General features: G+C 36.3%; 3 protein-coding genes across 3 annotated transcripts; 1 reads left to right on the top strand and 2 right to left on the bottom strand.

Annotated features, from left to right (window-relative positions):
- The first annotated feature begins 9,841 nt into the window (after positions 1-9,841).
- Positions 9,842-30,133, top strand: LOC129256019 (glutamic acid-rich protein-like). Its single transcript, XM_064097898.1, has 20 exons — positions 9,842-9,863; positions 9,999-10,225; positions 10,984-11,092; positions 11,786-11,834; positions 12,584-12,743; positions 13,457-13,794; positions 15,297-15,512; positions 15,996-16,211; positions 17,706-17,888; positions 18,663-18,751; positions 19,630-19,935; positions 20,397-20,555; positions 21,584-21,699; positions 23,051-23,125; positions 23,445-23,530; positions 24,360-24,429; positions 24,796-24,942; positions 25,190-25,325; positions 26,703-26,808; positions 27,452-30,133. The coding sequence occupies exons 1-20, from the start codon at positions 9,842-9,844 to the stop codon at positions 27,534-27,536; spliced, it is 2,895 nt and encodes a 964-aa protein (XP_063953968.1). The 3' UTR covers positions 27,537-30,133.
- A 764-nt stretch (positions 30,134-30,897) lies between these two features.
- Positions 30,898-80,998, bottom strand: LOC129256020 (adhesion G-protein coupled receptor G2-like). Its single transcript, XM_054894329.2, has 9 exons — positions 80,991-80,998; positions 63,734-63,908; positions 61,199-61,438; positions 55,621-55,660; positions 52,125-52,222; positions 40,654-40,778; positions 35,873-36,144; positions 34,573-34,648; positions 30,898-33,562 (listed from the first exon to the last, which is right to left on the bottom strand). Exons 1-9 carry the CDS (start codon positions 80,996-80,998, stop codon positions 32,869-32,871), a joined length of 1,728 nt encoding a protein of 575 aa, XP_054750304.2. The 3' UTR covers positions 30,898-32,868.
- Positions 80,999-86,926: 5,928 nt separating this feature from the next.
- On the bottom strand, positions 86,927-107,862 carry LOC129256021 (notch homolog 2 N-terminal-like protein A). Its single transcript, XM_064097895.1, has 5 exons — positions 107,838-107,862; positions 93,670-94,374; positions 92,254-92,438; positions 91,898-92,047; positions 86,927-88,456 (listed from the first exon to the last, which is right to left on the bottom strand). Exons 1-5 carry the CDS (start codon positions 107,860-107,862, stop codon positions 88,358-88,360), a joined length of 1,164 nt encoding a protein of 387 aa, XP_063953965.1. The 3' UTR covers positions 86,927-88,357.
- Between the last annotated feature and the right edge of the window lie 3,101 nt (positions 107,863-110,963).

The raw sequence follows: 110,963 nt of genomic DNA, 5'->3' as shown, positions 1-110,963 counted from the left end.
AGTAAAAGTGCCTTTACTGCAAAGCAGAAACGTCTTTTCCCTTCAATGGGGCTCCAAAAATGTAGAATTTTCCAAGAAATGGGCAAAATACGAAAAAAGGATGGGGGACTCCGGCGGTCCCATAAGGGGGGGGGGGGGGGGGGTAGGCTTTGCTGCGCCCTCATTTCTTTATAATGTAGCTGATAGACAAAGTTTTATACTGTCACAGAGGTTGCTTTTTGGTGTCATTTTATCGCAATATCGAGTAATATATGGTATTTGCCCTTTAACTAAGCAAATTTAGACATACATACTGTCATGAAGCGTTTCAGTATTATCGGTATATTATGTCCTCTTTCGTGTCGAATGCTGATATTGTGCAATAGTTGTTGATGTTAATGATTGAACAGATAGATATCAATGCACATGCAAATTTTTGACCAAAATCATGGCAATTTCGGGATGAATTTTATTTCAAAATATATTAGCTGTCCAGAAAACGAATTTAATCGATTTCTACTATCCGAATCATAATGAAATGCGTATTCATTTAAGATTGTCCCATTGTCACACTCTGTGCAAAAAATATGAAAATAATTACTTTTCATTAAAAAAAAACCAAGAGGGCCGCCAAAGATATCAATATTGAACCCCGTTGGACACGATTTTGCAAAGGGAAGATCAAGATTCATTAACTAAATACAAAATCGTTGAGTGAAAAATATATTATGATGGTGCAAAGGAACTCCCATTTCCTACTCGACTACAATAATGCAGTCATACATGGTATAGGTTCATTGTTGAAAACTGGGCTGAAAACGAAGCCTATAGACTGCCCAGTGGGCAATCAATCTTTGCTGAAATCATTTATTTATCAGCAGAGATATAGTGGAGATGAAAATATGTTGTTTGGAAGATTAAATATTATGCAAAATGCAGAAAACATCAATAAAGTATGCATATCGTTCGCACACCTCAGCTATATGGTGAAAATAGGCCAAAAACGCACGATTTCTATGTGCGCATCATATTAAAAAGGGGGCTGAAATCACAGTTTATAATGTTATTTCCAATTACTGGCTTATATTTTCTAAAAGTAGAGATATAGATAAAGAGAATGATATTATGCTTGAGAGGAAATATATTAAATAAAGTACATTAAAAGAGAAAATAAATTTCTGATTCGATTTTCGACAATTTTTTATGCAAGAAATCTCCCAAACTAATAATATGCAAATTTCATTACGTAATTTGCATATGTAAACAATAATTTCTGTTCGTGAAATTTTGCATATCTCTTGTGCACTATCTGAACAATATATTTTGAAAGTTTCATACAAAACAAGCATGATTTGGCTGAGATATTTCCCTTGACTTCATGCTATGTGTAGAATGTCAAAAAAATGGTGAAAATTTTGTAGTGACGTCATATATTACGTCATTTCGGAAGGAAGACCACGGATAGAACCCGGCAGCAATGCATTTTTGTAAACTTCAGGGTCCATGCCATCCAGCTATGGGGTCATTTGCTTGTCCGGCTTTCGGTTGAATAAACCTCCTGGGCTGCCGGACTATAGTGATAGTGTAGGAAAATGGACTATTTTGTTGCTCTTTGAATTGTTTGTACCTGTATTTGCTAAGTGCGCATGTTTTTTACTAAACGAGCATGCTAATTATCGTCTTTGACATTTTGGGTTACCGCACATGCAAATTAGTTAGTCTGAAAGAGATTTTGGTTTGTACGCATGCAAATTAAGTTGTGTATGTAAATTAAGATACTGCCCTCGTGGAATGCGTGTGATGTGCTGTGGCATTGGGCGTTGACACAGACACACGAGTTCGAGCCAAGGTCGTTAACAGACGTAGCACGGTGCAATGTCCAAGATTGCGACTCGCTTGCGAAGTTTGAGTGTCTTAATTCAAAGCAGTATTAGTGAGACAGTGACTCTGCTCTGCAGTGAGATTGGTACCTCTTAGACGGTTGCTCAGTGGGTGTGTTGTCTTCGAGCCCTTGGGTTTTTTTTGTATTGTCACTTTGTATATACTACGAGCTACGTACAACTACAGCCGAGACTAACGGCAATGAAATAAATAACAGAACTTCACTCATCACGTATTTCTGGTCTTCATTGTTGTACTCTGGCCCTGTACTGCGACAAATGGCGACGAGGATGGGATGGCAGACAGATGGGATGACAGCTGGAATGACAGATGGGATGGCAGCGACGAGAGTGACTACGACGAAAACCCCTCGTGCTGTGAATGACGCCACACCATGATAGGACTGGACTGGTAACTGAAAACACCCATGATGAGAATTCGCTCTATAGACTGTTTTGGTGATTGGACTTTGAGGAGCTACAGCATTTTGTGAACTGAGTTGAAATGGTGCCAACCATTTTGGTAACGGTAATGGTAACATGGTAAAGTTTATTGTTTATTGTTACATATGTTGTACTGCTGTAGAATACACTAAGTTGTAACTGACCTTTTTCCTCCTAGTAATACTTTTTTAACAGCCTTTGTAACGATGGCAGAACCAATGACTGAAATGTTGCAAACACTTACTTCTGTGTTACAAGGATTGAATATACAGAAAGCACCACCACCTGTGAAACTTAGCAAGTACAAGGGCACTCCCCAAGTCACTGGTGATCTTTCGTTGCAGGAGTGGCTTGACAATTTCGAAAGTTATGCACGACATTACAGTTTGGAAGGAAGTGCAAAGGCACAGTCCCTGATTGATCATTTGGCGGGAGCCGCTAAGGAAGAAATCTTATGCAGAGATGAAAGTGTAAGGGAAGATAGTGATAAACTTATTGAAATTCTGAAATCTTTGTTTGGAGCAGTAGAGACTGTCCAATCACTCACAGGAGAATTTCACAACAGAAAGCAGTTGGGCACTGAAAGTTTACTTGATTATAGTAGGGTGTTAATGCGCATATATAATAAGATGGAGAAAGCTGCAACGTCAACAGAGAGAAGAGCCCTTGAACAGTTGCGGGACTCATCTCTTAAAGAAAGGTTTGTAACCGGGACCAATCAAGTATGGATGCAGAGAGAGCTGCGGAGAATAGAAATTGCTGCAAAGAACAAATCTTTCATAGAAATGAGGGAAGATGTTTTGGAGTTCTTCCGTGGCCAAGAGACAAGAAAGGTTGCTGTACATGAAGCAATTGCTGATACAACAGAGATCCATGTTGCAACTACCAAGAAGGTGAATGTTGATTTACAAGGAGAAATAAAGTCTTTGAAAGATAATGTGGCTCTACTTCAGAGAAGTGTTGAAGCTCTGGTGAAAGAAAGAAGAAATGGTTCTACATCCTATTCTCAGAAAGGTACTACATCCTCTTCTCAGAAGGTAACCAGGTGTTTCAACTGTGGGAAAACTGATCACAAGAGAAATCAGTGCCAAGAAGAAACACTATGTTTTGCTTGTAAAGGACGTGGACATATCAGCAAAAATTGTCCTCAACGATCTAACTCAGAGACGCCGCAGTCTGCAATCCCTGGCTCGAACTCGTGTCCTCCTACTTCGTCTATACCCCGCCCTGCGGCAAATAGAGGCATTATGGACTCGCAACACATATCCCCAGAGTTTCTTGAAAAATTCGATGCTCCATGTCCTAAAGGTACAGTGACCATTGCAGGTGTAGATGTGGGATGCATATTTGACACTGGTGCTGAGTCTTCGATTATCCCCTCTTCAGTGTACCATGAACGTCTAAAAGAGAATCTGAGCCAACTTCAGCAAGAACCAGGTGTATTCCTTAATGTTGTTGGTATTGGAGGCATAGAAGTGCCTATTGAAGGATTTATTGAAGTTCCGGTTCAGATAAATGGACGAACATGGCCAGGAGGATTCTTAGTGGTAGAAGATAGAGCTTGCAGTGATACCCAGTCTGATTACCCAATACTAGTTGGAAGCAATATTCTTTACAAGATGTATAGATCTTTATTCGGAGAAGAAGTAGATCTCCACTTTCAGGTACTGAGAGATGCTATTAATTCTGGGAAGAATGGAAACTTCTCCAATCCTGTGAAGACCGGGAAAATGGAAATTCTTCCTCCCTACACCATTCGTCGAGTAGTGTGTCAGGTAGAAAGTAAAGCATTAAGTCCTGGTACTGAAGTCTTGGTGAGAGAAGTCGATCTGCCTATGTCTGTCGCGACCACAGAAGGATGTCAAGAGGTGAAAGGAGATACAGTAGAATTGTTGATGACGAATCATTCAGCAAAAGAGATCCAACTACCACCAGATTTACATGTTGCTGAGGCTTTGATCATGGAAAGAAAGCCAGAGATCCGCCTTGATCTTCAGGATCATAAATTGAGAGTAGCTGTATGTGATGTGGTGACTGAGAAAAGTCAAGTACAGAAAGATGGGAAAGAAGGATCAACTTCTGAGACAACTATTCCAATACAACCCCCTGGAGTAAAGTTAGATGGATTGAGCAGAGAACAGGAGGAGAAAATTCGGGAACTCCTTCATAAACATGAGGATGTTTTCTCAGCTGGAGCATTCGATCTTGGTGAATGTAGTGTAGTGCCACACCATATCCAACTAAATGGTGACTCAGCTGTTAGGCTTCCATACAGGAGGATACCACCAGCCTTGATATCGGAAGTGAGGAATGCCTTGCAAGAGATGTTAGAGAGAGGTATCATAAGGCCATCCAAAAGTCCTTATGCAAGTCCAGTAGTGTTAGTTCGCAAGAAGGACGGATCACTAAGACTATGCATCGATTATAGGAAGGTCAATGCTCAGACGATCAAGGACTCCTTCCCACTCCCAAGAATCGAAGAAGCACTTGATGCATTAAGAGGCGCGAAGTACTTTACTTCGATGGATCTAGCACATGGCTATTTCCAGGTCGTCATGGATCCAACTTCCATAGATGTGACTGCTTTCAGAGTTCCTTGGGGATTATACGAATTCACAAGAATGCCTCAAGGATTGGTGAACAGTCCGAGTACTTTCCAACGAACAATGGAATATATTTTGGGAGACCTGAACTTGAATCAGATCATATTGTACTTAGACGACATACTGGTGTTTTCTTCAACCTTTGAACAACACTTAGAGAGATTGGATCTAGTACTAACCAGATTGGCAGAGAATGGACTAAAAGTGAAAGGCAAGAAATGTCACTTTGTCCAACAGGAAGTAGAATATCTCGGACATGTCGTGACCAGTGAAGGAGTAAGAGTGGACCCTGGAAAGGTAGAGAAGATTCGAACATGGCCACGACCCCAGAATGGGAAAGAAGTGAGTTCGTTTTTGGGTCTAGCATCGTATTATAGACGCTTCATTGATGGGTTTTCCAAGATAGCTGCTCCCTTACATCAAGTTGCTGAGAAAGGAAAAGGAAGCAAGACTAAGTTTGTTTGGAATCAAGCACAAGAAGAGGCCTTTGAGATATTGAAGTCACAACTAACTTGTACTCCAGTCTTAGCATACCCCAAATTCGATGAAGAATTCATCGTTGAGATAGATGCATCCAAGAGAGGTTTAGGTGCCTGTTTATCACAGAAGGGAGAAGATGGCAAAGTACATCCTATAGCTTTTGCCAGCAGAAGTTTACGAGGATCAGAGAGAAATTACCCAGACTTCAGCAGTTTCAAGATAGAGCTATTGGCACTGAAGTGGGCAGTTGCAGAAAAGTTTGCTCCTTACCTCATGAGTTCACACTGTATCATTTTGACTGATCATAACCCATTAGCCCATTTGTCTACTGCTAAACTTGGTGCTACAGAGTCGAGATGGGTTGCACAGTTGGCCCCTTTTAGCTTTGAAGTGAGATACAGGACTGGAAGAAGTAATAAATGTGCGGATGCACTAAGTAGGAGACCCAATGACATGCCACAGGAAGAAGTTACTGCAACTATCAACAATGTATTGGACTCTGTAGAGATACCGGAATCAAGTAATAGGACGTTACCTGATGATCAGAAGATAGCAGTTAGAGTACTTTCTGATGCAACTGCATCATTTACCATGCCTTCCTATAGTTATGAGGAATTGGCTAAACTACAGAAGGAAGACGAAGATTTGAAAGAAGTCTGGCACTGTTGGGAAAATGAATGTCAGTCTGGAAAAGAGAATAACACTCAATCAACAAGTCTACAGGGATGGTTACGGGAGTACAATAAATTTCGAGAGTTTCATGGTGTACTTTACCGAGAGATCGATGATCCAGCCCTAGGCAAAATTCAACAAGTACTCGTCCCTCGAGTTTTAAGAGAGACCATGCTTGAACTGACACATGATAGATGGGGACATCAAGGAATTGATAGGACTCTAAATCTTTTGAGAGAAAGATGTTTCTGGCCCGGAATGACACGTGAGGCACGAAGTTATATCAAGAAGTGTTTTAGATGCATCACTTCGAAGGTGCCTATGCCTACGATCTATCCCCCACAACGACATTTGCTTGCTTTTAGACCTCAAGAAATAATTGCAGTAGATTTCTTGAAACTTGATAGAGGTAGGGGAGGATTCGAGGATGTATTAGTCATAACAGATGTCTTTAGCAAGTACTGTCAAGCTGTACCATGCAGGGATCAAAGTGCTTTAACAGTAGCGAAAGTACTTCGAGATGCCTGGTTTACCCGATATGGAGTACCTTCAAGAATTCATTCCGACCAGGGACGGTCGTTTGAGAATGCTATCGTGACAGAAATGTGCAAGCTATACAAGATACAGAAATCAAGGACGACGGCTTATCATCCCTCAGGAAATGGTCAATGCGAAAGGTTTAATAAGACCCTATGTAACCTCTTGAGATCATTAGACCTAAAAGACAGGAAGAGATGGCCAGAGTTGATTCACCATATGGTGTATGTATACAATACCACCCCTCATCGAATTACGAGAGTGACACCTCATTTCTTGATGTTTGGTCGTCGACCCACATTGCCAATAGATCATTTATTGAATAATCTACATTCAGACTGGAATGAAGACTACACGCAAACACAACAGAAGCTAGTGGAGAAGGCGTACAAGATAGTATGTGATCGACAGAGAGATATAGCAAGAAAAGAAGAAGAAAGACAGCAAAATAGAGTAAGCGAGATACCTACCTTGGATGTCGGAGAGAGAGTCCTGTTGAAAAGAGAAGCATTCACAGGAAGACACAAACTTAAAGACAAATTTGATGATTTACCCTATGTTATAATTGCCAAGAATAAGGAAGGAGACTTGTTCCAGATTCGGCCAGCATTTGGTGGTCGTACTCAGTGGGTAAATCGACGCCGCTTGATAGCTGACCCCCGCTCACAGGACGATGGTTTAGGAGATGTCCTGCCTTGTATAGACGAAGAAGGATGTAGGGACAATGACATGGATGCCGTCGGGAATCCCTATGATGACGACGATGATGTCGATAGCGATGATGATGATGACGATGGGGAAGAGGTCGGTTATCTATTGTCATGGAAAGACTTGAATAGGCAACAAAAAGAACGGTCAGATGATGTAGAGCAAGTAAGACCTCTGCCTAGACGATCAGCTAGAACAACCAAAGGGATTAATCGAAATCCAGGTCGTCGACCGGCTTCTGCGGTCACAGGACTACCTATCTGAATTGTGATTGTTTAATTTTACTTGAACTCAGAGCTTGAATTCATAGTTTTACTATTCTTTTCCCTTTTTTCTTTATCTCTTTTCTAACTATAGACATTGAATTTAATAGCATTATACAATTCTGAGTGCACTGTACATTTTTATCTTGGTGTGATCATAAACTAGTAAAGAATATCACATTTCAATCTTGATTGTATAACTTTGAAACAAGCGGGGAAGGTATCCCACAAAACGTTTAAAAAAAAAAAAAAAAAAAAAAAAGATTTTTCTTTGAAAAAAAATGACAAGTTTGGTCATTGGAAGTGTTTTTAAAGAGTTGGATCAAAACAATTTATCCATTAATTGAGAAACATACATTTCCATGAATGTTTATTTTGGATGTTTTATGTTTTGGATTATAGAAAAGTAATTGAGTACAGTTTACTGCACAGATGTACTTTTTTCCACATTTTATATATAAAATAATTGTAGGTAGATGAAGTGAATTATGTACTTTCGAGACGAAAGTTTCCAAGCGGGGAAATTGTAGGAAAATGGACTATTTTGTTGCTCTTTGAATTGTTTGTACCTGTATTTGCTAAGTGCGCATGTTTTTTACTAAACGAGCATGCTAATTATCGTCTTTGACATTTTGGGTTACCGCACATGCAAATTAGTTAGTCTGAAAGAGATTTTGGTTTGTACGCATGCAAATTAAGTTGTGTATGTAAATTAAGATACTGCCCTCGTGGAATGCGTGTGATGTGCTGTGGCATTGGGCGTTGACACAGACACACGAGTTCGAGCCAAGGTCGTTAACAGACGTAGCACGGTGCAATGTCCAAGATTGCGACTCGCTTGCGAAGTTTGAGTGTCTTAATTCAAAGCAGTATTAGTGAGACAGTGACTCTGCTCTGCAGTGAGATTGGTACCTCTTAGACGGTTGCTCAGTGGGTGTGTTGTCTTCGAGCCCTTGGGGTTTTTTTGTATTGTCACTTTGTATATACTACGAGCTACGTACAACTACAGCCGAGACTAACGGCAATGAAATAAATAACAGAACTTCACTCATCACGTATTTCTGGTCTTCATTGTTGTACTCTGGCCCTGTACTGCGACAATAGCGACAAATTGTGACCCTTCTCGTAAAACATAATAATTGATTTTGAGATGAGTTCTTAATATTAAACTATTTTTTTATAATTTAAGGGGAATGAAATCTTTGGAACAAGTAGGCGTGTGTCGAAACATAAAAATCAAAGAATATGAACAAAGAAAGATTGAGAAAAATCGGATAAATAATGAGAAAGTTATGATCATTTGAATATTGCAAACACTAATGCTATAGAGATCTTCACATTGGCAAAGCGACAAGGATGTGATGCACTGAACTATAATACGTATTTCTAGTTCAGTGGTGTGATGTCACATGTGAACAACTTTCCCTTTGATGGACTATAAAATACCCTCAAAATGTCTCTTTTTGTTTTTTCTTATGGTGATACAAACTCTTTATCCATGATGTATTCTTTCAAAATCTGTATTACATGCCCTCCTATAGATAGAACACATGATCTACGGATAGATGTAGTAAAAGAGGCAATTTAAGTGAAATATATACTAAATTAATGGGGAGAGTTGTTCACAAGTGACATCACACATCTTTGTCGCATTGCCAATTTGAGGACCAACATAGCATTAGTGATCGCAATATTCAAATGCTCATAACTTTATCAATATTCAAATGCTCATAAATTTGTCCGTTTTTTTTCAAACTTTCGTTGATCTGTTTCTTTCTGTTTTCACACAAGCTATCTTGTTCCAAAGGTTTCATTTTCCTTTAAGTTGATTGAGGATTTGATCTTCTTATTACATTTCATTTCTTGAAAGATGAAATACATTTAACGTTTTCTTACATACCATGATTCAGGGGTTGGATCCAGGATTTTCCAAAGGGGGAGCACATTTTCCGAGGAAAATTTGACAAGCATAAAAAAAGAGGTTTTCAAAAGTCATTTCGTTCACGGAAAATTTGAAAAGCAAAAAAAAAAGGTCCTCGCTTTCAAAAAAAGGGGGGGGCGCACTTCACTGTAAAAAAATGAAGTGCTAATTTAGCACTTACCGTGTTTGTATAGTGACTGCACTACGAGTGCTGATTTTCCAGTTTAAATTTGAACTAGCGGAAAATCAGCACTCGTAGTGCAGTCACTATACAAGCACTGTAAGTGCTAAATTAGCACTTCATTTTTTACAGTGTTGTGTTACAACGGCAAATTTACATTACAAATTTTGATTATGCCCCCTCCACCCCCTGATGGTATGTCATTGGAAATAGTTTTGATCTGTCTTTAACCTGCATGTTTCGTCGAAATTATTGCGGCATTATATTTATGAGACTTTCTCGAACAAAATACGATAAAGTACCGAAATCTAATTACTGTTATCTTCACAGATGAACATCCTCATCGCTCCAGTAGGCGCCGACGTCGAAGGCGGCACAGCAGCGGTGATGACGACGACGATGATGACGAGAATTATTATGATGCATACAGCAGACGATCGGCAGGTCGAAGTAAGAAGCGTGATGGAAGGAGGAGAACGAATGAAAGAAGTAGACGAGGAAGAAGGAGAAGGAGATCGAGTGGTGAGTCATCGAGCGAGTCGGGTTCTTCTGATGAGGTAAGCTATATTCTCCCTTAGCCTCACACGATGTAAAAAATAAGATAGTATACTATACAACCGTACCGGATTCAATGGAACATTTTCTTATTTACTATACTGTTGTAAAGTCACTTACGTCCGACTTTTAAAAAAATCTCTTTTTTCAAAACCTAATGAAAAATACAATTTTTCAGATTTTGATACAATGTTTGGTTGTTCCAAGGACTATCGAAATCTTATATTATAAATTTCCTCCTATCGTGTATAATGTTTTATACACACCGTTATGAAAAAATAGGAAAAACGTGTCAAAATTTAACTGTCTTTTATCTTTGATTAATCATAATTGTAATAGCAGCTAAGAGCAGTAGTCTAAAAAATTCATTGCAAGCAATTTATATTTGAGTTGTAAGTCACTCTTAACCTTGTTAAACACGATTACATGAATTGTATATAAGTAGGCAGTTGGCTTATGTAACTTTATACCCTGTTTAACAAACATAATTATAACAAATTATTGAACAAATTCAGAAACTGAATATACAAATTGGTGTTTAGAGAAACATAATAAATTACGGACTTTAACAATATCTAAATACAATAGAATTTGTCTAAAACTTACAGGAGATTACACAGTTCAGGAAACTAGAATTAAAATCTATGTAAAACTCAGCAACATTTTGTATTTTACAGGGAATTGTGTTCTTTTTTCCATTTGTCAAGTAGGATCGAATATACCAGCACTGTTCATGTTGTTCCGCTAATTCTTGTTTTAGTATTCCAGTGATTCGTCGGATGATAGTTCCAGTGGTCGAGATAAGAGGAGAAGAAAAGGGAAACAATCAAAAAAGAAAGACAAACATAAGAAAGAAGGCAGTGACAGCGGTGAGATTTCATCATAATGAATTTATCAATTGAATAAATGCATTCTAATTTTCTGATGAAAATGTCTATACCGATTTTATATTTTTTCTTCACTTTCGAGAAAAATGTGAAAATTAAAGATTAATAGAAGCGAATGCTATGTGGTGGTTATTTCTATAGTAATGCCAGGGGATATCACGATTTCTTACTGCTCTGAAAGTGCAACTTTCACATGATTCAAGCACTTTTTAAAAGTTTGTTCTGGAGAATATCGCGCTCGAATTAAAGCGTGATTTTCATTTAATCCTCGAGGGTATTTCATTTACATCCTGTTGCAAAAATTGGGAAAATATCGCATCCCTGTGTGTCTGACAAGAATCACTTAAGATGAAGACAGTCTTTCACTGGACCAATTGGTGTCGCATTACTATCAAAAGGATAGTATTGTTCTTGATACAATCATTTTTTGCCAAATTCGTCTAGGAAAGACAAAGTAAAACAACCGTTACTGCGATAACAAAAGATACCCATGAGGAATGGCGATGTGATGGGGTTGAGCTGTAAATGATCACCCCTTGCAGTTTATTACCTTATCTTTAGCGCAGCAGTTGGATTTTTTTAAACTATCAATGAAATATTCAGAATTAAACTCGAAAAATAATTAATAATATATTGATATCGATTACAGACATGTGTCTCTATTCATTTCTTTAGGTTCGTCAAGCTACGACAGTTCGGACGACAGCTCTTACGATTCATCGAGGTACGTAATACAATGCATGTATAAACATGTATCAGGTTAATGATAGACATACCTACAATAAATTCAAATTGTAAAAAATATGTCGTAATATCATATGAGTAATTAATGATAATGATGTTAACATTTTATTTACCCAGGGTAGCCACTTCAGTATCAAACTGCTCCACCAACGGTCCCTGCAAAACTTTGCAGATTATTATACCCTTTCTCTAAATGCTTAGTGCCAACCCATATTAAAAGGCATAATTTACTGACTGAGGATGGAACCCACAGTTTCCCGTAAATGTAGTGGGCGCTCTACCACTGATCCACCCAGCCCCAATGCTTTGATAGGCAAGCCCAATTTAAAAGATATTGCGCCATGTTGGAAACCAATACTGGGTTGGCCGAACTAGTTGGCTCTAGTTTCGGTGCTGCTAAACTTTATTAGGTTATATTTTGTGCGCCAAAGAAATTATGGCAAAATTAGTTGTCGTGTCATAATTTCGTCCTTTGGTCGTTGGGATTTTTTTTCCATATCGAAGTATGTATATATACTACGAATGTATTTTGTCAGAAAGCAATTTTCGATTGAGCAATAGACGATGGATCGCAATTATCAACCTATACTGATTAAATTTCATTATTTCATTTCTCTCTACCTTATATTTTGCTTTACATTGTAAATTTTGTTGAAGTTGAAATTAAAAAAAAGAATAAATATATACAATCACTCAATTGATCACTCTTTTATGTATTTTTATTTGCAGTTATGGGAGTAGTTATGACTCCGATGATTCGAGTTCAGAGAGCTCGAGTAGTAGCAGCAGCACCTTCTCTATCACCAGTGAGTCGTCGGAAGTCAGTGAAGCCAGCGAAGTCAGCAGCGTCGCGACTGACGACATTTCCGATGTCGACAGTCAACTTCAGGTTGGAATACAACCTGTCTGGGCAATTCCGTTCTTCATATATGTTGTATACCCCCCCCCTCTCACTCATTAACTCACCTTTATTTGTCTAATTACTTTTCTACCCCTTATGCTAGGCTCTAAACAGGATTGGTCAAAATGACGGACCAATCTCTTGGTTGATATGTGTCCGACCGAGAAAAATGACCAAAATCAACCAAAATAATTATCAATCAAAATCTACCAGGATTTTATTGATACTGACCAGTTTTTTGGGCGGACAATTATCATTAACCAAGATAATGGTAATTTTTATCAATCTTTTTTCTTTAAAGAGTGTGCAGTCATTTAAATGAAGCCGATTCTAGCCAGATCAAAGCTTTCACGTTATTTTTAATCACACATCATTGGTCGGTTTGGATTCGGTTTCGTTGGTGTGACTATAATAGCGGTCGCATGTAATATTTGTCTTCTACCATCGCTGAAATGACAGTAATGACAATTCATTTGTTACAGATCTTATACAACTGTACAATGCGATGAATAATCCTGATATTCTTAGTGTATTATGCTCATACTAATTTGGTATTTCTGTTTTCTGCCTGTTATTTTTTGGGGTGATTCTTAATAGGTGCAGTGTGACTGCATATATCAGCAGAGGTACATGTATATCATTTGCGATTTAAGAAAAATTTCATTCAAATTACAATTTTTGTTTTCTTAAATACGTTTTAGGGAGAGGAGAGGTTAAAAGCTATCCAAAAGAAAAAGCAAGAACGAAAAGAGGACAAGGCAGCGGAGAAACAACTAAAAAAATACCAGGAACGAAAGAAGGGAAGAGAGGAGAAGAGAGAGAAAAACAGGAAGAAGAGGGAGGAGAAAGTAGAAAAGAAGAAGGAGGGAAAGGAGAAGAGGCGTCAGGAAAAGGAAGAACGACGGGACGGAAAGCGTGATAGAGGGAAGAGGAAACACGGCAAAAAGGAGGAAGGTAGCTCAAGTGAAGAGGAGACTGATGATTTGGATGATGGGAAGAGCAGAAAGAAAGATCGTAAAAGCCGCCGAGATAAGACAAGGTACTTGTATAAGCAGTGGCATTTACCGGTTTCATCAACTTCTGTCATGCTTATAGGTCACATATAGCATACGTTGACCTTACAATGCTCGTAAGCTAATCGTAAATCCCATATCTTGACCCTAGAAGCTCTCGTGAAATCGTAGAGGCCGTTCTCATTACGCTTTCTAAAACTAGTTTACTGGAAACCGATTCAGGAAACCACTTTGGAAGATCACTTTGCTAGCGTTCCCACTTGATCACATGAAAGTGGTTTTCAAAATCACTTCACGTAAGACGCTCTTGTTGCTATGGAAACGCTCTCAGTGGGGTGACACGTTTCGCGCGAAATTCGAAACCGCAGCATGGGCATTCTACACCTGTCGTGTGGAGTAGCGCGCTCAAAATGTGCGAAGATCGCTTCCCGAAGAACGGTTGTGTCCTCACTTACGCTAAAACCAGTTTAACGAGGCAAAGCGATCTTGAAAACTACATCGCGAGGTGGTTTTCCAAACTGGTTTGGAAGATCGCTTCCAAGACCGCTTCGACCGTTCTCACTACGCGTTAAACTAGTTTCCACTAAACTAGTTTTAGGAACGCAGTGAGAACAGCCTCGTATTTTATCCCATTCGGCCGGTTCCACCATCGCCATTGACTTAATTCCTATACAGAAATGATAGCCTCCACGATTTCTGTTTGCTTAGTGTGAAATTTGACAGATAAATTTATAACATCACAAGCCCATATTTAGCCCGGATGCCTACCATAGTGGTGTCGTACCATCATCGCAATATCACTGTAGGTAGGCTTCGCTGATCGTACAGAGTTTGTACGATTCTAAAAAGACACGCCGGGTTAATAAAATTGCTAGGAGATCGCGGAGTCACTCCGCGATCTCTGTGCGGTCTCAAAAAAAGTATGATATCTGTAGTCAGAAAATTTCATTATTCAATTTTTACACACACTATCGCTTTTTAAATCGAGTTGCCGAATGTCCTCGAATTCTCTGAAAGATCTCATTTTGGTTACCAGCGAAGTTATGTAATCCTCATACACTTTTAATGGAGGATATGTTTCTATGTCTTTCTTACACCACTGTTTTTTCACTCTTCTGTTACTACCAGTTTCCTTGAAATGGAGTGTGAGGGGGGAATCACTACTTCAGATAAACTTTTAATACCCGGAAAAACAATAAGCGGGATTTATACTAATTTAATCTGAGCGAAACTGCCTCCCACCATTTAAATATTACACTCGTTAGTAAATAAATTGATTATTCATTTTGTTAGTGCTATTATCAATCTATCAATTTTTTCTTGGAGTGCTTTGTTTCCTTTGTCTATTTGGTTGTTTATTTAATGGGTAATTCATTAATAATTCCCATTGATTTTTTTTTATCTATTCATATTTAAGAATATTTCCTTGTTTGTTTGAAAATTCATTTCAATCTTTCCAATAAAAAATATATTTATTTTTGAATAAATAGTATGATTTATCAAATTCTCATTTCAATTTTCTCATCAGAGAGCGACCTGTCAGTGCCGTGAGCACTGTTGGTACTGTTCAGAGCGACGAAATATCTATGATAGACAGCGCCATCAGCGACAGGGAGAGGAAGAGATTGAAAGCACTGAAGAAAGAAAGACTGAAGCAGAAGAAAACTGAAAAGAAACAACAAGCAAAGAATGAGGAAAGGGAAAAGGAGAGGAAACAAAAGAAGAAAGAGAAAGAGAAAAAGAGGTATGAGTGTTTGATTGTGATCGAGGGGTGGGTGTGGTTTTAGATCCAGGGCTGACCTTAGGACTAATAGGTACTATACCATGGAGGTAGTTCTATACCTCCATGGTACTACTGATATGATATTCGACTCCTAAAAGATCAAACAGTGGAACAATAGTAGTGCATAAAAAAGTAATGCGTACAAATTCGAAGGTGAAAGAAGAGTAAAATGTTTTGTATAAAGTAAACCATTGTTACTCGGTAATCTTGAGTAATACTTCCTAGCGGAGGACTTCGGGGTAAACGACTACGAGGTACAAGATGTCATCCACCCGTTTCCTGTCGCGACATATGTTTTAAATACTCGCTTAATGTAATAGGCTTTTTATTTAATAACACACGCAAGTTAATATATTGGCCAAATAAATACCAAACGAAGTCTGAAAACTAGCATGTTGATCTTGCTCTATATGTAAAGCTTCATTTTCTTTGTATTTCCTGAAGAATAAAGCGAGAGATTGAGCGAGAGCTGGATCGAATGAGCTCGGCAAGCACGGTCAGCAGTGTTCATAGCAGTGAGCTCTCTCTTAACGAGGAGGATAAATATCTGGATGAAGAAACGAGAAAGAAGAAGAAAGCAAGCTTGAAAAAGAAGCTTTCGAAGGCCAAGCAGAAGTCTAAGAATATGATGAAAGCAGTGGCAAAGGTCATGGAAAAGAGGTGAGAACATCGAGCAACAAATTATATACTGTGCTACATTGATAATGTTCATCAGTTAATGCATATCTAATGTTATGAGAGACAGCTTAAAGGACAAGTCCACCCCAACAAAAACTTGATTTGAATAAAAAGAGGAAAATTCAACAAGCATAACACTGAAAATTTCATCAAAATCGGATGTAAAATAAGAAAGTTATGACATTTTAAAGTTTCGCTTCATTTCACAAAACAGTTATATGCACATCTCGGTCGGTATGCAAATGAGGGAACTGATGACATCACTCACTCACTATTTCTTTTGTATTTTATTATATGAAATATGAAATATTTTGATTTTCTCGTCATTTTCATGTGAAATGAAGTTTCATTCCTCCCTGAACACGTGGAATTCCATTATTTTAACATTTTGTGCTTCAGGCAAGGAGGTCCTAATCATCAAATTCGTAAAAATTGAAATATTGTATAATTCAAACAATAAAAAACAAAAGAAATAGTGAGTGAATGACATCATCGACTCTCTCATTTGGATGTAACTGGCTCGTTCATATAACTATTTTGTTAAAAATAAGCGAAACTTTGAAATGTCATAACTTTCTTATTTTACATCCGATTTTGATGAAATTTTCAGCATTGTGCTTGTCTGATTTTTCTCTATTGATTCAAATCAACATTTTTCAGAGGTGGACTTGACCTTTAATGAGTTCACATCTAAAGGAGATTTTATAGCTCTCTTTTTTTAACTCCTTAAGATTATTGTACAGTATTTTTATTTTGAAGAATATATATAAATATTATTTCATGTATTATGTTACCCGGGATATGTTTTAACCAGGGGCGGATCCAGGATTTTCTAAACGGGGGTGGGGGCACATTTTCCAGAGCAAAATTTAACAAGCAAAACAAAAAAAAAATTCACCAAAAATTGAATTGAAGATAATTTCGTCCACGTAAAATTTGACAAGCAAAAAAAGTTCTCACTTGTGTATATATGAATGATATATATTCGCATAAAAAATATATGTTGTGACTTTCAAAAGGGGAGAGGCACACTTGTCTAAGAACGTAATATTTATATTAAAATTTTGATTATGGCTCTCAAGGGGGGGGCACAGGCTGGATGTGCCCCCCCCCCTCCTCCCGCTCTAGATCCACTACTGGTTTCAACAATAAAAACTGTGTAGGTCTTTGTTTATTGTTATGATGGAAAATGTTTGCTTACTATTATTTTATGTTGAAAAATTATTATACTTGCATACCATTTGGTGACGCCTCCGTAAGAATACAAATTGGGTTATATCAAGTAAGTTCGCTGTATATTTTATTTGAGAGTTTTCTTCGGTTGCAGATCACTGTCATTGTTGCATGTAAGACCTTGAGAGGCCATAATACTTGGCAAATAATAATTATGACATCCCTTTTCAATGGTTTTTCAGTTTACTTTTATCTTTAACCATTGAGTCTTAAGATCTGAATGATAATTTCTGTGTATTGTAGACAAAGAGAAGGGCGTGACGACCCGCTATCGTCGGATGATCGTAGATCTACTAAGGGTGTATCCTTCGCTGATCTTGCCGGTGGGAAAGAGTTCAAAAGCACGGTGGATTATGCCAAAGGTAGCAAGCGAGGCCTCACTGATAAAATCGAAAAGACGGATGGCCGTGGCATGGACTGGATGACGTAAGTATGACGTAAATTTTCACCTGTTAATGATACCAGTGGATCCACCAGCGTACCTGAGGGGTTGAGCCCCCCCCCCCCCGAACAAAATTGTTTTTAGAGGTTCTTCCGGCCCGGTAGGGGGTCTGGACTGTCTTTACAAGGTGATATCATTTTTTTGCACATCGACTTTCAAAATAGACCTTTTAAGAAACCATCCATCAATCTCAAAGTACCCTAAAACAAGCGTTTTTATCGTGAATTACCCATTACATCCTAAATAATGCCTAACATATTTTATTTTTTCATTTAGAGCTGAAATTATGGCATTTCAATACCATTTTCATTGTTTGGGCGTACATCACCCAGCCATGAAACACCCAATCCTTTGCATGCCAGCATGTTGTCCATTGCCCCCCCCCCCCCATTGGAAATAGACCTTGACCTCTTTTCAAGTAGATATGTTTTTCTTTGATAGAGGAGGGCCAGGAGGGCTTAACAAGATAAAAATTACAAAATTTTGAAATGAGTGAAATTTCGATTTTTACTAATATGCCCATATTAACATTAAGCATACTTTGTAAATACACTGTAAAACGCTGTTTAAAATTTCAAGCACGTTGTTTAAGCCCATCACTCTCACAACTATTGTTTAACTTTTTAAACAACTGTCTAAACTTTTTAAACAAGTTGTCAAAAAAGTTTAAACAATTTTTAACTGTGTACTACTCATTATCATAAAAGACATAACCTTATAGACTATATATATCAATGATGTTATTATATCTACTTTAGGGAATGGCAGTTATTAAAAGAGAAACAGAAAAGGAAGGAAGAGATGAAATTAAAGAAAGCAGCAGAAAAGGCTGATGAAGATCCGTTGGGTAAGTTTATGACACAGCCCACAAGCAAAATCGACCGATGGTAGATCATTGGAAATAACGTAATAGGTTCGATAGGTCAGGGCCCCGTCTTACAAAGAGTTGCGATTGAATCCGATCAACCACACCTCTAGAAAGCCAGCAACGCCGACATCTGAAATACATCTTTGCTCAAAATGCTTGTATAGATTTGATCTCATATTACATTCATCGTTGTATTGATAATTTTGTTTGTTCCACTTTTGTTATATAGGACATTGTGCAAATTTCCCTTGTGAAAAATTATGACAATGATGGAGTTCCATATGATTGAGGTTAATTGGATCGATCAGAACTCTTTGTAAGACGGGGCCCTGGAGTAGTTTTTTTTTGTTAATATGATTGCAGCATTACATATGATCGTTATCCTTCTCTATTTCAATAACATAAGTTAGGTTGAGGAAAGAATGTTAAATTGATTACTTTTGGAGTGTGTTTCTGCAACCAAACGAACTGCCTTTTTATATAAATAAGATTGATACTGAACCCTCACTAATTCACGACGATGGAATAGTAATAGGTACAAAAGGTTCATAGAAATAGAGATGAGAGGGAGGGAGAGAGAGAGGGGGGGGGGGGGGGTAGGTGACAACAATGTTTCTGTCGTTTTCTATCAAACCGGGGACCCCCGTGTTCCTTAGCCATGCTTTTGGACTAATCGCAATATAAAGGAATAATAATTCCAAACTTATTTTGAAAACTTCTTCAACTAATCATATATTTCATAGGATTTATTCTAGGCTCCGCATGGCTATAAATGTCAAGCATCGATTTGCACCTATCATCTTCAATCACAATCACCTGATATTTCATGTTCTTTAAATCTTAATTGCCATTTCCAGATGCATACCGTGAAATCATCAAGGCTGAACGCGATGCCCGAATGAGCAAGGTCTCCAAGCTCAAACTCTTCATCAACCGCAACCTCGACATCCTCAAAGGGGGCACGGTCCGGGTCAAGAACGACGGCACTATCGCTGACGATGACGACTCCGATGCGGAGACCATCGAGATCGACGATGAGGGTAATATGTTGACGGTACCGACATCGTTACGCTGCGATGATGCTGATCTTAAGGAGTGGATCACCGATATGGATATGTCGAGGGGTACCACACCGGTCGTACCGAGTGATGATGAAAATGACCGTGAGTTACAATATCTTTTATTTTATTATTTTTAGCAAATATCAATTGAGTTGAAATTGTAATCATGTGAAATTATCTCCCCAGTTTGTATAATTATTATAAAATCTTGATTAATTATCAATATTATGTGTCAAAGTTACAGGAATGGAAAATAAGCCAGATGAAGAGAGTGAAGAAGAAAAGACGAATAAAAAAGTAGAAGAAGAAGAAGAAGAAGAGAAGGAGAACAACAACAACAACAACAAGATGTAGAAGATAAAACAAAAATGAAGAGGAATAAGAAGAGGTCATGAAAAAGGGGTGACAAAAAATGTCATATTCAGACACTATTGATAAATTACTACTCTCTCCCCCAGTAACCTTTGATATTGGATTTTCGACATTACTATTATTAATAAAGATGTATGTCCTTTACGTCATTGTTTATCACAATAACCTGTTTTTTTTTTTTGCACTTTTAGCTGCTGGAGTTCGTAGAGTACTGAAGGCATTCCGTAAAAAACCCCATGAGATGACTGCTCATCTTCAACGTGTATTAGAAACAGCTTCCGAACTGAAGGCCGATGATTTGAACAGATCAACTCTACGAAGTCAAAGCGCACGGGCAGTCGATGAAAGAGGTAATGTATATCAGTACAGTGGCCAATAAGGGGGAGGGGGTGTGTGTCTTACCCCCCTCCCCAGGGAATAAAATTGAAAAAAAATTGGGGAAAATCCAATAGAAATGTGTGTGAAAAAAAAAAATTGGGACCCCATGGCGTCCAGGGGAGGGGGGGGGTGATTGATCAGGGTTTTTGTTGTAATGATACTATACACGATGACAAATTGTTCCACTTGGAAACCCTCTCGCCAGGGAATACAAAAGACAATGTTGGAAAAAATACAGAAACAGAAAAGTGTGCAAACGAACTATGGGAGCCTGTGGCGTCAGTCAAGGGGGGGGGGGGGGTTCAAGATATTTTTGTTGTAAGAAAAGTTTTGACAAATATTTAGGGAGAAGTGTTATACCATAATATAGTATGAATAATGGCTCAACTTGGCACATTTAAGAATTGATTTTGCAATACATTGCCATACTGGGAGCACATTCAATAGGTGCACATTTGCACCCTCTTGGTCTTTGAGCAACTTTATAGGCACCACCTCTGAGAACAGAGAGATGCTTCCAACAAAAAGGGTATCCCTAAAGGTGCTAAGTTTTTCCCCTTTTTATCTTAGCATGTCTATTATAAGATTATTATCCTTTAAATTTCTTGCCATAAAAAAGTGTGTGGAAGGCAACATGATATAAATATGTTTTACTTCAATATGACAAACATGGAATTTAGTGCGCCATATATGACAAATGTGGCAATATTCAGACTACAAGTTGTAATTTAAGTTGAAAATAAACAATATGTGAATACTGAAGAGATTTGAAAATTGAAAACGTTTAATATTATAAGCCACAGAAACATAAAGCATTGCCTGTACTAATTTAAGAACCCACAATATTTTTCTGATATAAAAGCATAATAAGATCACTCCTAGCATTGAGCTAGGAGGAGACAGAAACTTGGCTCAGATTTAGGGTTGATGGTAATTTTACACTTCATTCTTATGAATGCTCCCACATCAATCTTTTCAAAATATTAATCTCTAATTTCAGAAACAACGATCGACTACATGAATCACTTTCGTCTGGTAGAGAAGTCTAAACTTGACCCAATGGCCAGGTCTTTCACCGTAGAAGACAAAGAGAGAACATGTGTTTTGACACTGGATGTAAGAACATAAAATATAGGCAATCATAATATGTTAATCATAAAGTTTTTCACGGTAACCCTATAGTCACAGCAACGAAACCGTCTCCAACCCGAATGATGGACGGAAAGAAAGGCTAGGATAAATTGTTTCTGTGACGGTATTGAAATATTGGCGCTGGTGAACTATTTTCCTAATGATATACATGTACAGCGAGCACAATTATATATAGTTTTAAATTCTCGTTCGGATAAGTAACGTTTGCCTCATGAAATTCCAAACAAAGGATAATCAAAGTTAAATCATGACAGAATATAGAGGTGTTGTGGCTCAGTGGATGATTATCTGACGTTCAGGTTGACCACAAGGTCCGAGGTTCGAATTTGACGGTGGCACTCAGTGTGTTCTTTGGCAATGCATTTATCTACATTAGCCACTCTCCACTCAGGTGCATTAAATGGGTACCAGGTAAAAAGGGATTCCTCGAGTGTTTTAGCACGTGATCATGGTAGTCGTGCTAAAGCCGGGGTTATAGAAAACAGCTTTTAGAAACAAATTAACACCATAATGGATCAGACGATTTAAGTAGGCGTGCATTCTCAGATTTATTTGTCTGTGTCTTAAGACAATAACAATTTCATCGGAGAGTGCCGTCAACCTTCAATCCATTATTCAATGAATTGATAATTTATCGAAAAGTAATGCCTTGCAACAAAAGTGTTGAATTGCGCATTGTTGTATACATCGGGAATGCAATGTACCCCGCATTTATTTTTCTGGATTATGAGCCATCTACAGCTACTTTCGATCATATGTCATTTAGCTTTCTATTCAATATCTCGCCAAGTATTTGGGTTTGTTTGGTTTATGAATACTAATACATTACAGCTATTCTTGCAAGTGAACAAATATAGAATTGGTGATTTTAGGTCTTGTCCGAGGGGCTTGGTAATTGTAGAAATGCTAGCGTACCGTGCCACCCAATGTCTTAACCATTGATGAACAGACAAGAGTCATAATGTAGTCTGTAATATTCACTAAAATCATTTATCAATAATTATTCTTGTGCCATTTAAGAAAGAACTGAGTGCGACTTTAATACAACCCAACTAAACATTTTTCAGTTGAATGTGGCATATACATCACAATTGATCAGCTCATGTTCGGAGAAATGTCATTGTCCGACTACGAGGGCCGCGGAATATTTTTTAAGGGGGAGCCTACCAAGCCCCACACCGGTTCCGTTATCCCTGTACTAGTATTTATCAATGTGATCACTCATGAAAATACCACTCATTGCCGCTCAAGGATAACTATATGATAAGAGTTTTTTTTTTATTGTTAATGATTCCCATGTTTTATCTCCTTTTAGGCTATGAGAGAAGCTTTGAATGGTGTCCCGAGCCTTAGCGCTTTGAAAACCAAGCAGCTAGAATATGTTCTCAAGGTTTGTCTTGGATTGCTTTTATTTCTTTAATTTAATTTTATTAAATCAGAATCGATTGGAAATCATGATAGATATTACGGGGATATTAACATATTTCTTTGAAATCATTTTATATAAATACGTCCCGTTTACAAGAAAGACAACATATGTATGTCGAGGCTTCCTGTTATTCTTTTTAATGTTTTATTGCTATTATAATTCTAGTTTTTGTGTTACCTTATTTTCAAGAATTGTCGTCACTTTCTTACCCTCCCATGCACCAACATGCATCACAAAAGAAATTTAGATCTTACGTGTCCAATTTTCTTTTGATTTAAAGGTTCTAGATCTTGATGATCATTCCCGTATTACCTTTAAAATGTTCGCGGTGATTGGAGCTATATGTGAGCGGATGACTGCCATGGAGTAAGTTTGTCTGTTTTTTTCGAGATAACACAGGATAAAATTTGGCGGGATGTAAGATTTGTATATTATTTTTAAAAAAAATGGCTAGCATGGGTTGCAAAATTTTCCGCTTGAATTCAACAAAGTAGTAATGGTCATGATAGGGTAAGAAATTATTATCCTTTCAAAAATGAAGTTTCAAGTTTCAAGTCTATTTCAGTGATTCCATGTCCAAACATAAATTATTATGAAACGAATGATATTCTGAATTTATTTACACTAAAGCAGACTTTACTTTGAGAAAACTAAGGATTCTTTTTTTTAAGTCTGACCATCATTGCATCTCTTTGTTGTCAAATCAGGTTCTGAGGACGCAGGCAAGGACTGCATATACCAAATTGCCAATGTGTTCGTTTGTGTTTAAGCATGACCTTTTTATAGTTAACTTTTTGAATAATAATAATCATAATAATTATATAGAATTTGTATAGCGCACGTATACCTTGCTAGGTGCTCAAGGCGCTCCAATATTACCCCGGCTAATCTAGTCTACCTATTCCGGTACTCACAGCTTTTTGAGGAATTACTTCCTGTCGGTACTCATTTACCCTCACCTGGGTTGAGTGCAGCACAACAGGAAGAACAGACCAGGTCTGCTTTTTTTAATTCAAGGTGTATCAATAAAAGTTACACTTTCATAAAGTCCTAGAAATAAAACTAGCAAAACAAAATATTACAGATTTGTCACCGGATTTCTATCATTTTTGGGGGTGTATTTCTGCGCCTTCTCTGCAGCGCATCGTTATCTAGCTATTGCATTCTTTTCTTTCCTTATTCACTGAATATATAGCGCTGTTGGTCAGGCCCTTATAGACCAGAGTGATTTGCTCGACATCCAGCGAAAAATGGACCTTTATAGTGTAAGTATATCACATGAAACGATTCTAATATGTTTGTGCTTTTGATACGATCGTTCCCAGTAGTGCAAAAAGTTCCCTATTGAATTAAATTTCAAAGGTATTTGTTTTAAAAGTACATCCTAAACAAACGATCACTGTCATTGTTTTAGAAAAATTAAAAAAGAGAAGAATGTTTTTATATTGTTATGCTTCATGATCATTCCCAATACTAAAAAAAAAAAGAATAGCCAATTCAATTAAATTTAAAAGGTTTTGTTTTAAAACGATATCTGAAACAAATGAACAAATGATCACTGATGTTGTCCTAGAGAGTGGGAAATGTGAAATTAAGTGTATTTGTGTTGTCACTTTTATTTTTTTTCGCAGTCTATGTTTTACTGCAACGTGAGTTCTGAGCGGGACGATAACTACGTCACAGTCGAGACTCTACGGATCGAGTTGAAAGCAGGGGGTCTTAATCGCTTCCAAGAAGACTACATCATCAGCAAGATGAACCCTAGTGAATATAACACGGTATGAAAAAAAATCTTTACCTTTGACATAATGAATTCTAAGTATAAATTTGAGTGTCAATGAGGCTGTGTGTGTGAGGGTGCGTGTGTGTGGTGTCATAAGGTGAGGGTTAAAAAGATGTTTATTTCAAAAGATCACTGCAGGCCCTACATTTTCCCAAGCAGGCAAGAAAAAAATTAGACTTAATTTTCATATAAAAAAGTTTCAATATGAATCATCTAATCGCTCGTCTTTATGGCTAAAACAGGTATCGTTCTTGGACTACATGGCCTACATCCCACTCTTCCTCTCAATGCATGATAATATAATTGATAATCCGTTTGACTTCGCTGAGAAATACAACAAACCATCAACTGAAGCCCAGAGAGATATGAATCCTTTAGGTAAGTCATCCCCGCTGGCCAGTTGCGTGCAGATGGGGGTGGGGGCTTGGGGCGGCTGCCCCCAAATTTTTAAAGTCATAGAAAACAGGAGAAAGGGAAAGAGAAAAGGGTGAATATGATGTAATTATTTTCCGAATATTATTTCAAAATTTATCAAAAAATTTGATAATTGTAATAAAAATGTCAAAATTTTTGCTCGCATCGTGCGCAACTTTTGATAGATTTTGCCCGATGGGCCATATCTGACCCCCTCAAAATGTTTGGCTCATAACGCTACTGCCGCTGGCATTTAAATTGGCCTAACTGGGACAAAGGCGACTGGAATTTGTTACGTGGCAGATTTTATTCAAGTAAAAAACTTTAAAGCAAACAAAAACAGATTGCTCAAAGACCGATAGATGTCTTAGTAGACAAAAATAATCATACAAATCATGTTTTATAAAATATTCACATAAACACTTCTAGATACAATTTCAGTAATCAACATAAATCGAAGTATTAGAAAAAACACAAGACAGTATAAGCATAGGTATCAGAAAGTATAAGTAATGTACATGTATAATAATAAGTATATACTTCTGCGTTCCCATAGACCATATTAGGGAACTGAGTTTTCCTGGTTTTTACAAACAACACAACATAAAAATACAATGTGTTTAATAATTATGATTAGGCATATGCATGACGAGGCTACAAGGTGACCAAACAAAATAATGAATCATGAACTTAAAAAAACATGCTTACATGACCATCGAGACTTTATCACGTTTGCTTTACAGATCAATATAATTCCTAAATCATGCTATACCTGTATAAATGTAATATAAATTAATAATTCTTTTTTAATTTTGTGGAGCGGGTAGATATTTTGAATATCATGCGCTATGTAAGTTTCATTTTATAGTTATTATTGAATCGGATAAAGTTTGAAAATATGCAATTGCTGTTTGATCAAACCACCTATCCAAGAAACCATTCAACACTTCTTAGTATTTCCCAGTCAACATACATGTATATCATGAATTGTGTTCTAAAAACCATAATCACATTATTACATTATTGTTATCATTGAATTGGCAAAGATGGAGGTGCCGTAGCCGACTGGTATAAGGCGCCTGGCTATACATGGATAGTCCGGGGTTCGATCCCCGGACGCGGCACCTATGCCCATGAGCAAGGCATTTAATATACAATGCACTTTTATCCTGCTTTCAAATGAATGGAAATGCCATATGCATTATTGGTAACTAGGTGTGCACTTGTTTAAAAAAAAAAAAGAATAATAATATTTATGCCTTTGGCAATTGACCAAAGCACTTACTCAGGTAAGATCATAATAACTTATGGATATATGTTTTTTTTTACTATCCTTGGCAGGTTTTCCACTGAAGCGTTCATACCATGCTCTCCATCACAGCCTGGTATCACGCTGTATGACGTCACCAGCTAGGAGGACTCCCCAGCCCAGTAGGACCAGTACCAAGTAGGTCTAAAACAAAGGATAACAGATTATTCGATTGTGACGTCATACGGACCAAGATGTCAATTTCGTAGTTGACAGATTCCAAGGGAATTAATTCGTAATTGCGCAGTGATTTCACACTGGTGCCACAGAATATTCCCGAAACTGTAAAACGTTGAAATTGTTAAAATACCACTCTGTGTTTTGAGATGAATAAGCACAGAGATGTTAAAATACACCAAGATTAATGAGCATAATGCCAAATAGTGTTTAAGTAGTAAATATAATGAGTTATGATAATAATAATACCAATTAATAGGTGTTTAATTAACACCATAAATTCAAGACTGGTTTAAAAACGTTTGATGTGTCCCTCTGTTTGTGCACTGTTCTCCCATGCGTTATATGAATGATTTTGAGATAAACTGCATACATTTTCAGGAGCAAATGTTGGCTAACCCATATTTGATTTCTGATCTCTAGTACCTATTTTATGGTGCGAACATTAGGTGAAATTTGAACAAACAATGAAGCCCAATTATGCATATATTGCATGATCTTTCATTAAACAAGTAGACCACATAATCCCCAATCTGTTTAAAATAAATTTTCACAATTTCTTTTCTTAAATTCCACTTTTTCTTTTTCGTATCTCCCATTTCAGGTTACCGAATATCATTAGCAAGATGTCAGGTTTCAAGATCCGTCCTCAACCGCCGAAATCTGCTTCAAAAATCCAGAAACCGTGATTGGGATATCCCTAACACTTGAAGATTCTCTGCATCGAAATAATTTCACAGCTTTGATGAAATTAAGGACTATGCAAAAAATATGCAAAATATATAAATTCAAGAAAGGAGATTACATCATTTTTTGTTATAATCATAATTGTTCTTTTACATGCGGCAACGCGTTACATTGACTTCGTAGGCTTGCGTCAGTCTATTGCATAAAGTTCGGACATCAGAGTATCCTATTGGCTAACAGGAATCACGTGACGTTGAATCTATTATAGTTTCAGTTTGAGTTTTATTTTATTCTCGTTTCCAACAGAACAGTACAAAATCCATAAAAATGCACCTATAATAAACAATCGAAATAGCAAACGAAGTAACAGCAATTATGTGTACATGTCTCAAGTACTAGTATACATTGAAACTTAGATGGATCATGAAATACTGTAGCTGAAAATAACATATCAATGTTTGAAATGGAGAGGTCCGCTGTGAAACTGTGCTTTCATAATGCTGAACTATAACGAAAATATATATATTTATATTTACTTTCCCATGTGCAGCTGGAATGTATATTAACAATCATTGGCTTTGCATTTTTGAAATAAGAAATAATGGGTTCAGTTTGATATAGAATGATTCAATTTAATCTGTAGATGGACAGCTGATTTTTACAGTATCTATGAGCTTAATATTTAGATTTTTTCGTAGAACTCGTTTACCTGTAAATAATAATATCACATTTCTTTTTTAAAGTTTAGAAACAGCTCGACACTTTTCCCTTTTCAACGCTGAGTTCTTGATCAAAGAAGTAAGAAGACTGCGTTCTTTCTGCTGATTTCATACTGAATTGAAAGTTCTGAAATCTACTTGTCATTATTTTTAGTACATTAATGATTGATTTTGAGATTATTTTTTGCGTGAAATTCATTGATGCCATTAGCTTTCTCGTTAAAACATATCTCGAATGATTGAATTGTGAGTTGTGACATTTTCAAATTATGTGCGCTTTGTCTTTCAAGAAGTGTGTTCTATCTATCATTCTCATCATTTCAAATGTGGTTTTGTGCAAGCAGTATTAAATACTGTAGAAATTTTCTACAGTGATTGTTTCGTGCAACTTCAAAAACTATTGATGTCTCTAAAAAGGAACATTTGATTGAAGTGACGACATGAGAAAACTTTCTTTCCCCCCTCATAATCATCAACGTACGATCCCATTCTAACGCTTCTTAGTGTTCCTTCAGCAAATACCCCATCTACGACGAAGGTCTGGTGAGGCTTGCCGCCTTGCAAGTGAAAGGTCACCCTGCCCCCCCCCCCAAAAAAAAGTAAAATTTCATGATTGTGGAAAAAAATGTCTTTGCATTTCTTTCTAATGTATATTTGAGCGTTTTATTATTGTCCCCTTATGATAGCCAGCACTTTGAAATGTTTATTTACATGTATTTCTGTGACAAGTACTTATGCAATGTTTTGAAATTCATTGATGTTTATTTGAGTCCAGTAGTTGAGAAAAACTTAACGATTTGCTTAGAGTAGTCAAACTTACAATTTGCTTTCCTTTTCCTCGCAGACTTGTGAAATATTCCATTAGACACTTTAAACGATGGAACTTTATATGATTAAATCTGTAAAGGCCCATGTGCGTACGTAAGCGAGAGAGTAAAGCGACCCAGTTGGTCCGGGGGCATTCATTACATTATAAAAATAAATGCACATTTTGAATGGATTTTGAGAAATTTGTGGATATTAAAAAGTGGATTCAAGAAACACATGGGCAAGCCCGCCCGCCCGCCCCCCCTCCCTCCTCTCCACAAGGTGTACACATATAGGCCAGTAATTTGTTTCCGATGATCTCTGTTTGTTACGAACAATCTTTGATTTCCAATAGTATAAATATACGCATTTTGTCTTAATGTCCTTATGTCATATTAGCTGGTCTATTTGATAACGCCACTTTGTAAAACGTGATCACATAATTCTTTGAAATATGCATGTCATGGGTGAAGTTTTGATATATGTGTGATTTGTCATGTTATCGAAAGGACAATGTCTTTAAAAAAATGATGTTAGTGTCGTGTGCAATGCCATTTCAAGTACATCAATTTGGACCACCAACATGTGCTATCGTATTGCTATGCTTATTGTGTTATACTTAATTTTTATTTTAAAATCATTTTCTGAAAAGAAAAACGATATTCTTTCTATTGCATTTTCATAATACCTACGTTATGATAAAAGGGTAAATTTTTGAAATAACATTAAGATATACATCCAATTAACCGTTATATTTACATGTATGATAGCTTTGCAGGGTACGTATAGATTCATATTTAGGAGATTCATCTCTAGATTGATTTTAAATCAGCATACTGCGTTGCTTTCATTTTACAAAATGTGGTTGTATTAGGCTGAAATGTTCACCGCGATTTTAGTGTGTTTTTTAAATAATTTTTATGGAACCAGGGTGTTACTAATAAAAAGCGATATCTTGCCTTGATATTCTGTCTGCCTGTAACCATGGTAACGGTACAAACCAAATGGCACCAACGTAACTATCTAAACATTCCGTAATAAATTCGCAATTAAATTGCTCCGGAAGTAATGAACATTTTGTTGTTTTTGTATTTGTCTTTATAATGTTATAGCAGTGTAGCAATAAAAAAAAATGCGAATCAGTATTTATCGGTCAATAAATTAAAGAAGCAACACAGTACTATAATAATCTATACCACAATGATCAGCTATTCAATCAACAAATTTATTAATCATCCAGGTTAATATTAATATATTCAATATCAACTAGCAGATCAACACACTGATCATTTGGCTGATTAGCCAATCAGTATAGTCTCTAGATAAATTAATCAACCGACATACCAAATATAAATTAGCTCGATGTCCTGATATATTTAACGTTCATTACTTATTAATGCAACTAACCAGTCAAACCATCACAAATCAAAGAATTGCTAAGTACAGAGATCAAGTATACAGAAAACAATTAATCAGTCACCAATAAAACGATCAACCATGCACCCGTGCAATCAATCACACTAGTAGCTAATCAATTGATCATTCAGCCATCTAAATATAAATGTATTAGTGAATTTTTTTTTAAAAACAAGTGCACACTAGTTCATAAAAAAATGAATGAACGAATCGATCCATCATAATAATATGGATATAATAGCACTTTTGACAAGAGTAAATATTAATCGATTAGCCAGTCAGAAATGAACAATCAATCAATCAATCAATCAATCAATCAGTCAATTATAAATCAAGACATTTACCTCATCAACTTATTAACCAATTACATTCAACCCCAAAATGTTAACAAAACAAAAGGAAACAAAACGGCGGACTAGTTTAAAATTTGCTTTAATATAATTTGAGTCATTAATATAGAATAGAAATATTTCCCTTTTTCCACAATATACAATATACGACGATGGTCACTTTTATTTAAAGTCATTACAAAGTATACATATACAATAATCATACCAGTCTAAAGCATACACCATTTTCACTAATTGCATTTTGACAGAGCTCGATGTTTTGAAATCATGAATTTATACGAATATCTGGACGAACTGCTACATATCATATAAAAGCTTTGATAAAGAACAAACCAAACCACAATTTCGTAAAGTAAGGAGCAAAGTGTCATATATTCTTTTCATTAATACCTGTGTTTACATATAGTGCAAGTGCTTTTTAAAGGAAACAACAAAAACGACAACCAACACATTTCGTCATCGCCTACAACATTTATAGCCAAAATAAAAATATATAGTTTAGGAATTGCATCAAGATTATATAAAAAGCTGTACAGTGTGGCAAGGCATGTGAATCTTAGGTGGCTTCGAGACAATTTACAGTGATCAGAAGGCTTATCATAAAAAGTCCGATCACGTTCTGGTGACATTTTGGGAAATTTGTTCGACTAAGATACTCTTCTACTCGAGAACAAAGCAAGTGTATTGAACATACCCGTCAAAATCAACAGTTGTGAGGTACGTCTTTGTAGAAAACTTGTGAACCAGGGCAGCAGTTTCGTTCTAAAACGGAGCTGACTACAAATTTCAAGTTATGTCGTTTGTCCAGAGTCAAGGACTATAAAACTGCTGTTTTGATTCACCAATTTTCGTCAATAACTTCTGTTTTTTCTCTATCTTGAAGGGCATTTGACAATACATTTTCTCTGCTCTTGATTCCTCTTGATACGTCGTTGTGCGAAAACTACCTAATATTTCAATTCCACACGGACGGAGGCGGAGCTAGGAAGAAAAGAGGGGGGGGGGGCTTAGGGTGCAAGCCCCATTCCCTATTTTGTTTTGTTAATTCGTTCAGTTGAAATTTTAATTCAACACAGACAAAGATTGATCCATGCACAAGGGGCCTTCGGACGCAGTTCACTACCAAAATCCATTTTCCCTTCCTGCGCCAAAAGGCTACACTCTAGATTCCCAGGATTTAAAATAAATCCAGATCGGCTGTGAGTAGTGACCAGCCGAATATTAGATTTAGATTCAAACCTTTTTTTATTCAAATGTAAATCTACAAGATTTGAATTTAAATCTTTTGAGATTTAAAAGTTAATCCTCAAGATTAAAATAAATTCAAAATTCGATTTCACAACCGATCTGGATTTATTTTAAATCATTGGAATTTAGAGTGTACCATATTTCCCTTTACCTATACCCGTGTCGGATTGAAATTTCAACTAATGAAAAGGTAAATTAAAAGATACCATGGAATTTATTAGTCGATAATTTCTTCGACGTGACCACGATGGTCAGAACACAACCAGACTGTGACCGAAGAGTTTATAATAAGCCGTTAGTACGGTGATATTTACACAGTAGTAACATTATATTATTTACATGTCATCACCAAACAGTAATATATATAAATCTATATTTACAATAGCAAGGAATAAGTGACTCGATCTTAGTTTGATCTTCTTCGAATGTCTGTGTAAAAGGATCAAATTCTCTATTATAAACAAACTAAAGTAATAAAATTCAGTATAGTTTAATGGTTGTAGATTCCTAAGTAAAGGTAGATACAAATACCCCGAGTTTTAACTTGAGTTTTGACATTTGAAATGATTTTCTTAAAAAGGCGAGTAGTAGAAATGAACGAACTGGGATACGTTTATAGAGATTGATTTCTTTTTCAGAACACATAATTCAAAGATACCAAAACATATGCCTTCTTTTGAACAACTCTCTTAAGGACAGAAATACAGTTAAAACACAGAAGAAAGGCGATTTCAAATCAAAGCAAGTCCGTTTTAATGATAGGTTGGCGGAACATCAAGACAGCAAACTCTGCTCTAGCTAGTACTATCCTTAACCTTGATATTGATGAATCGTATGTCTGTGATCTTCCTTCGGTTGCTGTTGTTTGAGTTGACATTGTCAAAATTCTCATGCTTCAACCCGCCAAAGAAATGAACCGACGTCATGTCCGTACCCTTCGTCACGACACTCTCCGACTGTGAATTCTTCTTCGAACTAGACGTAGATCTACCCTTGTCGTTAATAAGCTTCTCGGAGTCATTGCCGTACTTCTTGCCGTTCCCCACCTTGTCCCCCGAGCTGATGGTGTTCCTGCGGCCAACTGCCTGCGAGGAACTGCGCTGTTGCTTCTCCACATTGGTCGTGTGCTTTGTGCAGAAGATGGTCCAAGACCGTAAGGCTTCGGGGTAGAGGGCGCACCGGAACAGGAATATAAAAAAACCCTGAAGCGGATTGATGATACACACCAGGTAGGTGAAGACAAGGGTTGTATTCTGGATGGCGAAGAATCCCAGAACCCAGGTGATACCCAGGAGGAATGTAACGCTCAAGGCACAGCCGATCTGGGTTCGACGAACGCGCTTGCTGCGTTGATGAAGATCCTTCTTTGACGCGCATACTGTTCGGAGGATCATGGAAAACACGATGAAGTTTGCCAAGAGAAGCACGCAGCACGGACCGAGGTATCCTCCGTAGTACAGGTAGGAATTAGATGTGGAAATCATGCATCTATGAAAAGATTGAAACAAAGCAAATATAATAAACAAATACAACGCGGAGAAATGATCTACGCCCCGTTACGTTTCTACGCCCCGTTACGTTTCTACGCCCCATTTTCAGAGGCTAATGACGTGAAATGATTGAACAACGTATAATGTAGTATACCTAGTCACGTGACAAAGAACTAAAGCACCCCTTTCATTTTGTTATCTACTTGTATCTCTGTTGAGACTTTGAAAAATGTTCTTAAAACCTCTCTTTTACTTCTAATTTACATATATTATTATTATTATTATTACTACTACTACTACTGGAACAAAAAATCAATGAGGGGTGGTCACAGGGGTGGTCATTATTCTGAATGCTTCCATAAATAACAGGAAAGAAATGAAAAATACATTTATACCATATAAATTGAATGATAAATGTATTTGAAATACATGCAATAAAATGTATTTTCCCTTTCGTAACAATCCTACAATATTGTGACTTAATTTGTAGTGATTTTTGTTAAGAGGTTTCTGTATTTAATGTTTCTATAATGTTTCAATAACATGTCTCTGATTCTTACTGCGAACTCAAAGGCAATAGTCAAATTAGATAGTATACACTCTGAAACAGTATACAGTTTGACTACGCGGAAAGAAGGACACTTAACATAAATTTCGTTTAAATTGACAAGATTCTTTTTAGAATGAATAGTTTCTACTTTATCTAAATTTAAATATTTTCGCAAATTTAACAAAAACATACGCAAAAAACAATCATCATTTTCTGATAGATTGCACTAAATTATCTTATCTAATCAAATTTTAATCGATTTTTTTTTGGGGGGGACTGCGACTAGACTCTTACTGCGTACACAAAGGCTATACACCTTACGTTGGCATACTACATGATTTAATCAATTTTTTTCAGTTCTGACTGGAATCTAAACATGTTCGAGAGGAAAGTGAGGAGAACTGATGGCTCTTTATGAAAAAAAATTGAGCTCAATCGAAAAATAGAGGGCTACTCACATTTCGTTGAGAGGGAGCTTCCGATAAAGATCGATATCCAATGTGGCGGTGATGATTATAGGAACAATGGGTAATCCTGTAATTGGAAGAAAAAAAAACATGGCGTCGATCATCAGGTTTCGTCTACTCAATACTACACGAGGTATCGGAATCCTCGAGCATAATCATAACAGCCCGAAAAAGAGAAAAAGATGGAGGAGAAGAACAACAATAAGAATAAGAAGAGGAACAAGAGGAAGAAGAAGGATAAGAAAAAGAGGAGAAGAAGAAGGTACATAAAGAAGAAAAGCTAACTAAAGAAGACAAACATTGTTTTTTTTCAGTTTTAATTTACAAATGTCACATGGCGAAAAAGTCGATGAAGGACAATACATCGTATACCGAAAACGAAGGATTGTAACACAATCCCACATGAAGACAGTTTTACTTGACGAGTCAAGAAGTGTTCTTTTGGGCCAATGAACCATAAATGCTCATCTGTATAAGCATTCTTACACATATTAATAAAATTTCATACGACATATTTGAACAGAAGTAATTTTTTGCAACAAAAAAGTGTTCTCCTTATTTTGAAGTGGTGCACAGAAATCAGTAATTGCTACATATCTTCGGAAAACCATTGAAAATATCAAGATCTTTTTACTGTATATTTCTGTTTACATAATTTTTGTTTTCGCTGTGATTCGATGAATTGTGACATAAAGAATAATGAACGAGTACCGGCAAGTATGTATGTATTTTGTGCTTTTTCCTCAACGCGGACGCAGAATCTGGGGTTCATGCAGATAATATGAGAAACTCCGATGTAGTAAGAGCGGGATTTCGGACTCTCGTGTTTTATCTGTCTGCAACGGGTTCTGACCAGAATTATGTGCGTGAAGTTCTAGGACGCGAGCATGATCCGTGGAAGATGCGGCCACGTTGAAGGTTAAAAAAGGTTTTAATAATTAAGATTAATTGAGACGCGTTGCAGGGCTAAAACTTACAATTGAACCACCAAACAACTTTCCAGAGTTTGTAATCTACACTCTAAAAAAAGTTCGAATTCGAACCCTCAAGAAAGAAGGTTCTCAAAAAGGTTATTTACGTGCTCAAGAACCTTAGTTTTTATAAAAAAATCTTAAATGTTTCAAGAGGCTGTTTTAGGTAATTTGGAACCATTTCGGGAACCAGTTCATCGTTCCAAATATGGGACAATGAGAGAACCCTCTAAGAAACCAATTTTCTCAAGAGTGTAAGTTTAAATGTAAAAAGTGAGATGAGATGAACATAGATAATGCACAATGTGCTTGTTCCTCACCCCAGGCTATCACCGCTCCCTTCAAGACAAAATGCGTGGCGCTTTTCTTCTGGAAAACCTGCACCAACGTCCGGTACATGTTGACTGCCTCCATGGCCATCCAGAGGAAGGTCGTTAGCACGAAATACTGGAGCAACATGGCCAGGACCTTGCATCCCACCCTGGAGTCTGTCACCATGGAGACGGTATCAATAACGAAAGTGATGTTAAGAGCGAGGAGGGAGGTACTGAGATGTATGAGTATCTTTCCAGACGAGGTGCGTCGTAAGATTCTGGTGAAAAAAATATGAAAACATGGTATTAATATGTTATCGAAATTCGAATCATACAGACATCGGGGGAAAGTTCAGACATTAATCAAGATGTAAAGGAGATGGCTGACTTTTAGGTGTGTGGTAATTGTCAAGAAATAATGATGAAAGCAAAACAGAATGACATCCATAAAAGGAAAAGCGGAATCATGCAGGAAGATGCATTATATTTCGGCTTTCCAGGTTTATCAACTTTGTAATTCGGTTTACAATTTCATTTAATATACGGCATATAGGCCATATAATTAATTTTGATTTTTCATTTGTGAAATAGTTGTGGATTAATCAGTGAATAACCTGTTTTATTAAATAGACAGAGGATATTGAAACTGAATGGAAAGAATGAAATAGATTTATAAGAAAGGACTTTCTTTTGCGTATTTCAGGAATGATTCTAGATCAGGGAGGGTGGGCTCTGTCATTCCTACATCCTCCGCTCCAGATAGACAGGACAAGCAACCCAAAAACGAGGTTAAGAGTACACGTATGTATGCCATAATGTCACGTGTCATTAATATGATTGTGTATCGAATGACAGGCAGTATTCACTGTGATGACAAGTCGAAAATAGTCCTATTTTGTTTCGTCAAAAAATCCTTGCACTTCCGCGGTGCGCGCCGTTGGCATAACTAGAACATCGGCAACTGACAATTAATATACATATGAAGAGAGTGAGATTGGGGAACGTAATGATAGGAGTAGAATCGCCGGGAGGGATGTCACGAGAAGAGCACGGAGGGAAATACAAAAAGGGGCGACTTCTTGTAGAAAATGAGGTAGCCACGAAAAACTAGAGAGATCAAGCGCTTGAAATGATGACGTTAAATACCATATGAAGAAATGCAATTGTTTTATTCTACTAAGAAAACAAAACAGTAAACTTCACAAAGTCATTTTAATCAAAATGATGGAAATTGAGACATTATTGAGCCATAATAGGACCAATGGGATAAACATTTGATTAATTTACATCACTATGGTTACCAGGACGAGCTAAGGGTTGAATTAGGCATAAATTTTTATCTTAATGTTTATTCAGGCATCACTCTTTTTAATTTAGGAATTATTACACATTTTTAAGAATACAAATATCAGATTCAAAATTGATATACATTTCATTTCATATCATAATGAATTCGAGCTTTAAAAGTTAAGAATCCCTTAAAACTTAACCCAGTCTTTAAATTAGATGAAATGGCGTTCAAGATACTACATACCCCTCGAAATTTAAGTTCTTTACTTTAAAATATTGCGTAGACTAAATTCGAATAAACTGATTTTTTTAGTTAGCATGTCTTGAATCGGGCGTGTTAGGATGATAATTAGTTTACAAAAATAAGATTGTACTTTAGAAAATTGATTAACAAATGAAAGTATTTTTTTCAGAATGATAATTTATTTTGATTATTTTTGCCTGTACCAACGGGGATAATTGGCAAATGGAAAATGATCCTTACGTGAGCTTTCTACTTTGTTCGTGAAAATTGCGTTCTTTATTACAATGAGCACCACCTAGTAACGAAATGAATTATTTAAGGAGGTGAATTAATTAATATTGATACTACAACTTCATAAGATCTTAGACAATGCCATCATGGCCATGCTGGTCATTATTGAATTTATGAAAATACCCACTGTATACATATATATATTTACTCTTATGATTTCCAGTTCTATAGGAAAAATCAAGGCTCTGCCACGAAAGATATGGGCCATTTATTTTATTGTTCAAAAGTGCCCATTATTAATGCATATGAATTCACGCACAATTGATACCATTTGTCGAGATGTGCGGATGATGAATAAAATCGCCTTTTCATTTCATTTCCTGAGAGAGAAGAGGACTTCCCTGTGATTTAAAGGTCAAGATCATTGATACAGTTTGATTAAAAAAAATATTGCGCATATGACGTTCAATTGCAATCCAATAATTGCTCGAGATCAGCCCTTTTATTATATTTAAATAATGAATCTCAAAAATATTAATCCCCTCGCTCTCTTTTTGTCCCCAGACGTCAATACGGCAGTCACATCAACGGAATTGACCCAATATTGACAAAAGCTATTATCCTTTGATATTTCCAATGGCCCGTATTCTGAATAACTCTGAGCTAAAATTATGGGGAGCCAAACAAATTTTAAAAAATGTTTATATTGTATATTTCTTATGCTCACCATCTTGTTTTCTTTTGCTTTCATAATGAAGAAAAATAATTCAATTATCATTCCCAGACATTATGAATAATTTGAGTGTCATATGAGTTAATAAATTGGATGGGTACTGTTAGGGATTTGTGCCCCAATTGGCTCTCCATAGTTAAACAACAACTTTAAACCAGGGTTTACTTCAAACCCGAGTTCAGAATACGGGCCTTTGACTACAGCATACGAGTTCATAGATAATTTGAAACAACTAATTGGGAAGGACTTTCCGATCTGAATATCGACATTATCGTAATTAGATGTCAGTGTACATCAAACAAATCACAAAATTTTATGAAATGAAATAATTTTGAGAAATGAGTAGACGAAATAATAATTTGACCATACTACAATAATCCATTCTCCAATGCTTCTTCCAACACTCTATTTCTGTCTCTCCCTCTATCTCTACATGTAACTGCCTCTTTTTCTCTTTACCCCTCTCTCTTTCTTTCTCTTTATCTCTGGTCACTCCTTCCTCTTTTCCAAGGTCTTTAATTCAAAAGAAAAATAATGCGTGTAGATTTTTCGAATTTGATCATAACAAATATATATATTTATTTATTATGTTTGGTTAATAAGCCTCGCACAATAATATGCATTGAGATATTAGTTTCGTGCATTGTTTTTCAAATACCAACATCAAGTTGGTCACTCATCCTCCTTGACACGCATTCATTCTCGCGGAATGGCAAATATTTTGCTTTTGAGTTATTAAGGTCTAGACATATTCAGCAAAGAAAAAAAGAAGAAGAAAAAATGAATATGGCACACGAGACGAGGTCATTATGATAAGTGTCCCTGCATTTCGAAGGTATCCGCTATGCCAATTTGCTAATGAAAGACGTAAAAATGACTTTTAACTCGAGTCACTTTTAACACACACCCACCAATCCACCCTCACATATAAAATAAGAATTCTTAGACGGACACACTAGTACAAGCTTTTACTACGTATATCATGTATATGGTTGACAAAAGATTTCGTTTCCGATGTAGATATCTAGTAGAATTTGACTAGTTTAGATAATCAAAATGAACTTGGATTTGGATTTAGATGTGGATGTTAAATTTAATTTAAATAAAGTTTTGTCAATAGTGTTTAATATTTCTCTTAAAATAAAATATTTCGTAAATCATTTTATAGCTCTGCTGCATGATACAAACTTATGATAAGTTTAATATATGGAAATCCGGGGCGGGGGGGGGGGGGGGATCCTAGGAGCGCAAACATCTGCTTTACATTCGATTCTATTTACCATTTACAAGTACGTTACATGCAGATTAGCGAAGTTCCTCCGATGCATGGGTATACGCGTTAGGAATGAAATTAAATCAATCAATATATTTTATGATACTAATGTGACCACTTGGTCTAAATAGATAAAATGTACTTCTTGCCAATTCGTACTTTATGATTTCAAAGATGCTCAAAACTCTAAGGAGTGATTATGAAGATGAATCATATATCTCTGTCGCCTTTTACGCAGCTCAAGCGGTAAACCCCAAAATAACAGGGCGATTTGGGAATATCATTTCGAAAGCACTGCATCGAAAATCATGTGTTACCCCTCACTAATGACCACAGAAACCTCGTATTTTTGTGTGGTTTTGTGCGAGGTGAGGTTTTTATACGAGTGTGTGTTTGTGTAACGATTTTATGTGTGAGTGTGTGTTTGCATGTATGTGTGTGTGGGAGAGAAAATATAGGAAACACACCATTACACACCCCCACACCCCCTTACGGTCACACCCCCCCCCTTACACCCAAAACGATTCTCACAACCTTCTCTCCCTCTCTTCCCCTTCTCTCTTCCTCTCACTCTTTCTATCTTTCACACTTTTTTTTTAAATCTCTTTCTAAAATTATCTCTCCGTTACTGCATACACACACACCGACCCACATAATGACGCACACGTCATTACACGTAATATATACCTGTACTGACAACTTTTTTCTCTTTCTATTTTGATGTTTAACTAATTATGGTGACGGACCCATTTGTACTTTATTTGCTGTATTTGGTTAGAGCTTGTGAACAAGCAATTTAATTCTTTATGACCTTCTTTCTATAATGTTTGTACGTGTGTTTTCATTCGGCTCAATTAAGACAATTAAATCGTATACAAATACACTAATAAATACCATGTATGCCCACGTCACTTGCAATATCAATGTATAGAATGGTATTATAATCACCTTGCAATATGGATTGACATCAATAAGATCAATTTCGTGTAAATCCTGTAAATCAAATATGCACTTACTTGAAGATAGAGTATGTGATGATAGTAGCGACTAGACCAAAGACAGAACAAGCAGTTCCAAGATGGGAGATGATCTGAAGAGGGAGATGATGTTCCTCAGGGATCGGTTCAGAATAACCAGTGTCCTGGTAAAGATTAAAAAAAGAGATCAGGATCAGGATGAAACATTCACTCCTTTGGAGTGGTGCTCGATTTTATGAGGGCTGAATATTGCTACTTCATTTCATTTCGGCCATGATTTCATTTTCCAATTACACACAAAACTTCGAATAAATTTACGATATAATAATTTCTGGTATCTTCCAAATAAACCTGGACCACTTTAAAGATCTATGAACATTGTTATCATGGTATTTACCAATAAAACTAGCAATTAATGACAAAGTTTTCAATACGACTTTAATTATTTATTTATTTATTTCAAATAATTAAAGAAGGGTAGGTAGCCCAATCAGCAACTAGCTGGTTTTTGTTGGGGCCCTTCGTAACAAACACAAATATCAAACATGGTGACATATTCAAATATAAAAAAAAGAATAGAGCATAAATACTAATATTAAAAATCTAATAATAAAATAATAATTAACTATGGGCAATAAAATATGATACTGTTACCCAAGAGTAAACGAAAATTGTATATACACATGAAAAGAGATAAGATATGTACAAAATGAGGAGAAAGAATAAAATAGATCCACCAATAGTTCCTATTACATATCAAATGTGTTTTTCCCATTTTGCTATTTCCCGTTTAAATTGTTTAATGTTAAATTTTACTTTCTTTCAATGAAGCTAGGAAACAGACTCCAAACCGACCGGGGATATGCCATTCGAAATAGGCCTGAAATAAAAACTTTGATCGGTCTGGGGACGGTGTCGTTTCGTGTTTGATCGGTCTGGGGACGGTGTTGTTTCGTGTTTGATCGGTCTGGGGACGGTGTCGTTTCGTGTTTGGTCGGTCTGTGGACGGTGTTGTTTCGTGTTTGATCGGTCTGGGGACGGTGTCGTTTCGTGTTTGATCGGTCTGGGGACGGTGTCGTTTCGTGTTTGATCGGTCTGGGGACGGTGTCGTTTCGTGTTTGATCGGTCTGGGGACGGTGTCGTTTCGTGTTTGATCGGTCTGTGGACGGTGTTGTTTCGTGTTTGATCGGTCTGGGGACGGTGTCGTTTCGTGTTTGATCGGTCTGGGGACGGTGTCGTTTCGTGTTTGATCGGTCTGTGGACGGTGTTGTTTCGTGTTTGATCGGTTTGGGGACGGTGTCGTTTCGTGTTTGGTCGGTCTGTGGACGGTGTTGTTTCGTGTTTGATCGGTCTGGGGACGGTGTCGTTTCGTGTTTGATCGGTCTGGGGACGGTGTCGTTTCGTGTTTGATCGGTCTGGGGACGGTGTCGTTTCGTGTTTGATCGGTCTGGGGACGGTGTCGTTTCGTGTTTGATCGGTCTGGGGACGGTGTTGTTTCGTGTTTGATCGGTCTGGGGACGGTGTCGTTTCGTGTTTGATCGGTCTGGGGACGGTGTCGTTTCGTGTTTGATCGGTCTGGGGACGGTGTTGTTTCGTGTTTGATCGGTCTGGGGACGGTGTTGTTTCGTGTGACTGTAGCATTGGTGTCTTTTAGCATCCACTTCGCAGACACTTTCTGCAACGTTCACAATCTATTGAAATTCCTGTCAAATCACAATGGACAGATCAGGCCCCGTCTTACAAAGAGTTATAATTGATCCAATCAATCGTAACTCTATGGAAATCCATCACTGTCATAATTTTTTCTACAGAAAATTTGCAAAATGTCCTTTGTAAACAAAGGAGAACACACCAAATTGTTAAGAAATCAATGAATTTATTGATATACATTCATATCTAGAAATTCTTTTGAACAAACATGCATTTTATAGGTTGACTTTGCTGGCTTTCCATAGTTGCGATTGATAGGATCAATCGCAAATCTTTGTAAGACGGGCCCCTGATGTTTATTGTCGAAATTTGGTGGACTGGGACAGCACATCGGACCGGACAACAAATTGCAATTGTGTCGCTTGTCCAGTGTCCAGGACGACACCGCTGTTGTCATTCACCGATTTTCGACGAAGGCTGCTTTGTTATGAAGCGCTGTTGACAAAAGATTCTCTGCGTTATAGAAAGCGTCTGCGAAGTGATTGCTAAATTGCTCTACTGTAACATATTTACAGAGATAAACGAATGTTCTTTAGATGACAATCTTTCTCCAAGAATACAGTATATAAGTGAGATCGAGATAGAGAGGGAAGAGGGGGATTGGGGTGGGGGCTTGTATTTGATGGTCAAGGAGGAGGAAGAGGGGCGGGTAAGTACCCTCAGTCAAACTTGACTTTAGCTCAAAATAGAACATACAGTGAGTACTTCATTTTCACCACACTTGTATAACATAAATGCACCAGTGTGTCAGGATAAATATACAGATGACCTTGACGTCAATTAGTTTTTATATATTGCAATTTGTATATTTCCTGATGATTATATTAACATCACACCATGTTCGCATTTGCCAATATGCTCTCGCAGCGAATACAAAATTATCGAGGACAAATGTCATTGGAAATAGCGATGACAATGGAATTCATCCTGCGTCAACGAGAAAGATGGAGGGAAAAATGCCTGCTAAACATGCTAATTGAGGTTGGGGGTAGTTTAATAACAGTTGGACTTTCCTGTTATCGTTGGCGAAGTATGAAAAATGTTTTGAGAATTAATACGCATATTCCTATAAATTTCACCAACTCATACGTCAAACAAAAGATGATGAACACGCCCACTAATGGAAGAAAAGATTGTTCATTGTCATGTGCACATTCCTCGTGACCATGATTGGCGAAATATGAAAACTACTTCAAAGATTTCATATGCATGCTCCTTCAGATTTAATCAACTTTTAAACTAGATTCTCTCTATTTTTGAAATTCTTTCTTTCATTGGGCAATAACTGAATTGCTACTCATCAAATCTGAATTTTGATTTTACATAATTGACAATCGTGCGGACAACGATGAAGTTACTGATTAGCTCTATTTATCCATATTGACCATGTCCACTCTCGCGGCACAAAATTTCTACAGATGAACTCGCTCCATAACACATTTTAGTTGCTGATAAGAAATTTTGATAATTCATTAATAAGAATAGTTTTGAAACGAATTCGCTTGAAAGAAAGAGGACTGTTCCATACTACCCGTTGGCGTGTTAGAAAGTACGCAGCAAGGAAATTCAAAAAAAACACGGTGATTTTAGTTAAGCTCTTTACTATGATCTTTATATTGATTTCAGAGTTACAATTCATGATGTGTAAACATTATACAATCATCCCAAATCGATACCAATCTATAACTGCATCATTTAATTCTTATCGGATAATTAAAAACCAACAACAACTTGAAATATCTCGTTCATCACAAGAACATGTTCCAGTCGTTAGTAAACGGTAAAGTACCAAGAAAGGCCATCCTGGAAGACCTTACCTCAACGAATGCTGACCTACTACAGAGAGCGAAGAACAATGAACGAATCAAAGCTGCCTGGTCCCTGGATGGTCGGATCTTTGCTATAAGCAAATCAAGTGGAAGTACCAAGAAACTCATCAGATCAAAAGGAGATATTGATCGTATTTAACTCTCTCAAGTTTGTACTCCTGGACGATTTTTAATGACTTTTGTTGTTTCACTTTTTTTCTTTTTAATAATTGGACTCCTGAATTTTTTTCTCTTTTTTGTAATTAAACTTTTCTTTTTCTTTTAATGTTTTAAGACTTTGTATTTAATGTTATGTATAGATTGTAACCTTGTAGTAAAGACAAACATTATTACATGTCCATTTTGCAGAGACTTTAACAATGGCATTCACATTCACTCATGTGACATTCATAATACATGCCAATGTCCTTTTCCTAGATGTATCCATTCTGTTTTCCCTTATTTTGAGATAGATGATGATGAATTTATTAATATGCATCATTATGATAACAATCATCTTTATAGTAATCAAGATTTGAATGAATTATATAATACTTTTAATGCAAATGAAGACAATGAATTTGAGTTGGATATTGATTTTAACTGTAAATATTTCTCAGATGATCAATTTGTAGATAGTTTTAAATATATAAATAGTAGTTTTAGTATTTTACATTTCAACTCTCGTAGTTTAAGTAAAAACTTTGATGCAATATCAGAATACTTATCCACTTTATCTTTTAACTTTTCTGTATATGGTTTTTCAGAAACCTGGATTAATAGCAATACCCCTCTCTTATTCAACATAGATGGTTATACATTTGTTAATTCTGATCGTTGTCAAGGGAAAGGAGGAGGAGTAGCTTTATTGATTTCTGATTCCTTAAATTATGTTGTTCGGACAGATTTACTAAGTTGTTCACAATGTTACGAATCACTTTTTATTGAAATATCATTTCAACATACTAAAAATATTATTGTAGGTATTGTTTATAGAAAACCCTCCTCAAACATACTTGAGTTTACTGAATATTTTGAAGATTGTTTAAAAAAAATAAATTCTGAATGTAAGCATGCATACTTAATGGGGGACTTTAACATTGATCTTATGAAATATTCTAATTATGGTCCTGTTAATCAATTTTTAAGTGTTATTTATGCCAACAGTTTCTTGCCTCTTATTAATAAACCATCTAGAATTACTCAATCTTCCTTTTCCCTAATTGACAATATTCTTACTAATAATTTCAACTCCAATATTTCATCTGGTCTATTAGTAAATGATATTTCTGATCACTTCCCGGTTTTCCAAATTTCTAAAAAATACAATTTGATTAAACAAGATTTTATATATTCATGCCAAAACATAAATGAAAACACAATCAATCTTTTCAAAGAAAAACTTGCCATTGCTAATTGGGATGATATATTATTCTGTGAAAACACTGAAATTGTTTATAATAAATTTTTAATGAAATTCAGTAACTTATATAACAATATCTTTCAAAAAGCTTCAAGATCCAAAGAAAAAAGAAAAGCAAAGAAACCATGGATTGATTTGACACTGTTAAAACAGATGAGGAAAAGGAATAGACTATTTAAAAAATATCGTGAAAATCCTAATGAGATTTCTAAGAAAAAATATGTGAAAATACGTAATTTTGTAAATACAGCACTAAAGAATGCTCGTAAAAGATTTTACGAACAAAAGTTTAAAGAGTCTAGTGGTAATTTGAAAAAGACATGGATCATTATTAAAGAAGTACTTGGAAACAAAAAGAAAAAGCTGCCTAACTATATAAATGTTAATGGTAATAATGTTCACGGGGATAAGAATATAGGAAACAGTTTTAATGATTTTTTTGTGAAGATTGGATTGAAGATAAATGAATCTGGAAATTGCTTAGATAATAATGATTATGCCAAATTCTTGCCACAGGAAGGTATGAAATCTTTATTTTTTAAACCTATCACTGAGAATGAAATACTTGATATTGTTAAAAAAATGAAAAATAGTAGAAGCTGTGGAATCGATAGTATAAGTCCCATAGTCATTAAAAAAACAATTATACTCATTTCTAAACCATTATGTCACATATTTAACTTGTCATTATCATCTGGTATAGTTCCTTCCAAATTGAAAATTTCCAAAGTGATTCCTGTATATAAAAAAAATGATTTACATGATATTTCTAACTATCGTCCAATTTCTTTGCTCCCATTTTTCTCAAAAATTCTTGAGAGAACTGTATATAATCGATTATATGATTTTCTATGTATCAATTCTCTCTTAAATGATAATCAGTTTGGTTTTTTAAAAAATGTATCAACTGAAATGGCAGTTATCAATTTACATGATTATATAATTAACTCATTGAATAAGAAGCACCATACAATTGGAATATTTTTAGATCTCAGTAAAGCTTTTGATTGCATTGATTTTACTATTTTATTACGTAAGTTACAGTACTATGGAATAAGGGGTCTTCCGCTGCTCTGGTTCAAAAGTTACTTATCAAACCGATTACAATATGTTTTTTATAACAATGTTTTATCTGAACCTTTGAATGTTTTGTGTGGCGTGCCCCAGGGATCAATCCTTGGGCCGCTATTATTTTTAATATTCATAAATGACCTACCGAACTGTACAAATAAATTAAAGTTTCTACTTTTTGCGGATGATACCAACATATTAATTTCTGATGATTCAATACTATCTTTAAATAATGTTATAAACACTGAGCTAAAAAACGTAACTGACTGGTTTCATTCTAATAAACTATCTTTAAATATGGATAAATCAAATTATATATATTTCTCTCTCAATAATACTTCTCAAAATACTTCAGATTTTTTACATATCAAAATGAACAATCATAATATTAAACGTGTAGCTCATTTAAAATTTCTAGGTGTCATAATTGATGAAAAACTTTCATGGAAAAATCACATTTTAGATATCACAAACAAAATTTCAAAAAACGTTGGTATCATCCGCAAACTCAGCATATTTTTACCCCAAAATATTCTTTTTACTCTGTATAATACTCTTATATTACCCTATATATCTTATTGCAATGTAGTATGGGCTAACACATATCCAACTAAATTGAACCCAATATATATGTTACAAAAAAAGATAATTCGCATATGTACATTCTCATCTAGATTAGCCCATTCAAAAGAATTATTTATCAAATTCAATATTCTTACTGTATTTCAACTGAATTCATATCACTGTGCAATATTACTTTTCAAACATAAACACAATATACTTCATGAATCATTATCTTCGATGCTTATTGTAAATTCATCTGTGCATGATTATAACACAAGAAATAAAAATAAATATCATTTGTGGACTGTTAATAAAAATTATGTATCATTTTCATTTAGACATCATGCACCAGTCGTGTGGAATAATCTCCCCATTGCAATAAAGTCTCTCAACTCAATGTATGCTTTCAAAAGAAAATTGAAATTATATTTAATCACTAGTACTTAAATTCTGTCTTTACTGCACTGCCTGTTATTGTTTTGGGTTTGTGCGGTCTTTGTATCTTGTTGTGTTCTGCTTTGTTTTCATTATAAAATTATATGCCCATTACCTATTCATAAATTTTCTTTATTAAATATGATTTATAAATTGATTTAATCTAATTCTATACTATGTTATCAAGGGTGGTTATCCAGACAATTCCTTTTGGTTTTTTATGACCGCCCTATTCCAATAATGATGTGTTCTTTTTATATTATATATCGTATTTTAATATTATATTTAAAAATTTTCACTGCTCAAGTTTTCTTTTTACGCAATTGTATGATATGTGTAAGTTTTATTGGAATTGAATAAATGAATTGAATTGAATTGAATTGAATACTGTTTTTTTTTTACTTCTCTATGTTTTATCCCTATATCAGAGGGCTGTGAAATTGTATCAAAAGTGAATGGGCTATAGGTACCTATAACTCTTGTTTTATTTTCAATAACACTTTATTTCCAATCAATTGTTGTATCAAGTAGGGATGGTGACAAAATGATGACTGTAATGGAAATTCATGTCAGTTTTACGTTTTGTTTCGCTATATACATTCTCGGAGAGGCATGGTGTCAGTCAACATCACATCCATGTGACTGTTTACATATGTCGTTCACACAATATTAATTGATTTTCATGACGAAATTGCGCATTCTTTGCATCATTTGACGATCTAAAACAGACAATTATTTGATTAATGTCGAACCAACCTGACTTTTCATCCCTCTCATCAATGACTCAACTTTTTATCGCCAGAATCGACCTTTACACAACCCCCTTTGTAAAACCGAGCTGTTTGTTCTCTCAAGCTCGGGTTAACATTTGCAAGTCCGTTTTTGCATGGTGGGGAGGTGGTCTTACATGAAACGGATACAGCAAAGTAAGCCGTACCCGCGGTATTAGGTGATTCCTCTGGGGTCAGTCACATCACACCACCAATATCCAAACATGCCTATATATCAGTCTTCAATTTGTATCGTACAAGAATTTAGGTACATTGGACTGGAAAAGAGGTATTGAAGTAGAAAATATAGACACGACGCAAGGCGAAATGACAAATTTTTTAGTGTAATGAAATTTAAAAGCCTTTTTTTTTTTCGATTCGGGCCATAATTCGGCTTTGATTTTGATTCTGATATTGGCTTTAATTTTTATAGTTTATAATCGAGATAGTGGTATGTGTGGCCGGGCTTCCAGGTTGAATTGGAAATCTGATCTGAAGTTAAACCGTTCTAAGTAGCCCTTCCTTTATTTTCTCTTTTCGTTTACTCCCCCTCGTTCTCTCTCTGTCTCTCTTTCTCTTTACTCGCGCCTCCGTCCATATTTGTTCCGTTCTCTTCTTCATCAAAGCTAAATGGGCGGAATAATTCATGATTCTTCAGATGTGGATGGAGCGCCTAATATACGTTTCATATCGACGGTTCTTGAGATTACAATCAAGATAGCGGATTTACTTTAGGAAATCATTAAGGATATTGCAGCCTTCTCATACGATGTGATGTCTTGATAATATCAGTCCAATTAGATGGAATTCTAAATCATAATCTCACAAAATTATTATCCATCAAACCTCTAGATCTGTAATTTTCTCATCAAATAAGTAATCTGTATATTCTCGAAGTCAGCATTTAAATGGTATCCATGTCAAAGTTGGCTATATTTGGTCTCTAGGACAATTAATTTTCATGCAGACATCAAGAAGGATTATACTTTTCGGTATGATGTCAAAAACTGAGTTTGGACTTATTTTGCGTTTGTTGATGATGATTGACATTTAACAAACCCAATATGAATCGTTCTAATTACGAGTAAAGAAATCAATAAAGTTAAATGCATATAAGTATTTGTTTGTTTACTTTTTGTTTTATCTGTGTATCGTTTGGTATACTTTCTATTCGAGACTGACAATGATATACCAATTGTGTGTGACTCAAATTTGTATAGTGAGATATCATTTAAAAATTAAATTTGAAGGAAACTAATTTGTGTTGTTCTAATTACGACTTCAATCAACTAACAATAAGCAAAAAGTGTAATAAATGAATTCAACAAACTCACAAAAAAAACGAAAATGTGTACTAAACTTCAGTACTACACTTCACTCGAGGTGGTCATCACAATAATAATAATAATAATAGCAATAATAATAATAATAATTATAATAATAATAACAATGATAATAATAATAATAAAAGTAATAATAGTGATAACAATAATGATCATCATCATCATCATAATAGTAATAGGTATTTCTAATGCGCACTTTCTAATGAATCGTTATTTAAGGCGCTACATGTAGAATAAACAAAAACATTGGAAATATTCAAAATCATGATCATCTGACACAACATCCATATACACACAATAAATACATAAGGAAAAAATACGGTCTTCTCTAATATGTTCATATTCCTGATAGTGCTTGGGAGTCTGTTCCACATAACAATCGTTCTGACCTCAATCAGTGATAATTGTATGCCTAATTTTTATCTAATTCATCGTGATTGATTAATAGTGAGGTATGGGATCTATGATAATCGTGGGACGATTTTCACTGGAAGACGTCGAGCTGGTGAGCCGGTACCTTGAATTACTGTAATCATTAAGGACTGTGGCAAGGTATTTTGATTGGGGGAGAGAGGCAAGGGTACTCAAATATTACGTCGTTTTCTACAAAAAACAATTAACTTAATATAGAGCCACAAGACTATGACCTAAAATGTTTTACTCTTATTGCTTCCCCCCTTTCTTCTTATTTCTTAAAATTCTTTTCTCCATTGTTTTTTTCTATTTCTTGAAAAAAGAAACATAGGGGCGCCCCCATCCCATATGGCGCCGACCCTGGTAATTTCCTTCAGCAAGAAACTGATCCACAATGTGCTGCACTCAACCCAGGTGAGGTAAATGGGTACCGGTAGGAAGTAATTCCTTAAAAAGCTGTGTGCACTATGAACGCCTAGCTTAGCCGGGTAATATAGGAGCGCCTTGAGCACCTAACAAGGTGGATATGTGCGCAATATAAATACCCTATATTATTATATATTATCATTACTGGCACGAGAAGTCTAAAATCTGCTACAATTATATTTCTACCATACAGCACTTAACCTCTATACTAACGAGAAACTAATTAGAGAAACGCGGCGGAATTAAAATGTTTCCAGTGATATGTCAACCTCAACATTGAATCTAATCATTGCCCATGATTCGCCACAATTTGCACTTAACAAATGTAATGATTGTCTGGTTGAAATTGGACCTATGGTTGTATTAAAGACACGTTGTGATTGCATGGTAGGTCACAGTCAATAATAGACACGAGCGTGGTTGTCATCCTGAAAATTCATAATGATTCGGAATATCTGCACTTTCATAATCAATGAATTTTACGATTTTTTTGTATAAGTACAGTATCTAAAGTCCGTCGAATGAACCCAAAAGACACAACGAATTAAATTAGACATTGACGATAAATGACCATCCTCTGATATTTCGAGTGGTAAATGGGGAAAATAAAGGATAACAAAGAATAAAGGAATGAAAGAAAAGCATAAAAAAGAGTACTGGGTTACGTATTTATACATTACATTACCCCTGTTGTTCAAACGATAAAAGATGACGTCATCTTTAGATAGCCTTACCCCTGCTCTAAAATTCCCCTACCGCCACCCCGTAACCATATACATCGCAAACAGCGCGGTGACAAAATTAATTACAGAAAAATATTGATTTAACATTAATATACTGCATGCACGTCGCTGTTAAACACATGTATGACAAGAAGTAGACACAATATTACTGCTAATCTACCAGTCGATCTTAATATCGTGATAAGAATTAAGGTTTAAAAAAAATCTGCCCACTTGCAAAACAATGCATGTTTTTCTTCACAAACATGTCACTCAGCTGACGAATGAAAAAAAAAAACAAAGAAGACAACATTGCATTCTCCAAAAATAAGAAAGTAATTTTCTAAAACACTTCCGGTGTAGCAGTAGATCTGGTTCCGCCGGCGGATACGGTATCCGCTGGCATGCAGATATCTTTCTTTACTCGGAACCATAACTAAAAATTGTAGGTCATATATAATTTTGAAGGAAATGGGTACCGTGTGCATGCAGATCGAGAAACGATAGCAAGAACGACAACTGCCGAAGAGAAATGGGTTCTGAATCCACCTGAGTTGGGACATGACCCCCCGGCAGATATAGTGTTCCTAGAACCGTATCTGCCTAGTACCGGATCCGCCGCTACACCGGAAGCCTCTTAATGCTTATGTTGTCACCAAATAAAAAAAGGGCCCAATAACGGAAATAGCAAAGTTAGACACTTTTGTCAACAGGTGTACACTGCTAGGATATGTCACATCAACGTTCACACAATACTATTAGAAAGAGTCAGCTTTCGACAGATGATAATGAAGAAAAAGACAAAACATAAAATTATCACTCACCAGAATGACCGCGAAGTAGGTAAGATGATTAGATGAGCAATAAGAGATATTAACATCAGATGAAACATCCTTTAGTCCATGACGCGACCAGCGTTTCTCTGTAGATAAAGATTAAATGGGAATCGAACTGACCAATACTTTCTGTGGTCTCTCACTGTCTGTATGGTATGGATATCTAGTCTTAAAATACATATTTTGAGATAACCATCAATAGGCCTAATACAGAGATTGACTTAGCCTATACAAGAGAAACTAACATGTTTTTGAGAGGAATGTGCTTTTTTTTGGTTCTTTGATAGCGTAATTAGTGTGGTATGAGTGGTGAAGTAGTATATGTTATCACTCAATTGGACTTATATTTTAAGACTACACAACTCAGAATGTTGTATTATGCTGGCCAGACGTGAGTAAGTTGAGGACTTAAGCTGGCGCTATTAAGACTGCTAGTTCGTTGCTGCTTTAAAACTTTATTTGGCAGCGCAGTATAACCCCTCGCGTTTGACATCTTGCTTCTGTTATATAATATTGGTTGAGGTGTGTTTATATTTTATTGTGGAAAAAAGGGGAACTGACACAATTTCTTCTTGCCGAGAAATAGTGGCAAAAGAATGTGGTTTTATTGTCTAACCATGGACAAAACGACAGTAAGTATTTCATTAAACAAATAGTCATTGATTTTCACTGGAAACTGTTGTGATCTACGTGTATACTGAAATCCTTGAATCTGATTGACCTGGAGCGAATGTGTTAGTGAAAACCAGTGGCAAGGTGCTTCGTGAAACACTGCACCTAAATTTAGAGCAACTATATGTAATGTTCGCAAAAATGACCTTTACACATTATTCATGATCATACCAAACTTTAAAGAAGAAAAAAAAACATTAGTGATTATTGTAACATTGCAACTCAATATTGTATACAAATTTAATGCTACAGTGAAGGACGATAAAAGGGCATTTTAGATATCACTTCGCAGACGCTTTCTATAACGCAGAAAGTCTTTTGTCAAAAGTCTTTCATTACAAAGGACCCTTTGTCTAAAATTGGTGAATCAAAACAGCTGTGTCGTCTTAGGGGGTGTTGCAAGAAAACATGTGCAATCAATCGCAAATATTCTGTGAATAAGCCAATTTTAGCTGTAGTAAATCAGATTAAACTTCTTCATACAAGAAGCAGTTCAGAAATCAATCACAAATTTACAATTAATTACAAGAGATGTGATTGATTTAGGCACCGGAAATAGACTTGCAATTGATCGCAAGTTTCTTGCAATGCCCCCTTAGAGTCTGGACTTTGCAATTTTTCGTCCGGTCCAATTCTTAAGTAGTGCAGCTGTCCTGGTCCACCAACTTTCGACCATGACCTCTAATCAGTTCATTGTGATTAACGGGCATTTTCAGTAGACGCTCAACGTTTCAGAAAGCATCTGCCAAGTGACTGCTAAAATACCCGAATGGTAGGCGACACCTCTTACTACAAACACATTCATTAAAACCACATTGTAAACCATCATCCTCGTACTGAACCTCATCATATTTGACATTCAATTATGATCTTCCCCGTGAGGAGATAATTTCGACCTACAGATGATTAGATTAAAGGTAGGCCTATTGTTTAACTTTGTGAGCAGCCGATTAAAAAAATTCTCAAACCAAGATGAAACATGTGTACAAGTGCATGTATTAGAACTAATAAACCCTGAAAACAACCATTATTGAGAATGAAAATCTAAAACTACAAGGCAAACCCCGATTTTGTAAATATAGTAGTACACATAAGTGTGTAGGATGAAATTAAGATGGTGTTTTCGGTCACTTTATATTTCAATTTTTGAAGCACTAAATAATTATTTTCGAACGCAATTTTTTCTGGGCTTCATTTTTGTAACATATCACATACACAGGTTACAAGTGTGACCTTCTATCTCAGATTTTTTAAAAGTCAAACCAATGTTAACCAATCACTTTAAACGCGTTAAAGGGGGTGTAGGCCTACTAGTCGCCATGATATAGAAACGTCCCTCTAAAATGATTGGCTGATGGCGATTCGATTAGAACCAGGATATCTATACGAATCAATTGCGATATTTTTTCACTGTGTACGAAATTCAAGTCCAGATAAACGAGTATAATTATATTTACTTATTCAGACACCAGACGCGCGTGGCGCGTTTAGGTCGTAAAAACACACCCCAAAGAGCTCCTCTCCCCCACATCCCCCAAAAGTAAAAGCAAAGATTTCGCTCAGGATTCTTTTTTCCCCATATTCGTCTCGATTGCTTGCTATGCAGTTTAGAATTCCTTGACTAAAGGCATGTTTTAAATAGTTTACTATTGCTAGATGGGATAGATGTATCGCAAGGGGGGGGGGGGCATTAGTCAATAATTAAATAGGGAATTATTTTGACAAGTGGAAAATACATGCACGCGCTTATGGTGGCAAATGTTAACAATGATACAGAATAACGCCAACTGGAAGTACGTTCACATGGGAGCTAATAATATTTAATTCTAAAGTCTGATTTGTTGATTAGAAATAAGAAATTTAAGAAAGTTTAGTTTTCTTCATATTTTGGCAAAATTGACCACATCGTGTACTGATTAAACTTTGTGTTTATACTGTGATGGATAGGCCTATACGTACACGAGAGACCACAGTGGAAATCAAACAATACACGTTGCTTTTCAAATGATGATTAAGAATATGTTTTAATTAATTTGCACAGTGCATCATCCAATCTCACCGTTCAAATGTAAAAAAAACATTCCACAACCAATTATTTTTTCATGTTTCACGGATAAATAAACGCATGGTAATAGGGTATTTCTTTATTTCTATTCTGAATGACTGTGATGCGCTCACATTATATGATAGTGAAAGTCAATCATCGTAATTACGATATGACAATACAATACGCAGCCTCATCGTCCACGATGGAAATATCTTTTCTCTAAAATTTCATTAAGCCATACTAGGTCTATTGTAGAAATAAATCAAGATCGCAGACATTGAAAATAACAAGCATTATCTCGTTTTTGATGTACTATCCTATCATACGAGCACTAACATTCTATTTGTATAAGTAATTTTGAGTTAAGCAAGTAGAGCTCTCGTAAAAATGCTGGGTCATTTTTTTATTTGGGGGGGGGGGGGTGAAGCTGCGCAAGATTGTTCTATGGTAAGTCAAATTGTTAATCAGTAATTTTAATCACATGAAATAATCTTTATGAAAATATTTATATAATAGTGCGGTTTATACACCATTGGCCAATTCATTTTCATATATTTATTAATAATATTATCGGCTAAATGAAATATATGCGTGCTTGGTTAACTTGATTTGAATCTACCCTTTACACGGCCCCATCTTATTGAAATTCACGTGAAAGCTAGTTATTAAATCAATATTAAAAAAAACTAACTGATTTCTTACAGGGAGAAAACAACAAGTGGACAAATTTAAAGACAGTCATGTAGAAGTAATAAGTTAACTCACCAGCAGTATTCCAGTAAACACAGGTGTAATTCCTCCCATCCTGAGTAGTAGATAGAAAATATTCGTAAAAATTAGATCAATTAAATCAAACAAGATGATTAGCACGATGATTATTAGGAATATAAGGACTATAAGGGCCATGAATATGATATGATAGATGCTATAACAAGCATCTACTTCTACTACTACTACTACTTCTACTACTACTACTACTACTACTACTACCACCACTACTACCACTACTACCACTACTACTACTACTACTACTACTACTATTACTACTACCACTACCACTACTACTACTACTACTACTACTACTACTACTACTTCTACTACTACTACTACTGCTACTACTACCACTACCACTACTACTACTACTACTACTACTACTATTACTACTGTTGATGCCGCTTCCACGATACTACTATTAGTAATACTGCTTATCTTTATCATATTGTGAAAAAATGAAAAAATAATTAAGTACCAAAGAAATGATAGTAAACATTCTGGAAATTAAAAAAAAAATGCATATATTTAAAAAAATGAAATGAAAGATCAGCGAAAGATGAAGAAAAGAGCAAGATATCAGTAAAAACAGCAAAATTTATATGTGTAATGAGGGAAACCTTTTCAATAAAAATTGATCTTGTAACATTTGAAGTTCTAGTTATTAATCTCCGACAGCTACTATTATACATTGGTGTTAAGTTATTTGTTTTAATTTGTTCAAGGTCTTGCTATATACCAAACAGGATGTCTATGTTTCGACGCTTGTCAAACATTTGCTCACAATAACACACCATTATGATACATTAATGTCTTGGACGACACCGTTGGCCCCAGAAATAACAGTTTTATTTGATTATTTTTCCACTACAACCAACAAACGTGAAAGCCGAGTCAATATATTTATGTGCTTCAATTAAAATTTAGAAGCAATCATAGTGATTAAACGTGCTTTCTTTCGCAGAAAATCACAATGTATCAGTAAATGCCAATGATATGTATCCACCACTCTCATGTGCGTCATAAGCGATCAAACAAAGCTATACTGAAAACTTGATTCATTGAGGTGGAGCTGATAAAAATTTCATAACGTGTAACTGTCAATTGACATAAGATTGGGAGAAGTAGGTCAAAATGACGTCATCAGTAAATGATAAAAGCTCTTGTATTTACACGATTTTTCTTAAGGTGATCCCTAAGGAATATCCACGCGATGACCAGAAAAAATAGGAGTACGAACGCATGATAGACATGATAGAGGTACACGAATATAATATAAATATAGAGAGAGAGATAGAGGGGAGGGGGTGGGGAGAGAAGGAGGGAGGGGGCGGGCGAAGTGAGAATGTGGCCGAACGATTTGAGAGAAAGAAAGATAGAAATAGAACAATTGGCAAGCGTGGACAGACATAGAACGATCGATGTTCCTCAAGACTCTTAAATAATATCTAACATTCTTCCACACGGCAATTGCAACCTTCCCTATCATAATGGAGCGTGAATGCAATAAGGGTGGATTGGGGTCCAAAGTATGAGAGAGAGAGAGAGAGACGCCAGGGCAATGGCTCTTAAAATTGATGAGATGCATTTCTCTTAGACAATCCCCATTATCTTACCGATTTGAGGGTGACATCAAAGCGCTCATTGGCAAAATAAGAATAATCTCAATGGCATTCTTAAAGTCATTACCGGTGCAGACTGTCAGTTTCCCGAGCTCGTTTGGATATCATTTTAAAGCGACGACTCACAAAATAATAGATATACATGTATATAAACGCAAATCACCATACACGGTACTGACTAAGGTCCTACAAGCATTGTAAATCCGTCAGAATAGCCTCTCATGACCTGGTCCAATCATTTGAGCCGAATCTTGCAATTTTGACGGAATGGCGTTTGATTTATATAAGACAAGCCTAATGGAACATAATTACTATATGATTATGTACTTATCCAACAGAAGTATTCACACTGATGGCATGCTGTGCTTTCCCTACAACGAAATGGTAAACTAACTTTATGTGTCGTGTTTAAATGATTGATTTCGATAAACAAAAGTGCGGATATCCCTATACCATAAAATCTATACAACAAAATCACGGGCATTAAAAATAAAGGCGATTGCATTTACAGCAATTATAAGAAAAGAAGTCTACAGTACAGGGGGGCCAGAAGCTGGAACGCACTACCTAATAACTTAAAAGTAACTAGTTTCAACATATTTAGATTGGACGCCAGAGTGATGTAAACTTGTTTGTTCTGTTTGTTTGTTTTTCTTTGTAATATTGATGATATTTTAATTGTATATTTATTTCGTATTATGTATCTTAATTGTATATACATGTAATGTGATTTTAATATGTACGCACGGACGTTCAGAAGAACAGCCATTGGCTGAAGTTCGTTTACCGTGTTGAAATAAAATAAATGAAATTTGTCTTTCGGAATTTGAAGTAAATTAACATTTAATCCCAAGTTAATTAATAACAATAATTAAAAAAAAGCTGGAACAAATTTCGTTTTCAACCTCGGCAATGGCATGCAACAAAATCGCTGAATAGATCAGATGTTTTGCCGCTAACTACTATATGTTTTGTCTCATTGTGCTGCCGTTGAATAAATTTGCCCTGAGTATATCATGAATAAACTCATGAATTGATTACATAAAATCGATACCAGCTGCCGCTATGAACATTGAACTTGGGTCTACACTTCCTTTCGTGTGCATGGAGGAATGTGAATACAGATGATAATTGATATTATTTGCACTAAGGCAACAAGCCAAAATAAATGAAATATCAAATTTGGATCTCGTTATATTATTATTTTTTAACCATAAATAAATTGGTTCATGTTATCCGACATTATAGTCGACATGACTTGTTTGTCTGATTGGAAGATATTAGTATTAACATGATTAGCATAAATATTTAGAAAATAGAAGGATCCCACTTGATAAAAAATTGATTTGAAATGAATACGAAATAAAGGACGCTTTTCTTATGATGGAAGTAATTATAAAGACAAAATCCTTATAAAAATGTACAGACATGACAAGAGTACCAAGTGATTAAAATGACTTCCAAAGGACAATCTATTCATGATTATTACTTAAAGATCCAAAGATTAGTTTTGTAAAAATTATGCAAAGCCTTTCATACGAATTGATAAAGAGCGAAATGATATTCCATTGATTTACAATGCTATGTATGTTTAAATTGTCACTTCCCACTCTATATTTTGGTGTTAATTGTTTCTGATGTTAGATATTTTGTATTTTGTATTTTTGATGTTGTTTGTTGTTGTTGTTCATAGTTATCTTGACATGTATTTTAAACTGCAGGGCGCCTTTGTAAAGCAGTTTTAAGAACTGAACAGGCCTACCCTACAGTATAAAATAAATAAAACAAAATAAATAAATAAATAAATAAATAATAAAACCACAACACCAGCCTATGCTGTCGATTGAGGATTGCGCTGTTCTACCAAATAAGCAAATGTCCTATTTTTTTTTTCATTTCACAAATTATATATATATATGAATACCCTTGGCCACTTGGAAATATGACAGGCTTCTCAAGGGGAGGGAATCCATATTTAGGACGACCCATTGTGTGGTAAGGCTAAACTAAACAAACACAATCAGCACACACAACGACAGGTTTTATCGCCTGAATATTCAAACGATGCCAACGCGGAGACAAACACCACGATTACGAAATTCCTGTCCCATCTTTCTCTCATTTTCTTTCTTGGTTTCTCACCTCTCTCTTTCTATCTCTCTCTCCATCTCTCGTTATCCTTCCCTTTTATTCGTCTTCTGCTTAACTATTTCCTTCTCTTCTTCTTGTCTCTGCACGATCGGTCGTTGAAAAAGCGGTGCGAGAGCTTTGTAAGCACTTCAGTTCAAGAAGGAATTTTCAAAATCAAAGATCAACGTCGAAATATTCCAGCCTTCTTTGACCCTCTGGTGCTGAAAGTGCAATACACTTTGCTTCCAACACCAGCGTTGGTGTCGTCTAAACATTGAGTGGAATTAAAATCGATACAAGTGCATGGAGTAATAAATATTTCATTGTAGGTTATTGTTTTCATTATTAGTTTTTGATGTCATATTTGTATTTTATGTACTATCATAATTGATGAGTTGATATATTAATTCAATTGATTGTTTATCATATTGCATAGTCATCATTAATATGTGTTTTAATAACATTGTATATTATATCCTTTAACTAATTTACATTCCATGTGGTTTTATCCCAAGTACCGAAAAAGTCAGCCCTTGCGTATATTAGTGAATCAATTTATTACGAAACCTTTTTTCGACGACAAAATAGATTCCAAATCTCATACGAGATCAGAAAACTTAATAAAACTAGTTGTTGAAAAATATATTAACTGCTTTTCTCTTCAAATATCTTCATTATGTAATCAGTGGTGCACGTGGCCATAAAGTCCTATGTGTTAGCCAATATCCCAACTATTTTGTAAAAATGTGCCCCTTTTCACTCACAACTGATATAATACCATTAATTCGCTATGATGCTGTTAATTCCAGTGTAGCAATACTCTAAAATGGTTCATATTCTCTTATGTAAGTTTTAAAAGGGATGTGAGTGAATCATATTGAAAACCATCAACATCGGCCTAGTTTCACATGACTACATGCAATTAAAAAAAAAAACTTCGAAAAATATCAGGTAGTAATGTAGGATCAAAACCTGTTTGAACTGACAATCACAGCATGCGATAGATATCGCAATAAAGACTACCCCCCGTGTAATAAGATACATATACAAATATCATGCCATTTTGAAATCTAGAGTAGATGTGGACTCATCCGTAAAAACAAAATTGGGTATACTTCGAGAAAAGCAAACGCCATGAAACACATATAGGTCTAATAACTTTCCTTGTGTTTTTGGTAGCTTATGATACTGAAAAGTGATAAACGTTTCATTGAGTTTAAACAGTGGCATTGAGCTGAACAGTTCATTGAGTGGTATCCGCTTACTGTTCATTTTTATGCTTTCGAAGAAAAAAATGGGGAAAAAATTAAAAAGCACGGTAGGGTCGTTTCATTGTCAGTGTGTCGTTGCATGCGTAAATCACATTATTACTATAATGTGACGGATATTTTCTACAATCCTGAAAGAAAAAGAAAAAATACGGCACATCTTAGGTAGATGTTAACTGATTCTGTCTTAAGGTTTGTGGATATGAAATAACTTTCAAAAAGTTTGAATATTAAATAAGGATTGCCTCTATCTAGCGTGGCTGATACATATACTGTCTGGGCTAAAATTATCAAACATAGATTGGGTTGAGTCGGATTGAGAAAAATATGGCATGCTGAGGGGGGGGGGGGAGTAGAAACGAAAAATATGAAAGAACGATATGACAGAGAGAGATAAACGAAACATCTATAAGGTGATTTTTTTTATATAAAAACAACAGAAACACAAAATAGAAATGGGATGAAAGAGTGGGGAAAGGAGGGAAGGAAGACACAAATAAATTGAGTGAAAAACAGATTATGTGTGTGTATTTATATTTCATGTAAGCTCACCTTCGGCGTAGGCACGCTGTATTCGATGGGCACGTTGAGATCACTGACCCGATACTTCGTTAGTTCAGCAGATATGATAAACTGACTGTCCGCATCGATTACCGAGTACTGTTCGGTATCGTTGTTGATGAAAATTTTGCTGTTCTTCAGAGCCGTGAACCTCATACGCAGTCCGTGAGAGGCAGCGAAAGAATCGGGTGGGATAATCGAATGCGGAAGATATATAGACACACCGTTCGACTGCATGGCGGGAAATATCAAAAGGATATAACAATATTAATCACACTTCATCAACACTTAAAATATGAAGATCTGAGCAATTATTTACCGACGATGAACCCAAGCACTGTGGTCAATATGACCAGCCAATATGAGATTTTTTAATGTAAATAAATTAAGAATTCAGCACTGCCAATATATAACATACATTATATACCGGTCGGGTAAATCACCCAAATTTTTACCTTCTCAAAAAAAGAAAAAGAAAGAAACTGCACTATTCTATTTGGTAATTCAGAGTTAAATTCTTTATCATTTAAATCATAATGATTATTATTTTTTTCATTTTATTTAAAGTGGCAATTATTGGATTCTGATTTAAAAAATCAATTTCCACTGATCTGGTTAACAACATTCGAAAACTAATATGTCAAGTATATTTTACTTGCTATTTCAGTATTTGAACAAACTTTCTATGAATATTCGAATCAACCAAAATCCATGTCAAGATTTAATATTTTGAACTCCAGTAATGTGTATATAAAACAAGAATACATTTAATAGATCATTTAGGTAACGGGATCTGATTTCATTTTCCCCGCTGAACTACGTGTGAGCTACATTATGTGTGACTATAAGCATGCTAAAAACTCAATTGTAAGATTGATCACTACGCTTTGTGTCGAGGGGCTCTACACTGTTAAAAAAACAAGATTTTATACAGAAAACAAGATTTTGCAGAAAGCAATAACATAATTATTCTGTAAATTCATAAAATAGGAATTTTTCTGCAATTTAACAGAACAGGTCTGTTTAAAAAGGGGAAAATGGTATTTTATTAAAGGAAATTTGTAAGGTTCCATACACCAAATACCAATTTCCTGTAAGATTACGCAATCTGGTAATATTACAGGTGTTTTCGAGACTCTGCTGCAGGAACTTCTTTTATTTTAAAGATAAATTTTCTAACAGTGTAGAATAAGGGTAAAATATAATAACCAATACATGAATATTTTGTTTTGTAGTAATCTTTATTAATATTCATTCAAATAAATTCATACAAACATAATAAAGAAAATATCAAACGAAATGATAATTGCAGCTGTGAACACACAAATCAAATTACACTGTAATAAATAGAGCAGATAGATTGTATCAGAACAGACATAAACCAAAATCATGCAAAAATAACATTTAAACAACTAATGTATGCAGCTAAAGCAATAAAAAAAGACATAACGTAACAGCGACGCAAACTGAAATAATTAATGTATAAATTAGCATTTTCCCGCCCCATGAGTTCCCTCCCCCCTATGTATATGTTCTTCCCAATATACTGGACAAAGGGTTCATCACTCTATAGCATCATTCATATACAGTGACCTATCGTCAAAATGTACATTATTAATTTGTTTGGTATTCCATTCATCTATGGGTGACTGAACGTGAATATGACGAGATGACTGCAAATAATTTTCAATAATCGAATTGAATAAAAAAAGCCTTGCATGAATAGGGTTTACAAAATTACGGGATTGCTTCATCATCAAGGTCATGAAAAAAATGTAATCAGAGGCAGCGACAAGCAAACGGGTATATAAATTGTCCAAAATAATAGCTTGAATTACACATTTTACAGCTGTAGATACTACTACTACTACTAATGATAATAATAATAATTATAATAATAATAGTAATAATAATAATAATAATATTAATAATAATAATGATAATAATGATGATAATGATAATAATAATAATAACTTTGGCGTAAATTTTTTAGGGATACCTAACACAATCCTTCAGTAGACCTAAAATACCCTCGAAAATACTCAAAGCAATATGAGACTACTTTGTGAAATATATTTGCTATCTCCCTCAAAGTCAGTCAATATTATATAAATTACAAATATCTTATAACATTTCATTCAAAGTTATGAGTTTGCACCCTCTATCCTGATTGATATTCTTTCAAGCAGTTGTCTGCTTACAATTATTGCAGGCCCCTGAAACTTACATGCTTGATGTATAATATAATTACAAGTCTTTGATAGTTACATCTCTTCGATTGTCACAGTTAAAATATATTCAATTTTATCATTGTTATGATGTGAATATATTAATTTATTATTAATTTGTGAATAAAATACTGTAACAAATAGTTTACGATTTTCACACACTCTTATGCATATATCAATTTTCAGCGTCAAACTTAAAAAAAATCGACGTAGGTAATTAACTGTTAAAATCTTAAAATCATTTTTAATTTTTCCTTAACTACACTACTAACACTATAGCCTAGGTTATAATATTTACCTCATCAGTGCCATTGCCAAAGTGAGCGGTGTAGGTGGTACTCTCGAATTCTCTAAACACGCTCGGGTCAACCTTTTGAACTTTGTACCTGAGGTTGTTGGTGTCAAAGGTCACGTCATCCACATCCTCATCCAGGACCGCGTTAGAAGCATAACTTTTCAGCAAGTTCAGTAACCTGATCATAAAAAAAAAAAATTAAGGAAGGTGTTTCAGATGTATCATTCCATCATATTCAGAACTTGAAAGAGATGATTTAAGAAATAACAGAAAATAAAAGATGAAAGTTCAACCTAATTTCTGCCTAATGAAGAATAATAACCTCTTTTTGTTTAAAGGAAATGACAAACAGTATGGGTTGCTTGATTAAGATATAAATTCGACTTAAATAACTTCAAAACAATTATTCATTATCAATATACATGCAAGTTTTATACAGAAATACAGTGATCATAAAATAATTGGTAAAGAAGAAAATCTAGACCTTAGTTTACTAAAGGAATGCGATACTAAATATTGCAGGTGTGATCGTGTTTGTTCCTCATTAATTAATAGTTCAAATGCAAGACAGGGATGTGAAAGAGGAATAATCGTATCCGTTCAAAATATGGTCGCACGGAAACAGCATTGTGCTCATTGTGACGGAAGGGTCTAACCGTCTTTGATTTTCAAACCCTAAGGCTTTTAGAAAAGAAAAGTTTCCATTCAAACGATAAAATTCTATTCCATTTTCCGTTTTTTCCTCCCTATTCCCAGAGGAAAATTATACCATTCTAGTCAATTATTTTGGTGTTTTTTATGTGCAATCTATGGTTGTGACGCAGCCAATGCTCCAGAGGACTAAGAAACCTTTTCATAGATGGCGTATATGCAGCAATAAGAAAAATTCGCCATCTAAAGGTACGAAGAATTAGAAGTGTGGAGGAGGAGGAGAAAGTGGGAAGAAGAGAAGGAGAAGGAAGAGAGAATGAGAGGGGTGAAAAGATGAGGAGAAATGAGAGAGAAATGTACATAACAACCAAAACATAAAAAAGATTTAACAAGAAGAAAGAAAGGGAAAAGGGACAGAAATTTGATGTTTTTTCAAATCAGACAATTTAAAGAGAATATTGCATCAGTTCATTCCTGTAGCTACTTGGTGAATATTGTCCCTCAGTGGTTGTTAAAGGGTGAAAGTAACTGATCTGGCAATGCATCCTGTCATCAAAATGGACCATGATCAGGCTACCAAGCCGCGAATAACAATCTCACATTAAAACCCAGTGCGGTCTATCTACCTACCAAAAAAAAAAATCGATTTAAACGAGCACCTTTGGGCATATAAAGAGCCTCAGAGCGGCTTTGAGTTTCGTATCGTCCAGCCAAGATTTGTCACGTTTGACCGAATCAACTAAAATTGTCCAAACACAGATGGTCAACTGATTATTACACGGTCACACCCCAACCTCCAGTACCTCTGCTTTCTAACAAACCCTAACCAAACAAAATGGCGGAGATCAAGTTCCCGAAATCATTGCCAGCATCAGAAGTGATCTAATAAAAAAAACTTCAGCTATGTGGGTTGAGTTGTGATATCACCGTGACCTTGTCGCAAATTTCTAAAGTCAAATGTTTGCTGAAACATTTTACTACTCCAGTCACGATAAAAAATATTGTGGACTGTACACAAGAGTACAACGTATAGTCAAGTTTTAATATGTGTTTCATTATGAACCGCCAAAACCGATTCCGGGTCAAAAGTTAAAAAAAACAAAAAAAAAAACGAGAGAGATTATAAGCTTAGACTTGTGCATCACATCGTATAAATCTCGGATCCGCCATTAGATACAGATAACGAGAAGACTGGGTTAAGAGGTAAACAATTCAACGACATAGAGACGATTTAAATTGCAAAGATTTGCTAAATGATTTTTCCAAGTCTGTAGAACTTCTTAACACTGGAATACTGGAATTTAATACACAAAAATGATAAGGTATACAAATCCAAATAAAGAAATAACACTTATTAATTTCTTTCTGTCTTAGCCAAAAATTCTTAATGTAAGAAAAGAAAAATTGCACTTTCGGGTGGCCCATCAATTCCTGCACCCATCTCACATTGCAAAACTTGTTTTCTTGTCAGTGTTATTAAGGAAATATATGTTTTACGTGTTTGAAGATGAATTTTCAATCTGAAAGATTCGGTCATAAACCTTGATTGTCTTTAGGTTGACAAGAGTTTTCAAGGGAGCGGGCCTGCTGAACAAAATGGCATCATCACATAGTTTAACAAAAGCACATTGATGCATTGCGCATACTAATCTGTATTACAACTAGTTTCCACTAAACTGAATTATGCGAAACGAGTTGTAAGAAATCAATTTGCAATAAAATGAGAGAGGAAACATCTAAGGGTTATATAACATTTCTTGCTATATTTTCTTTGCTTCATATAATTAATTTCAAAGAAGACGAAACCTAACGTCTCGTACAAGTTAAAAATCACGTGTATTCTGGACTTCAACCCACGATAACTTGCAAGAATACCATCCGTTGATTCTTAAATGATATTTAACGCCAAGTCATGTATCACCATACTAAAGTACTATACTCAGATGGCAAACCGTTTCCATGACACGGCGAATAATATTCGGGGATACACGGTCATATATGGATAGACGACATAATGATCCGTCAAAGTGTATTACAACGACAATTTTTCCTGCGTCTAACTGTTAATCTTTCACAATCTTTAAGAATTATCAATCAATATCAGGGTAACAACGGATTTCAAAACAAAATGGAAAAGTGAGTAAAGGTGAATATAGAGATGAATATAATTTCTCACTTTAATACAAAAAATATGATACTCCTCAATAAGTTTGATAGTACTAAAAAAATACCATCGCGTCTTAATAGAAGTTCGACTTGAAATTTTGCTTTGTGTATTTTCCATTAAGATAATTGTTTCGAAGACTCCTCTCTGAATAATCAATTTAATTTGTGTCTTGTATCTCCGAGAGCAGAATGACACCCTGGTACGTATGATATTGTTGTCTCTTTGTTAAGCAGTTCCTACTCGATTAAAACAACGGACCCTCGGGGGTTATGGGTCACACGAGGTACCAGGACTACATTAAAGTGCAGACCGAGGGGCAAGGAGTAAGGGTAGCTGTCTTCTTGAGATGCCTTTCAGGAAAGTTTCCTTGCAAAGATGTTTCCTCGACTGTTTCCATCATAAGTACCAGCGGTTTGCATTCCTTCTTATAGTGATTGCTAAAAAAGGAGTAAAGTAGGTAGCAACCGCCGTGGCGCCAACAGCGGTTGTACAAAATAATTGTTAATGTTTGGAGGCAAGATTTTTGTAAGTGCGTGGTTGCGTTCGTGTGAAATGGTGTGTGTGTGGGTGCATGTGCGTGTCTATAATTTCATATGTGTTAGCGATGGAGAGAGAGAGAGAGAAGAGAAAGAAAGAGAGAGGGGGTGGGAGGAAGAGAGAAAGAGATAAAGGGTGAGTGGGTGTGTGCGTGAGAGAGAGAGGGGGGAGAGGAGGGGGTAGTATTCGAAAGAGTTATGTTAAATCTTGGCCTATTTTCCTTGATAACGTCGATACTTTCACTATAAAAAAAGGAAAAGTACATTCGACAGAAAAGCTTCGAACAGATCTGATCTGCCACAGTGTGACCTACATCATATTGCATGCTGAATGGTGTCATTCTCAAACAATTTCACAGCTGATCAATCTAAACGACGAGGATATAACGTCTTAATTCCTCCTAGCTGCATAACCTTTTGTATCTATCTAATCTGTATTCTTAATAATTAATACCATTCATTACCGAGATCAACGAAGGAACTTCCACACATCGAAGAGTGACTGGGTGACCTATGACGGTATTCCCTTGAACGCCGTCGTATATCGCACCTTCATGCATTCCCATCCATTAAGGTATCTATTGGACTCGCAATATGTCACGAGTGAGGTAGAAAGCTTTAAGTAGGCCTTAGGGAAACCCGCTTCGAGTTTACTTCTAAACCCCTTGAGGTCTGACAAGTGGTAGATTCCATGTAAGGCTGAATTGGTGGTCGGCGCTACTACTATACAACTGCCTGAAATACTGAGTACCCGTGTCCGGGGTTCTTTAGGAAAGCAATTGGAACTCAATTTCTCCTCCTTATTCTATGCAATAAGTGTCTTCAAACTTTGATTTTGATTTATTATGGTTCAGTTCATTTCCACATTCTTTCAGACACCAATCAAAAGGACAACATTATTAAAAAAAGATATGGTTATAAACACACTGATGGAAGATATGCTACACACTGCATACATAGCGAGAGTGTACTTAAAGCAATGATATTTTGAAGCTACTTTCATTAATCTTACCCCCCCCCCCAACTGCAGGTTGCAATGTCATCAACCTCTCATCACTGCATTTCTAGTCTGTACGCAAATTGCAGACTGCGCACCTTTGCCCATCAAGTCCTCTCCAATACCGTTGGCATTCGTAACTTCGTTCGATCCACTAAATCTTTTCATTTTTAATACGATATAAAGAGATTTTCAAAATCAACCAGGATATCATGCAGACCACACAGGCACACCCACACGGACACGCACAAAACATCGAACCCACTCGCCACTCAAGACATATTCTCTTTATATGATATATGATATCGAAATACCTGTTTTTAAAGACCAACTGCAAAGGCTACTGCAAAACCTGCTGATAATTTTTGGGCATTTTAGATTTTGACAATCTATAGGTAATACACGATTAAACGGAACCAGCATGACATGATTTTCCGGGGATGGATATGTATGTCACGTCTAATTAATTAGTTTCATAAGCTTACTATGCATGCTGGGTGAAGTAATATACAGCGCTTGAATTCGCCACAAGGGTTAACAACGCCATTAAGTGACAATGGGGCGCCATTCCGTCTTGAAAATAATCAAAGAGTAAATTCAGAGGATTGATATTCAGATGTTAATCTACGGGATGAATTCTAGTTGAGACCATTTATATAGTTCATTGAAAATTCCAATAAAAAGACAATTCTTAGAGTTTTGTAATCATCAAAATATTCTTCATAGGAAGGGGGAGGGGCAGGGGTGTTAATAGTTTTATCTAGATTCATCTAGATTTGACGGCCTTTTAGGCTTTTAATGTACATGCGGGAAAAGCAAATCCACCAAATCCTCGCCACTTTATTTTTATTTTTTTACTTTGTTCATGAGTAAAAATACGATTTTCTCCGGACAAAATTGTACTCAAAAGATTTGCAGCTAGGATTCGTAAGCTATGAAGAGGTAACAGCGAATTAGTCTTATAACTTTAAGAAGTGCGCATGAAGGTGAAGGAAAATATATAAGCAGATGAAAAGTATAAGATTCACTCTAGTATTATCAGCAAATATCCATATTCTGATACGATGTTAGTCAAAGACACTATGGCGTAGTGGTTCGGATCCACCGTTTTACTTTGTTTGTCGATATAATTCCCATGACGTTAGTTTCTCTAAAATCGGTATTGTATGGCAGTGAGTCCAAACTTCGCGCGTGTCCATACTTCGCGGACGGTCATTATCTAAAAAACTAGGCAATATCCTTAAAATCTGACATCATCAACGTGAAAAGCGACCTAAAATTACCCTTTGGTGTAAGTTTCATTAGGATGAGTTCAGTATTCATGAAAATATTGGCAAAAGATCGGCAAATTTGTCACGTTTAGCGCCCGTTTTTAAGAAATCTGATATTCTCAACAAGCATCACGATATCACCATTTTGCAAGCAGAAATCATCAAAAATGTGAGTTAAATGTGGTACTAACCGATTCTATAGCATTTTGCCATCAATCTGATATAAGTATTTCACTTTTTGAGCTTGAGTTTTTGTTTAAATGTCCACAAAAACTTTGGTCCGCGAAGTTAGGTCACACTTTTTCTGAACGGTTTTCCAGCACAGCGCGCATTCGCCGATCGGAATAGAATTTTGAGATCGCGATACCGGCGAATCCCCTTGACCTACTTTACATTTTCGTCCATGATTTTATAGTTTACGATCTTGCCGTCAATGTGGTAACTATTTTTTTAATTGGTTTTGTATAAATTATGAATATTTTGTGAAAAAATTTAAGCCTGATGAATATTTTTGAAATGTGCGCGAAGTTTGGACACCCCATCATACTGTTATCGACCCAGGTTTATAAATGGGAACCCGATTAAAATACATGTATATGCCCTGAAACGTCATAAGCTATTTAACGATGGTTAAGTAGAACTGCCGCAGAGTAAATTGTCCCCATTACTCAAGAACGTTGAGACACTTTACTTAGGTACAAGATATTAGGTAGAATTACATATATCGTGGTTATTATCGCAAATTTTTCATAGAGAGGAAAAGCTTTCATGAACCTATTTTTTGTTCTATTCAGATTTGAACTTGCAGCCGAAGTACCACGTCTTATTGGTCAACAGGCAATTACCATGCATACTGAAATCTGATCACAACTCAAGGGGATAAGAAACATTTCAGACTTAAAACGAAAATAAATCAAGGGTTTGTTAGCAAATCGTTAAGAAAGTTATGACTTCGTATAGCAACAGTGAATCAAAAGAAAAGTAACTTTAGAAGCCTCATATACTGATTGACAATAATCACATCTGCAAAGGGCATAGGTCTTTCTACCCTTTTTTACATTATACCTTTATAACGCATACGTGTGTCTGTACATCCAATCACTTTGATGTATAGTAAATGATATACCTGGCGGGGAAGAGGGACGTTTGTAGATGCCGCCCCAGAGCGCCGGTACTCGAGCAAGTGCTCAGTCACATCCGTTAAACCGGCTCCATATCGACAGAAGATATCACGATATAACCAATGGCAGGGAATATCTCGATTTGGAGTCGGATTCGTTTTTGTGACTGTATCATTACTTTTATGATGATGTATTACCTAACACAGAAGGTAGCTTTGTATAGCATGGCTTATTACTGAACCATATATGTATTCATATTATACACCGAGAGGGACCTTTTTTATTTGCTTGTAATTGCCCAAGTGTCCCTTGACTACCATTCCATCATCTGTAAAATTGGGTGGTACCATCTTTGTATTTGTCCTTATGTATCATTTTTGTACAGCGAAATCATGCTTATGAATGAATATTTATAGGCAGCTATTAAAATGAGGTCGGGACCAAGCTTCCTAAATAATTATCAAAATCACTTTCAAGACATGAATCATTTATAAATAAAACCAACAACAACGATGATAAAATATAATGAGTGTAATCTTGAAATGAAAATATCCTATAGCCGTACCTTGGTCATCTTGTAATCATTCACTCATGTTTATTCTTTGGGAACGATTCTTAATTATGTAATACGTTGCCATTTCAGTTATTTTATTGATGCTTTTTTTTTATAACCTCTTACCGAACATGAAATCGATTTTTTATTTATCCATTCATTTTTTTTTTTTTTTTTTTTTTTGGGGGGGGGGGTATTTGTAATATTGATATTGACATTTCCAATAATGATAAAATATATCTAATAAGGAATGTGACATGATATAAAGAGTTTAAACCAAATTTGACAGAGTCAGAAGTGAATAATTGCACTGGAACATAATCATTTTATCCCCCAAATACTATCTCGTGAGAAATTTAATTTGTGTGGTTGGCACGTAACATTGCTCATGGCTTCCTGAATGTTTGACATACCCAGGGAAAAGCTGACATTAAACCATAGTAACAACTAGAACATGATGAATCGATGGATCTAAATGAAATTGCATGAATGACGCCAAATTAATGGTTCGTTTAGCAATATAACCGACATCTAACTAAGCTGCATTCGCGCGATTAATTACGCACGCTTTATTAACATACGTCACTCTGCATGGCGCCTCTTGGTGGCGCCTCTTTCTATAACAGTGTAATGGAAATAAGCAGGGAGTTAAATGGTATATCGCAACTTCCGAAAACTTCGAAATTCTATGTTATATTGTGCAAATATATAGATATTGGTATGGGATAGTGGTCTTTTCGTCTCACAGTTATATCTTCTCTATTTGATTCGGTGGTTACCTATCCGCTACCCAGCCACCATCCCCAAGAGACTATGGTGACTTTTACAGATCAAACAAACCAAGATTTTTCTTGACGTGTTTCGGCATTACTTTAAAAAGTAGGCCTATAAAATAGATAATGTTGAGGAAAAGGGAGCAGAGGCGGCGGAACGTTTTTTTTTTTTTTGGGGGGGGGGGGGGGCACAGCCAAAAAAGGGCACTTATATGTGAAAATGGGCATTTTAGTGCAAACGAATATTTTCACCATGACATTATCATCTGCTTAAAGTAGTTGTGCGTTTTAGCGGGCGAGCGGTTTGGAAAATTTTCAAATCTAAAGTTGTGAGAGTGGCTTTGGGGTCAATTATGGCGGTAATTACTGTTAAAAGGGCATCCCTGCGAGATGTTGCGAGCGTGAATCGCGAGCTCAAAGTTTCGGACATCTTATGTAATAAGACATGAAAATTAAACATTCCGAGCAGTTTTTGTTATGAAAAAGATGTGTATCTAACTAAAGCATTGACGCGAGCGCGAAGTGCGAGCTAAAATTTCTAGTATACTGACAAGAAAAGAAACCTGATAAGGACTGCATTAGGGGACTAATGAAAAGAATACATATCTCACCAATCGAATAATGCGAGCGCGAAGCGCAGGCTGAAAATTTGTGATATTCCAACCTAAAATTTGACATTCTAAGCACTTTTTGTAACCAAGAACAGAATGTATAGCTTACTAAACAATAACTGATGCAAAAGCAACACGCGAGCCAAAAATTTGTAATATTCTAGCCTAAAAACTGGACATTCCAGACACTTTTGTAACCAAGAACAGAATGAGTACCTTTCATAATGCACTTGTAAATAAAATGAGATATGATTTAATTTCTTTGGTTTACGTAGCCGAAAAAAAAACTCTGGTAAACCATTACGATAATTTTCTTTAATAAATTCTATGCAAGTGGTATTTTTGTAAACAGTTATTTAAAAAAATATAAACATTCCCATTACAATAATCACGACAATAGACTACTAAAACGCTTTAATCTTGTCTGCTCCTTATTTTTTACTTATTTATTTATTTGTTTACTTATTTATTTATTTATTTATTTATTCATTCATTATTCATTCATTTATTTATCTATCTATAAGTCTTTTTAGTAGGTTGACTCCATCAGTAATCGGCAGACTGGTTGACCTTGAAGGCCTTACAACAAAATACCAATATCACAAACATAATTATAAAAAGCGTACGATCTGAAGTTAAGACAAACATAATGACAAGAAAAGAACATTAAACAACACAATGGGCCAGTTTAAGGCTCGTATAACGCAAAAATGAGGGACTAAGATGATTCTGACTGGGCAGTTCTTAAAAAAAGGGTAAATTATTGCAAATAGATGCACCAGCAAACGAATAAAAAACTTATACGGTAGCTATAGCAATGAAGATTATCTTCATCCATACATTGCAATTTCTTACTTGTCATCCCGCTTACCTGGAATTGCCTCGGTACTGGGATAACACAAAAGGATGTGCAAAAGGAATAGTAAGCGATATACCTCGCTTTCGCTCTTATGAGGAATGTTGTCCACAATGATAAGGCAATGATAATAGGGAGGTTTTTTTACCGCGACGTATAGAACGCTTTCAAGAACAAAGAAAATGTATTGTCAAATGCCCTTCACGAAACTAGAGCAACCAAGGAGTCTTCGTCGAATATTGATGAATCAAAACAGAAGTTTCGTCCTGGACTCTGGATAAACAACATATTTGCAATTTTCGTCAGCTCCGAAACTGTTGTTCCGATTCACAACTTTCGACAAAGAGCTCACAGCTGTTCATTGTCATTTGACGGGCATTCTCAATAAATTTACTGTGTTCTTGAATATGTTCTGCGTGTCGGTGCGAAAAGCCCCTATTGCTCCAGTCACACAAATGAAATCGACCCATGGTACGCTATTTGAAATAACGTTATATATGGAGTCGGTTTCGTTGATGTGACTAAAGCGTTTACTTTGCATAAGCCTATTTCTAATGTATTGATTATCGATCGGTTCGGAGTCTGCTTCATTGATGTGACTGTAACCTGACTAAGAAAAAATGTGAGGAATGCAGTCTTCTGGGGAGCGTTTCATCAAAAATTTTTGTCCGACAAGGTGTCAGATCTGACAACTTTCCTTGATTTTGATTGGCTGAGAGGCACTGTTACTGTGGTAACTGTCGGATAAAACGTCTGGCAAATCCTTTCATGAAACGCTCCCCTGAGTAGTCGTGTGTTCTATATTCAATATTAACACATATCAAACAAACTATAGAAATTTGTCGATTTGTGTGATATCCCGGGGGGGGGGCACTTACATTGACGAGTGGATACCATGCGCGACCCAAAAAACACGTAAAAAGGATGTCCTTTTCACGATAGGGCACGTTACGTACGTAACGTGATAAGGGTGTCAAAAACACAAAAATAATGAAAAAAGGGTGTCTATTTCGCCAGGAAAATTACGTGTTTAGGGTCGAATTTGCGGGAATGATAAAACAAAATAAAAATGTTTTATAAAGGATGTCCATTTTGCCCCAACACTTCGTGTTTAGAGTCCGATTTGCGCGAGGTGTAGAAGGTGGGGTCGTACTAAACCAAATAAGGTAAAGCCGACGACCGAAGGACCCGTAACAATAAAACATTCCTGTACTTGTTTAGGGGTTCATTTCAGGGAATATTTGCCAAGAGTGTCGTTTTGTTTCGAATACTTGTTAAGGGTAGGTACGTTTCACACACCAATACTTGTTAAGGGGTGCATTTTCAGAATATGGAAATTACGTGTTTAGGGTGCTTTTCGAGACCCCATGGTCGCGCATGGTATCCATTCGTGAATGGAAGTGGCCCCCTGGGTGTGATATATTAACAGTATGATTTCAATGTAACCGCCGACTTGAATGGAAATCCGCAAGTAAATTATATTTCATCATCTTCATCACATGTTTAATACATAGTACGCTCCATGTTTGGACATGAAGAAACAGCATTTTCAATCAGATGAGCATCTATTACGATAACAGAGGATACATATAAGGTAAAATATGGTAAACCTCCCACGGTTGGGCTTATAGAAAAAAACAACCGATTAGTATATTCGTGAAATATCGGTAATGGATAAGGTTTTTTGGCGGAACCCACGTTGCCACTGGTCTACTAGATTTGATCTTCCAGTGTCACCTAGGGACTAGGTGTAAGCTATTAGTTGATGATGTGACTTGCACGCTGATCGATCAACGTGACCTATACTAGTCAATGCAGTCTGGATTCCCTTCCCAAGAACACGACCATAATTAATCACTATCACTTCTTGTATCGTAGGAGTATTCCTTTTGATGGGTGGTACGAAGTCGAACATCGTCTGGATACAGTATATCCCTTTCACGCCTTTAGGTATCGTTTTTTCCTTCTTTTACGAACTACTATTGTTTCTCTTCTTGAAATTTAAAATCATATCACTCATGGAAAGCTTATTATTCCATTACTAGACGCTAGACACTTTTTTTTAAAGAAACGTGTCGGCATTCTTAGATACCAAATGCGAAGTGGGTAAAGAGAATATGTCTTGAGTGGCGAGTGGGTTCGATGTTTTGTGCGTGTCCGTGTGGGTGTGCCTATGTGGCCTGTTTTTGTATTTGTGTATGTGAGAGAGATAGAATTGAGAAGGGGGAGGGGGAAATTGAGAGGAGAGGGGGGGGGGTGAGACGAGGGGTAAAGATATTAACACAATGGCACCAGTCTGAAACTCCTCATCTACACTCTTAAAATAGTTAGGCAAAAATGCCCAACTCTTAACCAACCCTGGGCAACATACTGTCCACACAACTATTGGTTAAAATCTGTCCAAATAGGGTAATAAAAACTAATAATTGGCTAATAAATTGGCTAAATTGGATAATAACTGCCCAAAATATATGTTTTTTTTACTTACATACATCAAACACAGTGGATAGTATGTTGCCCAACATATTAAGTGTGTACCAATTGTCCAAATGCTTTAACCTTCAGTCAACCTGTCAAGCAGGTGTCATCTTGCCTGTCACTCAATAACAAATTCTATATCTCCCTGGAGCATCTTCAATACAGATGTATCACAACTCATCGTTTGAAAGCATTTTTGGCCCGATATTAGGCATTACAAAAAAAGGAACAGCTGACAATATATATTTAACAAGTTTTATTCTCATGTTTTTTGCCTATCGCCTTCTTCAGGTTCTTCGTAAAAATCACATTGAAAATATCTATGTATCTACACTTTAATAAGCACCTCCTCTTTAACGCAAATTCAAACCAAATTTTTGAGGCAAGATATTTCAGACACCTGTGTCGGGAATGACATCGATGCCAAATAACGGGAGTTAACCTTTCTCGGAATATAGAACGATCTCTAAACCTGCTGATCCCGAGTTCACCCCTTATTTTATCCATTCCCATGCATTTGCTGGCAAGACAAGAAAGGATGCAGAAAGTGTGTCAATTAATCAGTCACTTCCTTTTCATCTTAGCTCGGACACTTTAAGCAAGACAAGTGCATTCATGTGACGTTGTTTGGAAACATGAAACCATAGAGCGCACATCCCGCCTGAGGCAACTTAATGTGACATAATTGAACTTGTCTGGCTGTACAAACATAATTCCGCGGGATAATTTCTAGCCTAGTTCCACCCACCGACTAAATATCAGTGATGGTGGAAAACCGATGTTTTAGCTCCACCTCAGGAAAAGTGAGAACATTTACAGCAGATATGTAGGGCCAATTAAACGCATATCAACATCAAAATAATTTTTGAAATACAACTGTTCAAATATTGTGAAGCATGTTCGCATTTTTGTATCAATTAGGAACCGTATTATTGATTTTCACTTGTTTAAACATAATATAAAGAAATCAATCTGGATCAATGCATGGTTTTCCATTATTTTGCTGAATATTGCTTTTTTCAACACAACGTTTCTCTCATCTATATCGTCGGAATGATTAAAGGAACAATGATGCAAAACTAAACGCTATACAATGAATCCATCTAACAATTTTAAATGTCGATAATTGATTTCTCAATGACAATTAATCAATAGTAGTATAATCTATATGGGTCACGGAATATGATCATACAAGGTTGATTAATATAGGATGGGTCACAGAACTGGGGCGTCCGTTGTGGCGATTATCATGATCCCGATCATGGATGGACGTTCCGCCTCACCAATACCAATCAACCATATCCTCTGTCACACCAACGAAACCGACTTGAAGCTGACCGATGATACGCCGTTTGAAATAACGCAATAGCTTTGATCAGCCAAGAGTCGGATTCATTTGTGTGACTGATGTGGTCGTGATCATGGTCAATTTATTGACATCCAAAGAGACGAGTCCCTAACACAAATATACGTCGATGTTGATAATATTCATGTGTTTTCGCACAGCAAGGAAATTACTGTCAGTGGGATATACAGGGAGCTTGTAAAGAAAATTTTGCAATCATGATGATACTTGGTGGTAACCAATTCACGGTTGGTACCAACTGTCTTCGGGAAATGCCCTATTGTGTAAAGAAAAAAAACTGCCTCCGTTAGATTCGTAAGAATTTTATCTCTTTAAAATGGTGTTCCTAGTCATTGTCAATGTAACTGTTGACCTTTTATAGCACTATTGTATATTCAAAATATCCGAGTAATTCCCTTTTATTCTGTTATTCTTCACCGTTAATATGGAACACCTTTTAATTTATTCCTAGCTTACATTATGTCGCTCATATTATTACACTCTAAAAATATTGGGTAAAGAGAGGGTAATAATGTGTCCAACCAACATTGGGCATTTCTTTTAGGCATTTTTATTCATCCAGTGTGATGAAAATTCTGCCCATTCTAAAGTAATTGCTGCTTATTTTTTAACCTTACTGGACAATATTTTTCCCGCATTGGATAAAATACTGCCCCAAATTGGTTGGACACATAATTACCATCATGCTGGTTAAAAATGTTACCCAATATTTTTACAGTGTACCCGATACTTGCCAGACTAATATCAAGGGGGACGCATGGGGTTAAGGCAAGGCTAATGCTGAAGATTTATTCCTCGTATCGAAAAAATATATTGATGGTTTGTTAAAGGGACAATAATATAATTTGATATAATTTGGATAATTATTACATTTTTAGATTTTAATAATGGACAAAAAGCAATATCATTGATTAAAAAAAAATCTAAATAAATTTTGTTCCCTGAACAACCGCTGAGATTGATTTATAATCTTAGAAAATTAGAGTATCGACCGATATCCTTCCTCAATTTATTAAAGATGGCATTTTCTTTCAAGGATTTTATTGCGATACTCTTATCATGTATATTTATATGCGGACATAAAATGGGCATTACTCTTAAAAAGGGTAAAACAAAACTCTCAACCAATCCAAAGGTCTACCTTATTTTTGTAGAACTAGACCAATATCATCAATTATCAGATATTCAAGCTCTACTTCTCACTGTAAATCGAACAAAAACCTCATAAAATGTAAAGCACACTCTATAAGGCCGTCCCCTATAAGCTTTAATTGACATATGCGTTTCTCGCAACATTGTACGTTTTCATCATATTCCAATTTAAACCGCAACCTTTGAAGAAGCGAAGCGGACGTTCATTCTCTATTTTGGTTCTTATCTCGGCGTTAAACTGTGCCTTACGAGTGCTATGAAACATTCACCTGGAAGAGGCAGACTCGGTGCACTGCAAAAACTCTGGTGTTGATTTAACACCAGCCCGGGATCTATATATGTCCACACCAGAGAAGTATTGAAACAACACCAGTTTGGAATCAAAGCGATGCTGTTTTAATACTAATGGGTGTTGTACAAACACCTATCTGGTGTTAGACCAAAACGAAACTGGTGTTGTTTAACACTTCGCTGGTGTGGATATATATAGATTCCGGGCTGGTGTTAAATCAACACCAGAGTTTTTGCAGTGTGCTACAGTCATACCAACGAAACGGATTCCAAACCGACAAATGGTATGCCAATCGAAATAGCTTTGATCGGTCTTCAGTCAGTTTCCTTGGTGTAACTATGTGTTTCATCATGTCTGAAAAGGAACATAATTGTTGCAAACTTGTGGCAGAACCATTAGGATTCTAAATGGTTTTCTCACCCCAACTCATTAAATTGGAGTCCATTAACACATACCATCAAAGCCCATCATATTTCCCCTTTTATACGCATAGATCAGTTTTTCTTACTTTTTATACTTATCTTGATTTCATTCTAGTCTAATTTTGAAGTTGTTGCTCATATTATTAGAAATACATTCAATGTCTACAGTAAGACACCAAAGGACCAACGACCTTAGGTCATACCCAGGAAGATAATTCCACTAGTTTTGACTTTGAGACCACCATTCAACTGCTCTTAAAGAACAATCTAACTTTGTGAATAGAATTTGTGTAAAAGATGGAGAAGGGGGTGGTCTGAAAGTATGAAAAAAATCGGACATGGAATAAGAAAATTATCGCTGCTTGAAAACTTTAATCATTAAAGTGATATGTAAAGCCAACTTGGGCAATTTAATGACCTAATTGTGACAAGCGGTATTATGACTACTCTCCGATTTCTCGTGGCAGTACTTAATCATCAGGATCGAGTTGGCGGTTCCCTACTTTAAGAACACCTGCCCCGAGACGACGATTATCACATATTGTTTTATTCCGTCATAAAACTAAAATATCTACGTTTGAAAAATATTACATTTCAGCCATTGTGTGTAAACTTATCGAAATGCAGGCAACAGTAGCCCTTGCATCAAATTAACATCACCTGTGCAGTCAATTTGAAATACCCAAGGGGGGGGGGTAGCTATCAAATTTTCACAACTTTTGAAATTTACATTATTCGTTAAATTTCGTTGGAAAAGTTACCAATCTGCTCTTTTGTTTTATTTCATTTTCAATAAAAACAGCTTTTAATTTGGGTTAGATTATCCTTTCACTGAGCAATGGCGCTTCACCACATGCATGATATATAGGGGTACTTAAACCTGGAAATTGATTTTCCCTGTTAAAAAAATGCATGTTCTATGGCGAGATATCCAAACATTCTATTTTACCCATCTGAGAGAAGGAATGATAGATCTGTCCCTGTCTAGCTCATCATTTTCCACTCAACCAAGTTTAAACCCCTAAGCAAATTTGCAAGGATGGTTAGGCCGTCATTGGCAAGGGCATTCCTCAACACATTTCTGGCGGGCGACTTAACGAGATTTGGATTAACTCGTGCCATCTGAGAATACTTGTTGAGTGACTAATATTTTTGCACACACTTAGCAGAGGTTCAGGTCCCATAATAATGTTTTAATCGGCATTTACTTGTTCCGGTTTAGCATGCTGAGGCATATTATATTATATTTGAGATATGAAGAATCAGATAATAGAGAAGAGGGTTATGTTGAACAATACAATCAGCAAAATTTCTATTGAGAGAACTCTCTTCAAACTTCTAGATTATTATTATTATTATAATGATTATTATTATGTGTTTAGCACCACCTGTGCCTGGGAGGCGAAAAGCGAACTGAATCACTATGACCCGCAAATGGGATGATGCAGGTGAGTCGCTATACACCGGGGTTTCCCCCTTCTCTTATACAAATAGTGCAGTGGGTACTTAACGTACAAAGGTGGTGACTCTCCTCTACACGGGGCCTCCATTTAACGTCCTATCCGAGGTACAGAGTGATTTCCACTGTAACATAACCTGCATCTATGGACAGGGAAGGACATGTTTTACACATAATGCAGGCTGCAGTCTTCCGCTAGGGGTAATTCGACGGGCAGACGCTTTACCGACTGAGCTAACTCGCCCCCTAAACATGACACATATAACATGTTTAGGAAAGCTTCCGCTGTAAACATTTTCCACCCCCTTGTTTATTTTAATACTTTTAAGCAATGATATCTAACAATCAATGAATAAGGATATGCTATTTTCTAATTGGTTCTATAGCAGTTTATTGCCTACTGATTGTATATGCTACATCTAGAAATTATATTGTGTTCCGTAGGGTCCGCTAGAATATCAACTACTAGCTGAAGTGGCTACCCCGGGTAAAAAAGGGAATTTTTTGTTCAATATTGATTTCCGATTTTCAATATAAATTCTATTATATTCTTACCAATCCATAATTAATTCCATTCCCCATAAAGACCGCTTCTGCGTCACTTGTGGCTATTTCAGGATAATTATATTTCCATATCCTTTATCAAATATGACAAAGTCTGATGGTTTCTGTCTGCGATTGTCCTTTCATGCACGTTCTCGAAATATCAGAGCACAATGATTCCCTTTCTATTACAAGCTAAGATCGAGTACTATATTTCATACCCTGATAAACAAATCGCCAATATGTAAGGAAGTAATAATATGCACGAATGCCATGAACGTGCATGACAAAACAATCGAAAACGCTCAACAACCCCGAACAACGACGATTCATATCTAAAGACTATATATATGAGATAAAAGACCTCTCCATCATTTTCGATGGCAGTAAAAATTCATTTCAGATACCAAAATATAAATCTCACGATAGAATGCACCTATGATGGGGTGAAACAATTAGTTGCGTCAGGTCACATAAAGTATAACAAAGTGATATAATTAAAACTTGATGAAATTCGTCGGGTAATTTCATGACGGGTGGTGTCTTCCCACAATGCGCCTTCTTACAATATATTTTACTAATGCGACCATCGATATAAACAAAAATGATAGAGCAATTACTATACGCGCTCTTTTGCGCCATCGGAAACACTTAAAACTATACTCTAGATTGTGAAGCGCGCACACACTTTTTCTCATGTGTGTGCGTTTGCTTGTTGTGTTGTTTCTCAAATGTTGGTATGGCCCGCCCCAAAGACGTTATAATAATTTATACTGTCAATTGCTTCATAGAGTACTTTTCATGTGGCTTCAAGGTCATGTGTGCAGCATTATATAACGAGCGCTATCCATTTTTTTAATATCGATGAGTGCGACATACTTATCTTCCTGTCTGATTTTGGGATAAGTAAGTCCGAAGTTACGTCGATATGAAATCGGAAGCGTTTCAACGAAAGCCAACTTAGCCAAGTAATGCGAGAATCCGACCCGGTGGTATAATCTAATGGTTTACGGTTAACCGAAATTAAATCAAATATAAATTCGTATCAAATTTCATTATGCCTGAAGGTTGTCTGAACGCAAACATAATTCATTGAAATAATCATATGGGTTGATATTTGATAACATAATGTAAGAAGATTTTGTCACTTACATTATTACGCACAATGCAATCGTTCTGAGACAGGTGAACAAGCATTTCAAGCTCTGAATTGCATTACGGGAATATTGGAACCCACGTTGTATTGTTTGCTCAAGATGTTACAAAAGCGTAGATAGCCTGTAGTTCGGCTCTTCATTATCCCATTGCAACCATCATGTACACTCTTAAAAAAATCAGTCAAATTGACTAGACCAGTAGTCAGCTGGGTGCAACTGATATGTCTAGTCACATTTTTGACATATATTGTAGTCAGAAATAACTCTGCTCTAGTAAAATACGACTAGAAAATAGTTAAATTAGACTAGAACAACACTTGCATCCAGCTGACCCTATTAACTAGTCATTTTTGACAGATTTGTTTTTAGAGTGTATAATGTATCAATAATACCGACAGTAGTGATAGTGATAATAGACCATATAATTTATGCATAATAATTTCGATGAGACACGTGATTTTATTTATTAAACACATTTATTTTGGGGGCTTTAAAGTGTTAAGTTTTGTAACCAAAAAAGTGATCACGTACAGAATTTTCTTATTTAGAGTTGTTAATATGAATTTGTGAATTATTAAATTTTAGTTTAAGTTTGCTTATTTTCTTCCAAAAGTTAAATTCAATTTTACAATGTCTTGTTGGTTAATAGTGCCTTCCTGCAAAACAGTGTTTTAAGACCACAGACGAAACTACTTAAAAAAAGACTTAATAAATGGAATAACTCTTACACTAAGAAAAAACCTTCTCAAACCCTTTATTTCATCACATTATATTGTAAAAAAATAATGGAAAATAGTGAACGTCAGTTATACTTCATGACACATATTTCATACACTCTAAAAAGTATTCGGTAATAAAGTGCTCCATGATGTGTCCAACCAACATTGGGCATTTTCTTTTGGACATTTTTATTTATTCAGTGTGATTAAAATTTTGCCCATTCTAAAGTAATTGCTGTTTATTTTTTTTAACCTTACTCATGTTACTAGACAAAATGCTTCCCGCATTGGGTAAAACAGTGCCCTAAATTGGTTGGACACATAATTACCCTCGTGGTGGTAAAAATTAATATTTTTTTAACAGTGTCGTGGCTTTCAATGGTTAACAATGTCGATCGTCAAACATTTTGTATTCGAAAATTAAGGTATTGTCCATTATCCTACGCGAAAAATAATTTAGTCATTACTTGTTTATGTTTCCTGGAACAGTAAAAAACTGGAGAGGAGAGGTGACACATCTCATCAATACATTAGATGATAATACTCTCTATATGCCACAGTCAAGGAAATGAGAAATGCTTGTGTTCTTTACAAACCGATGACGTCATTCATGAAATATTAAGTGGATTTTTACACTGATTGTTTCGAGGATGAGAAGGATTTCTTTTGGAAAGATGCTGAGGAGGAAGAAAAGGAAAAGTCCGCATGGGCAAGGACTCAGCTGCCGAGAGTTTACGTCATCCAAAGTGCAACGGCTTAATAAAGGGATCCTGTGAACCAATGGGTGGGACAACATCGAAAAAAACCCATCGATAAAAAGTCTAGGACTCTTTATGTTGTCATATTCATGATAACCTTTCCAATTTACCGATCATAATCATGAATCTACTGCCACGAACTTTAGTGGAGATATGATTTGATAAATTGCAAGATCATGAAGCATTTCTAAACCAAAGATGAAAGATCTTGCTTCCAAATGAGAGAGGCCGAGACAATCTATAAGATTGGAAAGTTAACCACGAATTGTGAAGCGGTGTACAATACTCTGAAAACAACATCCATCAAAGTCTTACAACATCTGCACTATTTATGTAAAAATATAAGCATGAAAAAAAATTACGCATTAATGTGTCCAATACATCAGTGTGCATTCCGAAAAGAAATTACCGAAAGTGGTTTCCGGAATTCATAAGTTTGGTAAGGTGACGAGAAGAAGATTACTTCCGATAATGGATATTGTTCATATCACTTAACGTGGTTCATCAATCATGGGTACCGCAACATTACTTTTCAATATCGCCATTACAATCAGCAAAATGTTTGTTTTTTGTCCCAAACACCGAATACCTGATACAATTACGTCAGTTGAGTATAGTTGATCTTGCAGTTGACAGAGCAAAAGTGCAAAATCATCACACTTACTGCGTGCTCGGATATTGTTTTTCTTCGGACTTGAGTTTTGATGACGTCTCACATACCTGCATGTGTGATGGATGAAATATGACTGCTAGCATCATCATCATCATTATTTCAGGTATCAATGCACTCTTAGCCTCAGTTGTTTCCTTCATCTTGAATGCAGTTGTAATGTAATTTCTGGTAGCCCCAAAGCCAATTTCTTCGAATTGCGAGAACTAATGATCATGATAACACCCGGACGTACGTAGCAGCTTCTAGATTCCGCCAGTGATAAGGTGTATTTCATTCCGTTAAAGTGTAGTTCAAATTAATCCACCACATGTCTATGAAAATAATTGCAGGTGCGATACTGATTGCGGCAATGGCAGATGAAGGGTTAAGGGGCCAACTCTGTGATTATTGTAGGCTTATCAGGATTTTGCAAAATGGGGGCATTTTTGTTCATAAAAAATTTAAAAATCTCCCTAAAAAGGTCTTCATTCCCGATTCCCCATGGCGATTTATGTCATGAAATATTTTAACAGCCATCCCAAAGGTCTTCACTTGTGTGTGCATGGCATTTTCCACTAACAAATATTTTTAGTGCTCTCAAGGAGGGGGGGGGGGGTGGGCATGTGCCCCTATCTGTATCCGCCGCTGACCTATACACAGTTATCGTGTGTTATATTACAGAAGAATCGACAAATCCTGAAAATGATAATAATAATAATAGCTAGTTTTTATATAGCGCTTTTCCCAGAACGGCTCAAAGCGCTTTACAGCATATTATTACCCCGGTCATTGGATTCATTTCAATCCCGCACGAAAAAGCACAATTTCTACTCCCTGGGGAGCATTCCTTGCATTCATCGCAGCCTCATAATGGTGCTGGCAAATTCAAAGATAAGTAACTTTCACATCCTACCTTGTACTTATTTAGCACCTGGGTCGAGAGTGGCAAAGTGTGGATTAATCCCTTGCCAAAGGATGCTAGACCGCGGTGGGATTCGAAAACACAACCCTCTGTTTACAAGGCGAGAGTCAGAACCACTACACCACGGCTCTTCCACATAATACACATAATTGACAAATTTAAGTTTCTTCCTTCCACATTTTGACGTCTGCGTCAAGTCGAAGTTGACGAGAGAAGTATACAATTCATGATATTCCTGCATCTTTGTTGTAACTTCTCTTCTGAAAAAAAAGTTTATCAACTTTGTTCAATAATTTGTTATTACTGATATAACTATTTCTTTATTTTCGAATCCCAACTTTGCAGGAACACCTTATTAGTCTGCTGTTAATGAGCAGCCTATTTGTAATGAAGGCCCAATTGAAACAGCAGAATTAATATGTGCTAGTCTTTGCATGGAGACCCACTTGTTGATCAAAGTTTCAATCAGGGTCTGTGCCTGCAGACTTACACCTTATAGCGTATATGGGCAAAGAAGAAGCTGAATTCGTTACGAATTCGAAGCATGCGCGTCATGTGATCCGAGTAGCATTCTTAATAACAATTTTCATGTTACTTTATCATTACATATGCAATAAGAAAATTGAGTACATTGCTGCATTAAGCCCAAAGGATAGGAAGGCCGGGGTGCTAATTTCCATTGAAACTGTTAGGAGATAACTCTGTAAGGCTATTGTGTCATCCCCTAGACTTCGGGTGTGTCTCGTGTCTCTCACTGGTGTCTCTTGATTCTCATTTGTATTCATGTAATACAGTAACCGATCCGAAAACAGAAGAAGAATTGAATAAAAAAAAAATCACTTTTTTTTAATTAGGCAGTCATGTTCTATTATGTAAACCAACCTCAATGTGAACTAACTAATATAGAGACGATGCGCGAACCCAAAAGCTCAAGGGCATGACCAATCAAACAGCGTAAACACGCTCGTATGGCAAGCCGTTTTAGCAATTAATCCTATTTCTTGATATCAAGAAATTAATTATTGATATCAAGAATTCGATTTCTTGATATCAAGAATTATCATTGCTTAACTACACAAAACTATTTCTTGATATCAAGAATTCGATTTCTTGATATCAAGAAATAGGAATGCTAAAACGGCTTGCCATACGCTCGACAAGGAAATTAGTTTGCATTCATCTCGAGTACATCAAAACATGTGACAGAAAGCACCCTCAAATGTCTTGAGTCTTCAGGCCTCCTGTCACTTCAGATAAGGAAATAACTGGCTTTGGGCTAGAAAGGCAGGAAAATGAGAGAAAGACAGAAAATGCACCGTACATCGAAACACGAAAAAAGTCCCCAGAAAGAGATAGTATGTGCGCGTGCAGGGGTGTATGCGGGTGTGTGTTAATGCGTGTGTGCGAGAGGGTGTGTGTGTGGGCGAGGTTGTGTGTGTATGTGTGTGAGAGTGAAGAAGAAAGGGATAGGGGATAGCGAGAAGGGGGGGGGGAGAAAGCATGTACCCCTACACACCAGAAGATCCGCAGAGGATATCAATATGAATGATACTGAGTGTGGGTGAGTGGGTGTGGGTATGTATCAAAAAGGGAGTGAGAAAGACAGAGGGAATGGGAGGGGGAGAGGGAGGGGATAGAAGGGGGAGGGTTGACGAAATAAAAATGAATGACAGGGCCTCTTCTCACGTTGACAAGGTATCGGTTGCCTTTCTCTACAAACTCTTTTTTTTTCTTTTCTTTGCAAGTAGTGTTCCATCCCAGTCTAGAATTTTGTGAAAATGGTGGCTTATGTGTTGCGACATCTCCATCAAACCAAACCCTTCGGGGTTTTTTTAGGAGAAGAAATGATGCCTAGTAAAGAATAGCGGGATGAAATCTTTCATACATTTCACCTTTAGCATGTCTAGGGAATTTTACCCAGCCTCCTTCCAGGAACTAGTGGGGATAATATCACAATCATAAAAAACTCAGATTTTAAGAGAAAGAAGTAAATTTCATCAAATATTCTCCTCTTCAAAGTCGATGGGTACTCGATTTGATTGCATAAGCCAATGTAGGATATAATCAGCAATATGGAACTTTCGTTTACTTAACTTTCTTTTTTTATACTAATTTCAGAAAGAAAAATTAAACGAAAATTTGTAATTCGCAGAACACAATCAAGGAAGGCAGGTTGAGCTAAATATGTGTGCTATTTATTACGTCTATCTAAACCAGTATCGCTAGGGGACAGCCATGTGGTTTATTGAGTACTTTGTATTCATTTGTATTAAGTGAGATAAAAATATCACTTTTCTGTGAAAACATACTGTGCAAACAGACGATATGTAATCCACATATCGTATGAAAATCATTATTACATTTGAGACGATATTAACCAATATAAACTATAATGTAGGATCTGCACTCTGAAAACGAATCAGTCAAATTAACTAGATCATTAGTCAGCTGGGTGCAACTGATATGTCTAATCAGATTTCTGACGTATATTCTAGTCAGAAATGACTCTGTTCTAGTAACATACGACTAGAAAATAGTCAAATGTGACTAGAATAACAGTTGCACCCAGCTGACCCGATTAACTAGTCATTTTGACTGATTTGTTTTGAGAGTGTGTTCATTGTTTTTATTTTTTTATTTGCACCATGAGGATTTGCCAATTATTTCCATTTTCCTCGTCTACAATGTCGACATTTTCGCAACCTCATCAGAGCACCTATCTTCTCATTTCATCCCGTATCTAGGGCCTGATACAGCAACTCAACAAAACCGAGAGCAAGTCTCAAATACAGGTTTCTTTTTATTTGGATGGATTTGAATTAGCATTTTATCTTTGGAATGGTATCTTTCCTGTATCGGTCCCATTCCTCCCATGTCTCCTGCTGTTTCCAAGTCCCCATCATCATTTATATTTCTAAACCCAACAAAACCATCTCAGCCGACATATCTAGAAGTCTTTCACCATGTGCAGTATCTGCAAGACATAACCCGCCCTTGAGCTAATTCGTGTTTTTCGCCTGATAAAGTTTGACATCACAACTTGTATAAATATATTAGTTCTTTTTCATTTTTAATTCACTCCATATTCATAAATAAAAAGTATAAACTTCCAAATTGAGACTTTCAAGCCATGCATTCGAACACACGTCTCATTTTAAGAGAGTTTGAAGCCTACCTGGTATCAGCTCCCGAATTCCGTGCACTCGACTCCAAAACATGATCTTCTACTTCCAAAAGATTGCTTACGCATTCCATCATATTACCAGCCATCTGTGTGGAAAAAGAGTAATTTGAATTTAATCGTTCATTCTCCAACTTATTATATTTACCCAGAACGATTGGTATTTATTAATTTGATTGGAAAACATTTAACCAATCTGTGACTGAAAGTAAGAAGAAATAATTCCCCCCCAAAAAAAAGAAATGAGAAAACAGGAATGATAAAAATATGGAAGAATGGACACGATTCTAAAAGCTAGAGAAAAAAACACACTTAACATTTTAATGAACAAGTCACGTCTAGATATGGCATTTGTATCCATATTGGCAATTTATTGTAAATTTTACGCAATGTTGCGTTGAAATAGGCAGGGGGAGGAGGTTAAAAAATAACCAGCAAACATGCATGTTCCCTTTCTACCCAATATTTGGTAAAATTTTACTCATTGTTTTTAGTGTATATGCATCTTTGAACAAAATCGTAGATGAAAAACAAAAAAAAAGGAGTAAGGACCAGTCACATATTTGCACGTTTCTCCAAGTTTGTTTTTTATAATATTCTCAGACTGATAAAAGTCTATGTACCCACTAATAACAACTTCGTCATAGTTTGAGAAATATATAGAAAAAATGGTTTGCACGCAGATATTATTACCTCAAATAGGACCGTTGCACATGGGAGACTTGTGTTGAGGTTGTTAGACAGTAATTTGGCTTTTGTTTTAAATATTATACAATCTTTTAACAATACATCAGGGAGGTTTAAGAAGAAATTACCCGAACGGTTCAGATGAATAATCAGACATTTGCCGGTTTGCCAAATTATCAGATAACATATATTATATTTTTATCGAAATGCATTCCCTATTGTTGGCATTTGTCACCATTAATTGTCCTATGGGGAATATCAACACCCCTTTCATAATGATGTGCAATCAACACTGGTACATGAATATTTGATGACGACATATAAAGTTCGATTATTATACAAATAAAATCAATAAAACCACCTTAAGCGTTCTGTAAATTCGTTTTAAAAGTCTGGTTCGAATACCAGCCGTTTCATTATAGGAGCAGAATTTAAAAAAAAGGTTTTTCTGATGATCTATCTTTATCTTTTACCATGATTACTGCTAATGAATATTCTTTTCAGAATTCACAGTATAAGTATGGAAGTTACATAAAGTGAAATAAAGGTAGCTGAACTGTCATAACGGAGAAGTCGATAAAGTGTATTAAAGTTCATAATGGTAGTCCGTACACCTGCGTACAAACACACATCGATATAAGACCAAACTAATATATGTATCTATGGTACAAGCACAAACACCCACAGTCTGTCTCTGCCTCATACGCTCACAATGCTACTGGAAAGAATACAATGTCCCTCAGTGTGTGCCACAGTGTGTTGATAGTGTGGATCACAATGTGAAATCACCTTCCACACTTAAATTTGAGCATTTCAACAGTGTGAATCACATATTCACATAATCGACCATGTTAACACGCTGCGAACAGTCACACTGCTGAGACGTCCAGTGTGATAATATATTCACTCTGTTGAATTCGAGCATTTTAACGGTGTGAATAATATTTTCACATAGTCCAATATGTGAACAAACTGTGATCACACTGTATGACACTGTGTTTTTTCGAGCAGGGAACTTACACATAAGTTCCCAGGTCAAAGCAGTGACCTCGATCTCATTCACAATATACAAGAGATTAAAATCTAAAAGTGTTTTAAGTTTTTAAACAACCTATTGCCAAAGATATGCCGACCCTATATTTGAGTGATCTAGCCTATCTAGTGCCAATGCCCCTCGAAATATCGAGCATCGACCCCGGTGTTGAGTTCAATTTAAATTGCGATGCATGCTCAAAATACATCACCTAACTGGCAAGCTCTTTGGGCTTCCGTATATCTACATGTATATGTCAAAGTACATTCCAGTATTCCGTAGATAATGATGAAACCATGGAGCTACATCGTGCAAGGAATGCACCTGATAAAAATAGCACTACGTGTGTTTTCACACTGACTTCGGTAATTCGATAATCGAGTTGGACATTTATCGGTATTCTTGATATTTGGCCCAGTGGATGAAGTAGTCTCAGGACAGAGGGTCGTGGGTTCCAATCCAAGCCAAGGCGTAATCTCCTTCAGCAAGATATTGATTCAATTTGATACAAATTGATGGGTACCTGGCAGGATCAATTCCGTGAATGCACCAAGCGCTTTTCGTAGCTGGAGCTAAAACCATGTAACCGTACACCACTGAATAGGCAACTGGATAATCGGAGCATCATAAACGGTTCATATTATTATTTATATTATTCTCATTTGAAAATTTATTATCTTACCTTTCTAAAAAACACGCTTTAAAAAATTTAGAGTACAAAATGATAATTGAAGAAGAAAAGATTGCATTAATTTATTACGGGCTAACGATTTGAGCGCAGCCAGGGCAACTGGCTGATGGGGTTCCATCATCCTTTCAGCCCAATCCATAATGACATTATAGTTGGCCTATATCATTGGCATATTAGATTATACGTTTAAAAAATTGCCCGGTATCGATCTACCTGCATGACCTGGATGGACTCGTCCTCCTTTTTACTTCAATGTTCTTGAAATATTTACCTTACGTGTTCTAACTTTAAAGAAGGTGCAGTGGATTGTAACTGCAGTTTAGAGGCTAAAATTTTTGAAGAACATTCAAGTTCTCGAGTAGGGTTGTGACCGCAGATATATAACATGCACAAGGGGCGTTTTATATTTTTCTCTAGAGAATTCATAGTGTTCAGGCCGCTCGCGTTGGCAACCAGTTGAAAATATCAATGACAACCATTGTCACTGTCATTTCTTGATATACAGGCCTTGTCTCTTTTCTTCGCATTTGAATAAATGGATTAATAGACACGATTCTGCACTCTAAAAAAATACTGGGTAAAAGTGCTCCAGGAGGGTAATTATGTGTCCAACCAATATTGATCATTTCTTTTGGGCATTTTGATTTATCCAGTGTGATGAAAATTTTGCCATTCTTAAGTGATTGATGCTTATTTTTTAACCTTACTGCTTCCCACATTGGGTAAAATACTGCCCCACATTGGTTGGACACATAATTAACCCCGTGGTGGTAAAATTTTTACCCAATATTTACTACAGCATGGGCGGGACCACATTGACAGCATTTAAACAGCAAGGAAAGAATAATCAGCCCATTGAATACCCATTACCTGTATACGGGGAATGCCCCCCCCTTCATGTTCATGGTTTTCATGAAATAAAGTTGTAATAATTTTGGTACTGTGAACATGGTGAACAGAACGCAGTGATGCAACTCAAGTGCTGCAAGGAATGTGTCCCTTATACATTTGGAGTATTGACCCATGAATTGACCCATTCAGTATTCATACGTTATAAGGATGGTTCCCGTTTTCTGTCGTAAATTCTCTATTCAAAGCTATGAGGACAGGGAAACTAACCTCTTGTTGTTCGTAAGAAAACTCGACCACTGCATCAAGAAGTTCTGAAGCAGAAGAAACCTCCGAGTCTCCCATCTCAGCGGGATTACTTCCGGTTGAATCCCGAAGGTATGACGTCATTGTAGCCGCAACTTCATTGGTCAAATTCGCCTTTAAGAAAGATGAAATACAAAAGTATTTCATTAATACTATTTGTCATAAAAGATTAAGTTCTTTAAAGCGTTACGGGCTCTCTGTGCGAATATACCCCGTTATAATAATTTTTTTCACTTAATGGAATAATGAAGCCACCAATGAAAGGTATGATTAATCAGAATTTTGTTTTGGATGGAGAAAGAACAGGCCATTAAGCTTACTTTCTCGCATTCTGATGTATCTGGGAACGTCCACCTTGCAGCATTCTTTGTTTCCTCGAAGTAGCAATGGCGGGTCACGTTATTCCCACCTGACGCACACTGTGAGCTTGTGTTAGTTCCCACGTCGATATCAGGCCAACTGATGATGCCCTTGATATCCACTGTCACATCACCAAGACATTGACCTGACAATTTGAGAGAGTAAAGCGAGTAGGTACGAGAACTTACTTGGGACATTATATCTCACAAAATGATCATAATCATGTAAATGATAAAGTCATTATTGGTGCAAGTTTCCGTCTCATTTTTCGATCTCTCATCATAACCATCATTATCATTTATCCTCCTCCTCCTCCTCCTCATCATCATCTTCCTCACATGCTGCTTTGCCATCAACATTTATAAGACTCCTCCATCTCTTTACCTTCTTTTCTTTAATTTTCTTTCTTTCTTTTTCTTTTTCTTTTCTTTTTTCATTCCTCCACTTTATGCAAATACACCCCTCTTTCATCCTGTATCTTTATCACTAAGTGACCATGTTTTTTTTCTCATTCTTTGTCATAAAGATATTCACATATCCACATTTCATTTTTCTCACACTCTTACATCTCACTTATTCCTTTTCTGTTCATTTCTCAGTCACACCCCACCCCATCATTTAATACACACATCCCGCACTCACACACCTACACGCCCCGGCACTTTTTTTCTCCCCTTTCTCCGTTAATACCCATATACACACGCACATAAACACACACCCTCTCTCTTCTGCCTCCCCCACTTTCTCATTATCTTCCTTCTAAAACTCACAGCCCACCCTTCATTCTTAGATTAATCTCATCCACATTTCCCCCTTTTTCTCTCTCTCTTCCTCAATCCCTTAATCTATATGTTATAAAGGACATAGGTTTACCTAAATATTCGACGTAGACGTACATCATATGGCAGATTATGCCCTATGTGTTTGAGTTATTTGGCTAGATCATTACCTTATATTAAACATTTTAATGGCACCTTGACGAATTTAATAAAAACTCAGCACGGTGAAGTTCATTAAGCTGAATAGACCTTAAAGGTCATCGTTAAGAAAATATGTTTTTTAAATTTGAGAGCCGTATGAGTATATAGGCCTGTCACAGTAATTGTTCTCATCAACATGTTTTTATATTAAACTTGGAATGGAACAAAACGAACAGCATAGACTGCAATGGACTCCCTCTATAGACAACAAATGCCAGAGTTCCAAATGGTAAAGGTATTCTTACATAAAAGGAAAGAAACTTGGGTGTTATTCTTATACTATTTTTTTGTGCTGTCATTTATTTCCATTCAGTTTCACAATTAGCTCTTATTTCTTATACCATTAAATCCTGCATTTAAATGGTATACCAGTGCTTAAAATCATATTTTACTCACGTAATCGTTCACAGTGAGATCCCCGATATATAGGTGGACAGTGACACGTATAGTTCGTTCCATTGTTGTATGATTCGCATACACCATCATTCAGACAGGGTGACGTCATGCACACGTCAAAACTGGAACAGAAATTTCCATGAAATCCGAGAAAGCATTCACAGAAGTAGTCGGTGTCTGAAATATTTCTGCACGTTCCTCCGAATTCGTCGCACGGTTCGGGTAGACAGGGGTCGAAGTTCTCACAATTCTGGCCGTAGTACCCGGTCACGTCCCCGTCTGGGTTGCAGTCACAGTTGTATTCCTGACTTGAGATGTGGAGGCACTTCCCTCCATTCAAACATGGCGAGCTCGAGCACGCATTGAAGTTGTCACACTCTGCTCCGTAGTACCCGTGCTGCTCGCAAATGCATCTGTAGGAGCTTGGCCACACATTCTGACACGTCGTGCCTTCTGGACAAGGTCCCGAAGCACAAGAGTCGATGTGCTTACACTTGTAGCCCACGTATCCCGAGAAGCAGTCGCAGTCCCAGGTGGAGCCTTGGATACTGCTACAATTGCCACGGTCTGCGCAGTAGTCGAATTTAAGACACGGGTTCAGGTTCTCGCATCTGTCTCCGTAGTACTCGGTCAGGCAGTTGCATTCATAGCCACCTGGGAGAGGCACACAAGTTGCTCCATTTTCACAGGGTGATGATATGCAGTCTGCAATATGAAAAATGAAATAAATGACAAGTAAAACATTAAATGAACACAAATTATAAATTAATGCTATCAAGGTTGATCAGTGGTATTCTATCTGAACGCTTTTCCAAGATCTTCACGACGCGACGGAGCAACAAGTAGGTTTGCGTGTCCACTATTCTAAGTACCGAATGACAGCTAATGAATTCAGCTATGACTTCCGTATAGTAAAAGCGCTTTATAGATAGATTTCGTTTGTCCTTCTGGGACAATGCAAATATTATATAACGTCGAAAATAATTCATGTTGAATAGTATTCATTCATCTCGAAGTTCTTGAACGAAAGGGATCATCAAATGCCAAGATCGAAATGGACAAAAATTATATTCAAAATTTGAATGCAATACATTGATTATATCTAACAGTGCAGTGTCTTTGCTCCTTAATTGTCATAGATATATTCTAGATATATTTTCATCGCTTCAGTGTGAAGGGATAATATTTAGAAGACCTTAATAAGGCTCATTACCAGTACAAATTCATCCAATTCCCAGAAAGAAAACATCATGAACTGTAAAAAAAAGAAGAAAAAAAAACCCATACCTATACGAATAACTATTCTATGAAAAAGCACTTCGTCAACTTTTTAAGCCATACACCTACGAATTTGCGGATACATCCGATTGAATTCCAAACATTGTTTAATATCTTAACTCTCTTTTATAAACCAATGAAAACCATTCCAGAAGTTCGCCAAACTAGATAAGCCAATACACGTATGTACTCATCAATATAATGCGGCTTTAGTAAAGGAGTGGCACGTACTAGAAGAAACCATTCAGAGCCACCAATGGTTCATTCATCAACCGATAATATCACATGTCTCGGTATACTGTTCATCTACCTTAGATGTGAACGTCGACTCGATAACTCGATTCTATTCCTGAAAAGAAGGAAATGCAAGCTCCAATACAATAGGCCTGAATCAATACAGAGGAGCATCAAATTACCACCTTACCCATACCTTCGTCTTAACCCGTATCGCCAGCGGCGCAGCGATTGGGGATGTGCCGTAGAGACTTGGTCCCACCCCTGTTATTTAACGAAAATTAAATAAAAAGCGGAAATAACGAAAGGACAGTGAAAATGAACTTATGCATGGGATGCCATCATGCAGCATTCTGCTTGATTAGTCGAATTCAAATGTAGAATCATTAATTTTTTTTCCCCGGGAGAACTGAGTGTTTTCCATCTCCGGTGAAACGATTGCCAGGGGGCATTGTCCCCCTATGGTTGATGAACTCTCGCTACACCACTGATCTTCGCAAGCTCAAAACAACCTTGTTTATGAGTTAACTCAGGTATGAAGGAGACAGTTGTACCAAGGAGATGTACCAACTCAGACCTTCATGATTACATTACAGCCCCGTTTGAAGCGCAAAATACTGCTCGCATAGGCGGATCCAGCTTTTGGCGAAAGGGGGGGCGCACTGCCGAGCGGCGCACATATTTTTGCACTTCACCGGCGCCATAAAAGAAAATGTTGAAAAAAGAGTAAAGTCTGACCCTGTCAAATGCTCTTTTCAAAATGTAGGATTTCCAGTCATGCCATTTTGCATGACCACACGCAGATAATATTTCCGGGGGGGGGGGGCAAGACTCGAAAATTTCAAAATCTCGTGTATTAACCCTTTTATTGCTATGAGGCTAATACTTTTGTATATTAATAGAGATACAAGTTTTTTTTTACTATATGTATATATATATATACACAAGGGCGTCGATCCTTTTTTAAGATTTAGGGGGCAATATCATGAATCAACTTTCCAAAGGCGCTCGATATCACACAAAACAAACAAACTCACACACACATATGCATATATTTATATGGCTCATGAGATAGAAACACATATCTCACCAACAAATTAATGCGAGCGCGAAGCGCGAGCTGAAATTTTTTAGTATACTGACCTGAAAACAGGAAAAAGGTGCCTGTTTAGGACTGTTTTTAGTAACTCATGAGGAGGATACATATCTCACTACACAGATAATGCGAGTGCCGAGGGCGAGCTGAAATTTCTTTATATTCTGACCAGAAAGCTTGATATTCTATGCATTTTTGGTCCCAATGATTAAGAAGGGTATCTAAAAAAACAATAGATGCGAGCGCGAAGCGCGAGCTTAAAATTTTGGTATTTGGATCTGAAGAAAAATGAGTTTTAATAATGGACGTTTGTAATAAAGAACAAGATTATATCCAGCAAAAGATTATTGCAAATCGAAGCGGGAGTTCTTTTGACGTTTAGTCCTGAAAAAGGGACATTCTATTCACCTATTTAATCATGAAAAGTATGGGGTTTTGCTACAGAAATGATGCGAGCGCGAAGCGCGAGCTGAAAATTTTTATATTCCAATCTGAGAAGCGGATGATTTAAGCACGATTTTGAATAAAAAACGAGTTGTGTAGCTCAATCTCAATATACGACTGGTTGCGTAATCATACACTCCCGGTACTAGCAACGGGTTTTAGCAAAGTTTTGGGCTAAAATATCGAATCATCTTCATAAAACACTATAGTAGCTGTCTTAAACTAAAGGCCATAGAGGTGGCACAATGTGGAATGTGTAAAGAAGAAAAGTGACTGACCTTCTTTTTATTAAAGCATTGGAAAATAAGATCAAAATTAAAGGATTTGCTCTACGCTTTTGTATGATTCTGGTATTTTTAAAATAAATTAAAGATTTTATGACATATGTCATTCTGTGGGCAACTGCCCCGCCCCAGTCCACTCTGTAAGGGCATGCGATAAGCTTTGTTATGACCATTCAACAATAAAATGTATAACCAGGTGCCGCTGATCTTTCTTGACCGGCGCCGATCTAGATTTGGTTGGCAATAGGCCCTTCTTCATTATTCTACCGGCGCCTATTTATTGGAACCAGGGGACGCTGATTATTCTTGACCGGCGCCGATTTAGAACAAGTAGTGCTGATTATTTTTACCGACGTCACGTAAGATTCAGGCAGCGGCAATTCATAATTGACTGGCGCCGATTTAGAACCAGGAGGCACCGATTATTCTTGACTGGCGCCGATTTTTAACCAGGTGGTGCTAATTATTTTTGTCCGGCGCCGATTTAGATTTAGGTGGAGCTGATTATTCTTGATCGGCGCCGGTTAAGACTCAGGCAGCGCCGATTTATAACCAGATGGCGCTGATTATTCTTGACCAGCCCCGATTAAGATATAGGTGGCGCTGATTATCCTTGATCGGCGCCGGTTACGAACTCAGGCAGCGCCGATTTTTCTTTACCGGCGCCGATTTATAACCAGATGGCGCCGTTTATTCTTGCCCGGCGCCGATTTAGATTTAGGTGGAGCTGATTATTCTTGATCGGCGCCGGTTAAGACTCTGGCAGCGCCGATTTATAACCAGATGGCGCTGATTATTTTGTCCGGCCCCGATTTAGATTTAGGTGGCGCTGATTATCCTTGATCGGCGCCGGTTAAGAACTCAGGCAGCGTCGATTTTTCTGTACCGGCGCCGATTTATAACCAAATGGCGCTGATTATTCTTGTCCGGCGCCGATTTAGATTAAGGTGGCGCTGATTATTCTTGATTGGCGCCAGTTATATGCAGGCAGCGCACTGCTGATTATTTTTAACCGGCGAAGTTGTTGGGAAAAGGGTAGTTAAAAGAAAAGATAAGGAAGATGATATGATTGTGCTTTGCTGGGGGATATAGTCTTTCCTTACTGTTGCTAATATTATATCAGTGTATAATTTTTTTTAAGCGGCGCCTTTTCTTTTCTTTTCTTTCCTTTATTTTTATTTTTTCAAGCAGCGCCTCTTCTTTCTTTTAATTTTCTTTTATTTTTTTTTGAGCGGCGCCTTCGGCGCCGCTCAAATATTAGGGGGGGCGCGCGCCCCCTGCGCCACCCCCCTGGATCCGCCACTGGCTCGTGCAGTGTAACTCTTAATTCGGTATCGATAGATTGTCGTTGTGCAATTCAAACCCGTCTCTCTTTCTATTCAAATATTAATGTATATAAATCTATTCATGAAACACACAGTGATCATGGAAATTTCATTTTGTAAAGCCAGTGGTCTAACCTATTACTGCAAAAAGGGTATTCTTGTTATCAAATTTAACATAGAACTCGCTTAGTAGAAACTGAAACACGGAGAGTATTTTTGCTGACAAATATGTTCTATAAGCTAATAAAAATCCTAGCATCTGATTTGCAGAGAGTTAATCAGACTGACAAGATTCTTCATGAAACGTTCTCCCATCATAGAATTATTCATACCATCCTTGTCTGTGTGCCCCTCTCTTTCTCTTTCAGTCGGGTCAATTTTTCCGATCGCCACGCCATCTAGGGCAAAAATACAATAACTCTATTCTAATAATGGCGCCTATTTTATAGTATTTCCTGTATACTCCCTCATATACTCGGTCTTTGAAATAATTTCCGCTAGAAGAGTACGTAGCATCTGTTTTGGCCAAAATGTCCTCGGGAAATCTTTAATTCGTCCAAAATAAGTTCACTGGATATACAGTTGAGCGTCCACCTGCATGTATGAATGGCAACATTAAGCCATCTTGAGTGTTATTTGCGTAAATTTGAGAAGCAATTGGCCCCAATTTAGTATCTAGGACATGATTTATTATGTTCAAGTACATGGTAAGTTGTTAGGAAGACCGGGCACTGAAGCCTTTTCACGATTGTTAGATACTGCATATCTCCCCAAGTGTGTTCCTACTGGATTTTATTGTTATCGTAAAAGGTTTGATTATAGGTCGCCATTCAATGTAAACATCACTGAATATCATTTATTATATATTAATATTGATACACACATTGGCCCGTATTCTGAAGTTGGGTTTAACTTTAACTCAGGTTTAAAGTTGTGGTTTAAGTATGGATAGCCAATTGTAACATAAATCACTAACAGTAGAGATATAATATTTCACCTCATTTGGCTCTCAAATCATTCATAATTGTGTAGGAAGTATAAATAGATTATTGTCTGCACCATCGATGAATGAGGAAAGAGCACAGTAAACATAAGAAACATACAACTTAATAAAAAATTTGACACTTTTGGCTTCCCATAATTTTAGCAAAGAGTTAGACCATGGTCTAAGTTAAACCTGACTTCAGAATACGGGCCTATGAGCCGATTAAAAAACAATATAGACTTAGGCCTTTTTGAAATTAACATCTATTTAGCTGGATGACCCATCAATATCTCATTTCACTTTAATCGGCAAGCTTATAATTACCGATCTCAGTTCAAAAAGATGGCGTGAAAAAACTATCATCACGGTGAATTGTCTTTTATGCCTAGCTGAATATTCCACACGTTTAATTTCATCTTTAAAAATGGAGTTTAAAATAAGCATATTTTCTGCAGGAAGCCGAACAATCTCTCCATGTCTCTTTTTAAGGATCACTTATTCGTTGGAAACGCAAAGTTACAGACGCGTATAACAAGAGTACATGCCCCTCTTTTTGAGGACCCCCTTTTTTTTTTTGGGGGGGGGGGGGGCTAGTCAAGATTTGTTTCGATTGGAAAGAGCATCCGATCGTTATGACCTCAGTCCTTATCGTATACGATGTCGCCATATTTTCACATGAAATATTATTCTGCTCTATATAGTTTGCCGCTGCATTTTTATTACTTTATCTTATGCTTATTGTATTTATGTCTAAATTTTGTTATTGTTCCTCTGTTATAAATTTGTCCCATTGCAATGTACTTTATTGTCGTATTATGATTATGTTTATGTATTGAAATCTATTTTGATTCTTTTTTACAATAAATGCAGAAATTCTTAACACCCCCCCCCAAAAAAAAAAAAACTAACATGACTAAAATCTAATACATGAGGTAACGCTGCAATGATGACGTCATCCACCGAGTCATCCAACTACTGTATATCCAGTCGGATTTATTTGAAAAACTAGTTTTGACGTGTTCACTTACTTTGATGAATTAAATCATGACGAAGATTATTGAACAAGAATCTGTCAGTAGAATCACTTATAGACATCAAACTCACAGCATTTTAGTCTTACGCAACAGAGCCAAATTCGATGAGGCAGTTGGAAAAAGAGAGATGATTTATCGGAAACAAATCGAAAGGTAACACCTTCAAGATATAAAATGCTATAATAATGAAAGGGGAATGGTGAAGGAGATTGAGTTTTCCCTTTATTCCTTTCCTCTTTAGATGCATATTTTAGAAGATTATCGTCGCAAGGGATTACGAACATAACAACTCATTTTTGTAATCAATCAATAACTGCCTTCATTATTAATTGTCTATCCAGGCAATGTTAACGCCTATTCTTTGAAATGTGCTATGCAGCTTATGTTGGAGGATAATGGCGATTTTTTTCTTCAAGACCAATTTGTGATTTTAGTAAGAGGCAGCTGGAAACGCGATAAAAACCAAAAGACAATCGATTATGATGGTGATTAGGTGGAGGGAATATCAGCAACGTAGTCGGCGCCAGCACTAGCACCTGCTGCGATACATTAGTTTAACTGATCCGGTAGTTTCTATGCTTCTTTTTCTCCACGTCTTAGTTTCCACTAATAAAGCTTAATTGAAGATTAATTTGTTCTTTATTTTATGGGCGCGTTAGTTTAGAAAAATAAGTTGAAAAACAAAGAATGAAAATCATTATCATACATGATTTTAAAAATCGAGACTCTTGTGTTTGAGAAACACAAGTGTTGTAAAATATTTATGTAATTATCGACATAATTCTTGTGAAAAATATTCAAAATTTGAGCAATATAAAATCCCATTTATTTTTTCTCCTTATTGACATGTTTTATGAAAGTATTGTTCACAATATTTCTACTTAATTTCAATAGAATATCTATTTCAATTATGTATGAAAAATAAATTTACAGTGATCAAATTGATACTTTAACATATACGTCGATTTGAATTGGGGTTAAAATAACAAAGCAAAAATGCAAATATTTGTGTAAAAAAAAAAAATATTGTGTTCAAATCCCTTCTAATCCTTTGCAATATGCACTTCCAAGAAAGGAAGGAAGCAGAAAATTTGTGAAATATGATTTATTATATGTTAAATGTCGGTTAAAAATCTATCACTAAATTTTCCTTTAAAAAAGGCAACATAAGGCAAAAATTGTGATACCCCTTAAACTTTTGGCTCATTACGCCATATAGCCCATTTCTTTTCTTCATCTGTTATTTTTAAAGATGTTATCAATATGCTAAATATTGCAACATGACTATAGTATTTTGAGCGTGTGCCTTTATACTTTGAAGAAATAAAAATAACAATTCAAGCTCTAATATCATGCACTAATAAGCAATTTTATCAAGACCATTATTCACATGTACTAATCAATGACGAATTATAAGGATGATCGCAAATCTTCCTGACGATCGTGCCGTAGAGTTAATAGAGTATCTATTCCTAATTTCGAATTTAATAGATCCGGGCCCTGTCTTACAAAGAGTTACGATTGATCCAATCAATTGTAACTCTATGGAAATCCATCAGTGTTATAATTTTTTTTCTACAGGATATTTGCACAATGTCCTTTGTAAACAAAGAGAAGCGCAGTGAATTTTCAAGAAAACAATGAATGCATGAATATACATTGTAGTTAGACAATATTTTGAATGAACATGCATAATAAGATGTTGACGTTGCTGGCCGTCCATAGTTGTAATTGATCGGATCAATCGCACCTCTTTGTAAGACGGGGCCCTGAATTGCAATATTTATCCTTTGAGTAAAAAGTTGCAACAAAACAAGGAAGAAAACCCCCACAAGATATATCTAGAACCTGTTCACTGAAAGAATATTGCATGTCCCTCTGATTAGCTTTGTAATCTAACATGACTAGATCGTTTGCTATTATATAATTATATGTAAATGCAAGAGATGGAAAAGGGGCTTGACGTTGTTGTATGAATCTGTGTCTATGGCTACAAACCATTTTTTCAACGGAACTTGGAAGAAAAAATTGAAATGTTGAATAAAATCATGGAAGCAAACAATAAGGCACAATAAACGTGCTGTTTTGCATCTTATCATTCTTATTACATTCTCACAAGGCGACTTTCATAATTTTCATGTGTTTCTTAGACCTCACATTTAATATATATATATATATAAATCAATAATATTTGATATATATATCAATTATTATTATATAGCACTCAAAATTCTTTATCTGTTTACATGGAGCTTAATGAAATATCTCTAAGCGCTGCATGTCTCTGTTCAAGCTAAGGAAAGACTTTTGTGGTCCTTTAAAAGGAATTTATTGCGATATTTCAATGTGGAATAAACGGACGGATTAAAAGTATCATTAAAACAAGTGGAACGCCTCTGGCAGTCTCGCCTGCATTACGCGATTTAATATAGCAGCAGTGCTAACTTTGAAAACTACTATAAAATAATCATTCACAAAAATACCATTCATATAATGACATAATATCACATTCATTGACCATAAATGACATTTGAACGGTGACTTAAGACTTGTCAACTACACCCATGTCCACATTTCATTCACTCTATCCATAAACTTTCAAAGTAACAATTACCCCAACATGGCCTAAGTTTGACCTTAACTGACCCTTGACCTTGGTTTTGTGACCTGAAACTCACAGGGGATGTTCAGTGATACTTGATTACTCTTATATCCCAAGTTTTATGAACTAGATCCATAAACTTTCAGAGTTAGGATGGTAATTCAACAAATACCCCCAAACACGGCCAAAGTTCATTGACCTTAAATGACCATTGACCATGGTCCTGAAACTCGCACAGGATATATAGTGATACTTGATTAACCTAATGTCCAAGTTTTATGAACTAGATCCATAAATTTTCAAAGTTATGATAGTAATTCAACAAATACCCCCCAACTTGGCCAAAGTTCATTGACCCTAAATGACCTTGGTCATGTGACCTGAAACTCAAGCAGGATGTTCACTTATACCTGATCAACCTTATGCCTAAGTTTCATGAACTATAAGGTCCATATACTTTTTAAGTTATGATGTCATTTCAAAAACTTAACCTTCGGTTAAGATTTTGAAAATAATTCTCCCAACATGGTCTAAGTTCATTGACCCTAAATGACCTTTGACCTTAGTCATGTGACCTGAAACTCAGGCAGTATGTTTAGTAATACTTGATCAACCTTATGTCCAAGTTTCATGAACTAGGTCCATATACTTTCTAAGTTATGATGTCATTAAAAAAAACTTAACCTTAGGTTAAGATTTGATGTTGACGCCGCCGTCGCCGTCGGAAAAGCGGCGCCTATAGTCACGCTCTGCTATGCAGGCGAGACAAAAAGTAGGGGGGATAACGAAGCACAATCTTCTATAGTATCAAATTTGAAGAAGAAAATGGGTTCATTTAGACATTAAAGGAGAATGAAACCCTTGAAACCAGCTGAATCCATATCAAAGAGAAAAATCAAAGAAACATATTGTTGAAAGTTTGAGGAAGATTGAATGAATAATAAGAAAGTTATGAGCATTTGAATATTGAGATTACTTATGCCATGTAGATCTTCCCATTGGCAATGCGACCAAGATCTGTGATGTCACACACGTAAAACTCCCTCATTACTTTAGTACTTATTTCACTTATATTCTCACTTTTATAGAGTCTATCACAAGGTGAGGTGTTCTCTTTATATGAGAGGACAAGTACGGAGGTTTCACAACATTATATCATTGATGAATCGTTTGTCATATGATTAGAATGAGCAAAAAGAGATGTTTTGGGGTATATTTTCAGTGTCCAAAAGGGGAGAGTTGTTCATCTGTGACATAACAGATCTTGGTCGCATTGCCAATGGGAGGATCTCCATAGCATTAGTGATCTCGACATTCAAATGCTCATAACTCTTCTATTGCTAGTCCTATTTTACTCAAACTTTTGTTGATCTTATTCTTTGATTTTTCTGCTTTCACATAAGCTAACTTGCTCCAAGAGTTTCATTCTCCTTTAAGAAGCAATTTGGATCTCTCCGCTAATGGAACCGTGTCGTATGTATTGCTATCACATCTGTAAGTTCGAATTACCTCAGCATCTCTTGCATCCCAATGACTGCATCTTAAAACACGTTTAATTGGAACAACAATGCGCTCTGTACTTTGGGGATAATGGTCGGTGAGATGGCTGCGTCGTTAACACATTATCTTATCATTACCAGACTAATTTGTTAATCAACAAGATTAAGCACTGCATCAATACGGATTGACTTGGATTTTAGTGCACTGGATTTTCGCAAGAAGACCAGCAACAAAATAAAAGGATTGAGGAAAAAAATACTCTAAATGTTTCAAAATAAGAAAATAATTAATGAAAATAATGAAGTGTTACGTCGCCGCTAACATGACTAAGTTCAAATGAAATACAATAACACTCCCATCGCATCTGATATATTTATTCATAATTATATTTAGTGTTCAGTGCATGAATCCCCCTCCCCTCTTCCTTTCGACCACATTACAAACACATTTAAATTTTAGAATTGAATTCGAGTTCTTGATTACTCCAATGTTTGCCATTATAATTGACAACCTTGCGTAACGTAAACTCAAATATAACGTAAAATATAACAGCATGTATACCAAGTTAATGATATTGGGTGGTAATATGGTAATATGCATGGGTTGGTAGGAGTCACTGATGAAAGCATTGTGGCGCCACTTTGTCTGAAGCCATTAGTATTGGACCTGGGGTATCATGCCTCCAAATTCCCTCTGCTCCGATTCTTGTTTAGTTTCTTGTTCCTCTTGTCATTTTCTTCGATACAAAGTTCAGTGATATACCAAAATGCATGCACTTGTAAAATGGAGGTACATGGATACATTTTTATAAGGGTCAGAATATGGTTTTCCTACACCCCCCCCCCCTATTTGTGTTGTTAGTTTCAGATGTCCGTGAATTAAGAAGAATTCCGTGTTTGTTTTTTCCTCCATCATTCTTTTTTCCACTCCTTTATTATTTTTTGTTAGTTTACACCTATTTTTCTCCTCTTCATTATTTTTTTATATTTTCCTTCGACTTCTTATTCTTCATCATTCTTCTTTTCCTCCATCTTTTCATTCTTATATTTCTTCTTTGTATTCACTTCTTCTTCTTTTTATTATTCTCCTCCTTTCTATTCCTATCCTTCTATTTCTTCCTTTTCGATTTTTTTTGTATACTTCTTCCTTTTTTCCTTATCATATGTAATTCTTCCTCTTCTCCTCATATTTAGCATCTTTTTCCGTATGTACTTAATTATAATGTTAAGGTCTCGTCACTTCTTTTCCTCCTTTGGTCATCTTCTTTTGCTATCTTTGCTCTGTCTTAATCACATACTCTCCACATTCACCTATTTCAATAAAATAGCTGGTCGGTTAAGAGTTTCGTTCCCTTCATTCTCTACACAATATTTTGTTCGAAAACCTCTCAGACCAATAATTGTTAAGTCTTGTTCGAAAGCAAGCAACTCAGCCACACGATGGATCCATCAAGACAGAACCTTGCTCATCAAAAAATCGCTCTTTTTAGTAATGCAATATTTCATATCAGTGGTCATAAATGAATTACAGACATATTTCACTATGATTCTTATGCTTTGTTTTAACACTGTTGATTCTGTTGTATAAAAAATAATGTCGATCATCTTTTGATAGATTTTCAGAACTTGAATCTAATGGACAGTAAAAATATAGAGTTTATTATGATGATTTGTGAGACGCTTTATCTGGAAACGTGCATGAGCATGCATGGAATAGCACTCCGACATTATATCAAAATTAAACCAAAAAAAAAAAAAACCGACAGTCTTGCCTTGTGCAATCCATATCAATTTGTGAGTAGTAGTGTTCGTAAGGTCAAATGGAGGTTTTAATGAAACGCTTAGGAAACACATTAAATATTCAAGGGTAGGGGAAGTGAAACGTGAAATCCTCTGAATAACTGATTCATATAACAAATTGTATTCAAACAGAAAATTAAGTATCTGTAAATAACGTTTTGGCTAGTATCTTAACATTCACGCTATGGCAATCTTTCACTATTAACGAGACCAATTTGGTTTGGGCTTCAAGTACGTCTTACAGAAGATAATTGAAGCACTGACAGCACAACCCCCCCCCTCAAGTTCATTATATAATCAACCGAGTGTTCCCTTACATTATTTTAAAGTACCGCATCCAGTTATGTTTTTCTAAATGACACATTCCCAGATTGCAGTGCAGATGGAAGAAATTAAAAAAAAATCACTTAAGACGAATGAAAAGGGCATTGGGGCAAAATAAAAAGGAACCCAGTAATTCAAGACATCAGCATATCTACGAACGTCATCGCCATCACCATGATCACGTATACACTTCCATCATAGAGATACCACCACCAGTGGCGGATTTAGCCGGTTTTGGCACACTGCTCAAGACGGGCTCACCATTGTGGACACGCACGATGGCCTCGAAATGCTAATGTATCTAACCCGGTTAGTTCCGCCACTGTATCACAACGACCACTTCTCTACCACACCACCAACCACCCCCACCGTAACCATACGCAGACATTTTTTACCTAGGGAGGGGGCAAGACGCATTTAATAATAAATCGAAGAAACTCGAAAGCAAGGGAGCGAAGCGACAGAGCTAATCACGGAGACGACTTTGTGTATTTTCCGAAAATTTTCAGTAAATGCAAGTTTTCGAAATTTCGGGGGGGGGGGGACAAATGCCCTTTTGCCCCCGCCCCCCCCCCCTTGCGTACGGCCATGATCACCACCATTTTCTTTCTCGTTTAAATTGCTTTGTCTTCTTGGTGTTTATATTTGTTCAATTGATTTCTGAGATTTTGTAATGTCAGTTGTTAACATTTCCCATTGTTTTCTACTTGTTCATGTTGAAATATGTTCTGCATTCTTGCTGTTTGTATACAGTTGTTTTCTAAGTGCATACTGATTGATTTTTTATCGTTTTACACGGCCAAACGGAAACAGGTCATGCAACTATTTTTAACTGTTGTAAAACAAAGATCAATCAATCATGGCTACATATACAGGGAAGAGGCCGTCATATGTTCAGATGGGGCATCTCAAGCACACACACTTAAAATGGTGGACAACATACTGTCCACTGTGTTGGGTAATATATGTTGGTTAAAATATATACATGTATATTCAGGGCAATTATTATCAAATTAAGCAAATTTATTACCCAATTATTAGTTTTTATTACCCAATTTGGACAGATTTTAACCAATAGTTGTGTGGACAGTATGTTGCCCAGTGATGGTCAAACATTAAGCCTTTTTTGCCAAACCTTTTTAAGAGTGCAGCCACCATCATTCACTGTACTCTTGGAACAATATTTATGAAAGAAAAATGCTCTCTCTCCTCTTTCCCCCAAAATGAAGATCTTCAAAGTAATAAATAAGTCAGAACACTCACCTGTCACCGCCAATCCTTGCCTCATGCTGGATGCTAACACAACCAGGACACTTAAGGTATTTAAAAAACTGATATCCATTAGAAACGTTCGTATGTTGACTTGCGTGGTGGAATTAAGCTAAAGTCAGAGACACAAACACTAATGATCGAGCGAAAACGGTGTTTAATAGTCAATCTATGTTCAGGATACGCTGACATTTATTGAACTGCTTTACCAATCATTTGTCGGTGTTTTTTACCCCCAAAAAATATAGGATAATATCTCATCTAAATTAGAAACAAATATAAGCTGTAAAAGACGCCGACAAGTGGATGTGCATGTTCTTGAAGACTCATGGGACCTTTGTAAACGTAAGCGATGGAAGGTTTTCCTGAAGTCAATCTAAGAGATCAAGTCAATTTTGGAGCAACGGCGAGGACGAACACAGTAAGTTTGAAGTTCCATCCAGCTAATCTACGGTAGATATAGGCTCACCGCAACGGTCCTGTCAGATGTCATCAGTTTGGCCATACATGAAGCACAACGCACACAGTTCGGACGGTCATGGTACGCAGGTGTTTAGGATAATGAAGGGCGACTTGTTCGCTCAGCCCATCACACGCCAAACGCACGTGACTAGCTCAGAGGCAACGCTTTCCAAGAGATGGAATGCAGATTAAAAAAACTGAAATGATCGAACACATTGGTCCTATACGGAGCTTTTCTTCATTAATTGAATTACATGTAGGTCTACGTGTGCCAAAGACGCATGCCCCCTGTAAAATGATTTTACGTTTGATCCATGCCCCCTATAAAAAAAAGAGGAAGAGATAAGGGGAGGGGTAACATTAGAGAAGAAAGTGCAAATGAGAATCAAAAGTTGAAATGCAATGCATGAACGAAAGAGTTTCCTTATTTCAATTTTAATGAAACAGCAATAATGTCCCATTGCGCTTCGCGCGGAAAGCTAAATACTCACCATTCTTTCACATTTTCACCATTCCTGTATTACATCCCGAATTCGCATCCCGGCGATAATAAAAATGTCTTTAAAAAGTTCTTTGATGTCAGTGCGAGGATATTGGCCAATCAAGGGTACTTAGAAATACCCTTTCCTCCTTATTCAATAAAATTCTCCTACCGCTCTACTTCATTTCTGCACCCCTCTTTTGTTCGAATGAGAAAAAAATATGGTCGGAAATATTTCTTTTAGGCTGTTCTTTCTCATCACACAAAGCCGGAGAGAGAGAGAGGGGGGGGGGGGTAGAAAGGGGAGATCCGATAATTATCAGAGCCCCGTAAAACACAAAGCATAGCAATGAATAGCAAATCTGAAAGAACACTTCTGATTGGTTCCTGGTCAGTATTTTGAACCAAATGCGCATACAACATTGATCTTGATTGGTCAGTCTATTGTGCGTTGATCGCTAATCTTTGTGTTTACGGGGCCCAATAGATTGATTTTATTTTTAGAAAAGCAATATTTTATTTCTTACGAAATTCCCTTCGCCCTTTTTTCTTTCATTATCCCTCAACGTAATTCTTTTTAAACATTATTTCTATAACAAGTTATTATAAAGTTATTTCATTTTTTCAGACTGCATTCAAGAAAACTGCAAACAATTGTTAATGCACATTTTTTCCGTCATAATTATTATCTAATTCCTATTTCCTAGAGTCCTAGGCCGTTTCTGACTGGTAATTAAAAGAAACATAACTGCCTGACACGTCCAAACCACCTTTGTTATCCTCTGAATTGGTTCAGGTGATTTGTGTAATCAAATGGGAAAATAAATCTCTTTGGCAAGCTTGCCCGTGCGATTACATTTCATCATATCTTAATCATAGATGGCGCAATTGCTAATGCAGCAGGCGAAAACTTGCTCAAAACAGGTAAATTTTCGTCACTGTGACGAAAAAACGTGTTACCATTTCGATTATATGCCTCTTTATAATGTTAATACACATGAAAACACATTATTAATGAGAAAACAAACAACGTCAACTTCAAGTGCACAATTTTTGAGAAAAAAAATTGTGGAAATTTGCAATAAAGACGGTTTTGAAACTTTCTGAGACACAAACATGACAAGTGAAATTTATCTTTGGATTCCTAACAGATCAGTTTTCACAACACCCAACACGAGATCTGTAATAACTAAGATACGTGGGACTATACAGATGGCGCCATGACACGAATACAGCTCAAAAAAACAATCAAATGACGCACTAAATTATACCAATATAGGAAATCAAACCATTCTCAATGTGTAATCAAAAGCCTCGAACACTCGAGAGGAACGTTCAGGAAAGATAAGATTCACGTTTTGCAACACACGGGGTCATTTTACACAAACTATCCAATCAGGTAGTCTATTGTTATGTGTTTTTTTCTCCACCAGCACTGTGTAATTACCCAATAGAAAAACTGTGCAGTGATTACACATGGTCATGTTTTACTCGAAGGAAATTTGAAGTAAAGAAATATTCAATTCATTAATGGTATTTTTTTCAAAACTGCGTTGCATACATAAGGCAGCCAAAAGGCTGAAATTGTCCAACATAATACATTTCATATATTAAGGAAACATTAGAAAGAAATTGAAATGATACCATTATTATACTTCTTTTTTTTTAAGGGAATGAAATATATTAATCCTAAGAATCAATAATATACTAATTAAAAAAATCATGCTTGCTAAAAATACATTAAAAACAAAATGTAGTGAAAGACTGGTAAAATGTATTGCACGGAAAGGCATATTGAGAATCATTACTAAATAGAATAAATTATTATGAGTTTAAAAGATTTATCATAGAAGGTATTGTACTATTTTTTAATCTCATTGTTTTGCATGAAATTACTTTCACTTCTTTCCTTAAAAATGCACAAAGCTTGCATTTCTGTGTTAAGTAGTTTGTTAGCTTTCGACAAGGTTTGGTACATGATTTTACTTTTGGGTCCGGTCTGGGTCTTAAACGACCGCCTCTGTGCAATTAACTGCTTTTGGAGACAGTGCCCGGATGCCCCTAAGCGCTTTATAATAATGAAACATAATTAACAAGTTGAGCAGCTGTTACGTGCACACTTTCCAGTCTCTTCTTGATCATCATTATTATCACCATCAGCATCGTCATCACCACTA

The sequence above is a fragment of the Lytechinus pictus genome, chromosome 3 (assembly GCF_037042905.1).
Source record: "Lytechinus pictus isolate F3 Inbred chromosome 3, Lp3.0, whole genome shotgun sequence".
NCBI lineage: Eukaryota > Metazoa > Echinodermata > Echinoidea > Temnopleuroida > Toxopneustidae > Lytechinus > Lytechinus pictus.
Note: the sequence above shows the minus strand (reverse complement) of the source record. Positions and strands in the feature narration are given on the sequence as shown.

Bases quoted from the DNA above. Each gene is read 5' to 3' on its own strand.
- LOC129256020 (XM_054894329.2), bottom strand. The intron at 61,439-63,733 runs GTAAATATTATA...CCCGCCATGCAG, and splicing joins TTGGCAATGGCACTGATGAG to TCGAACGGTGTGTCTATATA. The intron at 40,779-52,124 runs GTGAGTGATAAT...AATCTTTACCAG, and splicing joins CCTACTTCGCGGTCATTCTG to GACACTGGTTATTCTGAACC.
- LOC129256019 (XM_064097898.1), top strand. From the start codon at position 9,842: ATGCCCCCTCCACCCCCTGATG. The intron at 16,212-17,705 runs GTGAGAACATCG...TGTGTATTGTAG, and splicing joins GCAAAGGTCATGGAAAAGAG to ACAAAGAGAAGGGCGTGACG. The intron at 25,326-26,702 runs GTAAGTCATCCC...TATCCTTGGCAG, and splicing joins GAGAGATATGAATCCTTTAG to GTTTTCCACTGAAGCGTTCA.
- LOC129256021 (XM_064097895.1), bottom strand. From the start codon at position 107,862: ATGAGGCAAGGATTGGCGGTGACAG. The intron at 94,375-107,837 runs GTGAGTGTTCTG...TTCATATTGCAG, and splicing joins GCAAGGATTGGCGGTGACAG to ACTGCATATCATCACCCTGT. The intron at 88,457-91,897 runs GTTAGTTTCCCT...TTTTCCACACAG, and splicing joins TTTCTTACGAACAACAAGAG to ATGGCTGGTAATATGATGGA.